Here is a 117912-nt window from a genome sequence, read left to right as displayed (position 1 = left end):
TCACTGAATTGAAGCAAAAATGTGGTAAAACTTGAATTATGTACATTCTATTTAATGTTACTTTTACTGTTTTTGTAAAGTACAATACTGTTGCCTGCTATTTTCTGAGGCGAGAAATATATTCCCCTGGTTCTGTGCTACGCTTATTTTTGCCAAATACATTTTACTATTAAAGACGGTCGTTTCATCAATTTACTAATTGCAATGTATTGTACTTTAGATCTTCTGATTCATTCCAAAGTTGGCATCCTAGATTCACTCACCTCTGGTAGACATCAGACATCACACACCAAAGTAGAAGCTTGTGCCTACAGGTCGTTTATCTGCCACCGTCCACAGACCTATGCGTAAAAAAAAATAATAATAATAATCTGATATAGGCATTAAATTGGAATCGGGCACTTGGACCTGCAAGTGTAAATTCAGGCTGTGTAACTGTTAAATCTCATTGTTCCAGTATTGTTTGCCTCTAAATGATGTGAACAGCCAATTGTTAACGTGAAACCACCGTTGCTTGTCCAAATTACAGTGAGCATAGATGTGTCAATCAATCGGTTCCTCTGCAATTACATCCAAACTCTCTAATTGATTTCTCAGGAAATATATCAAGAAAGGATGAAGCCTTCTATCATTTCAGCGCACCATTTTCCAACTGTACGCAGCGTTCTTCGACAAACCATAACAAAATGGCAAAACATCCAACTGACCAGCGCTGCTAACCGCACTTTGCATTATATATAATATGCTTAATTTGCCTTATTTGGACGCGATACACACACAAGTTTAACCAAACGGAATGACATGATTACAAGGCGAGTTTAACATGAATGAAGCGTTTTGGGTGGAGGCGAGTAGCTTTGGCGGGCCACGCAAACATCGTGACACACACAACGCTTTGGGCCCCACAAGGCCAGGCTGAAGTTTTCCTGAGGAAAATGTCATTTTTAGGCCGAGCGAGTTTGCGTGGAAAAAAATCTGAGAATGAATGGAGGCCTTAGACGGCCAGGCAGCACACCAAATGCATCTTACATGGTGAATCTGCAATGCGTGATGATCTGAACGGTGACATTGATTCCAATTGTGGCCGGCGCTCTCTCGTGAGCACCCCATGCTCCTTGGGATACCAATACGAGTTGTTCCTCCGCTAATCGCCTGTGACAGCTCAGTTAGGGACGCTCAGATGACCAGATATTTTACTCGGAAAAAAAGCAAAGGGCACGCTGTAACCCCTGTGGCTCTGTCACGTACAAGACAACTGGAAAAAATATTAATTTGTTCCTTTGATGAAAAAAAAAAAATCTGTGACAAATTATGTTGTGATGATGTTTTTTTTTTTTTAAATAAGATGTGATAAACTACACTATATTTACTTACTTATTTACTTTGGGATGAACTCTTCTATAACTTAAAGTGGAAGTCAACTTTAAACATTTCTTGACAATAATAAATTATATGTGACCTCACTGGTCTAAATATGACTTTCATGATCTTTTTCAGTTTAAGTGTTTCTCCGGTACCTTGTAGCATCCATGCGCGGCCATTTTGCTATTTGCGGCAGGGCTGGAAGAGCAGGAACTCACTAATCAAAATCCAGCTTTAGTAAACTAGTTGAAACGGAGTCAATAGCGCCTCTCGTGGTCGCATCCAAAACATGCGTTTATCTGGTTTAAAATGGCAGAATTCTTAAAGTGGAAGTCAACCCTAAACATTTCTTGACAATAATATGTTATATGTGACCTCGCTAGTTTAAACATGACATTCTAATTACTATTACATTTGTGGAATATGAGTTATGAAGCAAAATCCAGCCATTTTATCCATCTCAGGGGGCGGCCATTTTGCCACGTGCTGTCGACTGAAGATGACATCACAGTTGCTCAGGGCTCAGGTAACGACCAATCACAGCTCACCTAATTTCTTTTTTAAATTTCTTTTTTATTTTTTAATAATTTGACCGATTTGACATGTCATCATCATTGCTCTCTTAAAAAATATTATTTTATTTTTTTTGTACGTGGGTGAGAATGTGCATGTGCGTGTGTATGTGTGTGTGTGTGTGCATGTGTGCGTGCGTGTGAGCTCACCTATTTTCTTTTTTTAATTTATTTTTTATTTTTTAATAATTTGACCGATTTGACATGTCATCATCATTGCTCTCTTAAAAATTATTATTTTATTTTTTTTGTACGTGGGTGAGAATGTGCATGTGCGTGTGTATGTGTGTGTGTGTGTGCATGTGTGCGTGCGTGTGAGCTCACCTATTTTCTGAAGTGAGCTGTGATTGGTTGTCACCTGAGACCTGCGCAACTATGATGTCATCTTCACTTCACCTTTATCTCCAAACTTGTGTTTGCTAGGTGACCTAACAACAACTGACTTACCACATAAACCAGTGGTGTCCAAACTCGGTCCTCGGGGGCCGGTAGTCCCGCAGGTTTTGGATATTTCTCTCCTCCAACACAGCTGAAGCTCATCAGCAAGCTCTGCATAAGCATGATAACGACCTTGTTGATTGGAACAGGTGCGTTGGAGCAGGGAAACCTCAAAAACCTGCAGGACTACCGGCCCTCGAGGACCGAGTTTGGACACCACTGACATAAACAATTTCAATCTACACTTGTAGCCCTTACTATCGCTAAAAAAATAATTCTTGTTAACTGGAAAAATAACACACACACACGCACGTACACATTCTCACCCACATACAAAAAAAGTGTATATATATATATATATATATATATATATATATGTGTGTGTATATGTATATATATTTAAAAAAAGAGAGAGAATTTTTTATTTTTTTTTAAAAAAGGAGCGCAATGATGATGTCAAATCGAATGAACAATACTGAGCTCTAAAAAAAAAAAAAATGATGTCATCTTCAGTCAACAAGTGGCAAAATGGCCGCTCCCTGAGATGTATAAAAATGGCTGTATTTTGCTGCTTAACACATATTTCACTAACACAATATTAACCAGAATACCATATTTAGACCAATGGAGCTGCATAGAACATATTATTGTTGAAAAAAAAAAACTGTGGTTGACTTTCCCTTTAATGACATAACGGAGTTGCTTTTATTCACAAACTTGGTCAGTACAAATTGAACCTCCTATTTGTTCCAATTTTCAAACATTTCCCACAAATGCAAATCTGCCATGTTTTAAAGTAAGTAGCCGTCTTAATGGCTATATACTAGTAAAACATGAAATCAATAAAACATTGTAATGTTGAAAGTTTAAAACCTTCCTATTATGTTGTGGGTCAAAATGACCCATTTGGAAAATCTAGGGAGAATAAAAAAAGGTTCAACTTTATCCCAACACATATGGTGCGGTGATGGCTTTCTGATGTACAAATAGAGGATTTTAAATGAGCTCGCCGTTTTTCTGAGCCGTAATTGGTTGTTACCTGAGCCCTGAGCAACTGTGACGTCATTTGCAGTGGACAGCAAGTGGCAAAATGGCCGCCCCCCTGAGATCTAAAAATGAAATGAAAATGTAATATAAAGTTGTTTATTTGATCCTCCGTGAACTGAATTAATTTTTTTTTTCTTAAAAGGCCACAAAAAGCCTAATAAAAAGCGAAACAGCCAGGTGGAAAAAGCAGAGTTAATATTATGATGCCTGCTGAACTGACAATGAATTGTCTCTTTTTTTTTGTCATTTTGTATTTTCTAACTGATTGCATTGCTGAAACAATAATGATGGCGTCACACTTTTCGCACTACTTCTTTTATGTCTGAAGCAAATTGGTTTGAAGCATCTTCATTTTTCATTTTCATTTTTCAAGGTAACATAAAGACTTATACTGTATTGATAATTACATTAACACAAAATGCCCTTTTCTGTTTTTAATCCACTTAATCATTTTCTAGACGTGGAAATTCCACAATAGCTCCTGAAGCCCAAAGTAACAGATCAGCGCAAGGTTGCTATAAGTCAGCCTGCGAGTGCACAGCAAATAATCGACGACTTGTCCGTCACGCCTTCCGTCTTTGGTTATATTTTCTCGGACACAGTGGTTTCTAGCAAATCAAATTAGAGGCACAAAACGGTGCCAGGGAGGGCTCTTTTTCACTGGTCATTTTACTAATGCATGTTGTCATGTCATGTCAACAGTTTTGACAAATTGGCCTATGATAAAAAAAAATTAAAATACTGCGAAATCTCCCTTTAACATCATTTTATAACACTCTAGCTAAAATTGCTTGTATATTCAAAAACGAAACGTGAGCCCCACAAAGACAAAATAAAAGCCTCCTTTTTTTCATTTCAAACGGCAGCACTTCACCAACAAGCTACCGAATTACACTCACAGCTAAGTGTGCAGATCAGTGCATGTAAAGGAGTATGTAGCGATTATCAGAAGCGAACACTGCAGCTCTGCTTACCTTTTGACTATGACATCATTGCGCACATAAAATTGCTATTTCTTATCTAGCTGCCATTTTATTGGCAGATAGACTCAGTGTGAGGGATGTATTTTGTAAAATAGCCTAACACAATCTGGCAAAATTCAGAACGACACATTTTGGGGAATAGGCAGACAACAAAAGATTTACTTGGTTGTTTAATTTCACACTAACAACTATTTTATAAACAAAAGGGTCACAAAGGCTCAGAATATTTAATTCTTTTCAATATTCATTTAGTAATGCCATCATAAGACTAAGTGATGCAAACTGATTAAAATAGTTCCCACTGGTCTAGTGCCTAGCACAGCCGCTAGTGACATTAGTGGGGACCTGACAGGGTCCCTAACATTAAGTTCCCTTGGTAATCAGCTATTTATCAAAGCTTCATACTTGTCACCACACCAAGCAAACACATTTTCTAAAGCACCTTATCAAACAAAAACAGTGGGTATGATGCTTGCACTCTATAAATAACCAAAGAAGGGGTTCTCTCATTTGAGCCAAATCATCACTGAGTGTCATTGGATATTTTTATCAATTTGTGCCATTTGCTGAATTGATTACTTTGCCTAACAAGAATTGAGAATTGGTAAACCCACCCAGGAACACTGAACACTTTCATGGAGTAGATGCGAGTATACACGGATGTGCTTTTTCTTGATGCTTGTTTTGACTTGAGAGGAAAAAAAAATCACAAATTGTGAAAGTGTTTAAAAAATATATTTTTTATAAAAAACTAATACAAAACTTTTTTTTTGTTTAAATTAATATTCTGTATTATGAGCATTTGTGCGTCATTCTTCTATCCACCTCCAACTTAAAAAAAAACATTTTAGTTGTGTTGAAACAAATGTAAAGAATCTTTGAACCCAAGGATGGGGATTTTCGTCTGATTCTGAAAGTTCCAAATTCAGCTTTAAATGCATTAATAATGTAACATTTACATCAAATTGTACCCTTTGCCTAAAACTGTGACTGCTTTGGACCAATTGAAACCCATGAAAACGACATTTTCAATGAATTATTATTTCCTGGACTGTGCATTTTTTTCCTTTCTTTCTTTCTTTCTTTCTTTCTTTCTTTCTTTCTTTCTTTCTTTCTTTCTTTCTTGTAAAGCCCGACCAGATGCATGCTTCACCCAAGCACCAAGGTACTACAGATACATTTTAATAATAATAATAATAATAATAATAATAGGCCTAATTGGATTTTGAATAATGAATTTTACAACCTTTAAAATATTGATTGAAAATAATTTTGTATTGTACTGGTCATTTTTAGACTATGAAAAAAGTAACATTTTGTACTCTTGTTTTTTTTTTTTTAATTCCAACAAATAAAGTTGTCTGTTAAAATTATGTTGTATATAGACTAGAGCTGTCAAGTGATTTTTTTAAAATAAGATTTATCACATTTTATAATTTTGATTAATCACGATTAATCACTTAATTAAAAAGGCATTTTATCAACAAAAAAATTGCCCGCCAAATTTGAAGAGTACCTGTTATCTGTTAATTCCTTCGACATTTAATGTTATGAGGACGTCTTCAACATTTTTTGATCCACTGCACACTCTTATCTAAAAAAAAATTACACCAGTAGTTTGCCATGAACAAATATTCTGAATGTTATACACATTTATTAAATGCTTTATTTTAATGCATGGTAGTTTTATTGCTCAAACACAACCTGTGCTACCTTTATTTTAACCGTATACTAATAGATAGAATCTGCGGTTATAATTAATTGTGAGATTAATCTGCATTAATACATTATTAATGCCATAATTTGTTGGTGATTAATCAATGAGTTAATGCTTTAACTTTGACAGCACAAATATAGACATTTTGTTTTTAAAGTTGTTTTCCAAATTGCACATTGTGCAATCAAACTGGAATGTGACAGTTAAAAAAATATATATAAATTAATGGGTATTTTATACAAACATGCAGCAAAACAAGCAACAAGCAAAAGAGGCCACAGACAAGCTTGAAAGGTCGCAAAACGAAACACGGCCTTTGGATTACAATATTTATGGCCATACATATTTGTGTGATTAAATAGCATTTTTTTTGACTGGAACAACTTAAATGTATATAATTCCCCAGTCAACTTGGCAAGAAGAATGGCTCTTTTCAATCACAGGCGCTGGGTGACTCGACTTCTGTGAGCTCTTTGTGATGCCCTCTGCTTTTTTTTTTCTTTTTTTTTTAAAGTATCTGTGTCCAGCTCGAGTGTTTGATAGATGTTCTGCTCGCAGGGAGCACCTAATGGAAAGGCGGAATTTGGTCACAGGCGGGGGGCGGTCAAGTGATCTCCCTTCTCTGGAAGGATCTTTCGGGTGGTTTTGGTGAGACTAATTGTAATAGCATGCAAAATGGAAGGATTACTTTTATCTTCATTAACAAAGAGACTTCTTTTTCCCTCACGCTAAAATTTGTGTTCTCTTGCAGGGATTAAAGCAAAAATTTACTGTTTTCTTGGGAATGGACAAGCATGTGCTCTCACGCCTCAATAAAACCAAGATGGCGGGCCAAACACCAACTAGCTCATCTGACAATTGTGACACTTTAACCATTCATTTTTCTTTCATTGTAGATCAGGGACGGACCACTTAAATGATGGAGAGGGCCACATTGGAAGCCGCATAGGACCGCACACCTCTTCACCAGATGTATGAAAAAAATGCCATTTCTAATATGGACAAAATACGTACAAATACGTGCAAAACATGTGCTCCTAATATACTGTATTTCATTTATCCACTATTCAACATCAAAGGGTTTAAATAGAAAATAAACACTGGTAACCACACACTACGGCGCAATACTGCTGAACAGCAAACCAAAGTAAAGTGCTAGGCAAATTTTTTTACCCACAAAAATCAACTCACTCAAAATTGTAATATTATTGATGTTTATCCTACTTGTCATTCCAAATCTGCAAAAAAATAAATAAATAAAAATATCTTTTTTATACCCACAAAAATCCACTCACTCAAAACTTTATTATTATTGATGTTTATCCTACTCGTCATTCCAAATCTGCAAAAAAAAAATAATTATGCCTACTCGTGTTGTAGCACAACTAAGCCACGTCTGCCATCTCAAGGCTCGAAATAAGCTTTGCATCAGTTTGCGATGCAACATTTGTACTTATATTTAAACACATTGAATAGCAGAACTGAGAATCAACCGGCGAGACGTCCTAAAAAACTTCGCTGGGCAAGATTGCTCACGTCACCCACCACTGGTACTTGATGGGACTATTTACAATGCACCAGCTAGCTAGCAACAGTGTCGCTAAATCACAAATCTAGCAACTTTTTTTCTGGTGTTTCTTAGGGTATTTTTTTACTTACTTTTTGCCTCTCCCGCAACGTTATTCCTCTCTCCCACAGCGTCCATTACTATTACATGCAAATAGCGATTTTTGCAGATTAGCCAATGTTGTAGCAGCTTCTAGCAACTTTTAAGACAGCCAATAGCTATTTTCCTTACTGGCGAGTTAGCAACACTGGTTAGCAATGAGCTTCAGCTGGCTATTACTGCGGCTAAACCCATTGCGGAGTCACTCGGGAATTAGTAATCGTCGTCTTCACTTTCCTTTCTTTTCTTTGGTCCTTCCTCGGGTCTCCTGACGGCCTCACGACTCTGGCTGGAAGTGTTCGGTTTAGGTGAATGGTATGGGATTTTTTAATAGGTTTTAGGTGGACTAATGAATACACACTCACACGCACGCACGCACGCACATACACATACACATACACACCCACATACAAAAAAAAAAAAGAGAGCAATGATGATGATATGTCAAATCGGTAAAATTACCGAATGAACAATACTGAGCTCTCCAGAAAAAAAAAAAATAAAAAATATATATATATATATATATATATATATATATATATATATATATATATATATATATATAGTAATTATCGTCTTCGTAGTGGCAAAGTATGACAAGTATCTTCTGAAAAAAGTCATTCTAGTTATTACTAAGCTAACCTAGGAGTGACACATCGTGCGCGTTTAACCGGAGGGAATTATACTCTTCAGCCTTTCTGGTAAGGTCTATTAACCCTGGAGAACCCAAGAACCCTTTTCTTCTTTGGAAAATTATGAATTATGCATTAAATGACTGCTATAAATTCACTGAACACCAAAATATATGCTTTTTCAATTTTAACCCTTGTTTTTTGAACTAGCTCAGAGTTGCTAATTTATCAAAATATATATATAAAACATACTACTAGGCATTCTGCAACATGATATGAAATAGATTAACAAAAAAAACACGATTTTACCATCTGATGGTTTGCTGAGAAGATGGTTTTGTTTGGATTGATTTCCAGCTCAACAAAACAGCATGTTAAGCCAGCCATCTTGTCACCACCACTCTGGCTCATGTAAGTGCAATATTCATCCACTAGATGGCCCCATGCAGGGGTCAAAAGTGGCACTCTGGACTTTTGAAGTTAAATTTGTAAAAAAAAAAAAAAAAGGTCTTTGTTATTTGAGTGGCAGAATTTATAGGGGCCAAATTTGACCCCGTGGGTTCTCCAGGGTAAGGAAAGAAAGGTTTGATTCAGGAGGAGCAGTGTGGTTTTCGCCGTGGCCTTGAAATACTGGACCACGTTTGAAACACTTAACCTTGTTTTGAAACTCTTACACTTGTTAGAAACTGTAACCCCGGTTTGTCTGATTTGAAACCCTGACTCTGACCCTGAGTTGAATAACCTGTTTTCTATACATGGCGTCCCACTTGCGACTATAGGCCTATAATGTATTGTCAACTTTGGCATATATAGGTGGAATTGAAACTTACAGTAGCCGTATTATCAGTGAGAGGACCAAAGTCTGTCTGTGGTAGGTTACGACCTCCATCCCAGCGGCGTTCTGCTCAGACCTCTGCTAGCCAAGCAGTAACACTGCTAGCTTGTGTGAGAGGACAAGTGGATTTGGCATGCACATCAGAGCGTGATACCCAAACATTTTGGTCCTGTCACATGACACGCACACACACGCACATTCTTGGACGCGTAAAATGGATTGTTACACTAGCTGCTGTAATAAAATGTTGCCAGCAACCCCCAGTAAATCTCACGCACAGTATTTCCTTTACATTTGTAGTTTGACATGCAAATTGGAGAGTTGCAATAACATCGCGGCTTCCTTTTTCATTTTCATGGAAAGATCACAAACGTATATTTTTAATGGTTTATAACCCCCATGGTCAAATTAGCTGAAAGTATTTTAAAAAAAAACATGCTTTGAAAATGTTGTTAGCGATGTTCTACAGATTTATTATTTGCACTGTGATGACATCTAGGCAATGTTGACAGGGCAGGGTGGTTAATAGTTTTTAATTTGATTAATTTGAGTTTGTTGGTGATCCCTGTGACGTACATCGCTTGAGCTAACATCATGGCCGCCAAGAGAGTGGCGCTAGTATACAAAAGCAGAGTCATTGTTGCTAGCGTAGCGCAGGGTGACTAGATGCAAAGAAGGTTGGATAATGCACCCTAAAGGTGAAAAGTTGGACCAACACACTAACTTGGGTCAGTTTTTTTACCCAACTTGTTGATTTTATTTTTTGACACAGACGTTTTAAGAGTGTAATGAGTGCATTGATTGCTTAGCGCTGTTGAACTGTCAACCAAGATAGCATTTAGCATTATCCAGAGTAATAACACAACTGCTGGTCACCAGATTGACTAGCGATTACATTTGTTATAAATAGTTCCTGGTGAGAATTGATTGTATATTTGATTTTCAGCTAAGCCATGCATTTTGACGACTCATTTTATGATATTATAGAAGATGCTTTTATTTAATTTTTTCGCTCAATTTCTTTCACATTATAGCTTGAATGCTACGTTTTATAGCATGTGGTCACGAGCTGTTTGACATAGTTTCTAAAAGAGTCTACTTAGGACGCTTAAGGGACGCAGCGTCTCCTTCCTGGGCCCCACAACTGTAAACCACTCTTTTGATGCAGTTAGTCACACATTTTGCTGTGAAAGAGTAAAGTTGTTTACCAAGTCAAAAGGTTCTTTACAAAATATTTTTTTATTGGCGCTACCATGAGTCACATTTAGCTCTTACTCTTTTCATTAGGTTTAATAGAATGTGCAATTTGTAAAACTGTAAAACCAAACAATTTTGAAGTTCAAAAGTGGCAGTTTGTGTTAAGTGTGACTCTCAGGATATGGCGTATAATTAATTAGTCTACATGTTTTTATTCAGTTTGCAAATCTCTATTAACAGTCAAAGTGGAGGTTTTCATGTCTTTGTTTTTAAGAAATGTGTTAAAATGATACATCGTCTCGTTGATATGCTGTTAAACGTTTAACGTAGCCAACGTAGCTATCAACATCCTGTTTAGAAATGTTGAACGTCTCATTGTTATAACATTTCCATTGTCCTCATGAAAGTGACCATTCTCTGCATACCAATCAGTAGACTGAAGTGAGTCTAGAAATAAATGGAAATGAGTAATTATATTACGTGTTCCAGTATTTTGCAATGGCATTTTGCATTGTGTGCTAGCTTTACGCTAGCGGATTTTCAGAAGGTAGTTGGGGTTTTGGAGGTTGTTTTAAATACGCAACACTGTACTGTTTTGAAGTGGAAAACCAACTACCCCAAACGAATGGGGAGTAAAACCATAAAGGAATCCCTCTTCTCTCTATCATTGATGGCTAAAATTTGGCACATTTACAGTAAGTCATATTAGTTGGAAGCAATCAAAATAATTGGTTACTGAATAAGATTAAATCGGGACTTTTTTACCCGTAAAGGGATTTTCTATGGATATTAATACTACCCTTTAAACTGTTAGCATATATCAAAATTGAATTTACAATGTTATCATTTTTCTACTATACACTCACAGTTGGCCACTGAAAACAAAGACCTCGTCAACAGTAAGACCACATTTTAGGCAGTGGTGACACACGGTTCACATTTTCCATATACGCTGTTTATCTTATCATTACCACAACCAGTTATTTGTTTGTCCGGCTCCTTGGGTCCATTCGAGGACACAGCTGGAGCCGTCTTATCTTTGTGTCATTCTCGGCGGCTCACCACTTCAAATGTAAGCGAGGCGAATCATCAAAGACACAAGATCAGACTACGAATCAAACTCGACTCTCACGACTCTTCTTATATAAACACATTTTGAATAAATGCCTGTAAAAAACAACAACAGGTGAGCTTTGCTGCAGGGCGATAAGAATGTCAACACAGATAAACATGTTTGACAACATATTGTTTTTTTTTTTAAGGAATAAAAGGTTATTGTTGCTCTTTTGGAGCGATAGCAGCCCATCGTCATCAGTGCTTTGTCATGTGCCTCGTATTTTCCGCTTGTTAGCAGCTGGTTCCTTCCGGCTTCCACATGAGACAAACTCTTTTATTGGCAAACTCTGATTGGCTGCTCCGAGCGTCATTTTGTCGGAGCATCTTAAGTTCCAACTGCCTCCCAGTGCAGATCAGCCTTGATTTACCGCCGATGTCCTCCATCTCACGTCAAAGGGTGCCGCACATGGCCTGCTCGTGAGGACATGGACACGCGTAATGAACTGCGACAGGATGCCGTACATCACGGCACGGTCCACCTGCACCCCCATCCAGTCACCTGCACATACTGTATCGACATAAATACTGATTAGGTATTAGCACAATATACTATTAATTTAATTAAAGGGGAAGTCAACCCCCTAAATGTTTTTTTGACAATAATATGTTCTATGCAGCCCCACTGGTCTAAATATGGTATTCTGGTTAATGTTGTTTTATCCTTAAACCAGCTGTTTTTATCCATCTCAGGGGGCGGCCATTTTGCCACTTGCTGTCGACTGAAGATGACATCAGTGTTGCTCAGGTAACAACCAATCACAGCTCACCTGTTTTCTAAAGCTGAGCTGTGATTGGTTGTTACCTGAGCAACACTGATGTCATCTTCAGTCGACAGCAAGTGGCAAAATGGCCGCCCCCCTGAGATGGATAAAAATGGCTGGATTTTGCTTCATAACTCTTATTCCACAAATGTAATATTAATCAGAGTGTCATGTTTAAACTAGCGAGGTCGCATATATCATATTATTGTCAAGAAATGTTTAGGGTTGACTTCCACTTTAAGAATTCTGCCATTTTAAACCAGATAAATGCATGTTTTGGATGCAACCACGAGAGGCGCTATTGACTCAGTTTCAACTAGTTTACTAAAGCTGGATTTTGTATAGTGAGTTCCTGCTCTTCCAACCCTGCCGCAAATAGCAAAATGGCCGCGCATGGATGTTACAAGGTACCAGAGATACACTTAAACTGAAAACACACATTTAGCACTTACATAATTTTGAACCTATGTTGCATAAATGACTACATACATGAAATTATTCAACACTAACAAACTAAATGGAATGGTCGGCCATGCCTATTGTTTGCCAGACGGCGGCATTCTGTCAACGACAGGCGGCCATTTTGTTGATGTAAAGAAACTCTGACGGACAAAGCGTTGCCTGGTACACGTATTTTGTGGTGTTGTCACTGATATACAGTACCAGTGGTCCTCAACCATGTCTCCCACAGCCAACACAGGTGAAGATCATTATCAGCCTTCTCCAGAGATTGCTGATTAGCTGATGATATGAATCACCTGTGTTGGCTGTGGGAGGCATGGAAAACAGGCTGGATACCGGTCCCTGAGGACCAGGGTTGGGGACCTCTGCAGTAGACTAGCACATGCTAACTAATGTGCCGTTGTGGCGGCCATGTTGGCAGGAGCGACTGTCCCATCAAAAACAATACAATTAATTGTTCTCTCCCGGGCTATAGCTACTTCTGTGTTAATGATAGTTAACAGTGTATTCCGACAAATGTGCTTGACGTCAGTGTTGTAAAAACCGAACTCGTAAACCATGGTCTTGGCTATTGTTAAAAGTTGACATTAGAGCATATTTTTAGAGTTCTTGTGTTCGTCAATGGATTGTGCAGGTGGTGGCAATATGGTGGTTGGTCAGTATGGTGTGATTGAACCTTTCTTTGACCCCAACCGACCTCAAGCAGTACAGGCTAACGTGTTCCAAATGAGGAATGTCCGTGTCATCGCTTTCCTCATTAGGCCCCTCGTCACACCTGCGCGACTCCCATCTCGTCTCCTTCATTCAATTACAACTGAAAGTGACATTTCTCCTTCTCCCCCCGCCGTCGTTCTCCCCTCCCCTCCGCCGCGATAAAATATTTCCAACAAGGAAGTGATGGATAATTCCAAGCAGATGTGAAGATGTCTCAACAAGTTAACGAGGATGTAGCGGAAACTGTGGTTAAAAGCACAACGTGTGCATACACGTCTGGCCGTTGCAATCGCACGGTTGTTAGCGCTCTTGTTGGCGGAAAAGCACCAAAAACCGGCCTTATTTTGGTCGTAACTTCCGCTTTTAAGAACGCCAATTTACCACAGTTAGCACTCTTATTAGAGGAATGCTACAAGTTGATATTTTAAGCACATCTCTATCTCTTCTTGTCAATGTGGAGGACTAATTAGCGCTTTCCCTTGGAATTACCCCTTGAAGTTGACTATTGATTGAGAGAAAGTGGAAACTCACACTTCAAAGTTAATCCTGTAAAGTTGGTGCCGTTTTGAAATGCATTAAAACCAGCCAATCTCACAATCCTTCAATTCGTTTAAAGGGGAAGTCAAATCAAACAAGCAAACAAACAATTCCACTGAACAAGTGTGGCGTAAAAAAAGTCAGGAAATCATAAATCGGATTACAACAGCTATGCAAACAAATCTGTGTGTTAATCTCTTCAATTTTTCATATCTCATGAAGCAATGGTGTGTAAACATGTGGACCGCACTTAAGCACTGAACTTTTTTTTAATCATAATTAATCTGATTAGCTCAATAGTTAACTCACGATTAGTCACAAATTTAATATCTGTGCTAAATGTACAATAAAATATTTTTTCCAAGTTTTCATACTCTTGTTAAAATAAAAGTGGGAAAAATGTTAAACTAATATAAATATGGCTACATATTTTAGTCATTGATACAGTAATTTCATAATAATTCATAAAATTGAGTTAAAATTAAAAAGATGTCCTGTACTGTAAAAAATAAAATAAAAAGTATTATATTGATTTTTCTGCCACTAGATGGCATAATTGCATTTGTAAGACGTTGGTGACAGCTCAGTGCATTTTTCTTTTCATATTAAGAGCTATCTAATCTTTAACATGAAGTAACTTGTGAAAATCAGCACATTTTTAAAATTGTAAAATACAACTTAACCCATTCTCCACAAATATATCTGCATTACTATTAAATTATTACTGCTAAATTTTGATGTGGACTAACTGCTGTGTTGTGATTGGAATTCTCCGAGTACATGCTTTAATTAATTGCACGCATAATTTTTCGTGGCATTAAAGGAACTTTGAATTACCTCAAAATTAACACACTGATTTTGACACCCTTGAGATAAATAAAAATAAAATAAATAAATAAATTGCAGCCATTGCGATTTGATAGTTGCACTAAAATGTCGATTTGAATAAAATTAATTGTTGAGACCTTGGCTATTTTTATTTTTTTTTTTTCAAACTAATTGTGACATATTTATCTCCTTGCTGCTAAGTGGCTAAACAACATTAATATAAAATGTAGACCTCAAAGTGAGCCATGTTTATGTGAAGAGACTCACCTGTGAAGCACGCGCAGTAATCTTCCCCCTGCCGAGCGTCATGGTCAATACAACATCTATAGTTATTACATTTTCATATTAACTGCAGTCACCTTCTTTTTCCGTTTGTATAACAGTTAAGAAACTGAAACAATCTCTCTTCCCTTTTTATCTGCTCTCTAACGAGACAAAGCCAAGCAGCATCTCTTCATGGCGTGTCTTTCTTCTTCTTTGCTTTGTACTGAACAATATGAAGATAAAACATGACACCTACAAGCATAAAAAGAAACTTTGCTAATTTGCCGTGACGCAAAGGAGAAGACGGAAGTGTTTGAAGATGGAGATAAGATTTCAGAGTGTTTGTGTGCTCACATGAAGGAGGCAGATGAAAAAGAGGGAAGGGGGTGGGGGGCCCTCCTCAGTCGCCCACTAGTGGACGTAATTTCACTACAAGGAACTCCAAACCCCAGAAATGATTGAGGAGTTGATGAGCTTGAAAGAAACATTGCTAACAAACTGTGAAGTGTATAATTAGGGTGCTGCTAACCCCCCCCCCCCCCCCCTTCCAATCACAAAGCTGAATAGGCCTACAAGCACTCTTTTCTTCTTCTTTTTTTAAGTCATCATAATTATTTGAATGTGTTATTCCAGGAAATGTGAAGACAAACTGTCTAAATTTGTTGACTGTTTCAATTCAAGAGTTGGAACAAAAACACTCCTAATTTTGATTTTGGACACTTCATTATCAAGAATCAGTCCTTCGAGGTCCGAGAAAAAATATGACCAAACAAATGTTAATTGTTATATGTTGTTAACTTTTAAGGGTTTGTGTTTGAGGGCTTTTTCCTTTGAGGATTTTAGAATGGGATGGTGGATTAGATTAAATGCTCTTTTGGGCTGTTCTATGGCCCAAGTAAGTCTTTGTGTCCACTTTTTCCAACATGTTCTTAAGAAAATATTAAAGGCGATGGAAGATTTTTTTTTTCTGTAGGTGAAAATGCAAAGAATTTGTTACAGCTGGCATGGGTAGAAAAATAATGGCATTCGTGCGACATATTTGAAGATAATTGATAAAATGCTAAAAGCCTAACGACTATGTTCAACTAAATTCTGAAGATATATAGAGTTGAACTGTTTTCACCATTTCTTTGTTCCGGTTGTCGGGGGCGTGGCTAAAATGGTACCCAATGACATGCTTGTCAGGCATGAGTTGCCCCTCCCCCATTACGTAAGAATTTGAGCTGCTCCGTGCAGTTAGCTTGCAAGCTAGCTGGCGGTTAGCGCCACCTAAACTATATTGAAGCCACAAATCACATTTTCGAAAAACAGAATGTGCCAATCTTAAGCACAACCTTGTCAGAAAAATTATAGAGTATATTGAAATAATGGTGAGCCCATTTTACAATACACACAACGTTACACTGTATGAAATCTGACACTGTTTAGTTTGAGCGCAGATGTATTAATCGGTATAGGCGAATTGTACCTGAAGAGCATTTAATTGTTCTTTAGCCCACTGACAATTAGACCTAACAAATGATGGCAAAAAAAGTGTAATGACGACCCTGAAATGGAACTCATTATTTTTGTATACTTCTGTCCTCGCCTTACCTTTACGGAAACGCGTCATTTACGATCAATTTGTACATTTTAATACAAAGAACAGTAAGCTTTTCACTTATTTATTTATTTTCACTTACGTGATCTATACTTGCATTGTTGCACTTGCAACATGAATACTCAGCAGTATCTTAACAAAAATGTCTGTTTGAATAATATCTACCTGTTGATTCCTTGTAAAAGCAACATTAACGCGCCATGACAGCACTGTTGTATGCTTGTCACATGATTGATGCTTGGCTTAACCACCCCCCCCCCCCCTTCTGTCTTCGGGCAACAAAGTTTGGAGGGTCAGGACGGGGCTTCTCCGTCCTCCCCTCTCGCCTCACGCTGCATGCGCATATGTGAAATCGCCATTTCACCCCCAGCACACTCCCCTAATTGTCGCTGGCTAAAAATGTTTTGTGGAAATTTGCCCTCCACCAGGAGTGCCTGCAACGGCAATTGACACACACAACACGGTGTCTCGAAATTGTGGCGCACACACACACACAACAAAATTATATATGCATATATTCAACTATGAAGCAATTACTCTCCAGGGAAAAGTCAACCTGTTGTCTATTGCAGCTGACAAAATGTTGCAATTATCCATTTCCTTATTGAATCATAATTAGATTTGGAAATTGGACTCATAAGTTGACAGGTCAAAAAGAAGAATTTGCACAATTTTGACATTGCACTAAATTGCAGATTTAGTTTATTCTTTACACATTCACATTGTATACATTTATTGAATGGATAAATAATTTTAAATAATGTTTTAGTGTTTATTTTGGAAACTTATTTTCTTACCTTCATAAATGCATTGAGTTGTCAGACGTCATAAGAATGAACACTGATTAATACTCGATATTTAGCATTCAACATTTTATCAATGTCTTCCAAAAAAAAGTGATTTATTGACCACATCTTTTTTTTTTTTTTAAATATAAACATTTAATTGCCTTGTCAGCAGACATATTGTATAATAACATTTCCGTGGAACAGTTGCTTCATGTTGGCAGACTCTTGCGATGGAGGATGAGGAAGCTGCCGGGGATGATGATGATGATGATGATGAAGATGATGATGAGGGTGGCGGTGGCAGCGGTGCATTGAGAAGTCCGACTGAGGCCCTGTGATTGGTGGCCGCGCGTGCAGGCTGAAGAGGAGAAGGCCAGGCGAGCCTATGGGAGCTCGCGTCTGTCTCCTCCCACGACGTGTGCACCAAACTTGCCCACTTCAACTACTTCCACGCAGCCAGCAGACATTACACTCACGCCAAATGCACCAAGGGGACAAGAGTGCCAAACTCCCAATTGCCTTCATCACTCATTATTATTTTGTAAATATACCACCAGTGCTGATTTATTTTTATTTTGTGTGTGCATGTGTAGAGCATCACTTTTAATGACTTCACCCCGCCCTTCTCCTATGTGAACCTCGTCCAGTTTATCCACCTGGGATTGGAATTTCACTGCATATTTTTCATTTTGAGTGTTTTTTTTAACCCCCCCGCTAAGACATTCCGTGCGTTTTGGACTTTGTGAGAGCAGCTTCGAGATCCTTCTTGTTGTTTGTTTTGTGAGCTGGTGCTGCTGAGCAAGTAGCTGCAGGATGGCTACTTTACCCGGAACAGTGCCTCGGATGATGCGACCCACGCCGGGACAGAACTACCCAAGGACCGGCTTCCCCCTGGAAGGTGAGCGGAAGTGGAGACTTTTTTTTTTTTAATTGGTCGAAACATTTGCCTGAAGGTCACACGTTTGTAGCGTAAGATTAAAAAAAGCAAACAAATAATGTTTCTTTGTGTTTATTTTTTCCCCCACGTACGAAGGTCACGCCTTTTTTTTAATTTTTTATTTATAGCGGTGATATAAAAGGCAAACATTTATTGTTAAGCTTTTTTTTTCTTTTTTCAAAAATCTATTGTATTAATGCAATTTTTTTTTTCGCCTAACAATTCACTCTTAAAACTGCTGGATCCAAAATTGGAACGTCAATTTGACCCAACATTTGTTTTCTACCCCCCCCCCCCCCCAAAAAAAGAATCTGCATAATCGACCCAATTAGACTCAACTTTGGGCTGTTTTGTTTTTTTTTTTGCATAAAAATTCCCTTGTTTTGAGCATGAGCTTAAAGGTTTTTAAATATTAGTGATAAACAAATAGCATGTTTTGCCCAAAAAAGTGCATTTTGGTTGTTTGTCAATTTTAAAATTAATTTTAAAAGTGTAAAAAAAAAAGTGGGTCAATTATAATCGGTTTAAAGTATTAGCCCTACTTCCTGTAATGTTCACATACATTTTGTGTGAGGTTCACAATTTTTTTGTACACATCAAAGTCACGTATGACTTTGATCTTGTCTTTTTTTAAGAAAAAATAAATAAAACTCAAACAAATATATATTTCCCTTACTGCTTATTGATTTAGTCCAAAAACAAGCATTTTAACTAACCACCAATGGTAATTTATTTCCTGTCGTATACCATCAATACCACAAGTGTGTGTTTTAATAACATTAAAAGAGACACATTACTGCCGGGCGCCGCCGAAAGAGGCAATCTAATTGTTAATTTGGCGACAAGTCCCCACGCGCACTCGAGCCGTCTGCAGCGTGCGGCTGCGGCACGATGAGGAGGATAAATCTGAGGACCACTTTTTTTTTTTTTTTTTGTATTTGCATGCATTTATGGCAACCGTTTTCCCATTAGGGCCGCGTTCGTGCTCAAGTGGGGAATGAAAACACACACACACACACACACACAGGCGCGCGTCTGGCTTTGCGAGTTGTCCGTGGATTTTCTGGAGAGGGCCGCGCCAGCAAATGGCAAATAAGCCACGCGAGGAACGTTGGAGGATCACATCAATATTTGGACAGCATGACTAGGAATAATCAAGGTGGCAAAGTGGCAGCCTCTTCACCAGCTCTCCACTCGTGGAATTGGAGCGCGTGCGTGGAGTGGGCTCGGGTGCGTGCGTGTTGCGTGACACGCTCAATCTGGGCGTCAAATTAAAAAAAAAAGAGGAATTAAATACGTGCGGTGTTATTTTTTATTTATTTATTTTAAATGATGTTCGTGTGTCGCCCTCACAGTGTCCACCCCACTGGGCCAGGGCCGAGTAAACCAGCTGGGCGGCGTGTTCATCAACGGGAGGCCCCTCCCCAACCACATCCGCCACAAGATCGTGGAGATGGCCCACCACGGCATCCGGCCGTGCGTCATCTCGCGACAACTGCGCGTCTCGCACGGTTGCGTGTCCAAAATCCTCTGCCGCTACCAGGAGACCGGATCCATCCGCCCGGGGGCCATCGGAGGCAGCAAGCCCAGGGTGAGTGAGTGTGCCTTTGGGGGTGGGAGGGGATGGGGATGCGGACACAATATTAGGTACACCTGCGCGCTTCAATGCCATCCATTGCATTAACAACATCATTGGGAACAATAATGACCATATATTGTCTTATAAGTCTCTATTTGTTTTTTTAATGAGGCATAAAAAAAAACACTTGAACATCCACTAATCATTTAGCATTGGTTTCCACATATTTTTCTGTTCATTTGGTTTTGAAATTCATTTGTTGAGAACGGTCATAAAATTAGTTATAGCCTACATCAACACACGAAAACAAAATTTACAAGAATCTTTAGCAGCCTGTTTTTTTTATTTGACCTAAACATGCAGTTATATACATATATTTTATTATTTGAGTTTTTATTTTTATTATTATTTTTTTTTTTACAGTCGATTCAATAACATGATGACATTATTTCACTCTTTGTATACCAGGCTTGTTTTATTCACCTTAAATATACAATGATAGGCCTATATTTAATAATAATAATAATAATAATAATAATAATAATAATAACAATAATAATAATAACAAAAATAACAGCATTTATATGTATAGGCACAGGCCATAATAGGTGCATATGCATGCACACAGCTATATTATTAATTTTGTAACTTATTATGCATTTTTGTAGTCACATAATTAAATGAAATTTAACATTGACTGTATATATTGCACGTCCACAATCGAACACTGCATCATACTGAGACACTTAAAAAATGTGTTTAAAAAAAAATATATCTTGATTCAATAAGTAGGCCAAATATTATCGTATTTTATTGCATTAGCTGCTAATTTTAATTGATCTTTATTGGTTTGCATGGGGTCAACTAGTGCTGTCGTAAAAAAAAAAGTCATGATGATAATATTGTTATTGTAACATATGAAATGGTCATAACATTATACACCAGCACAATTTAATCATAATAGCCATATATAAACAATAAATATATTAGTAAATTATTAAATAATATATTATTTTATTGAAATGATAGATCTGAATAATTCTTCACTTGAATGATGAAAAGTGAGAGCGCATTACTTTATTTATACTTTCTAAAGTGTTTTTTTTTTTTTTTTGCCCTATGAATCGATTGAATATGCCCCACCATGAAATGCACCAATTAAAACGCCCCCCCCCTAACCCCCAACCCCACCCCCGCCCCGCCACCCCTCCTGTGCATGCAACTTGCAGCAGGTGGCCACTCCCGACGTGGAGAAGCGGATCGAGGAGTACAAACGCGAGAACCCGGGCATGTTCAGCTGGGAGATCCGGGATAAGCTGCTGAAGGACGGGGTGTGCGACAGAAGCACAGTTCCTTCAGGTGAGGCTTCATCTGGTAAGCCGCAATTCTTCCTTTTTAATAACCTTATCATAGGAAGGCTAGTGCAGCAATCGCTTGTCGTCATAACTGCTTGGAAAAATAAAGAAAAGAGGAGAGAGAAAAAAAAATCATGGCTGCAAAAATATGCTTGACTTTTGTGCAGTGTCCTTTAATGGTTGTGTTGTGGCTTCGAAGGGCTAATCACCCATTTACCTTCTTGTTGCCATTAGTGAGCTCCATCAGCCGCGTTTTGAGGGCCCGATTTGGCAAAAAAGATGACGAGGATGACTGTGATAAGAAGGATGAAGACGGAGAAAAGAAAACAAAGCATAGCATCGATGGCATCCTCGGTGATAAATGTAAGTTAGCAACCTTATGGGCCCTTAATGGCTTCTCTGCATATACCACTTGCATGTCTTGTCAGCCTCCTCCCGACTCGGATGGGAACATTTGCCCAAATATGTCCACATGCACTTCGCACTTCCTCCCGGGCGTCCTCGTGGGACTTGATTCATTCACTGCATTATTTATGAGAGCCTTGGCAGGAAGGTATTTAGCGGAGGGAAATTCATTTGGGGTTGGCCAATTGCGACTCATTTACTCACACGTTCAGCCATTCACAAGCGGCTTTGACAACCCCCGTCACCCCCCCCCCCACCCCTTTAACCCCATCCCAACCCTCCCTAAACGGCTGCTGACCCACGGTCACATTTTCACCACTTGTTACTTTCGCGTGAAATCAATGTATGGTTAGTTGCTCGTTAAATGCTTCCATTTCCAATTGATTTTTTCATATTTGCGGTACTTTGTATTTTGTAACTTCATCTTAAACCGTCATGGAAGATTTTGCAGGCGATCTGTGGGGGGAAAGTATTATATTGACAATCATTTGAGAATTTTATGTACTATAATTAAATATTGTGCGCATGTATTTTTGTATCCTATTTAAATTTTATATTTAATTATATTTTGTGACTTCAATTGGAATCGAATAGAGATGTGCAACAGCCAACCAGTGCAAAAAAATATTTATAATAATTTAGGGGAAAACGTTTTTTTTCATACACTCCAAAAAAAAAAAATCCTTTGGGTTTGAATATTTTCGAGCAACTGAGTAGAAAATGACGTTAGTGTACCACTTTTTAATCATGTGCAACTGAAAATACTTACACAAGTACTTCCTATTATTAGTGTGCGTGAACTCTCAGTATGCATATTAAAACGCACTGTTAAAAACAAAAACAAAAAACAAAACAGCAACTTTGTTTTGGTAACGTTATATTATTTTTATTTATTTAGAATTATTATTTTTTTTTAGTATTTCTATTTTCAATTATTTTCTTGCATGGTCACTCGATACATAAACAACACAAAATTTGCACCCGGAAGCGCATCTAATCATCATTTATTATTATTATTATTTTTTATTTTTTTATTTTTTATTTTTATTTAAATGGCCATCAGTAAGGAAAAATAGATAACTGAATGGGAAATTATAATGCATAATTAATTAGACCTGATTTCTTGGTCACTCGTGCGTAATTTTGACCTGAAACGTAAACGCATAGGGATTAAATTAAAATGTAGGCTGTGCAATATTTTGAAAAATAAGACAATCATAAATTAAAAGTTGGAAAAATGTTAATGAAAAGACAATATACATTACATTAAGTATTTATAAATGAGCTTGTATGCAATTAGAATGATAAATACAAAAATAAAAAAAGTTTACTATACAATTTTGAATTTGATAGGCTAATAAAATCCTTTAATGTGATGAATAATTTTATGGCGTCAAAGTCTTTTTCGTTTATTTTCAATTATTTCGGTTTGGCCACTCATGCGTAATTACGCAAACCAAAAAAACGTGCACCTGCACCCTTCGCGTTTAGGGACTGGATTTTAGTCGGTCACAAATAATAATAAATGCCATGCAGCTACATTCCCCTTTTCAACTTGAAGATGAACCTCAACAAGCCTCCTTTGCATTGTCTTTTTTTTCTTTCTTTCTTTTTTTTTTGCGGAGCCCAAAAGCAAAATGGTGGGCAAGCAGAACAGCGAGAAGCGCCGCGGCTGGCCCATTCTCCTTGCAACAAACGCCAGGAAACTTCGGACAAAAGGGCAAGGGGGACCTATAAAAAGCAGATGAATAATTCAGCACGCCCCGCTGCTAGATAGTTTTGTAATTTCATATAATGGAATCACTTGATAGCGTGAAAACGCTTCTCTCCATTTGTCTTTTTTCCCCCCTTACCCCCTTTACAAGAAAAAAAAAAAATCTGCCTCAAGTGTCCACATGCACGTGTATCCCCCCCCCCCCCCCAAAAAAAAAACCATCCCATAATTCCCTCGGCTGCTATTTGTCGCCGTTGTGTTTTTAAATCAAACGAGAATGAGGTGGCTATAAAAAGCAGGCAAGACGAGCGCCATCCATCCGGTTAGCTTTTAATAATAATCACCATCATAATAATGTTAATACTTATTAGCGGGGAGCAGCGCAGCCGGTTGCTCGTCTGAATAGGTGACGACGTGTTCACAGCGGCTGTAATAGCTCGCAGGCACGCTCGCGAGCCTATTTATCCCCAATCAGCCGCTCACTCTGGCGGCGCGCGGCGCGGCCCCCTTCTATGACTTCGAGAGCCTCTCAAGCAGATTAAACGCAGCCTTTTATTTCTTTTCACTTTCATCTCGCAGCACAGCTCGCATCGTGCGCGGCTCGCCCTGGGCGCAAACATTCAGGATTCGTATTTTTTTTTTATTTTAAACTCCTCGTTCTCGTTTTTTTTTTTTTTTTTTTGTTGTATCCAGTTTTTAAGTCCTTCTTATTTATTTATCGGGTTGTTTATTTCATTGTGCGTGTTTTGGGGGTTACATGACGGATTTATCCTAGCGCTAATCTAGAGTTCATTAAAAATGGCGGCTCAAACTGCTAACCATGTTGCAATCGTGTCTTTTTCCGTTAATGAGAAGGTGTGAAAAATGTGGTTTGGGGGCCAGTTGTATGCCCATTTTAAAATCATAATAATAACAATAATAATGTCAAACGTCAAATGTCATAAGAAAAACACATTTTAAGATGCAGAAAAAAAATGTAATGTCTAAGATATTCAATTTTACAACACAATCACAAATCACATGTGTAGGCCTTTTTAACTATATTTGAAAATAATGTATTGTCGTCCATTTTTTTAATGGTGAAAAAAATGTACCCAAATCTGTGTATAATGAATATATTTCATGGATCAGCAGTACAGTTTATTGACAACAAAAGATAAAAAGGTGAGATGTAAATTAAAAAAATATATATTTAACTTTGAAAATGATATAGGGGCCTACTGTTTATAATTGTTATTGTTAAATAATTTTATATATTGCCTTTATCATCGGAAAAATACCAATATTTGAAATATAATGAATATATTTGGTCTTATTTTTAGCACTGATATAGTAATTATGTAGGCTACATATCACAAATCTGGAATGATTTTAAAAATATGTGTTTTTTTATTTTTGTCATTTTTGTTAATGTTTTTTTTTAAATACATATATATTTATTGGTTAAAAGATTAGCTTTTCAATACATTGAAAAATACCCCCCAAAATACATGAAAATGAATAAATAAAATAAAATAAATATTATCATATTTTTCCTTCACAAATATATATTGGCTTGGTTCGAATGTATTTCATAATGCCAATTTTTCATCTAATTATATTGTTTAGCTCGTACATCATGGTAAAAAAAAAAATGCATGCATGGAACTAGTTTTATTTAACTGCAATTTTATATGTATTTGTTAAAAAAAAAGTTAACTTGTGAAAATAAGACTTTTTCCCTCATTTTTGCAGTTCTTTCTTTTTATTTTTATGTATTCATTTTTACGAAAATGTGCCCTCAATGTCTATAAAAATGCACATAAAAACAATATAAAATGCAATAAAAAATAAATACAATTTAACTACAAAATATAATTCCAATAAATATGAATATGTTAAATATATGACATGGTCGTGCACCATTCACATGCCCCCCCCCCATCCATCCTGATGCACATGTGTCACACACGCCAGTGAGGCAGGCGGCGACAGGCGATGGACACTTGAGCAAATCGCGGGATTAGCAGAGGTCCTCAGTCTAATTAAACACATGCCAGGTGGGATTATTTCCCAGTTTGAGGGAGGAGAAGTGACAGAGAGGTGCGAGAGGGCTGGGGTGGGGAGCACACGAGCATGATTGAAATTTAATTTGGGGCGGGAGGGGGGGGTCACAAACAAAGTATTATTTGATCGCAGGTCATCCTTTTACGCACACAAGCTTCCCCTAAATGTACACATTGGATACATTTCGGCTGTAAAGCTTCGTTGAATGAATGGAGAAGGGTGATGTGGTGGGGAGTGCGGAGTGGGGGGGCATGCAGGGGTTTTGGTGAGGGGGGGGGGCGACTGGAGCGCACTTCAAACAAATCCATCTGGAACAGTGTGTGAGAGAGATTCAGTGAAAGTATGGGCGAGTTATTTAGCTATTAATAACGTTTTCTTTCCTCGGGCGCGGAGGAAGGAGAAAGAGAAGAAGACAGAAAGAGAGAGAGAGAGAGAGAGAGAGAGAGAGAGCACAACTCCATCCGTGCGAGCTATTTGGCTTGGCTGGGAAGGGAGAGGGGAGAGCACCCAAATGGTGGGCAGAGATAACATACCCATCATAGCGAAGACCCCGCGTTGCGCTTCACTGCATTAAACTCGGATTAACCTCCCCTGGCCCCCCAGCCACTCAAGACACTTCTCACTGGAATTTACAGCGTACCATGCGGCTGCAACAACCACCTCGTCATCATCATCATCATCATCATCATCATCACCACAATAATAATAACAAAGATATTATTATTATTTTTTCTGGTCTGTCCAGTATTGAATGAAAAAAATTATAAAATTTATATTATAGTAATTTTCTTTTTATAATGTCTCATGAATGAAGATATTTCAATTCCAGAAGCAAAAAAAGTTTTCCCTCCACTTTCTGCTGTCTGGGTCAAGGCGGTAGTTTGGCCATATGTCTATCATTACAGCTAAAAAAAAAATTAAAAAAAGAGGAAGAAAAAAAAGGGCTTAATATAAATGTATACTAAACATCCAGCACGTCCTTCGTGCTCGTTAACTCTTTTTGCAGTTTCAATATGATTAAAGTGATAAAAGGTGCTATATATTTTTGTTTTGTTGTTGTTTCTAAAAGTGGCATCATGAATTGGAGTTCAACATAGGCTAAGTGGGCCAAAGAAGGGCCCATGAGTGCCTTTAATTCGGCACTAAAAAATGCTCATAAAGTATAATAATAATAATAATCAATATTTGATGAACGTTTGCATCACATTTTTGTCATAATATTGAAAATATCACCATGGGAGGATAGACTTTATTTTAGACAGATACCGATAAGATACTCAAATCTTCACCGATACCGATACCAAGTGCCGATACCATTAGTACTTATAATACATAACATTTCACCAAAAAGTGACAGATATCTTTTTTTTAACGACCTATACATACCAATTATAGCAAATTTCCTTAAAATTGCTTGAAATTAAGGGCAATTATATATTTTTTTATTTGCTCATAAAAGTCCTTTTGCATAGAGCACACAATAAAATGAATTTCAAAAAATAGATAAACAAATAATTCAGTGGCCAGGGGGAAAAAAGTCCCAGTAAAAATATGTAGTTGTACAACTTCTTTTTAAGGAATACAGTGAAATGCAAATAATTCAATTCAATACATTAGTGTTTTTAATTGAGTTAGTAATTTAGTAATATCGTCTATCTTAAGAATTCCTCGAGCTGTTTAGTGTGTGATGGGAATTATATCTTGTTTTGAAATCCATGCTTTTAATTTGGTAGCCCTGCCCTGTATTTCCGTTTCCTGTTTCACGTTCTCCGTTCATCATTCATCTCATATAAATGCAGTAGTCAATGACGATATAATATACAAATATCTGTCTGTCAAATATCTCCCTGTGGCGGTCAATAAATGCAAAATAACCATTTCAGCCTTTAGTTCCTGACCAAAAAAACGGCGACAAGAGCGGAGTCCGATACCAGCATCGATTTTCCGTGAAATGTGTCCTGGTAGTGGTACTCGCCCATCCCTAGTATTGACAGCTATTTGTAAAAACACTGTTTTTAAATACGTGTTAGCATATTGGGTCCAGTAAAGCATAAAAATGAAAGGCGCACTAGTAAGAGGAGGGGGTGGCTGTACGGGCCCACCGAACCCGGAGTGACATTTCAGTGTCAGCGGCTTAAGCGTCGCCAGAAATATATATCAGAAAAATAAATAAAAGGGGGGAGCAGGCTTAGATTCCTTCTGCGCTGCCATTTGACTTTGATCACATCACAAATATTCATGGGGGCACAAACACTCTGCCGCCATTATCCCGGCTGACAGTGATACCTCTCAAGGCTGTCTATTAATTAAAGTGGCGCGCTTACCATCATGTGGGACGACGACAAGAAGAAGAAGAAGAAGAAAAAAAAAAGGTCCCCCCCCCCCATCTCTTGTGGTTTCTCTTCTTGAAAAGGGCCAATCTTCCCTCCCTAGCTTCTTGTGGGAAATTTAAAAAGTGTACACAGAGGAAGACATGGGGATTTCTAGCTCATTTCTATAAAGAGCCTTTTATAATCCTTTCCTGCTTAATAACTTAAAGGGATTCAATTTCTCCCCTCGTGGACGGGGAGGGGAGGTGGCTTGTGATGATGGCGTATTGTCGGCAAGCACTTGAAGGTTAACACTTCCTGCTCCCAAAGAGCACGACAAGACGCGTTCTTGTGATGTCACCGGCCTGTGATGTTTAAGAGCGTCCTTTTATTTACCGACCACAATTCAATTGGCACACTGGATGTGGTAGCGCGCTTGGGGTCTTCACGCCACGTGAGACAAATTAAACAGGAAGTGACGCCCCCTGCAGGTATCCTGTCACAAAACAACGTAGGTCGTCTGTGTTTGATTTCCCTTCCAATTTTCACTAGATGCAAGATCAACTTCCCAACCTGCTTATTTTTTTTATTTTTTTTTGTATCGTGGTCCAGCTATCCATTTTCTATAGCATTGTCCTCATTAGGGTCTGACTTTACACCCTCGACTGGCCGTCAGCCAATCGCAGGTCGCATATAGACAAACAAACACTCACATTCACACCTGTGGACAATTTAGAGTTTTCATTGAACCCGATACGTAAGAGGAAGCTGGAGAAACGTGCAAACTCCACACAGGAAGGCCCGAGGCAAGATTCAAACCCAGAACCTCGGAACTGTGAGGGAAACAGGCTTACCACTCGGTCAGCATGCTGCCAACAGGTGGAGGAATTTAGTAACAAAAATACTGAAAGGATATTCAATTCATTACAATCATTGCCTCAGAGGTGATGTCATGATGTGACATTTTCAACGCTTTAGATTAGTCAATAATTTGTATAAAAAAAGAAAGAAAGAATAATTAAATTAAATAAATAACACACGTGTGGACTGAGCAGTATTATAGTTTTATCCCAAAAATTGTTAAATTGATCAAACTGTGACATAGGAGTTTTTTTTTTGTTTGTTTTTTAATGGTCAATAAGCTTAATGGTTCAGGGTGACCTCATGTGTGTTTAATACAGTTCTTCTCAATTAATTTCTGTTACGTTCCTCCAAGAAGAAGGAAATATTGTTGCACCCCCCCAACAACTGCTACAATGATAGTATTATTTGTCTATAACATTTTTATCAGTACACCTCTGCATGACATTTTATCATTGTAAACATTAAAGAAAAAAAATAGATCTGTTGAATAACTTTATTAACATTTTTAAAACACCCTGTGCCCAGTCTGACAGTGAGAGTGCCACTGCCACCTACTGTAGTGGATCTGCAATTACACTTTATTCTGGTTGGAGAATAAATAAATAAATAAATAAATAAATACATAAATAAATAAAGTTGTTCCCTTGGGTCAAATTGTTGAAGCCACAGGGCGGCCATCTTGCTCCTCCCATTTTGCGAGCATGAACTATACATATACGTACAGATTAGACATATACAGCTCGTCGGCTCTTAGTGTAGGGCCGGGGCCAGGGGTGGTGGGGTTTGTGGCGAGGTGGTCACTATTTTTTAACAAGTAAAAAATTTTTTTGCAAGTGGACAGTATGTGCTACTTTGAAGACCCCCTTTTTCTTTTATCGCTCAGTTCCTTAGGCCCCGATATTAGATTTGGCAGAGGCATCTTTTCTTGAATTACAGTTATAATTCTTTAATTAAAAAAATATACTAGTTTCCTGCTGTAAACATCATTAAGCACATAATTTATACGTGTATTTAAGGCAAGGTGTAAAATGTCTGAAGTCCTCTCAGCTATCCAGTAATAGATCAGTGCCATAAACATTAAATACTGTGTAGCAATTAGCCTAGTGGTGACAGGGTGCTCTTCTTCAGATCACATACTCAATAAAATAGAATCAACAGTGCCTCTGCTGGCCACAGAAGAGTAGTGCATGTCATTTTTATTAACTGTATTGCACTTCATTTAGCCACTGATGCAATAATACACACACACACTTGCAATATCTACTGAGATATAGAAAGCAAGACTTCTGTTTTGATTGACATTGTCATAAAGCTATTAATTTATCAACATGTGTGTTATTGTGGTCCTCGTTTGAGATCTGTTTCTAATATTTTGGGTGGCTTTTGGAGGCCCCATGAGAAGGGACACAATATTCGAAACAGCTCAGAGTATGATTCAGTCAGCTTCCCCGCCGCCAAGCCTTCCATCTCGCCTCCTCCGAGGCGTTTAATCGGCGACCGCTTTGTTAGCGTTGATGTTTAATTGGCTGTGAGAAGATGAATGAGGCTGACAGGAATCAGCTGTCCACACGATCCCTTGTGGCTCCGACTCGGAAATCATAACCTGAGCGGCTTTTCCTCCCGCGAAACCGGCTCGTTGAACTTGTCACATCTAATTAGGGTGTTGAAGCGCGCTGGGAGCATCGGTGGGAAACAGTAGGCGGCCTGGTCCGGGGGCAGCCAATAAGGCATTTTTGGGTCAGATGGTGGAGGGGGATGGAGGGAGGATGGGTGTGTGTGTGGGGAGGGGAGGGGGGGGTGTTGTTGAATTGGACCACAGTGGGCTTTTATTTCCAAGCTTTTCTCGCCCTCTTTACCGGCTATTACATCAATTACGGCTGTCCGGCCGCCAGCAGGCGAGCAGGGTAGCATGCATGCAGTGGAGGCTTGCTTTAATTGACTATGAAATTAATTAAAGCAGATGACTATTAAGGACTTTAAAAATTGGCCACATAGTTTAAAGGTGTAACGGAGGATTAATGGCTTACAGCCAAAATTACACTTTATTGCATGCTGTCATTGGAGCTGACAACAAGTGTCATTTTAGGTCACTTTTCACACTCATGATGCAAATTTGCTTTATTTTTTTGGTTGTAGTTATAATTCCATAGCTGAACAAAAGACGTTTTTGAGAATTTAGCCACAGAAGCCATTTTCATTTAGCAACATAAAATTTGATCGGCATGTCTATCATGTGTAGACCCACAAAAAAAAAGTCTCAGAAAGACAAAGACACAGGGAGTCAGCCATTTTCATTTGAAGCAGGCATTTTGTGCTTCACTTTGGCCATTTTTACAGGTCCTTCGAAAATGAATTTGTCCCAGAATTTGTCCATTTGCTACTAAATTTAAAACATGTATAAACTTATACAAAAATATAAAAGATTAAAAAACTGTTTTAAATAAAAGATGAAATATTAAAGGAAATGTTGAAAAAAAAAGAACCGTTATCTTTGAGTTTAACTAGTTAGTCAAAAATAATAATAATATGTATATAGCCTACTGTAATGTGCAAAGAAGCAAGCATTTGACTATTCAAGTATTGCTGGTTGCAGTTATTGCACAGTGTAAACGTTAAGAAGGATTAAAAAATAAAATAAAAAATATTGCAGTGTAAACATTCAAGTGAGCAGGATTGCTTGACCAATTATGATTTCCATTTGTTGGAGTGTGATTGTGTTTGATTTGTCTTAAAACTACAAATTCGAATAACAAGTCTCGTTTGGTGCATCTCTCAAATTCCACAACCCCCCCCCCCCCCTCCCAAAAAAAAAAATTCTATTTACTCTCTTGAGCAGTTTGTATGAAAAAAAAAAACACACAGCAGTATCATTGTCTTCCTGCTCCATTCCAAGAGGTTTCATTCTCCTTCCTTTTGTGGGTGAATACTTTTTTTTTTCTTGTATTGCGGCGTGGAAAGAGAGAGCGAAAAAAAAAAAAGGCTTGTGTGATGTCTGACAGCCTCCTCTCGCTATTGTTCCGCGGCGGGAGGAGAGAAAGAGGAGGGGAGGAGAGAAAAGGCCTTTCTGTTATTTTCTGTCTTGAAACTTGCTATTCAGGCGAGTTGATGAACTCCTCCGAAAAGTTTATTAAGGGGACCAAAACAATAGGAACCAAAGCCTTTGGCTGCCGGGGCAGACAGTTTATAAACTAGCGGCCATTGTGCCTCAAAGGCAGATGCATGAATACTTTTGAATGGGGGCCTTCAAACTGACACGATAAGGCTGGACAGCAGCACTTTTTTAAAAAAAGGACTCAGGCCGCTTCTGCTTTAGCTCAGAACACTCTCCCTCTCTTTCTTTTTTTTTTTTTTTTGCATTAATGTACATCTGCAAGGGAAGAGCAGGAGGGAAAAGGGTACTGTCTCTTAAGGCCACGCATTTTTTATTTTTTTGCATCATCTGCTTTAATATAAAAGCAATCAGTGCATTTTAAACTCACAATACATGTTTCGAAATTGCTGTAAAAAGTTATGATGTTAGACAACAACTGTAACTGGTAAAAAAAAAAACAATGACAAAAAAAACCTGACATTTTGAATGTTAAAAAAGTGAATCCTGGATTTTGTCTGCTTTACGTGACATCATTTTAAGCAAAAAATGATGCTGGTCTGCTTTACGCAACATCTTTCATGGAAAATGTATTTTGTCTGTTTTATGCATCACTGTTTTTACTGATAATGTTGTTTGTCTGCTTTGCATGAAAGTTTTTGAATGAAAATGTTGTGTCTGCTCTCCATATTTTTTTTTTTTACAAAAATATTGTCATCTTCACCCAGCAAGGTTTTTAACAACAAAAAAGCCTTTTGTTAGCTTTATGCTATACCATTTACTTTATTTCATTTTTTTTTTTGTCTATGTCAGTCCTACTCCCCCAAAAATATTTTTGGGTTAAAAAAAAAAATCCCCCAAATTCCACAAACTACAGTGGACAAATGGGGGGTGGGGGCGGGGCGGGGGGGTGATATATCGCAAAGACAAATAAATAAATAAATAAATATCATAAAATTGTGAATTGCGGGTGCCAAACTGCAAATATGCATCAACTGTAGTTTTTTGTTGTGATATTACCATTCACCACTAGATGGCAGACAGGGCTTTGTTGCGCTTACACCACCTAAAAAGTTTCTTTAGTGGTTTTGTACCGTTAATTATATGATATAGTATGCCATCCATCCATCCATTTTCTGAAGCACTCAATTATACAGTATTACAATTTTGAGTGAGTTTATGAAAAAAATGGACAAAATGAATTGGTTTTCTGTTTAGCCGTTTTGTGCCATCCTTGAATAGCGTAGTCATGTTTATGTAGGAGAGCCCTTTTGCACTAGGATAAACAAAACAAAACATTTTGTGGCTATTTTGCTGTTGGGTTAGTATAGTGGATCTTTTATACATGCATTGCGAAAAAATTATATTTTGCAAAATTTGCAGATTTGCTGTATTTTGTCCATTTCTTAAATAGCATTTTTATCATTCATCTATTTGGAAAATGTGTGGTCCTATGTGGCCCCCTTCTTTATAGTTTTGTGTAATTCTACTAAATAAACACAACAAACAACAACAATAAAAATTCAGAGTTCACAAAAAAATGTTTGTATTTCATTCCCTTGTAATGTATTTGGTCAAAACAAACACAGAAACGAAAAAGTAGGTCCTCACGAAGCATGCATTGTGCTCAAAGGGGCTCCTGTGTTGATATACTTTTGAAGGGGGCCAGCAGCCAAGAAGATACATTCTTCGCGTCCTTTTGAGTGGACAATGGACTGTCAGTCTTGATCCCTTTTCCCTCCTCCCGTCCCTCCCCTCTGCAGCGTTCCCTTTGAGTCCTCTCGCTCTCTGGCTCGGTGCCTCCCAACTTCAGAGGGAGTCCGCTGATTTGTGACCCCGGCAACCCTGCACTTAATCTGGCTAAAGAGGGCTGGCGGAGTGGTGTTGTTGGGGGGGGGCATCCCGTCGGAGGCTTTGGCGAATAGAGCGGGCCGGTTCTGGCAGGTGTCAACATTAGCAAACAAACGGCGGGCGCTTCCATTGCCGCGTAGCCCAGCGCCGCACTGGACCTCCACTCTGAAAAGAGCCACATAATGTGGGGGGGGGGGATTACACTCTCAGACAGCTATTAGCGGGGATGAGGCTTTTCTAAACAAACAAGAAGAAGAAGGTTATCAATACTGTGTTAGTTTACCAAGTGGAGTCATTACAGTGGCTTATTTTCTGGCCCATTGTCTTTTCTCTCCACTTTCACCCAACATCTGTGAGCCGTATTGGCAATCCAATTTGCAGCAAGGGAGCGGGCTATTTCTTCAGTCTTGTGTCACTTGCGGTGGGCATCACGCTCGCACGTTTGTCCTTGTAATGAATCTTGATTGGGGGAGTATTACCTCCACTGCCGTGGTCGGAGGCCCCGAGCTCCATTAGACTGGAGTGAGTGGAGGAAATGGCCCAGGAGGAATGAGTTGACAACGAGCGGCTCTCGAGTGGATATATGTCTTGACAAGAAGGCCGGCGCCTCCCCAAAGGCCATTTATTTTACCTCTCACGGCTGATTCACCAGGAGAGACATGTGAAGGGGAGATGGGCTTTTAGATGGGCTTTTAATGGGAGAAAACTGGAGAGGGAACACTCGGAGGGAATGTTTACACGGTACTGTTTTCAACTGGAAGTGTTGGCTTTACAAGCGCTTTTAACCAAAAACGGTCACTTGTCCGCTTTATGTGATACCATTTTTAACCGAAAATGTCATTTGTCTGCTGGTGGAAATAATCTATTTTATTGATGGGAGAATATACAGAATTGAAATTATAACTATTAGCATCATTACACATGTAAACACGTTATTCCGAATCTTTCAGAAAACAGAATTTTGCCCTTAACCCGAATATTGATGACATGTTAACGTAGTCACTGTTTCTAACAAAAAACAACAACAATGAGATTGGAGAAATCAGTCAGATCCGTGCCTCAAATCGGGACTGTGCCGGCCAAAACGTGACGTCTGGTAGGATCTAGCTAGCTAGCTAGTAAACATTACAGGTAGTTAGACAGTACTACTGTCCTTTTTTTATTTCAATTAAAGAAGCACACTTTTGACATGCTAACTGCTAATGTGTTCATATTAATATTTATACTGCCTAACTAACTGACTGGATGCCCGTTATCATTGAAAATCCTATTTTTGTATTTGTAGCCGACATAATGACTCCCTATGAAATGTGCTGTGAGCCTGTGGCGTCAAAACTGTTATTACCCCTAAACGTCTGATCCTAGAATCGCCCATGACAGTTAAGGCTAATGGTGATAACTAGCATTATGCTAACATCTCGTTTTATTGTAGTGTTATGTAGTGTAGCTAATGACAATTAGAGCAAAAATGACCCAGCTGATGTACGCATATCATTAGAGTGCATTAAAAAAGCGTAACTGACAGACCTCATGACCATTACAGACTATATTGTTTAAAAACATCAAACAATGTCCAATGTTATCTTGCGCTCCTGCTAGCAGGCACAAAGCGTTACATCTTTTGTCTGCTCTTCCATCGCAGCCAACCAAGCAATTTCCGTCATAAACATGATTTAATTCACCGTGTAATTCCGTAAATCACAGTCATCCCGACCAATGAGTTATTTATCAGACGTGCTCGGCGGCTGACAGTTGACGTCGAGCGACCACAAAAGCCTTTCTGCATTTTTTTTTTCTTCTTTGAGGTGCGGAGATGATCTTCCCTGCTGGGAAGATGACTGTAAACTTTTCGACTCCAAAAAATAGGAAGCAGGAAGGATCATGTTTGACTTTTAATGATGAGCGGCGCTTGACAGACACAGAGGTCTATTTAATTTGTACGACATTTGTTCTAGTGAAAACGGCTGTTTCAGTGTAACGCGTGGCACATCAAAAGACGCTGGCATTGGATTTCCCCGCCTGTCTAAGGGAATCTTCTGTAGTAGTAATAATAAAAAATAATAAGCAGGACCTCTGGCACAAATGCGTGTTTGTCGTGCTGATTAAGCTGTCGTTATTCCGGCAAAACGCTAGCTTTGGCGAAATTAGTCGACGCCACGCCGGCTTTTATGATGTCCATGTTAAATCAGATGAGCCGGTCAGGAGGCACGTAATTTATTGAAAAGACGGCACACTTTGCTAGCGATTCACCTCGCCGCCGTGGCTTGTCAAAGTCTTGACTGCTCACTGCCGAGCTGCATTGCAAACCAGACAAAAGGCGTTTTGGGGCTAATTTTATTACAATACGGGAAGAGGGACGCATAATATGCAACAATAATTAGGTTTAGCACACACCGACGCCACCATGCTCTGCTAGTCTTTAAAAATGTCTATTAGCCTATGCTACTTAGCGGCAGAACATTTCCCATTTTATGCTCCTGATGGGCCACCATATTCATTTGTTTTAATTGGCCGCACGCTACAAAAGACTGCAAACATGTTCAGCATCCCCGCGCTTACACCCCCCCCCCACCTCCCCAACCGTGAGTGTTGCCAATCACAAATGTGTGTGTTCAAATTGTCCAACAACTTTGCAATGTTTAGTCCCACTGATTTTCCCAAACTAATGGGCTTATTTCTGCATCGTCACTCATCGCCTCCCTGGGGAATACGCGGCGCTCGCTTATGTCTATTTGCAGCCGGCAAATAAGCTCTTTTGTTGGGAATACTGTATAGTCATACACTTTTCTTTATGTATCCGTCTTCAAGCCATTCATTTATCTTTATTCTTCCAGTTTTATGAGCATGCAATGCTGAGTTGAATTCCTCACAGTCAAACTTTTTTCCCCACTAAAATTCACTGTTCAGAAAATGACATTACCTTCTTCAGGCACATAAGCACACACACAAAAAAAAACGTCCAGTGTGCATTCCTCTATACTGTGCCGCCTTAATCTGTTTTTGGCACAGCCTTGAGACGGGACCGTTTGGTTTTTTGTTTTTTTTAAATGTAAGAAGAGCTTTTTGCCAGGAGACCACGACTCTGAGAGCCCCACAAGGCAGCCACTCTTTTTATTTTTTAATCTCTCCTCTGCTAATTTCACTATTTTCGCTCTGACCTCAATTAGCCAATACTTTGAGCCTGAGTGATGGCATTCTTTCAAACGGCAGGAAAAACAACAACACGTTCAATATTTTAGATAGATAGATAGATGGATAGATTAATTCAATAAAAAATATTTTTTAAAACATTTTTTTCCGAATGTGCATTATTTTTTTGCCTAGTATTAAAATGTAATGGATAAAGTATATATTTTGGTCCAAGCTTATCGCAATTAAAAATATTTTACTAAAAAAGCCAACATTCAAGAAATTTTGTATTATTTTTTAGCATTATTTTATAAAAAATATATATTATTTTAGCCCTTTAGGAAAACTTCATTATTTTCTGTATATATTAATATTATTATTTTTTTTAATTATTCAGACAATTTTTTTTGCTAATTTTAGGACCAAAAGATGAAAAATAAGACAAAATATGCTTTAAAAAAATTGATATTACAATTTTTGGAAACATTTTACAGCCCCTATGAAACAAATATCACGGTGTGCCATTTATGAGGTTACCTGGACTGGGAACCGTGCATTCAAGGTGCTCAGCTCCACCAGATCTTATTTTGTTTAATTAACCAAATAGCATTATTTTCTCCCTAAAAAAAAAAACAATTAGTCAATATTAAGAAAATACTACTGTATACTAAAATCACTTCAGGTATTGCCAGTCTATTTAAGGTAACATAATCGTAACTTAATGTGACGTGACCTGGCGCAATGTAACGTAACGAATAGCGTAACGTAACGTAACGTGGTGTAGCGTAACGTAATGTAGCATAATGTAATGTAAGCTAAATGATCTGCACTAACAAATTATTTCATGATCTTTTTTTAAAGTATTTTCATCACGTTTGAATGATGTGTTTAAATAAGCCTTGGAGCTTCAATTTTTGAAGGACTGTGGGAATGTTGAAGGGGGTGAGCAGCTTCAAGATGTGTAAACGCTTTTGTATTCTTTTTTATTTAGGCTGCATGTGATACCCTTTTGTAATCGAATGAATGCAAATAATATATTTTTTTAATTTACATTTAGATTTGAGTTTATGCACTTCTTATTTAGAATAGAATAGAATGCTTTCTTTAGGGAACAGAGTAGAAAAAGCATTTATCCGTCCCATAATGTGTGAGTGAATTCAGTTTGTTACAACAATGCGCATTTTTACAACATAACAAAATATGAGTCAAACATGAATAAATGCATGAGTGGAAGACAATGAGGAAAATGACTAAGAAGTCACAATGCAGTGTGAGTGGAGTGTTGATGTAACAATACCAAAGACTTAGTTGCTTACAATGGCCTCGCTGTGTACAAACAGCATTTCCCTCCTCAAATACTTGAAGTTGGGTCGTAAATGAAAGAAAGCGAGAATCCCACCACCCTTCCAGGCCGTCACGTTTTCACACTTGGGCAGCGCCCAGGCATGGGGAGTCAATATGTCAGCGTTTATGGATGCCCCGCGGCGCTGCACAGGCCTGTCAGGCACCTATTCATGCTCTAATGGCCCCCCGAGGAGCTTGTCTCTGCGGGCTGAAAAGGCAGGGAGGCCCCGCGGACGGGGGGGGGTGGGGGCGAGGGCCAACGGCTAGCGTGCGCTCTCACGGACGCGCCGCGCCTTCTACCCAATGACAAGAGCCATAAAAGAGCATCGCTGCGGCTGCTCGGTGCGCTCCGAATAAAACCACCTCCCCAGCCCAAACCCCAAAATAGGGGGGCTGGCTAATTGTTTGTTGTGAGAAGATTAGAGAGGCTCACATCGTTCTTCCTCCTCTTCTTTAAGACGAAAGAATGTTGCACAGAAGAAAAAGTTGAGAAAGTCAACATTTTTGTCTTTTTTTTTTTTTTTAAAATTGCTTGTGTAGTAATTTCGAACTTTCTTATGCTTTATTGTTATTGTCGTCCTGACGCTTGAATTTTTGGGGTGGCACATATCTACTCGTCTATCAAAGATACCTGTAATACCCTACAAGGTAATTGTAGTTACGAAAACGAACGAAATCGCGAAAACTAAAATAAAAAATAATTTGTTAACGAAATAAAATAATTTGTTAACGAAATAAAATAAAAACAAAAATGCTTTTTAATAAACGAAAACTAACTGAAACATTTTACGTACACACTAAAACTAACTATAGTTAGTAGGGGTGTGCCAAAAAATGTATTCTCATAAGAATCGCGATTCTCATTTAGTACGATTCAGAATTGATTTTAAATGTCCCAAAATAGATTTTATTTAAATTATTTTATACTGTCTTCCCTTTGTTTGTGTGTGCCTTTATTGGGAGCACTGTTCATGTTGTACCCGATTTGGCCACTTGGGGGCAGTGTGGTTCCAAGCGGTCTGATACACTGTTAAGTTGTAGCCACATTAGAGAGTAGAAGGAAAAAGTCACGATCAAGTTATTCTAATAAAAGTAGTTTTTTTTTGCAGCGTGGAGCCGTTCTTTTGAGTGATAAAAGTGCCGCGAGTAGCGCGCTAATTAGCATAAGCGAGTCAGACTGGAGTAGATCATTACGATTCCTTGAACATCTATAAATTGAAGCAAAAGTCATTGTCAATCAAATCATGTTGAATGAAAAATCGCTCTTAATCAAAAAATCGATTCTGAATCGAATCAAACCCCCCCTAAAAAAATCGAAATCGAATCGAACCGTGAGACATTCAAAGATTCCCACCCCTAATGATTAGAGCTAAAGGGTCCCTCGTTTTAGTTTTTGGTAATCAATGTAATACATGAGCATTTGGGGCTGATGTGATTTTAAGTATATTTATTTCGATATTAACCGGATTAAGAACGTTTGAAAATGTCATCTAGAAAAGCACATTCAATACAATTTTGCGTGTTTGACTTTTGGTTCCAATGGGTCGGCACTGTCGGCTCACCTGCTTTTTCATTTAACTCAGCCGAAATGCGACGCTAGGTAGGAAATGCGGTACTTTTTTGTAATACTTTTTTTTTTTTTTTTTTTACCACTCACATGTAAACTCCCCAACGTCTCACGGCAGCTCACCAGGCCCCGCCTCTTAAAGGCACATATCTACCACACAATATGTACAGTATTTTCTGTACAGTTGATGTGTAATTAAAGTTATTAAAAAAAAAAAAAAGTTTCTTTCTGCATGTGTGTTGACAAAGTTGCTTCAACTTAACTCCAACACTTTTAATACAATACAGTACCGAGAGTTTTGTTGCTGTTGTTTTTCCTCCCGGTGAAAGATAACCGCGGGAGGTTCTTCATGGCGAAAATTGTCTTTCAAAGTGTCGCGTTTATCGGCGATCTCCCGCAAAGTCGCTATCTGCGACTCATCGTGCCGTCCCCTTCACTCGGCGCCCCCTTTGGGATGGCGCGCCTTCGCCGGCGATGCCGCTCTCCCGAAAATGCAAATTGGGGAAGTTGTGAAGTTATTTGATGTTGCCGCCGCCATCCGCCGCCTCCCCGACTCCACGCCCCCGAAACATCCCACAGTGTTGTGCGCTTGAATCGCATGCAGTCCCGAGGACAGGCAGGCCTGTTTATATGCAGGCCTGGAGCAGCAGAGACAGCACAGAGACAGATGCATGTCACAGATAGCAGATCCCATCGCTTATCTGGGGCCTGTTTGCATAATTAGGCCTTTTGATATTCACCCCCCCATGACTGACAAAAAGTATAATTGCGGTATCAGGCACGACAAAAGGTAGGCACAAAAATAAACAAGTCAACATAAAAAGGGGGAGAAAAGACGGCGTGTTATTTTTGTCCTGTGGGATGCAAGGGGGGGAAGAAAACAACATTTTGAGCTAAATCTGCTGTCAGTCACAGTCAACTGGTGTGACTCGGAGCTCGCAGGCTGGTCCTGTGAATGCCTGCAACACACGCGCGCGCGCACACAAATGCACACGGAGAGCGCGAGGCCTCGTCGTAATTATGCTGGAACTAATATGCTTTTCAAAATGAGCCATTATGAGCTAATGCCGCGCTGCCAAAGCCCTGTCTGTTTTTGTCCCCGCATCTTGGATAGCGCGCTAAAGGTGCGGCTGATATAGCGAGGACGCGGCGGGGTTATTTGATTCACAGGTGCGTTAGATTTGAAGCACCTGGCAAGAAACTAGAAGGTATATTTGGTCTGCTCGGAGAATGTTATTGACTTTCGGTGTTGTTGTGAGCAAAATGTGTATTTTGAGCAAAAGTAGCTAGTACATTTTCACCTTGCTTGGCAACATTGAAGTCATCAAATAAGGTCATTGTAGAATTAGAAGTCAAATTTAAAAAGGTGGATTTGGTTCAAACTTATTGGAAGTTTTGCTCCATTTTAAGTCTAGTTCATTTTCCAAATGGTGAGCTTTTTGGGGGGTCTAATTAAGAAATTGAGGAGGTCAATAACCGATTTATGGAGCCGATATTCATTTTCTCTAAAAGGAAAAATATTTGTATACAAATTAAAAAAAAAAAGTCTACTCCTAACTTTGTTGCTTTTTTAAAGGGACTCATTGTGCCATTTTCAGCAATAAAAAGTTAGTATTTTGTCCAAAATGAATTTGATAACTTCATTATTTTTAATGTAGAATCAATACCTTTAAAAACAAATGTTTCCACTTGTTGTCAACTGTAGATGACATCACCTGTTTTGAGGAAGCAGGTAACGACCAATTGCTGAAAACAGGTGAGCCATGATTGATCGTTACCTACTTCCTCGGCACAGGTGGCGTCATCTTCAGTAAACAAGAAGTGGAAAATTTTGTTTTTAAAGGTATTAATTCTACATGAAAAATAATGAAGTTATCAAATTCATTCTGGACAAAATATTAACTTTTTTTTTACTGCTGAAAATGGAATTTATTATTATTATTATTATTTTTATCTTAGGCAACAGACATCTTTGTTTTAAAATTTTAAGAAAAGAGTTCAGGTGCCTCCCAGGGCCATTAGCATGTTTTAAAAAGGTAATGAAAATGTAAACAAGTAAATAACCCCCTATTGTTTTCTACAATCTACAACAAATAAAGTATTTGAAATGTTAAATTCATTCAGTTTTAAATTCATCTATTATTGGCTGTATGATTCATCAAAAAGTCTAATGTTGATAGTGGCCAAAATGCTGAATATCGGCGCCCATAATCGGCCCAGCCTTTCACTAGTCTAATTAAGCAACTCCTAAATTATTGTAAGTGGTCATTTTAGAATTACAAAACAACAAACGCAGATTTTTGATCATGATAGACGATTTTGTGAAATTTAGTTTCTGGGGAAAGTTCCTGCTCATGGTCTCTACAACGGCATAAGAAATGCAAGAAAAAAAAAAGTTTTATTTTTTATTTTTTTTTATTTTTTGCTTTTTGTTTTGGAAAAAAAAACAGTCGTTACAAAAATAATAATGTTCAGTTTTGATTGACACAGTTTGGGATGTGCGCTCCACCATACTGAAAGCTGTTTCTAATATTGTGGTGGAGGCGTTTGAGCAATTGTGGGTGATGAGGATCCCATCTGGAGGGTGAACACACTTTGGGGCTACTTTAAACCTCAAAGCTCACCTTCAAACTCTATGAACAAGCAAGGACAGTCTTTTAAAAAAAAGGCTCCAACTGTGCTTTAAAGCCACATTAGAAGTCAACATGGCAGACCACATGTCATATAACTGAGCTGATTTGCGTTCATTGTTTTGTCCGCGGGAATCCTAATTAAGCTCAGAAAAATGGGACTTCATTTTATTTTGCCTGAAGTTTTGGAAATGATCCTTTTAAACAGGCTTTGATGAACGGTTCTCGCTGGAACTGGGAAATGAGACACAAAAATTCGCAAGTAAACAATGTTTTCCCTTTGTTTTATGTAAAGGAAGAACAGACTTAATATACGTTTGTTTCAATTGGCGTACATTTTCATCAATTTCCTCAAAAAATCCACTTCCCCTATTCTGATATTCTTAACTCATTCACTGCCATTGACGTCTATAAACGTCAAAAATTCATTTGAACTATTTCCATTTAGTTTGAAAAAAAAAAAAATCCACTTTTGTTAACAAGAGTATGAAAACCTAGACATTTAAAAAAATATATCTTTAATAAAAAAAAATTGAAGAAAAAAAGATTATTAAAAATTAGGGGAGTCAGGCAATTCAATTTTTAAATTGTAATTGATCACATGACTTAACTCACGATTAATCACAAATTTTTAATCTGCTCTAAATGTACAATTTTTTCCCCCTAGGTTTTCATACTCTTGTTAACAAAAGTGGAAAAAAATGTTAAACGAATAGAAATAGTTCAAATGATTTTTTTTTACGTCTTTTGCTGTCAATGGCAGTGAATGAGTTGCTCAATGTAACTTCAACTCATTCTCCGTCTTAATCAAGCACTTAGCCAAACAAAGGCCTGACCAGGATTTAAAATCAATGTTTGGCAGAGGTTGGGTGAGTGTGTGTGTGTGTGTGTGTGTTGGGGGGGGGGTATAAAGCTTCAGGGCCCTCCCTCGGAGAAGAGCGCTGTGCAGTAATCGTGCCCACTGGATGGCGCATAATTAGATTCTAATTGGACTTTGTGTAAGTAACGACAGACGCGAGAGAGGTTTATCAATATCCCATGAACCCTTCGAGCGGTTGTATTATGCGAAGGTCTAATCAGTATGTACCTTTTTTGTTGCAGAGCGGACCATTAACGGATTGGTCTCGACACCCCTGTGGGAGTGTTGTTTGCTCGTTGTGATTATTGAGGGAGGGTACGGAACAGAAGAGAAGACATGATTTTTAAATGTTGTCATTAGCTGCTAAACGCGCTGAAAGGGATGCTTTGCTTTTTTGTAACAGCAGTTGTTACCTCCGCCAAGAAAATTATGTTGTTCATCTTTTTGCTGTGTGCTTGATTACATGCAAATGTATTTCTGTGACATTTTGAGACATGGGCCTCCCAATTGTTGTGCAATGAAAACTGAACATTTCATGAATGTATAAAAATAGAAAATAAAAACAGACGCACAGACAGGATGTTTAAAAGAGGACGTTTGGTCACCTTAGCTTTAGTTGTTTTTCAGATAAAACCCCACACTAGCAACATTTGGACATACTACAAACCTTTTACTAGGACTGGAGACTTATTGGCAGAGGAAGCAAATCCAGGTCCCGAAATGTAAAAACCTGCCACAGTTTGGCTTTATCCCCAAGTGCTAGCTAGCTAACTCCCTAGCTAGCTCCCCGGTTTACCTGCTAGGGAGCAAGCTAGCTAGCACGAGGGGCTAAAGCCAAACTGTGGCAGGGTTTCTACTTTCTGGACCTGGATTTGCCATTTCTGCTTACAGGACACAAAGAAAACTATTTTTTGTTGTCTTTCAGGGGGAAAAAAAATCTACATTTGGAGATACATGCTTTTCACTGGCATCCTGCTCAACAACAACAAACAAACAAAATCTCTCATGGAACGTATACTGTACTTTGGCTAATCTGCAGCGAAGATGTCAGTCAAGGCTCGACAGAGACAGCACAAAGAAAACACATTTTAGTTGTTTTTCAGACATAAAAAAGCGGAGATTTTCAATGGATGATGTCCTGAAAAACAAAAAACAAAAGCACTCCACCAATTCTCAACCAATATTGCATGTCTGGCACAGATTAACTCATTCACTGCCATTGACGGCTATAGACGTCAAAAATTCATTTGAACTATTTCTATTAGTTTAACATTTTTTTCCACTTTTGTTGGAAACCTAGAAAGAAAATGTATTGTACATTTAGAGCAGATAAAAATGTGTGATTAATCATGAGTTAACTAACCGCCAACGGACAGTTGTTCTACTCCAAGAATTTTTTTTGGTGGTGGGGGGGCATTTACAGACAAAAACGGCAAACTAGCAACATCATGCTTTTTAAAGGACCAAACTGCCCAAGTGATTCTCAAAAGAAGAACTTTGGGTCAACGGAATAGTTTTCACTTTATCGCCAAGGTCTTGGCCGGGCTTCCCGTTTCTTCCTTTCACATGCAGTCCCAGCTGGGCGCTTGCATGCGTGGTGTGTGCGTGGGCGCGTAGCATGTTCCCGTTCCCTCGTCCTCATTACAGACAGGCCTGTTGACCTTGTGCTTGTGCTTCATGTTTAAGAGCAGATGTGTTGGCTCTGAAGGGCTTAATGGAGAGCCGCGGTACATGCTATCAGCTGTCGCGGGTTATCAGTCATTAGCCCGGTGGCGGGCTGAATGTGACACCGGGGGCCGCGGCAGGTTCCCCGCAAAGTCTCGCAAAGGACAAAGGAAAAGACGTGCGTGTGAGGAGACTTTGGCCGTCTTTCTCGGAGTCCCCTCGAGTCCGCATCGACGGCGGGGGTGACTTTGGAAAGCCGTCCGGGCCCGGTCTCAAGTGCCGTCACGGCAACTTAGCCAGCCGACGGTTGTACGCATCCTCATGAAAACCAACAAAAGGATACGCGCTGTATGTACATATTCAACTTTTGTATGTTCAAGGGCGGCGCGCGTTCCAAGAATCAATCTTTATTAAAACGGATAAGACGGAAGAATTGATTTAATGAATGCGGCCTCATGTCCGGCGGCCACGTTGTAATCCGCGGAGAATCGTCGAGCGCGAGCTCAGGGGGGACAAAAAAAATGTTGGTGGAGTGGCCTGTGATGATAGTCTCCATATAATCCCCTAATTCCTTGTTTAATTAAACTCTGGAGCCGGCCTTGAGACTCTGCCAGCTCTGTTGCTCTTTTGTTCTCACAGTTGTTTTTCGTCGGAGCATTCTTTTGTCCACTTCTGCTGAGAGATGCCGCTGAAGAGCAACACAAGCGGAAACAATGAGTTTGTTCGAAGCCAGGTGACCATTTGCGGCTTTGATTTGAAATGAATGGTGTCACGGCGGGAATCTGGTGGCTCCTCTCGCTCATCTTCTTCTCTTTTCTTTTCCCTCTCCCACACTTTTCTGGACTGCGCGTGATGCAATCCAACAAGGCCTGCAGCAACACTGGCACGTCAGCGCCGCCTTGTCACTGTCTCAATGAGGAAATTATGAAAATAAGAATTTGGTGACATGAAATGAAAAGGGCCATGTAGTCTGAATAGACGTGCAGAGGAGGTGAAAATGATGCAATTTTCTAAATTCAGTTCTAATGGTAATGTGTGATGGTAATGCGCGTTTTGCTGTCAAAAAAACGTCCCTGTCGGGCCCGGATTGTGCCGCTTTGTGCCGTATCTCCGTTCCTCGAGCGAAAAAGTCGGCTTAGCTGAATGCCTGAAAAGTCGTGTAAAATGTGTTCTAATTCACTTAATGACAGCAGACGCAAACACAAGCGTCGGGGCTGAATGGCTTTGCCGCCATATTGTGCCGCGTGTTAACACAAACACTGCGGCTGTGTTTAAGCGGTGTGCCCTGGGCCAAGCAGAGGCGAGGAGCAGCAAGGTGGCCCGCGCAGATTAACCCGACTACCCAGCTACGCCCCCTCCAATGCTCCGGCACTCCGCCTAAACTTCCTCTGCACCTCCCCCCACCCTCCCTCTCTGAGGCAGGATTGTATATCAGAGCTTCTGCTATATCAAATAAATAGTCACAGATTAAGATAATACTCTCACAGCTGTATATAGTGAACCCCCGTTTATCATGGGGGTGAAAATCCCTGATATGGAAGGGGGGGGGGGGACTTTTACCTCTTATCCGCATACGGAACATTGACATTCTTCTTAATTTATGCTTTAACTCACTAAAATTGACGTATTTAACATTTATACTAGAGAATTTTAATTGATCACGATTAATCGCGATTAATCGCTTAATTAAAAAGGCTTTTTAATCAACATTTTTTGCCCGCCAAATTTATAGAGCACCTGTTATGGGTTAATTCTGTCAACATTTAATGTTATACGGACTTCTTCAACATTTTTTTTTGATCCACTCCACACGCTCATTCTCTTTTTCTAATCAGCTAATTTAATTTAAAATGGGGGGGGGGGGGGGGGTTACCCCAATAGTTTTACATGAACAAATATTCTGAATGTCATACACAAACATTTATTAAATGCTTTACTTTAATGTATGTAGTTATGTTTATTGCTCAAACACAACCTGTGCTACCTTTAACGTAACCATCCGCTGTCAGCTAAAGGATCATCAGACATGTTCAATGCGATAATTTTTTGTGATTAATTAGTTAGTTAACGCTTTAACTTTGACAGCACTAATTTAAACAGTATTTTTTTTTCAATATCAGAGTGTTCTCTTGAAGGCGAAAAAGCAAGTAGTTTAGGATTTTTCTGAATTTTGGGGTGGTCCGTGGCCCTCTTTCACACTAGCATAGATACACCCCTGCACACTTCCATTCATAACCAAAACAAGAACAAACTCTAGTAAGATGACTATTTTGAAAGCAGTTATTTTCAAATCATTCTTGTGATATGCTCACAAATCCGACCTTAGCACACAGTAGTAAGTGGAAGAAAGCGTTTTTGCTTTAGAAACTGAATTACCTTCCCTGTTATAAGGAGAAATTGTCTTACTACTTTTAAAAGTAAATAGTTTCCTTGCGTCTTTCTTTGTAGATTTGGAAAAGCTCAATGTCAATTTATTGTTAGTGGTGTTGGTTGCAGTAATTTTCAGAGGCGTCTGCCGCCATGATGGGCTGTGGCGAATATTTTTAGTATATGCAACAACGGTCCTGAGCTTGGATACTCCTGATATACAGTGAACATTTTATTTGATGATTTTATCCCTTCTGTTAGGGATTGGCGTGGTTGTGGACCCAAGTGCAGGGAAGCAGAGTGAGGAGGCAGAGTTGAGGTTCAAAAAAAGTTGTTTTCTTTAAAAAACAACAACAAAGCAAAACAAAACGAAAAAAACAGGTTTGGTTAATAGGAAACTTGAAGGTAAACAAGAAAACAACAAAGTCCATAATCAAAAACCGATGAGCTAAAAAAAAAAAAAAGGTTAGAAAATACAACAAACACTGATTGGCATAAATAGACACACCTGGGTAAGACACAAGCGGCTGAGGGCACTGATTGGTTGACACACAAGGAAGGGCAGGCAAACACAGGTGGACATGATAATGCTTGACGAGACAAGGGAGGCATACAAGGTCAAAGGGCAACATAACAAAACACAGAAAACAAAAAGCAAACTAAACCCAAACCATAACAGAAGCAAATAAAACGAACCAAAACATCAAATCACACATTTTAAACAGATAGACAGTATACTTATTTGTATGACGTGAACTCTGTAGTTTACTAAAAATGGCACTTAAATCCAAATATGGTGATTATAATATAGTGATTAATCACTGGATGATGGATGGATGGATTAATCACTAAAGGAATTTTAAAATAATGGATTATATAATTAAAGTTGTGGACCTTCCATAATGACTATTGATCAAATAAATTATAACAACATTTGCTTTTTTTAAGATGAGCGTCTCTTATAAAGTTGATTGATAGGGCACACAGCTACATAATGTAAGATAATGTGACTTTAAGAGGCGGGGCCTGTTGGAGTTGCATGTGACAGCAGCAAGTCTGCGTGTGAATCTCTGGGCGTGAGCTGTGGCTGACAGCAGCATTGTGTTCATCGTGTATGCTACTGTTCGCCCGTTGTTCCCAAAATGGCCACTGTGGCTCTCCTTTCCCACATGCGAGGCCATTATGGTAACTAGTATTCTATAGAAACCTTTGAAAAGTGATTGCTTGAAAACACTTTCACATTCTTGTGTTTTTCGCGCCAACTTGATCACACCAATGAACCTCCCACGTCCTTTTCTTCAGGTAGCCGCACAGACGACGGCTCCGACGTGGATTCCGAGCCCGACTTGCCGCTGAAGCGCAAGCAGAGGCGCAGTCGCACCACCTTCACTGCCGAGCAGCTGGAGGAGCTGGAGAAAGCCTTTGAGAGGACGCATTACCCGGACATTTACACCCGGGAGGAGCTGGCCCAGAGGACCAAACTGACAGAGGCCAGGGTGCAGGTAGAGGCCAATAATTACCAATAATATGCTTTGTTCTTTTGATGATGTTTCACAGTAAATAACAAGGCACACGCAATGTCGAAAATTCTTCATCCTCTGCGAGAAAGTACTACCTGTATCTGTTTTTAGTAGGGGTGTCAGGCAATTAAAATGTATAATCATAAAATAATGGCATGACTTTAATAGTTAACTCACGATTAATCACAAATTATAATCTGTTCTAAATGTACAATAAAAATATTGTTCCTAAATGTCATACTTTTGTTAACATAAAAGTGGAAAGAAATGTTAACTAATAGAAATATGGCTGCATCTTTTAGTCATTTCATAATAATTCATATAATCGAGTTAAAATTAAAACAATGTAGTCTACTGTAAAAAAACTAGTGTGATATTGAATTTGTCATTTTTCTGCCACTAGATGGCATAATTGCATTTGTAAGACGGTGACAGCTCGGTGCATTTGTCTTTTCATATTAAGAGCTATCTCATCTTTAACATGAAGTAATTTATGAAACTCTGCACATTTTTAAAATTGTGAAATACAACTTGACCCCAGTCTACACAAATATATGCATTATTATTAAATTTATTACTGCTTAATTTTGACGTCTACATGTCTTCTGCGTGACTTTTTAAGTACGGGGTGGGCATTAATCGCGCGTTAAAAAAATTTTGGGCCGTTAAGTAATTTTAAATTAACTCAAAATTAACGCAGTAATTTTGACACCCCTGGTTTTTAGTGCTACTTTCCTTATCACAAAATATTGTATACAAGTTCCTGCAACTGTAAAAAAAAAAAACTAATTCAGAGCGTCTATTGACAATAACATTGACTGATAAGCTGTGGTCGCCTTGGCAGCAATTTTACACACTATTGTACCGTTTGTAGTTTTAGGCAAAAAATGACTTACAAAATAAAATAGAGGCTAATGTCTGCTGTTCCACACTAAAATCATAATTCTCTCTTTATGGATATAGAAGTAGTTTGATGGCTTGTTAATCCCTACAAATGCATTGTTGTTGGGCTAGTATAGATTGCGTTGCACAGAAGTTCCCATGCTTATCAGCAGCCTCCAGTATTGTAGTGCAATCGTATCAAGGGCCTACGAGCTGCCCGCCTGCCTGCTTGGGTGCCACGCAGCTGTGTCTCAGCGAGGGAAAAATATTTACAGCAGAGTTATGGCGGCAGCTGTTCTCCCAAAGTTGGCGAGGTGAGAGGAGAGAAAGTCAACGCATTCCTGATGGATTTCTCATTCCGGCCCTTTGGCCAGGATCTCATCCCATCACTTTCAAGCTCGCCGCTGCTTGTAAAACCTTCCACATATCACACGGGGTTACTCATCCTCTCCAGGGACCCCTGTGCCCCGAGAACATTAATCAATCAGCCACCGGTTGGGCTGTTGGGGGCTTTCTGGGGCAGCACTCTCCTCTTACCGCAGTCGTTCACACTCTCTCTGAACCCCTTCAAGTGTGTTAGCGCATGCTAAGTGTTCATCCGCTGGAATAACTGCTTGCACACATGTCTTTGTCCATCTCGGTGTTTTGCATGAGATGACGTTAGTTGGTTTTCCTGTTTTAATCGTGAGACTGACATAATGTCCATGTGCGGGGCACAGCTGCTCCACTGGACATCACTCATTGGTTATATATTTAAAAAAAAAAGAAGAATACATTTAAGACACAATGCGAGCTTATCTGCATCTGTATGTCTTACATTTCATGATGTCTTGTGGGTGCGGACTTTTATCACACACACGAGGTTTGGTGTGGCCTCGTGGAGTTGACTTATTAGACTAAAGCGTTTTATGGAGAGTCATCAAACTCCGCTGCTATGCGGCGCCCGCGCGCTATAACAAAGACTCAAAAGTTTAGCCAAGCCCATCTGTTTAGTACACGCAATTCAAATTTGGTAACAATCAAATTTCAGGAGCCATGGCAATTTCACAAATTACCCTAAAATGGCAATTTGAAAACAAAATGGCAGACTTCCAGTATCTTTTTGGGCTTATTTACTCTATTTACTCTTATTTACGCTCATCATAAATATACCAATTTCCATGTTGCTATCTGATACTAGCTTTATGTCACAGTATGGGGCAGTGTCTTTCATAAAAGGTTTTGTTGTAAGTGATAATCTTGCTGTAATTTGCTTTTTTAAATGGAAAACTACTTCGCTGGTGACAGTTAGCTAACAAGGCTAATTTTAGCATAGCTTGCTATCTTACCAGCTGCTAGCTACACGATTGGTCAAATTTGCTGCTCATTTTTGACAACAAAGCTTTTCAATACATGATTCTTCTCATTGTACATACAGCAATTGACATCATCAGTATTTTAGTAAGTTTGAATTGAATTCCATTGACCGTGTGAAAATAACGAAAGAGGAAAATAATGGCTGGCCTGACACTGACTCATAGGCCTATCCCTCTCAAATTGAAAATGTGCAGGTGCAAAAGAGGAAATTATTTTTTAAATCTCTGCTTAATTAACACTATGTGAGCAATTCTGAAATAACTCCTAAACTGTCTGGATGCCATTTAAATCTGAAAATGTTCGAATGACACTTTGGGAGTTAACATCATCTCATCCCTGAAATTGTAATACTCCAATTTTTGCCATGTAATAAAAATATTTGCAATGGATTCAAGGCGTGTTCATGAAATTTACCTCATAATCTAATAGAAAAAATGTTTTTTTTTTCTTCAGATTCCTGTATTTTTTCAGTTTTGCCCTCTTACACTGACATTCCCATTGAGTGTGTGAATGATGACTACATCTTCAATTCAAAACTTAAATTCAACAGAATATTTTCATGTCTAAATGCCTCAGGGGAACTGAAGTCTCGGAGCCCTGGTTCGACTTTAGCCCGGTGCTACGCTCCTGGTTGTTTACATGTGAATTTTGATGGAAAGCACATGTGTGTTTCACATTGAAGCAAGGCACCAGCTGGGCCTCTGCAAAGGTACCCAAATGATGGGAGAAGACAGGAGACCCTTTGGCCTGAAAAGCCAGTCTTCTCCTGCACAGCTGCAATGACGCATCCTCCAGATGTCGTTGGCCGCCAAAGTCGTTCGGGTTTGGTTAAAACCAAAAACAATAAGCGTGTGAAGACATATTGGAACCCAGAATGTTGTTAAATTTGCTAGCAGTGGCTTGCGGTGCATTTCCTCAGTTAATCCAAGTTACAATTAATGAAGCCTTCAATACGGAATACAAAAATCCAACTGTGCTGCATACATTATAGGGAACGATTGAGAATGCTACCTGTATATAATGATGATCATGGAGGTCCTCCAGCACAGGAAGTAGGTGCGACTCGGGAGGCCTGAACTGTCAATATATTCTTAAGAGTCCGACGGTGGGCTTTGACTTGCAACACAAACTCACCACCTCATAAACGGGAGCACACTCCCTTGTGTCCACCCTAGCCTGCCATTTTAAGACCCCCCTGTCTCCTCTCCCATCCATCTTTATCATCCCCCGCTGTCGCTTTCAGCAGCAGCTACCAGCGCTCCTTCGCCAGCTGACAAATTGTGGGATATGATCCATGCGAGCTGTTGAAGGCCCGCCGCAGTGGGAGGGAATTCTTTCTCCTGCAGTATCTTCTCTTTCAGATATCAACTTCCATGACTTCCATGACTTTATGAAAATCTCAGATACTAAAACTATATTTTAGGTTGCTGAAAACGCACGGTGGCTGACTGGTTAGCACGTCCGCCTCCCAGTGCTGAGGACGTGAGATCGAGTCCAGGCTTCGGCCTTCCTGGGTGGAGTTTGCATGTTCTCCCCGTGCTTGCGTGGGTTTTCACCGGGTACTCCGGTTTCCTCCCACATTCCAAAGACATGCATGGCAGGTTAATCGAACACTCCAAATTGTCCATAGGTGTGATTGTGAGTATGGTTGTTTGTCTCTGTGTGCCCTGTGATTGGCTGGCAACCAGTTCAGGGTGTACCCTGCCTACTGCCCGAAGCCAGCTGGGATAGGCTCCAGCACCCCCGCGACCCTTGTGAGGAAAAGCGGTCAAGAAAATGGATGGATGGAGGTTGCTGAAAACGCATCGGAAAAGTCACACCTAATAATCTTCTCAAGCTTACTTTGTAGCAGTTTTATATAAATCTCAAGGCACAAAATAAGCGGTTTGGCAAAATGTCTATTTTGTGCGACCATCAAAACGCATTGAATAGCACAATTGAGAATCAACCACCAATAGAAATTAGACGAAGAACTAGAAAATTCCCGCAGAAATTTTGAATGGCCGTGCTGACCTGCAAAGTGGAAAGGTGGATGCCTACAGACGAGAATCTGGGTTGTACCTAATGTTTTGGCCAATATGGCCACCCCATTGGAGACGTCCACAAATCACAGATGAGAACCTGGGTTGTACCTAATGTTTTGGCCAACATGGCTGCTCCATCGGAGATGCCCACAGACGAGAATCTGGAGTGTACCTAATGATTTGGCCAACATGGCTACCCCATTGGAGTCATCCACACTCCACAGAACCAGTATTTAGGGTGTACCTAATCTTTTGGCTAATATGGCCGCCCCATTGTGGAACCTACAGACAATAATCTAATAATCTCATGCTAAATGCTAAAATAATTTAAGATGAACAACGCTGGCGTATTTAACACCGGAATTAAATGCTTCATTCATCATCATGCTACATTCATTTTTGAATTGCAAAATCGCAGGCAAATTAGCCCAGACTCTGGAGAGAAAATCTTACTCGTGAAACGGAATCGGAATCGGAAATGAATTGATTTCCGTTTTGGCATATATCAGCCAGGAGGAGTGGCCTATAAGTTTAAACGTATAATAATGTAGTATAAAATATTTATTGCATTTTTTTTCCACAATTGAGTCCTGAGTCTTGACTTTTAAGTTCTACACAATAAATGTTCTCAACATTCCATTTTAGCAGATTTGAGCTTTTTAAATAAAAGTCCATTTAAAATATACGCAATGTGAATTTAAGAACTTTTCTATTGAGACCGAGCCAGTTCAGACTCATGCGACTCTGGAAAACTCACACCCGCCGAGTGCGTCACATGAGATCCTCTTTCCTAACCAATAAACATTCTGCATGTCGCTATTATACTTAGTGGAATCTAATAAGTTATAAGCATCGGCTTTTACGAAGCATGAAAATCAATTTTTGAGGTGGGGGTTGGATTTTCTCACTTTATCTGCGGCTCGTGCTCACCACTTGGTCTGTGTGTCTAGGAGGGGTGGGCATGGTGGGGGTCATAGGACGACTGTCCTCACACATACACCATATTGACAAAAGTATTGGGACACTTGGGCATTCCACCCATAATGCATTTCAAGATATGTCAAATGGAAAAAAGTATTAGGACACAAGGTCACAAGGTCACGTTGAACTGGTGCCATATGGAAAAAGTATCGAGACTGCACCATTACACCTGTAGAATGCGAAAATGGTGGCAAGTGAGTTATTCCTCCCCTTTTTCATCAGCTTCCACTCTTCGGGGTATGCTTTGTAAAACGTCTAGTCCCAACACTTGATTGATTAATTTAATAAGTCCGTCTCTATCCTTTTTTGTTCCTAAAACGCAGCTTTGCAGCTCAGACTCATCCGTGAATTCACATGCAACATAAACCAAGTGGGATGTGTAACAAAGTCGCGATTGTTTCATTATCAATCGCCCACCAGCGGCAAAAGAGAGAAGATCACAATGGAGCCGAGTGGCGGCAGTCGAACCCAACAGGCAAACTGTATTCCCGCCAGTGTGGGGTTTATGTTTCATAAAGGCACAAATAGGATTTATGTAGATTGTGGTTGGGAGAAATTGTTGCCGTGCGTCAGAGTGAATGTTCTAACACTTTCTTATTATTAGAATTTAAATGACTTTGGTACAGTGCTTCTGTACTCCTGATACTTATCAAGTTAATCCCACTCTCCTCTCAAATTCATACTCCTAGCTACTTTAATTAGCATAGTGCCAGCAGTCTGGAAGGCAGCGAGAGAAGACGGGAGGGGGCGGGAGGGATGAGGAAAAGCGGGTGAGGAAGAGCGATATTGCGTGGTAGGAGACTGAAGGAGTGTTTGTGTGTTGAGGCTGCTTGCATCACCCTCCGTGCGTTAGGGCCGGATATTTTGTTTTGTCATTATCTCGCCTCTCGCTATTCATCTGGAGCAACATGTCGCAAATTGGCTCCTGAGAGGCGTCACACATCCGGCGTGTACTTGCCTTCTTTTGACAGCATCCTTCATGGAGGATCGGCTGAACGGGGGAATTTACAGGGGAGGACGCGTGATCCGTCTTTTGAAGTCGAACGGCTCGCTAGCGCGGCGAGAAGACGATCTGAGATCAGTGACGATATCAAAAGGAGACACGGAGGCAGCTTGCCATCAATCGATCCTTTTGGCGGAGGGTGAATGGACGATTGAAAGGCAAATGTTTTTATTTGAATTGGAGGCTAAGGCCTTGCCCACACGTGCACTGTTTCCGTCATAAAACCGTTAGTAACTGCATAGGAAATCTTTGGATAGTGTATTCAGAGATTAGATTCTAAATACATTATACGTGTTTGAAGATCATTTCTGAAAACATCTGCAAAGACTGAGAACGACCTACCGAATTGTGGTGATAGCATGATAGCAACAATTTTTTTGACTCAACTGGTAGACGTCCATCATGAGTCCCCAACTATATAAGAACTTCAGCTCCTTCGTTCACATCAGTGTTTACAAGGGGCAATTGCAAGTTATTACCATTATTATTACCTGTCAGCTCGCAAGCTAGCTGGTAGCTAGCACAACTCGACTCTGTGCCACCGGAGGCTTTAAACAGATATATTTTTGTGGCTCGGTCATGTCGGGATTAAGATGCCAGTTATAGTAGCATCCATTTTTGAGAGCTTTTTTTTTTCAATAAAGTTTTTTGTAATGATTAAAATATGGCAGCAATTGTGGTGATAGCATGATAGCACCAATTTTTTTTTTAACCGTTTCATTATTTATTTATTTTTTTACTAAACTGGTAGACGTCCACCATGAGTCCCCAACTATATAAGAACTTCAGCTCCTTCGTTCACATCAGGGGTTACAAAGGGCAATTGCAAGTTACCGGTACGCCGTTATTATTACCCGTTAGCTCGCAAGCTAGCTGGTAGCTAGCACAAGTTGACTCTGTGCCACCGGAGGCTTCAAACAGATATATTGTTGTTGGCTCAGTCATGTCGGGATTAAAATGCCAGTTATAATAGCCTCCTTTTTTTTTTTAAGCTTTTTTTTTTTTTTTTTTAAATAAAGTTGTTTTTCAATGATTATAATATGGCAGCATTTTTAACAACACTCTTCTCTGTGGTATGTCAAATTTACAAGAAATGTACTTACTTAGGCTACTTTATACAGGAACTTTAAGTAACATTTCAACATTATTATATACATTTCACACGTGTAAAATTTGTTGGTTTGGGCCATTTGGCAAAACCAGATTCTGTTCTCCTTGTAATACTACAACGAACCCCCATTTATTGTGGGCTGTATGTTCCATATCACCCACAATAGGTGAAAACAAGAGTGTATGCAGATCCACAGACAAAACCGCAACCAGTGTGTTCAATGATTCTTGCACTTTTGCACCGCATTCAAAAGTGAGGCATTTTTATCCAAAGCATGTGAGCAAGGTTTGCAAACAACAACCTTCACCTTTGGTCCTCCTCCATTTTTGCACTTCCTGCCGCAGAGCTAAGCTCGGAAGCCGTCTTGCGTCTTTGCCTTGTCCAGAGCGCAAAGACGCCAGGAACCCTCTTAGCGCTTTGAGAAGGAGGCCTGTCGTGCAGGTAGATGTGGCGAGTGGCGAGGGAGCTCTCCCTGTGCCGCTGAAAAGAATTAAACCGGATTGGGGAGAGCCGAGCAGAGGAATTGTGGTCCAAGGTGACTTTGTGATCAGGTTCCAGAGAGCAACCTCAAATCCGCGGCTTGGGGCTGCGTATGGATGTGTGGGTTTGTAGTGTCAAAGAGCCTCAATCTGTGACACATGCTCATCTTTTGGCCTCTTTTTTTTTTTTTTTTTGCATGTTTAACTTTTAGGTGCTGCAAAAGAACTGTATTTGTTCACTTCATTTTAATGGGAACTCATTAAATCTTCACATTAAAAAAGAGCTTACAAATGGGGAAACAAAGAATAATGTTATGTATGACTTGATAGAACTCCAATAATAATAATTTAAAAATATATTATGTTTAATTTTCTTTTTTTTTAGTATTAGTTCAACTTTTATTTTGCTGATTTTACTTTCTAATGGCTACATTTAAGTTTTTTTTTTTTACCTGCCATACACATGTAAGGCATTGCATAACAACACTAAATTCAAAAGTGCAATTTTGAATTTAATTCACATCATTTGTACATTTTTTTAATCAGCTTTATCCAATATTTTTTTTTCTGTTCCACTTGTTATACAAGTTAGCCGCTGTATAATATCATTGAATAAAATTAAAATAAATAAATACATGTTTGAGAAACAACAATATAAGTAGGCTATACAGTAGTAGCTGTTAAGCAAACAGTAGGAGGGGCGTAGCTCAGGTGGTAGTGTGGCACTCTTACAAGCTGAATGTCATGAGTTCGTTCCTCAACCCTTCAGTGACTTTTAATTATTATTTTTAAATTTTTATTTTACTCTCTTCCAAGTGTAAATATTAGCCTACTGTGGGGTCTATTTACCTCAAATAGAGTCAAATCTACAGAATTTACTGTGTAAACAATAGGGCCATCCAATATGTATGTAAGAAGAATCTGGGCCTCATCATCATCATCATCATGAGGCGTTCATGGGGTGAAAAAAACGAAAGTGAAACGTTAAAGTCTTTCTGTGGCTGAAATGATGAAACACCTCCTCACTCTTCTTGGATGACAAAAGGGGGGGAAGGAAGTTAAAGTGAACATAAAAGAGGGTTGGGGTGAGAGGATGAGGTCGGAGGTGAAGTGGCACTGCGGGATGAAGAAGGTGGGGTGTGTGTGTGTGTGGGGGGGGGTCATGTGTGTGGAAGTGAGGGGTGGGCGAGGCAGCTGTTTGTCTGGCCCAGTAGGAGTTTGGATAGTTCCGACCCGCGAGCACGCTTCACTTCATCCCAATAGGAGCCACTTGACTGCAGCCACACATCACATTTGTTTTGCAGCCGCTGATTGAGGCTACAGCAGATGAAGATTTCACTGAATTGCCTTCTTTCACCCCTCTCTAAAAGTCCCTTTTTTCACGCATTCAAATGTGGCTAAAATCCCTTGTAGGCCCTTTTTTTTACGAGTTTATGTGTATGTTTGTGTGTACAAAAAGAGCCCCCCCCCCTCCCCTTCTTAAAAAAAAAAAAGCTGCAAGTGTAAGTCCCCTTGAAAGTGTCCCTCTTGAAGGACTGTTTAAAAAGGGACGCCCCCCTCTTTGTGCCCACTGTTCTGGTTGGCGTATGGAGGGGCTTTTGTCCCCCTTCTTTCATGTGCGCTCACAATGGGCTGGGCCGTTTGAAACACAACAGTAGATGAACTGCGCTGACAGTGTATTAAACTCTGATGAATTGCCTGTGCGAGGCATAGATCAATGTCCTTCAACCCCCCGAGCACACAGCGAAGGCCGGGCCTTGTCTCGGCTAAATGGAACAGGTTGCTGGCTCCTTTCACAAGCCCTGATTATATTCATGTTTTGTTGAAGCAGAAGCCTTTTTAAAATGAGTAAATCTTTCTAAAGAACTCCTCCTTTTTTTTTTTTTTTTTTTTTTTGCCGTTTCATTCAGGGAGTTGATATTGTGTGCTGCTCATTTCAGGAGCACTGTCTGTCTAGACTAGAGTTGGAGATGTTTCTTTTTTGGCTTTCTAAATAGCAGACACATTTGAAACAGCGCAACTATTACTATGATTGATGCAAATTTTTTGCCATGTTTTCCCTCAACAACAGACTGCACTAGTTTACAACAAAAACTGCAGAAGTGATTTGATTAACAGAATATTTGTTGACAAGCCACTACTTTGAATAATATTTTGAATAAATCACAGAGCAACAACAACTTTGGAAAATTAAAAGGAGGTGGCGATTGTTTTACGGTACTTTGTTTGAATAACAAAAAATAACATTTCAACAAAATGACAAATGAAAAATACAGACAACTAAAAAATGACGAGAGGTTTTGAGATAGTATAGCCATTACTTTGTATTAATAACCTAAGTAATGGCGACATTGAAAAAGAATGTCAGATTTTGAGCTGATGAATCACAACAGATTTTTGTATTTTGTATTATTAATCCAGATGCCAGCTGTGTAGCCATTACTTTATATTATTGACCAAGAGATGAGAATTGACAATAGGTGCAACCATTACTTAAAAAATATATAATCCAGACAACTTTGTGAGCTAAATTGAAGGTTTGGAGATACTTTTTGACAGTGTAGCCCTTACTTTGTATTATTGACCAAAGTAATGACAGCTTTGAAAATGAATGTCGAGTTCTGAGCTGATGAATAACAATTGCTGTAGTTGTTTTGTATTATTAACCCAAACACCAAACGATGTAGATATTATTTTGTATTATAACCAAGAAATAAAAATTTACATTTGTTTCAATTAATAAAAATACAGACAACTTTGAAACTTTAATTAGAAGCTATGAGATACTGTTTGACAGACACTGTAGCCATTACTTTGGATTACTGACCAAAGTACAACTTTGAAAAAGAACGTCATATTTTGAACTGCTGGATTTCAATATGTGTGACAATTATTTTATATTACACACCCAAGCACCAACAACTTCGGATACGTAAAGTTTTGCACTCACTTTTTTTTATTAAGTCAAATTTGGGCAACTTTTGAAATTCATGAAAAGATTGAGCTGCATAATTTTGAGCTGAAGATTGACAGATATTGCAGCCATTAGTTTGTTTGATTCACCCAAGTATGGACAACGTTTGAATAGAACTAAAAGTTGTGAAATGCTTATTGACAAAAGGGACAGCCATCGTTTGTTTTATTGAAGTACGGGGAACTTTTTGAATGTTTGTCTTCCTCAGTGGTAACTTTGTCATTAACAATAGTTTGATTTAGATCAGCTTTCAATTTTTAACCGCATGCTAACAGTCTAATTAAATCTCATCGTTTTCAGGTGTGGTTCAGTAACAGACGGGCCAGATGGCGTAAACAAGCTGGGGCCAATCAGCTCGCTGCCTTCAACCACCTGCTTCCCGGTGGATTCCCGCCCACTGGCATGCCCACTTTACCCACGTACCAACTCCCAGAGTCGAGCTACCCCGGCGCCACACTATCGCAGGGTGAGTGCATTCTGCTGCTATAGTTGAACTTTTATCGACAATCGACAGTCAGTATAGATGTTATTTTGTTTTAATGAACCAAACATGGGCAACCTTGGAAAGAGAACTAATTGATATAGTCACTGCTTTTGTTTTATTAAACCAAGTACTGGTTTAGTTTAGCGCATAGATTTGACAATAGATGTAAACATTACTTTTTTCAATAAACAAAGTTACAACAACTTTCGAAACAGAACATAACTTCAAGTGCAGCAATTAGTTGGTATTATTGAACCAAGTACCAACAAATGAAGACAAAAAGTTTTAAATGATAACAGTTTAAACTATTACCTTGTTTTATCAAGTACTGACAACTTTTGAGCTAAAGATTCGTAATAGGTGTAACGATTACTTTGTTTTATTAAACCAACTACGGATTATTTCAGACAAGGACTTTAAAGTTTTTAGCTAATGAATGACTTAGTACCAATAAATGAATGTAAAGTTTCGTGCTGATGGTTGACAATAGGTGGAGCCGTTACTTTGTTTTATTCAAGTACTGACAACGTAGTAAATCAAGGTTACATTGTGGTCTGAGGTTGAGAATAGGTACAAACTAAATACCAACAAATAAACATACATTTTTGAGCTGATGATTGTCAAGGGTGTAACCAATATTGGACAACTTCATAACATAAAGTTTTGAGCTCATGGCTGACAGCAGATGTAGCTATTACTTTGTTTTATTTAACTCATTACGGACAACTCTGCAAATCCAACCTTATATTTTGATTGTTGTAATGTTACATTGCATGTGATTACTTAGTCCTTAACTTGAAATCTTGTTTATCCCCCCCCCCCCATCCCAGAGGGTAGTACCTTGCACAGACCTCAGCCCTTGCCCCCGTCCTCAATGCACCAGGGGGGCCTGAGCGACGGCAGCTCGGCGTACGGCCTGTCGTCCAACCGCCACAGCTTCTCCAGCTACTCCGACTCCTTCATGAGCCCTTCGGCGTCCGGCAACCACATGAACGCAGTCGGCAACGGGCTCTCCCCGCAGGTCAGTCCAACTCCATTGTCCCCCCCCGCTCTCCTCACTTGTAAGAATGATTATGTCATTGTATTTGAGTGCAATTAAAATGTTCGGCGGTATAACTATTAATGTGGGCTTTTATGCGCGCCTTCCAAAGCGCCTGGATTTATTTCAGCGACTCCAAATTGCTACATTGGTAAAACAATTGGATTAACATCAACAAATTAAAATTCATCTTGATAGTAGACGGCGAGTGCTCGAGCCGCTCCAAACAGCCACTTTCCTGGGACGTCTAAATCCTGCGCGTCGCAGCCAGAACACACGGAAGATGAAATAATTAGCTCAAGCTTAAAAATGTAGACCCATAATCTTCTTGGTGTAATTGTCTGCAAGCCGCAAGACTCCAATTTCTTTTTTTCCCAACCCCCTTATTTCTTTTCTGTTTTATTTTCAAGCACTTGGAGAGAAGTTGCTCACTATTTTTACTGTTTAAATCCATTCCGGGCCCTCTTATTTCCTGCATAAAAAAGAATCCCGGGCGCTAACCTCTTCGGGCTCCGCGGTTTAGGTTGGGGCTTTAATCGGCACGGAGTGGCAAAGAAATGATTTGTAAATGATGCAAATCGTGTGTACGGAGTGAATTATACACAATTACCCATCAAGACTGGCCAGCCTTGCCCACCCTCACCGACAAGATGCGGTTAACAAGCAGAAAATAAGATTGAAATGGTGCGTAAAGAGTTGAAAATGAATTTCAATGCCGCATTTGTCCACAATTACCCCCGTCGTTCACGTGTGTTTTATTTGAGTCCCCCCCGAACCCCCTTTTAAAATATTTCTCAAAGCAGATTCTTGGTATTACTGTTTTTTTTTTTTTTAAGAAGAAAGAATTAAGGATTTTGTGACAAAAAAGAGATTTTCTCTCCTGCTGGAGCGACGGAGGAGGATAACACGGCGGCTCACAGCGTGTTTGATTGTTAATCGTGGCGCAGGGGGCTTTAGCTGCTAATGCTCCCACTGCGAAACCTGCACACCGGCAACACCAAAGTTGCTTGAAAATAATATATATATATATATATATATATATATTCTGTTGGGATGGGTTAGGATATTAAACATGTCTGGTGTTTGTCAATTTTTTTCTTTTTTACTTTACTTAGCTAGTTAAAATAAATAAACAAAAATTCAGTACAATATAAAAAAAATATTCCTCTCCTACAGTCAAAACACCTTTTATTTTTTTGTCTTTCATACAAGCTGATTCATTCATTTGTTTTTAGAAGTCAGATACCGAGTTGGTTGGTTGGTTCGTTAGATAGCTAGCTTCTAGATAGCTAGCTGCTAGATAGCTTGCTGCTAGATAGCTAGCTGCTAGATAGCTTGCTGCTAGATAGCTAGCCAGCTGGATAGCTAGCTAGTCAGCTAGTCAGATAGATAGATAGATAGATAGATAGATAGATAGATAGATAGATAGATAGATAGATAGAAAGAAAGATAGAGTGGTGGCTTTGTTGCATGTCCTGACAACTTTGAAGATAAATGTGAAGTATCGCATTGATAATTGACAATAAGTGTAGTGTAGCCATTACTTTAATTTAATAACCCATGTTCCAACAACCTTTATAAAATGACTGTAAAGTTTTGCATTCATGTTTGACGATAGGTGTAGACATCACTATAAGTAATCACAACTTTTTGAAAATGAAAATAAAGTTTTTAGTTGATGACTGGCAATAGACATAGCGATTACTTTGTTTTAATAACCCAAGTACTGACAACTTTGGAAGTAAACAATGTTGATGTTTTTTTTTAGAGCTGATGATTGACAACAGATGTAGCTTTGTTTTAATAAACCAATTACCGCCTCATGCATTTGCAGGATGTGCGAGTAAACTGATCCAAATTAAGTTTGCTAGACCTTGGCATAACTCTGTGCTCTACCAAGCGTCATCCTCGTTTCGTTTCTGTGTTGAAATGTGGATTTTGGGGGATGTATTTTGTTGGATGTTTTGATGCGTCATGCCACGCTTGTGTGCAAGGCCGCGCGGCATTCCCATCAGTCTCTCAGCATGGGAACGAGACGTTCCCACTGGCAGCGGAATCAAAGTTCAGGCCGGTGGTTGCGGCGTCCTGCCGAGCGTGCACTACAAACACGCTAACACACCACCAGTTAGAGCAGCTGGCTTGCAATTAAACATATTCTCAAATTGAGTTAATTCGTCGTGATTTACAGCTCTTGATGGGGAAAACGCATGAAGAGCAATTCATTAGAATGAAAATGAGCTTTTAGCGTTGTTGCATCTGTTCGAAGGAGATACGCTTGTGTATTGCGAAGTACGAGCTATGTGGCCCTTCACTGCAAATAAAATAAAATAAAAAAAATCTCTGCTTCCTCGCAAATGGGCTGCGGTGGCGCACTGCCAAGTCTGTAATGGAATCCTGCAGCGTTAGCAAGGCCCGACAGGAGCCCCGCGTCTATCCCAATCCCGTAACCTATCCCGACAGCGCACTTTTTTTCTTCCTCATTATGGCCGACGGAAAAGCCATCCCAAAAAAAGTGGAAGTGCTGGACGTTTTTATCGTGGAGATGTGTTTGGCTGCTGGAGGGGAGGCACTGGGCTCACACACACACACACGCACACGCACACACACACACACACACACACACAAGTTTTCATTCTTGTCTTTCTAGATATTTCTCCAGTTATTGACAATGAGCATTGTTTCAAAAGAAGTTGTGTCGTTGGATTCATAGGCTGCTTTACATATTTTGTGAATTGGCCTTCCTGGAAGTCAAATTCCTATTTTTTGACTGGCAGGCACACCTGCTGGGAGATGGTAGCAAACAACTGATGCAATTCAGCAGAAAAAAAATTATAAGATTTTCACGTGTGTTAAAAAAAACACACACACACACACACATATACATTTGCCGTTGAGTCCACTAGCTTAATGCTAACACATAATGGGAAATGCCATAGACGACTACAACTACTACTGTTGAATACAAACAATTTGAAACTCAAAGGCAAATATTTGTTATCCTCTGCGAAATATTAGCGCAGTATACTACACTTAAAGTAGTTGTGAAACTTTTGTCAATTGTGTTTGTATGACTATTGTACTGCCACCCGGTGGCCAAGTCACACACACCTGGAAACGCAATTAATTAATTATGATGCACAATTATTTGTAATACTTTACCATGCGTTTAATTATTTATTACTATATGGTTTTATAAAGTACAGTGTGTTATTTTCCTAATTTCATTTTCTCTATATTTCCATTCATTTCAATGGATTAGATGATTTGAAATACATTTTTTGTGGTTTCATCAAAGGCACCCGTAACCACAATATGGCCTACGTCGATAAAACCTACCCTGCTATCCTTACTAGTTCAATAACCTCCACCGCCATTTGACCGTCATTTCATTGCAGTCTTGATGAAGGAAGTTGACAAAGTTTGACGACAAGGAACTTACCCCCCCCCCCCACCCCCTAGTTTTATAAAAGTGTTTTGGAATGACAGGGATGTATGTGTGTGTATGTAGAGGGCCTTTGGGCTGTGTGAGTGGGCAGGGTCTTCACACACACACACACACACACACGCGGGCGTGCGCACACATACACGGGATCAGAGGCAGTGTGCGGCTCTCACCCCTGCCTCCCTTTGATCCGTGTCCCGGGGCCTGCCCGCCTGCCCGCCTGCACCGCACCAACGCACGCTGACACCGTGCTCACCAGCGACTCCCCACAACTGTCTGAGCGAGATAAGCCAGGGGAGACTCCAAACTGAGCTGCTTCTCCTCCATTACCCTACGAAGACGCTTCTTAAAAAAAAAAAAAAAAAAAAGATGGGATGAATTATTTTTAAGAGCTCTTGTCGCTGCCAAAAAATGGAGAGAGGAACGAAGAAGAGGGGGTGAAGTATATGGAACAATCTGGCTTCATTCTGCCTGACTTCTAACAAGACACCCTGCACCTGAATACCAATGAGAGACAGGGTGGTGGTGGGGGATTGGTGTAGTCCCCCACACTATTAAAACTTGGGCATTAAGCCTCTCACCGGGCACTGTGTCAGCTGGCAGCCGCCGCTGACAACAAATCAAAGGGGATGAGCACATTGCCCGCCTGCATTCACTGCGCCACCGCTCGCTCAGCAAGAAGGGGGTGCGTGAACCGTGGGGAGGGGGCTACATAGTGGTTAATTAGAAGTCCCATTAAAACAAATGCCGTTTCAATTTGGCAACGATTAAAAAAAAAAAAAAAAAGAACACATAAGAGGCTTGCTGTTTAAAAAATAAAAAAATAAAAAAAGACACCCGCTGTTGGCAGCTGCCAAGAAAATCCTGCGACTGTAAATCATATCCAGTGGCGATACTGTTTGTGTACAGATTATTGCTGCTGCCTGTTGTGTTTGCAATACTTCTAAACTCTGAGGAAACCTGCGCCGACTGTGACATCACTAATGTGCACTACACAAGCAGTGTGTGTGCATTTGTAGATGTAACAGCATGTAGAGTACATCCGTATCAATCAATAGCGGCGCGTTTAACGAGAATGGTGCCAAGTAGAGTGTTAGACCTCCGCCAAGGCCTCAACATTGCTCATTTGGATCAACACCAAATGGTAGTAACAAAAAATGGGGGGAATAAATGAAATTGTAAGAAAAGTTGATTAAAACCTTTTTATTTGATTTACTTTCAAAATTGTATTTTGTGTGTGTAATTCTTTGTATGATCCACCCAAAAACAAACATACTGAATTTTTACCCCAAAAATGACAGAAGCTAAAATGCTTCCTAGCACATCTGAAAAATATTGCTAATTTGAAGCATAAACAAATGTACATATTGTTATGGGCAAGTTCTGATAGCAGGTATCTGTATCGGGCAATACTGGTCTTATTTCAAGGTGTCGTGTACTTGCAACGGTGGACGATACCAGTATTGGTTAAAAGAAGTATTATTATTAGGACTGTTTTTGGCCACTGGATTGTTTTATTTATTTGTTTATTTGTGTGTTCTCTACGAAATGTGTATTTTATGAAAAAAAATGGAAAGAAGCTTATAGAAAATTGCCATTGAGTTCAGGAAAATTTTAAGAAAAAATGCTATATTGGTCTCGGTAGATGGTATTGGTCTTGGTGACTACTCAAAAGTTGAGTATGCGTACTGGTAGCGGTCTGACAAGAAAGCAGTATGGAACATCCATACAAATTAATAACAAAAGTATGTTAAAAACACAGCATTTTTTACATTAATATTCATACATTATTCAATACTTCTATATCTTAAATATTAACATTTAACACTAAAAAGAAAATGATTACAAAGATAAATAAATAAATCTGCATCGTTGTCCAGATCCTCCCCAAACTGTAATCTAAATTTTTCTTGACCTTTTCGCCATCCTTACCCCCCCCAAAAAAAAAAATGGTGTGTTGTTCTGTGGTTGGTAGAGTATTATTGGATGCATTAATACTAATTTGATAATAAGAGATTTAGCTATCTGCATGTCTACAGGGCGACCGAGTGAAGCCGTTTCTGCCAAATATTTCGCTATTTGCGTGATGCATTCATGCTCTTATTTCTCACCTAGCAACTTTCCCTTCCTCTCCATTTGGCTGGATGTCATGCACGCTCAATACCCCCCCCCCCCACTCCACTGCTCATCCACCTCCACCTCCACCGCCACCGCCACCTTCCTCCCGAGCTCCAAAACGTCTCTCCCCTGGAGAGGCAGCGCCCAGATGAAAGGCTAAGGCGGACAATAAAAATGCTATTTAAATGCAAGGGTGTTTGTGTGCGAGTGCGAGATATTTGCCGCTGAAAGTGAGCTGCCGCATCCCGATAAATAATAAATATAAGGGGAATGTGATTTACATTTATCTCGCCGAGGCAGCCAATATGAATTTGGGTAAATCCTAGAAGATGGGGATTTAAGGAGCAAAATGACTGCGACTGATTCACATGCTGTGTGTCCCACGCATCCCCGATGCCGAGAAGGTGCACGGGCCAGCTACGGCTGCCTTTATTACGGTGCAGGAACAAACTTGGATGCTATCTTAAATAGACACCGCGATACTGCGCTCTTGCCTGGCTCATGCATATTCTTGAAGGTGACTTTTGCCAGCATTTTTTTTTACACGAACAAGACACTTATTACGTTTTTTTGTGGTGTTAGTTCAAATCTCATCCACCGAAGAACTTTTAAACCACCTTGGCGACTTCAAACCCAGAGAGAGGAGAGCCCCTCTCAGAGTCCCCAGACTCTTCTTCCTCAAAGGCACTACTTCCCCATCCAGAGACACCGGGTGGTGGATGGGAATTTCCCCAAAACCCTCTGGAAGTTGTTCTCCTTGGCCCTACCGAGTTTTTGCCACAGTGACCACTAATGTTGTAGTCCACTTGGCCTGCCGGTACCCATCAACTGCCTCCGGAATACCATGAACAAAAAAGGTCCGATAGAAATCCTTCTTCAGCTTGATGGCCTCCTTCTTTACCGGTGTACAACAACGATGGGACATAACATGGCCCCTTTGGACTCAATGTCCCCCATCTGCCAGGGATGTGGTCTAAGTTCTACCAGAGCTGGGAGTTGAATTTTCTTCTGATACGGTACTCCGCCAGACATTTCCAGCAAGCCCTCATAATATGTTTGCCAGATCGGACTAGCATCTTCCCCTATCATCGCAGCCATTGCACCAGGTGGTTATCGGATGACAGCTCCGCCCCTCTCTTTATCCGAGTGTCCTAGACAAGGAACCGCAAGTCCAATGACATTACCACAAAGTCGAGCATTGAACTGCGTCCTCAAACGCGTTCCAGTGTACAGTAACACCTGCTCTGCACCTCTCACTGGGGGAAACTCCAGAGTGGAAGAGAGTCCAAAACCTCTCAAAAGGACTGGTACCAGATTCTTGTCACAATCTCTTGACCTCACACTCCATCTGAAGCTCTTTCCCTTCCAGAGTTTTGACATTCCACGTCTCTAGAGCTAGCTTCCGTTGCCCGGAATTGTCCCGGTGCCCACACCTGCTCTGCACCTCTCACTGGGGCAACTTCAGAATGGAGGAGAGTCCAAAACCTCTCAGAAGGACTGGTACCAGATTCTTGTCACAATCTCTTGACCTCACACTCCATCTAAAGCTCGTTCCCCTCCAGAGTTTTGACATTCCACGTCTCTAGAGCTAGCTTCTGTTGCCGGGAATTTACCCGGTGCCCACACCTGCTCTGCACCTCTCACTGGGGCAACTTCAGAATGGAGGAGAGTCCAAAACCTCTCAGAAGGACTGGTACCAGATTCTTGTCACAATCTCTTGACCTCACACTCCATCTAAAGCTCGTTCCCTTCCAGAGTTTTGACATTCCACGTCTCTAGAGCTAGCTTCTGTTGCCGGGAATTTACCCGGTGCCCACACCTGCTCTGCATCTCCCATTGGGGGCAACTCCAGAGAGGAAGAGAGTCCAAAACCTCTCAAAAGGACTGGTACCAGAGTCTAGTTGGAATCTCTTGACCTCTCACTCCAGCTGAGGCTCTTTTCCTTCCAGAGATTTGGAATTCCACGTCTCTAGAGCTAGCTACTGTTGCCGGGAATTTACCCCGTGCCCACACCTGCTCTGCACCTCCCACTGGAGGCAACTCAAGAGAGGAAAAGAGTCCAAAGCCTCTCAAGAGGACTGGTACCAGATTCTTGTCGCAATCTCTTGACCGCAAACTCCATCTGAAGCTCTTTCCCTTCCAGAGATTTGGAATTCCACGTCTCTAGAGCTAGCTTCTGTTGCCAGGAATTGTCCCGGTGCCCACACCAGCTCTGCACCTCCGACTGGAGGCAACTCAAGAGAGGAAGAGAGTCCAAAACCTCTCAAGAGGACTGGTACCAGAGTCTAGTTGGAAGCTCTTGACCTCTCACTCCAGCTGAGGCTCTTTTCCTTCCAGAAATTTGGAATTCCATGTCTCTAGAGCTAGCTTCTGTTGACGGGAAATCGTCCTGGTGCCCACACCTGCTCTGCACCTCTCAATGGGGGCAACTCCAGAATGGAAGAGAGTCCAAAACCTCTCAAGATGACTGGTACTAGAGTCTCGTTAGAATCTCTTCACCACACATTCCAGCTCAGGCTCTTTTCCTTCCAGAGATTATAAATTCCACGTCTCCAAGGCTAGCTTCTGTTGCCGGGAATCGTCCCGGTGCCCACACCTGCTCTGCACCTCTCACTGGGGGCAACTCCAGAATGGAAGAGAGTCCAAAACCTTTCAAGAGGACTGGTACTAGAGTCTAGTTGGAATCTCTTGACCTGTTATTTACATACACACTGCACTCACTTAATGACTGTATGAAAGTGACTTAATGAAAGTCTTTTTGCGCTGAGAGCCAATAACTTCCACTTGTCTTCAGCTGGTTGGTGGGCAGGTGAAGCGCTGGCGGTGACCCCTTTCCCTTCCTCTGGGGGTTCAAAGGTGAGCAAGAGGATATTATGGGAGGTCCACAGGCTTGCTTTTGCCGCAAAGCTGCCATCCAGCTCGCGGATGTTGTGTTGAGTGTGCGTGCGCAGCATGTGCTTCCTGTTAGTTCCAGATGCCACTCTGACAGGTGCATTGATGTGATTGATACCCCACTTTGACTTTTTACCCCCACCTCTCTCACCTACACTTTCATGGCGGCGACCCCCCTTTGCGCCGAAGTTTATTCACAACGCTCGCGTGGGGCCCGGCCAATAAAAGGAGCCCACTGGGCCGGAGCTCAGCTGGGTTTTGTGGCTGCGCGCTCGCTCCCCACTCGGCCTCCAGCTGGGAGCTATTTCACTATTTATTTACATGTAATTATGGCTATGAGGTGCAGATATTAACACTGTCAAGAACAATTTGACCTGACATTTTTCACCAAGCCTGGCCCCTGCTGGTTTTAGCAAACAAACCATCCCCACCCCTCCTCTTCCTCCTTCTCCCCATCCTCCTCGTCTTCCTCCAACCTTTTCTCCATCCGCCTCACTTTCACACACACGCCAAAACCACTCTCCTGGAATCAGAAAATCTGCCGTTTAATTTGGAAGTCTGTGTGCATGTGTGTGTGCGTGTGTGTGTGTGTGTGTGTGCGCGCTTTTGAAAGGGGGCCTCTCTTGTTCCCAGTGGCTGAATCCATCCCATAGTTACTCAAGCATATCACTAGCAAAGAATAGACGACTGCTCCCCTCACATTCTCCAATTGCAGTCCAATAGACGTCGTATTAACCTCTGGTTAGTGCGGGGCGGAGATTTTATAGCTCGTACTGCGGGAGTGTTTAAGAGGTTAGCGGACAGCTGTGCTCGCTCGCGTGTTATGGCATTACTCGAACCGTTGATGAAAATGTGGGCATAAGGGGGACAGTTAGTTTTAATGTTCTGGGGTCAGAGAGATACGTGCATTAGTGTATAATAATATGTAGGGTACGATTTTTTTTATACATAATTTAAATATATACGCATAGAGGAATGTGAACAAAAGCAGCAAGAATAGTCAGCAGCATTGTACACGATTTGCCAAAGGCACACATACAGTGATCTACATAGTCAATAAGTCCGTATATAATCAGTTTAGATTAAATAAATAATAGCAAGAAAAAAGAAAAAAAGAAAAAAAGAAGAAAAAAATTAATAAATAAATAATAGCAGCTCTACACTGCGTGTAGAATTTAAATAGCGGCAAGAATAGTCTGCAGCGTTTATGTAACTAAAAACACACTAGCGTGAACATACATGAATAACAATAAGTTCAATACTGCATTAAAATATACTGTAGCATATTACGAGCAGTGTGGTGATAATACAGAAACAGAATATTATATTATGCTATGCACTCTATATAGAGACGTGAATGTGAACAGCAGCAAGAATAGTCAGCAGTATTGTATGTAGCTAAAATATTACCATGGGGTGAAAACTATACATAAATTATATATAGAATATTTATATATACTTGTATATATAGAAGTGAATATGACCAGTCAGCAGCGTTGCAGCTTAAAAAACAAAAAAAAAAATTACAGAATGAACAATACTGAGCTCTCTGGAAAATAAAAAAAATAAAAATAAAAATAATAATAATAAAAAACAACAACTTTATGGTATTGTAAACAATATATAGAGATGTGAATGTGAGCAGAAGCAAGAATAATCAGCAATGTATGTAAGAAAGGTAAACAGAATAAACCAATTGGACTCCAAGGTAGCTCAAGAAAATATGGAAGTAAAAAGACGATTATTAGTTTTACTATTTGCCAGTTTTTTGAGGTGTGGGGGGGGGGGGGGGCGAGTGGAAGGGCTGAAAGGCGTTGTGAAGAGTGACAGCTTGTTCCAGCGGCTGCTAATCATCCTCATCTGCGCCTCTGTGTCAATGCCCACTTTCTGTCAGTGCCAATCAGCCACTTAATTGAACACAATTAGCACCCCACCCCAACACCGCATTCTTCAAAGACCCCCTCCACCCCCCCACTTCATGCCACCACCTCTCATTCCTGGTGGAAGACACTTTTCACTTGTTATTAATGTGCCGCGGCCAATTTAGGCGGTGGCATGCGGGCCAAAGCCCATCATCTGCTGCCTGCCACCCTCGCGCCCCCCCCCGCGCACCGCGCCACCTCCACCGTGACCAAAACGCTTTAATTCAATTTATGCAATCGCTGTTATTTTTAAATAGTCATTTTGTCTGCTCAGATGAGGGGCCTGACTGCCCGCTGGGCTGGCCCCCTCATTTCATGTGAGGGAGGGGGGGGAGGGGGACGTTTGGGGGAGTTGACTCCTAGATAGTTGGAGTTATTAGATAAGGTCGATTGGGTATCGTATTTAAGGTAGTGAGTCTGACAACTTCGCACACCATGCCTTTACCTCATTGTCATCATTTAAGCATTAGTTTGTGACATTGTATAGATCACGGAAAGGAACCATGTATGATAACTTCAATGCAACTCAATGTGCTTCACATAAACAAAGAGCACGACAGCTAATGACATCCAAAGGCAAAGCAGAGAAAACAAAAGTATCTTAACAAAATTGCTAAAAGAGCATACATTGACATACATACATTTAAACCCGTAATAGCAAAATACTTTTAAAACACTTAAAAGTAAAGTCAAGAAATAAAAATAGGTTTTTAAAATTAGCACAATTAATTAAAAAGCATGGTGTGAAATTGATTTAAAACCGTTTGAAAGATCAAAGGTATGGATGGGGTTGGGGAAGAAAACTTTCTAACGTGGATTTAGAAGCATTTACAATCGGGGCTGATTTGCTTGCAGCACAACGGCTAATTGCCGCTTCACCATGTTTACGTTGAATTAGGAACAACAAGGAACCATGTGATTTAATAAACAGCTAAACAGTGAAGAAAGTCACAATAACACTGTGAAAATAGTTATGATTAAAAGAAAAAGACAAGTGTAGTTAAATTTAAAATGACAACAATTTAGCAAAATAAAAAAGAATGAAAATATGTAATATTTTAAGATTATTATTATTGTTATTATTATGTTTTTGATGTTAATAAATACGCCTATGACACAAATTTACATTCGTTATTGGGCTCTAGAAAGCTTTTTTTTTTTTTTTCCCACGTGCAAAAATGCTACATTGAAGCTTTCCCAACTAGAAAAATGGATAGAAAAGTCGGACATTTTGAGTGCGAAAGGTCAATGTATCCCGTGATGTCACTTTTCCTGATTGTTTGAATGCATTTAGGAACAGTTAGCCGCCCCTTGTCAAAGTCAGACACTTCCAGGATGAGCCACGGCCGTAATCGCGCCCCGAGGACGGACGGGCCCTTCCCAATATTGATCTGCAACTCGAGCGTCATCCGCGCCGATCTCCACTAATCGCTCTCGATCTGCTAAGATGCTACATTCTGCGGCGTTCAGATAACTCGCGCACGTTTTTTTTTGCCAGCGCTGATTTTATTCCCCCACCTCCCGTCTGGGCCCCTTTGACCTCTGCCTAACTTAAAGGTACGTCTCGGGGGCATTTCATTTGGGCAGAGCGCCGCAGCTATCGGTGACAGAGGAACTAATCCAGTCTTGCGCAGATTAAGAGTATTTGTGGAGCTGCGGCTGTGCTGGATGGAACAGAGGGGCGCTCGCTATCAGCTCTCCAGGCAGGCGAGCCCTCAGGCCAGCGCAGTCCTACAGGAGTCTTTGTACTCCACCCCCCTCCCCCCCCAAAAGCCTCCACTTCCCTCGCACTCAATATCGCTTTCTATTCGCGTCTCAAGCACCCCTGCCCTTCTTCAATAGGCTGTCACATTTCCACTTTTTTTTTTAACACAAATTGCTGCAGGTGCGCAAAAATGCTGCAGATTTGACTGCACAATTGTGTTTTGACAGTGTAAAAACACATTTTTCTTTTTTCAATGTCATTTTCTATTCGCATCTCGAGCACCCCTGCCACTTTCACATTTCTACTTTCAGTATTAATGCCCGTTTTTCTATTCAATATCATTTTCTATTCGTATCTCAAGCACCTCTGCCACCTTCGCATTTCTTTTTTTTTTCTTTTTTTTTCGGTATCATTTTCTATTCGTATCTCGAGCACCCCTGCCACTTTCGCATTTCTACTTTCAGTATTAATGCCCTTTTTTTCTTTCCGGTATCATTCTGTATTCGTATCTCGAGCACCCCTGCCACTTTCGCATTTCTAGTATTAATGCCCGTTTTTCTATTCAATATCATTTTCTATTCGCATCTCAAGCACCTGTGCCACCTTCGCATTTTTTTTTTTTCGGTATCATTTCCTATTCGTATCTCGAGCACCCCTGCCACTTTCGCATTTCTACTTTCAGTATTAATGCCCGTTTTTCTATTCAATATCATTTTCTATTCGTATCTCAAGCACCTCTGCCACCTTTGCATTTCTTTTTTTTTTTCTTTTTTTCGGTATCATTTTCTATTCGTATCTCGAGCACCCCTGCCACTTTCGCATTTCTACTTTCAGTATTAATGCCCTTTTTTTCTTTCCGGTATCATTTTCTATTCGTATCTCAAGCACCTCTGCCACCTTCGCATTTTTTTTTCTTTCCGGTATCATTTTCTATTCGTATCTCGAGCACCCCTGCCACTTTCGCATTTCTACTTTCAGTATTAATGCCCGTTTTTCTTTCCAGTATCATTTTCTAATCGCATCTCGAGCACCCCTGCTGCCTTCACATTTCTACTTTCAGTATTTATGCCCTTTTTTTCTTTCCGGTATCATTTTCTATTCGTATCTCGAGCACCCCTGCCACTTTTGCATTTCCACTTTCAGTATTAATGCCCGTTTTTCCTATTCAATATCATTTTCTATTCGTATATCAAGCACCTCTGCGACCTTCGCATTTTTTTTTTTTTCGGTATCATTTTCTATTCGTATCTCGAGCACTCCTGCCACCTTCACATTTCTCCCCTCCTATTTTCTACATAACACTGGGTTATCAAAAAATCTGCAGATTTCACTACAGAATTGTTTTTTTAACTGTAATAATGCATGTTTTAGCTTTCCAAATCAATTTCTGTTCACATCTCGAGCACCCTGCGCTTCTCTATGAGGCCTTCGCACTTCCACTCTCCCTTGTTTTTGCGTACACTGGCACAGGTGTTCAGCTCGGAGGATAAATTGCAGGTTTCCCTCCAGAATTCTCTTCTTAACAGTATTATTACAAGTTTTTTTCATTTAAATATCAGTTTCTCTTCACGTCTCGAGCACCTCTGCCCTCCCTCTATTGCCATTCTTTCACATTTTTTTTTTTTTTTACACACATCGCTGCAGGTGTTAAAACGGGAGGATAAGTCGCAGATTTCACCCCAGAATTTAATTTTAAACAGTATTATTGCAAGTCATTCATTTCAGTATCATTTTTCTATTCGCATCTCGAGCATCCCGGCCTTCACATTTTCACTTTCCTATTATTATTATTATTTTACGCACACTGGTGCAGGTGTTCGGCTGGGATGATAAGTTAAGGATTTTGCCCTGGAATTCTTTTCTTCATTAGGATTAATTGAAGATTTCAGTTCAACATCACTTTCTCTTCACGTCTCGAGTATCCATGCCCTCCTTCTTTCGGCCTTTGCATTTCCTCCCCCCCTCCCTTCTTTTACACTCTGATGTATGTGCTTAAAAAAAGGTAAAGATTTCTCTCCATAAATCTGTTTTGCATTACATGAATGCATGTCTTTCGCTTCACATTCTATTCGCATCTCGGGCACTGCTCCCTTCTACTATAGCCCTTCACTTCTCTGCTCTCTTTTTTATACACACACACACACACACACACACACACACACACACACACACACACACACACACACACACACACACACACACACACTGCTGCAGGTGTTTGATTGGAAGGAAAAAGCTGCAGATTTCACTCCAGAATTATATTTCCAATCGTGTTATTGCATGTCTTTCTTTTCAATATCACTTTCTATTCGCGTCTCTAGCACCCCATGCCCTCCTTCCACAGACCTTCACATATCCACTCTCCCCTTTTCACACTGCTGTAGGTGTTGGAATGGGCGGCTGGATACGCAGCAGATTTCACTCCAGAATTCTGAAGTTTTTCATTTCAATATCAATTTCTCTTCGCGTCTCGAGTACCCATTCCCTCTTTCTATTGACCTTTGCATTGCCAGTTTCCCGTCTTTTTAACACTCAATGTTGCAGATGTTCCAAGTGGAGAAAAGGCAGCCGATTCCACTCCAGAATTGTATTTTAAAAAGTATTAATGCATCTCTTTCTTTTGAAAACCTTTTTTCCATTCACATCTCAAGCACTCCTCTTATAAGCTTTCTCATTTCCACTTTCCTTTTTTTCTCTCTCACTCACACTGCTGCAGGTGTTGGAATATGAGAATGAAATACTGCAGATTTAACTTTAAATAGTATCATTGCATGTCTTTCATTTTGGTATTACGTTTTATTCGTGTCTCGAGCGGCCCTGTCCTCCTTCTACAGGCCCTCATATTTCCACTCTTGCATATATTTTTTTTTACACTCACTGCCGCAGGTGCTTGAAAAAAAAAAAAACGCCTGTAGATTTCACTCTAGAATAAATGTGCGCGTTTCTTTTCAATATCACGTTCTCTTCGCGTCTCGAGCGTCCTTACCCTCCTTCCACACACCTTCACGACAGCCGCTACTGCGGGCGTGACAAAAAAAACGACACATTTGACTGCAGAAAGGGTATTAATGCATGTCTTTATTTTTGCGTCAATTTCCACGCGACGCAACAACAATACACAAAGAGAAACTCGTCAAACATCCACACAGACATTAGAAAAAAAAAAATGATGTGACTGTTTCAGACATGAGAAGGCAGCTATGAAAGGCGCTCTTTATGTGCCTCAAGTACGCCATTTATTTATCTGAAAGGATGCACATTGTATCAATTTACAATTCTCCGCAGGCTGCGGGGCTCACAACTTGAGAGAATTAATTACTTTTTTTGTTATTATTTTTAAAGTAATCTATCTGTTGGGGGTGGGGGTGGGGGGGGGGGGGGGTTAGAGGGAACAGCCCGGAGCATTGTCCTTTAAACTAAAGTCCTGGCTCCCATTATCTCTCCAAGCAGCCCTCGCGCTCGCAACAACAACAAACGAGCGGCTGAGGAAGAGGACGGAGCTTGGCGGTGTGAAGAGTATGACAAAAAATAAAAATAATAATAATAAAAATAAAATGTGGCACATGAACAAACATATCAAGAAGTTTATTTTGTAAAGGTTGAAATATTTGACATAAATGTCTGCCCAAAAATATTTCCATGACGTGACACTATGCCTCAAACTTTCAATACTTGGTCACAATTTGCATTAAAAAAAAAAGAAGAAGTTACTTTTAGGTTATGTTTGCAAATTTGTCCTTTATTTTTTTTGTAGTCCAGAAAAATGTCCTAGCAGTCACTATTAGACCTCAATATTATTTTTGTACTAAAGTTAATAAAGTAAATATTTTGTCTAGAATTAATTTGATGACTTCATTATTTTTCATGTACAATTAATACCTTTGAAAAAAAAATTGTTGCCACTTGCTGTAAAACTGAAGATGACCTCACCTGTGCTGAGGAAGTCGGTAACGACCAATCATGGCTCACCTGTTTTCTGGGTTTGGTCAGTCAACTGAGCCATGATTAGTCGTTACCTACTTCCTCAGCACAGGTGAGATCATCTTCAGTCGACAGCAAGTGGAAAAGATACCAATTGTTAAAGATATCAAATTAATTATGGACAAAATATTAACTTTTTACTGCTCAAAATGGCTCAATGAGTCAAGTATCCCTTTAACTTACTTTAAAATCGACCAGCTTGGCTACTGCAAAACTAAACCATATAATGTAGGCTAGTGTGTAACCAGCTGCCACCCACCCCCGGGGTTCGAATCCACACCGTGAGCAATTCTTGTGTATAAGTGCAAAGCACTAACATTGAGCTAAAACTCTGGGCCATTGTTATAGCTCAGTACAGTATTTGAAGAACTATTTTCCTCAGCATGACCCGCCTTACTCTGCATCCGATTGGCTCGTCAGTCCTCATGCCTTAAAATAGCCAATCTAATCAGTGAAGTGATTTTTTTTTTTTAAGTGCTCTATAATTATTGTTGAGTTGAGCTGAGCTGATTTATCTTCCACTTTTAGTAGGATATTCGCTCCACAAATATTTTGCTCTGATAAAATGAGTATAAAAGATATAGTTCCGATTACTTTTTGGTGGAAATCCTACTAAATTCTTGTTAGAGCATACTAACATTTAACTGTAACCCTTCTTAGTATTTTTAACCAAAATTAGCATAGGGCGCTGTAAAAAAAAAAAAAAACTGCTTATCTTTGCTTCTTCAGCAAAAATATAACGATTAAAGGCAAAAAAAAAAAAAGGTCTTTTGGAGAAGTCCTGACAGCACTGTCTGACCCATCACGATTCACTAAAAAAAAAAAAAAAGTGCGACGGCGGCCATTTCTTGAGATAAGGCATCCATTTTCTTTTGAAGAACTTTTATGAGCGTGAATATTTAATTGCAGCGATCGTTGGCCATTGCGCTTCATCGGAGAGGCGATGCAATCGAGCTCCAATTAAAAGCTAAAGTGGACTCTCCCTGCAGGACACTTCGTCAAAGCGTCTCATGATGGACGCTTCCTCCTTGTCAAGCTCCCTTTTTACGCCCTCATACGACCAACACGTGGAAATGAACGCAGCAATTTGTGAGAGCGCTTCCGAGTTTGCAAAGGATGCGATGAATGTAGGAAGGTTGGATTCCTCCCGCGCTCGCTGGCTCGCTCGCACATGTCTGTGTGGCGACGGCCTCCGCCAGGGCCTAATTGGTTTAGCAGCCGAGGGGTCACAGGTCAGCGTAGCGTAGCCAAACTCAACATGAACCTGATGTTGAGAGGAAGGCCTGCTCGCTATAGGAGGGAAGCATGTGTGGGACAACAAGTCGGGGTTTTTTCCACCATCTTTTTTTTTCTTTTCTTTTAAACCATCTTTTTTCATTTTCTTATACAAACACTGTTACACATTGTTTTGAGGATTTTTCTTATATTTAATTTTTTTTGGGGGGGGGTGCATTATTAGTCCATTTTTTGTTATTTCTTTTTCAACTTTTTGCTACATTTATCATTTGTTTATGTGTATATAGGGTATGTGTATACATGTACCATTACAGTACTCAACTCTTGAGTAGTCACCAGTACTGATATCTATAATACCAATAGTACCACTAGTACTTTTGAAAAAGTTCCCCCCAAAAATAATGATAGATCATTTTAACAAAATTACCTATATATCTCAATATATCAATTTTACTTGAAATTGCAGGAAATTAATGGCCATTTTCTATACACCTAATTTATCATTTCTAGTGCCTGATCATAAATGGGCAGCCCGAGTACCGATACCTTAAAATAAGGCCGGGTATTGGCCCTATAATGACACCTGGTGTCGGTACTCGCCCATCCCTAATATATATACATACAAATATACACACAGTTTTATGTATACACAATTTTTTTTTGTATTTTTGTATTTAATATACTTTAAACCACTTTTTTTCTATTAAAATGGTTTTCAGTGTACATTTTTTACCTCATTTTATTGACTTATTTATTTATATAATTTTTTTTGTTTTAATATTTTGCTTAAATAAGTTTTGTAATTTTCCAAGCTTTCTCTCTATTTTTAGCACTTCAATTAATCTCACGAGAGGATAATATTGAGTATTTTTCTGCATTTTTGATTATCTAGCATTTTTTCATTGTATTAAATATTTTTTGTAGTTTTTTTTTTTATTTTTTACATTTTGTATATATTTTGAACATTATTTTTAACATTATTTCTACTACTACTGCTTTAGTGTTTACTGTAACGCCCGCTATTTTTTTCCTACTATAGTTTATCCAGTATATTTATTTAGTTTAAAAATAAAAAATAAAAAATTCTGCCTCGTTCCTTGTGCCTTCCTTAACAAGGTGCTTGAGTGAAGCACAACTGCCGGTAATCTCTTCCATTTGAACACATTCCGAGCACTTCCTCTGGCGTCACATGCTATTACAATAATCTAGAATATTGAATTGGAAGCTTTATGCAGTGGGAATAATGCACGCTCGATCATATTGCGGGGCCGAGCCCTAACCTGCAGTATCAGCGGGCCTCTCCGACTCCGCGCGGGGATCTGAGGGGATCATTTACCAGTTCCAAGTCCATTACTATTCATGAGACGGCGGGGCTTGGGGGCGAGGGATTAGGGACTCCCTCGGTGCTTGTTGTGCCGTCGGCTCCGGCTCTGGCCTCGGGACGGGGGCCGTCTGGCGGGTCTATTATCGCCCCGGGACCCCAATGTCCCTCATCGGAACACTCAGTGACAGTGCCAGCTAATGGAAACAGTCGCTCTTGTGCCATTCAACCCCCCCCCCCCCACCCCCCTTCTCATTCATCCCCGAAAAAGATGGGCTGCTTCAACGGCGTCTTTCTATTGCCCTGTGATTCGCTGGCGACCAGTCCAGGGCGTACCCTGCCTCTCGCCCAAAGTCAGCTGGGATAGGCTTCGTTTTACCCATGACCCAAAAGCCCTTTTCACACTGTACTTTTTCAGTGTGAAAGAGTCGAAATTACTAGCAATTATTAGAACGGAATCAATAATTTACTAGGTTACTAGGTTTATCGGTTCTTAAAAATATGGTTACATCAACTCATAGGGTTAGGGTTAGGGTTAGGGTTAGGGTTAGCTACTCCCAGCCATTTTCACTGAAGCAATCCCTTTCACTCACGGCTGTTTTAATGGATTTGGATTGATTTTGCAAGACCCACAGAATATTGTGTTGCTATGAAAACATGAAACCAAAAGAAAGATGAAAGTCTCTTCTTTCATCAGGAAAAAAAGTATATTTCTATCTGTTTCTGTTTTGCAGCAATTAGCATTAGAATATAGCCAAGTTTCATCATTATTCACAAATCCATTTAGAATTCTGAGTAATTGAGGTTTTTTTCAACATGCCCTGGTTCATTTCCTATGCTCTGCTGCCACCTGTTGGCCGACTACAATTTCTTCAACCGTTATTTGCAGTTGAGAGGCTGCATCAAAGCCTTCTGTATGCTCTAGCATTTAAAAAAAAACAACGTATAAATACGTCTTTGGGGCACTTAAAACATTTAAAATAGAACATATTTATACGTTTTTGGGAGCAAATGAGTTAAATTGCAGAAATGTACACAAATTCTTGCCAAGTGTTGTCTTTTGACGCAATGGTTGTTTCTGCCTCCCTCCAGGTGATGAGCATCTTGAGCAACGGGAGCGCGCAGCCGCAGCACGACTTTTCCATCTCGCCGCTGCACGGCAGCCTGGACGCCTCCAACACCATCTCGGCAAGCTGCAGCCAGCGTTCGGACTCCATCAAGGGCGTGGACAGCCTGGCCTCCTCGCAGTCATACTGCCCCCCCACCTACAGCGCCACCAGCTACAGCGTGGACCCCGTTGCCGCCGCCGCCGGCTACCAGTACAGCCAGTACGGCCAGAGTAAGCGACCTCGACCTATTCACGTTTGCTTCTGACATTCTGCCTTGCTGGCCCATGAAAAGATTACAAGTACAGTATCTTAAATGTGCAACAGGGACCTGAAATACTAAAAAGAAATGCTAAGTATGATGCTAAAATGACAAAGTTAAATACAAAAATTGCAACAACAAAAAAATGTAATACTAAAATAATAAAAAGACAGGCTAAATGTTGGCTTTTGTGTGCACAATTCAATAGCACCAACCTGGGGGAAGGAGCTGGATGAGGTGGTGACCAGGATATGGAGGGTCTGAGAGAATTGCGTCTGCCCTTGTCTTGGCTCTTGCAATTGGTACAATAAATAATACATACCATATTAAAATAACAACAAAAAACACTAACGAAAAAAAAAGATATATTAAACATAATTACATAATTACTACATTTAAAATAATTGCTAACTAAGACAATAATTTTACTGTTAGTAGGGTTGTGTATCTCTCCACAAAAGATAATTCGATACGGTTTTCGGTTTGATTTGAAAGAGGAACGATTCAATACATTCAACTCAGTGGGATTACGGTTCAATTTGCTATGGTACGAATCAGTTGGAGAGGATGTGGTGCAATGGCTTTTGTTGTCATTTTACGTACATTTGAATGAAGGTCTATCTTTCTGTCTTTGAGTGTTCAGAAAAGCGCTATATAAATCGGATCCATTATTACTATTATTATTATTATTATAAAATTTCGCAATATGGAAATTCACTATTTAAGTACACCCTACACCCACGTTTGATCGCATTTTCGACTCTTAATTTTTTTAAGGTCATCAAGCCTGGATATAGTGCCCTATTCTTGGAAAACGCCTTTCAGAAATTCCAAATAATAATAAAAGAAAAAAGAGCAGAGACCATGTTGACCTTTGCACCTTAGCCGGTTTGAGGCCGAGACACGTGCTCTTGATAAAGACCCCCCAACACCCCCCACATCATGCCTGAGTCACATCCCTCTCCACTTGGATGGGAAAGAGCAAGAGGGCCACTTCAAAGAGCGGCACGCCCTCGGGGGCCGCCATGTCCTCTTGCCCACCTCTTCCTCTCGCCTCCATCGCGCACACACATGAGTACGGCCCGGGGGCAGGAAAGAGTTAGCTTTATTAGATTAGCATAATTGACTGATGCTGTCGTGGCCATTCAGCAAGGTAAAAAGCCAGCACGCCCCCCGCGAGCGCCATTTGTTTGTACTTCCTCTCGGAGCCTCGCACATTGCGTCACGGACGCATCACGTGGCGTCAGGCGGATGCGAGATGATGGCGGCTTAATTAAGACGCTGATTGAGCGCAGTGCACGGCTAATGAATGGAAGGGGAGCCGCCGTCGGATGATGAAAATGATCGGCCGTGTGGAGTGTGGAGGGCATGAAATCGCAGATGCCAAGTGTAATGAAGACTGGCACACACACTCGCACACTCATGTGGGTGGGGGGTGGGGGGGGGGGGCCTTGCTGAGTGACAGCACGGCCAGGCGGCACGTGCTCTGTGCCAGCGGCGTGCCAACATTCATTTTTTTAATAGTATCTTTCACTCTGTCTTGTGACACTTTATTTCACATTAATCACCGAGAGTGAATAGGGCTTCACGTATGTCACATGACTCACATGGCTAGCGTACGTGTAGGAATATAGATAAAAAGTGCCGGAAAAAAAGTTGCAATATAACGACAATAAAGTTCTGCTATCAACATTTCCAAAATCAATATATATATATATATATATATATATATATATATATATATATATAATTTTTATTTATTTTTTAATTTATTTATTTTTCAACAGTAAAATAAAAAAAGTGGTTAAATTATGAGAAAACATTTGCAAGAAAGTCGTTACATATGTTTCAAATTTTGCCAAAATTTAGGTTGGGTTTGACAACATTTTGCGAAAACATTAATTTTGTCATAGTTTTATGAAAATAAAATCATAATATAGAAGAAAAAAGGTGTAATATTATTATAAAAGGCATGGACATTCACAAGAATTAAGTCATCGGGTTGCAAAACTGTAAAAAAAAAAAAAAATACAACAACAAAAAAATTTAAATAATAAAATAGACATTTTGCCAAATTTAGCATTTTACAAAATGTTGCAAAAACATTAATTTAGAGCAAATAAATTCAGAATTTACAACAAAAAAATTGCACATTTTGAGGGGGAAAGTTAAAACAACTTGTATTAGAATTAATTTACAACAATTAGTTTGAAATGTTAAAGTATTCATCAGTCAAAATATTGTGGAAATAAAATAGAAATTTACAAGAAAAAAGTTATAACATTTTAAGTAAAACTAAAAAAAAGATGTACATTTACGATATTTATTTAGGTTTATGGTTAGGCTTACTAGTAAAGGAAAAAATTAATAAAATAAAATTGGTACAATATCTTACAAAACTTTGCACACAATTTTTTTTTCATAATTTTACAAAATTAGTTCAAAATTTATAAGAAATAAGTTGTACTATTTTGAGAAAAAACTTACATTATGTACTTTGTGTATGTTGATGAGAAATATGTCATAATGTTACGAAGCAATAAAAAGTAGTACATTATTGTACAAAATTCTGCGAACATTTTTATATTGTAATTTTTTTTTTGGTGGGGGGGGTGATTGTAAAACACAAAGAAAAAAAGGTGTACTATTGGGCAAAACGGAAATTAAATCTCTCTACAAAATTGTAAAAAAAAAAAAAAAGTAACATTTTACAGAATCCAGATGAAATGTTATATCTTAAATTTTGCAACAATCTTCAAGCGGGCCTTAAAGCTAAGATTGATTCCTTGAGGACAGTTTATGGCCCACTGCGGTCCAGCGAGTGCATTCAAAGTTTGTTGTTGTTTTCGTGCATAGCCGCCGTGGACTACCTGGCGAAGAACGTGAGTTTGTCCACCCAGAGGAGGATGAAGCTGGGCGACCACTCGGCCGTGCTGGGACTGCTGCAGGTGGAGACGGGTCAGGCCTACTGAAGCCCCCCACCCTGCCCCCACCCATGAGGACGAACATGCCGCTGGGCTGACTGACTTTGATGTGGATAGTAGTTAACGATATCATTTCAACTACTTTCTCTGCTTTTTTTTCCATCTTGTTAATATGATTGTTGCTGTATGATTGTTGTTAAATATGTTGTTATTTGATTCCACCATGACGAGGAGGAGGATAGTCCCCCACAAAGCCCCCCACCCCCACCCCCACCCCCCAAGATGCTCTACTTCTCTCTGAGTTCCATTTTTTATTTTTATTTTTAGATGGGGGCAAATTGACCTTCCTGCCTTCATATCCATCTTGACATTCCAAAAGCACTTGGTTACTCTGTGGGAAGTCTGGCTGGAGGGAATCTGCAGGGAATTTTAAGCAGTGTTTCGGCGGCCAATAGCCCCCCCCCCCCCCCCATCCTTCTCAAACTCCCCCAACCTCCATTCCATCCTTAGCCGTGGTCCATAGGGAAGAGATGTCTTTGTTTGGGGAAAAAACGATTGGGGACATTAATGTATTTTGTTTGGAAATTTGGAAGCCTGACCACATTAGGCTTAATCCCGTCCGCCATCGTTCACAGCAGATTAAATCATGCAAATATAAATTTAGCCAGCTTCACTTGCCCCCCCCCCCCCCCCCCCCCCCCGCACACAACAAGCATTCCTTCCAAAACATTCCAACTAAAAAAAACATTCCGACACCTTTTACTGTGAACAAAGTATACAACATCATTTTATGATGATGACATCGACAATTACGAAACACTTGATTAGTGTCAAATTTGAAAAAAAAGACAAGACTTGAGTTGTAATTTTTACGTAAAAATACAACATGAAAAACAAATTTGCAAGAATTAAAAACGGGGGAGGGGAAAAAAAATCTTAATTTTATCGGAAAATCTTGCAAATACAGCACATTGCAATTTGATCCCTAAAAATTTTTTCTTGTAAAATTCATAGTTAGTTCTACATGAATTGGTCCATGATATATTTGTTTTGTGGAATATTAAGACCCATTTTATTTATAAATTTCAGTTCATGCAAGTAAAATTGTTGCCAGAAAAATTTACATAAATTGTTGAAATATATAGTTATAAAAAAAATAATAATAAATGACTAAAATTTTGGATCATTAATAACTTCATGAAAATAAATTTAACAAATTGTAACATGAGAAAAAAAAACATTGAAATTACAAAAAGAATTGTAATTTACGTAGACATTACGATTAAGTTTTAACTTTTTTGTCTATGAAATTTTGAATTTTATTGTTGTATGATTGTATTTTTTTCTTGTTACATTGCAACTTTATCCTCATTAAAAATGATTTTTTTACAAGAATAAAGTTGTCATGAGAAAGAAAATTAACCATACAAAAGTTTTTTAAAATTAAATTTAAAGAAAATAAGTTCTTGATTTGTGAGAGGTAGAATAAAGCTGTGATTAAAAAATAAAAAAAATCAATTAAGACAAAAACTGCAAGTATAATATGACGTGCTCTTAGCCGCTTTTATGAATGAATGTTCATACATCCTGATGTCCACATAATATGAAAGAAAAGCTTCTATCTTACACAATCCAGGACCACCGAATCCCCTCATGTGTTATTTTTATTTCCTTTTGTTTGGGGTCAAACTTTTCAAATGTGTACAGTCCTCTTTGTTTCGAAAGACTATGTTTTATACTAAAACAAAACTTGACCTTTCACCTTGACGTCGGTTGACTTTCTGTTGGTTTTGTTGGACTTTGTATCGAATTGCGTTTCAATCCCGTTTTGGGAAGGAGAATGTGTAAACACTTTGGAATGAATTCCCCCCTTTGAGATGCGGTCCAAACCAAAGGACCAAAAACTGCTCCGTTTGGACCCCCGACAAGAGCACTCGGCGGATCTTTTTACCTGCTGGCCAGACAGGACTGGACCATGTCCATGTTTACGCGCCCTCTGCTCGACAAAACAAAAAAAAACGAACTTGAGCGGCGTTGGATTCATACGCACTGACTCGCCTGCTTTTCCTGTGAACTTGTGAATATTTCAAAAGAAAAAAGAAAAAGACAAGAAAAAAAGAATTAGAGTCGTCTTTAGTGTATCAAACTCCTTTCTAACACTCAATAAACATTTGGATATTTAAAGCGTCTTATTCCTCCCCGATGAGCTTGAATTAACCAGTTTAGTTGCTTCTGAGTTCCTGCTCTTTCTGTTTGGCATGTGTGTGTGTGTGTGTGTGCGTGTGTGTATATTATCATGGTATAATTTATTCTGCTCTATGAATATTAGACTAGTGGGAAAACTTGTATTGGTATTTACTACCTTCAGCCTGTGGGTGTGCTTACTGTAACACTGGCGTAACTGTTATCAAATAAAGATTCCAATTCAAATGAAATGGCAAATTCTTGCAAAATGTTGTTTTCTTCTGTCTGTTTCAAAAGCATGAAATGTTTTTTTTTTTTTTTTTTTTTTTTTGGAGAGCTCAGTATTGTTCATTCGGTAATTTTACTGATCTGACATGTCATCATCATTGCTCTTTTTTTTTTTTTTTTTTTTTTGTATGTGGGTGAGTACGTGTATGTGCGTGCGTGCGAGTGTGTGTGTATTCATTAGTTCACCTAAAACCTATTAAAAAAATCCCATAACGTTCACCTAAACCGAATACGAGTCGTGAGGTCATCAGGAGACCCGAGGATGTTTTTGTTTTTTTAAATGCACTTAATCATGCATTTGATATTTCGCAACCGATCACCGATCAGAAAATGAAGCAATATTTTTAGCGTCATTTTCCGGACTACAGCTAAATGTAGCCAGAAAAACATATTAGCACGTATATTAGCCACAATGTATTATGTATCCGTTATGGGGAATAACAGATTGCGTGTGATTTCATGACTCATGGAAATGAATGATGACAAGGAATTAAAGCGCCCCGGCGCCGCACGCTGCGTTTTGGTGTGCGTTCAAGAACATCGTCGGCGGCGGCTTGCAGCTGTAGGAAGTCGGTCGGCGCGTAACCGCAAGAATGTTGTCTACAAATCTGTCTGCTATGCCGTCAATGCAACACATCTTATGTTGCATGTCCGACATCTGAGATCACTTAGTGTTTATTTCATCGCCGCCGCCGCTCGCCGCCCGCGTCGCATATCATCCTTTAAGAGCTCTTAGCTGTACGTTATCTAATTATCATGATTAGAATCGTGTGTTGATGTGTTGAAACGGCAAATCAGGTCGTGATTGCCGGGTGGGAGATGTTTACGTAGCGGGGAAAATAATTCAAAGAGTGTTACTGTTCATTTGCACTTTAATGGAAACGAGCAAACGCAATCATAAGAATGAACAACACTTTATGTGAGATGAGGAATCTAAATAAACCTCTGTTAATCATCAGCTGGAAAGAATATCGCTCTATTCCGTTACATTTCCATAGAGCAGGGGTTCGACAAGTGTTTTGAAAGTGAGAGCTGCTTCTTGCGAAGGGCTCCCAGTTTGACTCACGCTTTCAAAACAACACATTTGCTCTAAATACTATTCATGATGTTATTAGTAACAATTCATTTATATTGATATGTCTATGTGACAACGCTGATCATTTGACATGATCATTTCTCACAATAATTATTAACAATGATATAAAAAAGTGGCAAACTGATCAATATCAATTGCAACACATAATAAGACTAGTCAAAAAAAAAATCAATCAATGAATCTTTGCAAGTGTTCATATTTCGGTCACTTCCATAACATTCAATAAAACTCTTTAGGTCAACCGTCTGGGCCCTGCACACTTCCCATGTGGTCCTCTACATCTAAATCTAAATATGTAACAATAATGCCAGAATGAAAAATAAAATAATATTTTATTTAAAGCTCATTTGTACTTCTATACTTCTTTTGACGGGGTGGGGGTTATTCAGTTTTTGTTTCTCATGATATTATTTCTCTCTCTTATGGCGTCCAATATAATTACAAATTAGCCTGATTGCCAGTTGTTTAAATTCGGTGATGACAAAAGTTAGTTTCCTAATGTGTGATTGTCATATTTTACACTTGGCCACCAAATGTCGCTTTGGGAAGATGCTACAACGTTCCGAAAGATCGATTATTTTTGTGAATCAGTCGTTTCAAATGATTTGATCGTTTCAATGTTCTATTCCAGCCAAAGGTTCGGCGGTATGGCTGCATGGTTAAGAACCACTTATTTATTCTGGGGTTGGTGAAGGACTCTGGTTGGTGGCCTGGTGGGTGGTGTCTGGTCGGTGCTAGATTTCACTTTCCTTTCTTTTCTTTGGTCCTTCCTCGGGTCTCCTGACGACCTCACGACTCTGGCTGGAAGTGTTCGGTTTAGGTGAACGGTATGGGATTTTTTTAATAGGTTTTCGGTGAACTTTTTTTTTTTTTTTTTCCAGGAGAGCTCAGTATTGTTCATTCGATTTGACATCATCATTGCTCTCCTTTTTTTTAAAAAACAAATAAATTAAAAAAATTTAATAAATGTTTTTATTTTATTTTATTTATTTATTTATTTTTTTTTAATATATATACATATATATATACACATACACACACATATATATATATATATATATATATATATATATTTTTTTTTTTTGTATGTGGGTGATTATGTGTATGTGCGTGTGTGTGTGTGTGTGTGTGTGTGTGTGCGTGCGTACGTGCGAGCGTGTGTGTATTCATCAGTTCACCTAAAGCCCATTAAAAAAAATCCCATACTAATAATATAATATAATAATAAATTGCCAAATGCAGAAACATCAATGTAAGTTATCACGATGTAGTGGCTCTCGCTAACAGACAGAATTAAGTAACCAGAATTAGGTTAAAAAATTCTTTATACGTAGACCATGTTTCTATAAATTTTGATATTTGGTTTTTATTTGAGGCAGATATTTTTTCCATTAAAATGTGATTTATGAGGAGGTTAGACCATTGGTCGATATTAAGAGTTTGTTTATTTTTCCAGTTAACAAGAATTGTTTTTTTAGCGATAGTAAGGGCTACAAGTGTAGATTGAAATTGTTTATGTGGTAAGTCAGTTGTTGTTAGGTCACCTAGCAAACACAAGTTTGGGGAGGTTTTCGGTGACCTAAGGAATACACACACACTCGCACGCACGCACATACATATACTCACCCACATACAAAAAAAAAAAAAAAAAAAAAAGAGCAATGATGATGACATGTCAAATCGGTAAAATTACTGAATAAACAATATTAAGCTCTCCAGAAAAAAAATACAATTTAAAAATTAAAAAAAAGAACCACTTATTTAGACATTTCAGGTATGAACTTATGGCCACCCCTATGAGTCATGGTTTCACCCTGGCCACCCCAATAGAAAAATTCTGGCAACACCCCTACAGGGGGACTCTCGTCTAACAAAGAGGAAGGGATTTAGCATCTCATAAATCTCCTGTACTATTCAGACTTCCTTATACCGTACCGCAGTTCCTCTCTAGATACCCCGTCATCGGCTTTCTATAGATCGACTGTACTTTAAATTGTCCATAGGTGTGAACGTGAGCGTGAATTCCTGTTTGAGGCCTACAACTGACTGGCGACCAGTCCGGAGTGTAACTCACCCGCGACCCGAATGAGGACAAGCGTTACAGAAAGGAGCTGCTTGTGGGATGTCAGCCTTGAGTATGCGCCCGCGCATTGTTTGTCGCCCGCGTCAGCCTCATCTCTTCCCCTCAAAGTTAGCCTGAGCAGATTAGCCGTGGCGTCCCCGGGGTTTTGTCCACCCTCCGCCCCCCGCGCCTGTCACTCCAAGTGGACGAGGTGGCGGCTCAGGCATCACCGCGCTGGAGAGCTTTGGCCCGCCGCCCGCTTTGATCCAATAATTGATTGACTACAGGAGCCGAGGATCAACAAGAGCCCTTTTCCCCTCGCCTCTTTTCTGGGGAGGTTTTAGATAAAAAGTGCCCGGGCATCCTGACTCCTCCTCTACCGCCTTGACGCGGACATGCGGCCATTGAAGAAGGGAGGGGACGTGCCAGGGGGGGTTTAGTGCCACGGTAGCTTAGCTGCGGGCTGCGTCCTCAGGTCTGGGGGCCGTGCGAGCTGCCCCTGACGGTAATGGGTTTGTTTACATCACAGGGATGGAAATGGGGGGGGGAAAAAAAGTCCTGAGCCTCGGCTGAGAGGCCAGGAGGGCTCTATCGCTCGGAGACTCAGAGCGGTCATAGTCACTCTGAAATGATCCGTGCAGGGGGAGATGTGATTCTCATCTCGTTTGGGGCCCCTGAACCTGGCCCCGCTTGAAAAGTAACCTGCCCGCCTTCTTGACAGCCGTGCCGCGGAGGACACAAACCACCCGGGGAGGAAGTGCGAGAAATATGAAAATAAATAAATAAATAAAATAGCACTGTGGAAACGTATTAGCTCACCATTACTGGTGTAGTTTTGCCAGACTCGCTTCAACATAGTAAAATAAATCAAATACACTGGTACCTTGACACATGAGTTTAGTTTGTCCCGTGACCGCACTCACAACTGAGGGCATGATGCGGAAATGCCGTAATCTGTCCCAGATTAGGCACTGTTTAACATACAACAAAGACATCATTATGTATAGTTTTTTTGTTGTTGTTTTTTGCAGAATTTAGCCCGCTTTCTCGTTATTATGCTACGAATGGATGTATTCTTCTGGAGGCTTCCTTTCTTATTACAGCGGTAATATTAGTCATTCTGTGCTGAAGATAAAGAATATACTGTATATCTGTGTTTATTGTCAAATAATCAGTCTAAATTTGTTCTGAGATAGTCATTGCTTAAAGGGTAACAAAGCAGCTTAACTCTTTGACTGCCAAAAACGTTAAATAACGTTTAATAAAATCCTATGGAGGAGTGCCAAAGACGTTAAAATACGTTTTTTTCAAAACAGAGGTGGAACTAACCATTTTCTATTGTTGATTACTCAAAAACGGAATAAGGTAGAAACAAACTTTTTTTTCTGATGAAAGATGAGAGTCCAATCTTTCATTTGGTAGTATATGTGTTTCCATAGTCCAAACACATAATTTTCTGTGGACCTTGAAAGATCAGTCAAAAATGCTTTAATCGGCTGGCACCCACAGCATCCCTTTTCTGAAAACGTCTGGCAGTCAAAGTTAATAGATGCTAACAGTTAGCCGATGTACCTCACTGAAGTATCACAGGCATATATTCTTTATCTTTTGCTAAAAATGAATAATAATAATGCAGCGTACTGAGTGAGTTGTTAAACTCGTTGTTTTGTTTTTTCTGCTTCTGTACTATTACTCCTCCATGTGGCCAAGGTGCAACACCAAAAGGAGCAGCACAATGTCCATTAAATTGGAGCAAAAAATGTGACAAAAACGGTTTCATTCTTTAATGTTGTTATTACTGTATGGTTTTAAAAAAGTACACATTATAGATGTCAAACATGCAATAGTTCCATAGGTCAAAATTTGCTTAAGAATAAGGCTTTAATGGCACTCAATGGATTTGTGATGACATGAACCAGGAAGTAAACAAATGAAAACTTTGGCTCAGTGTCATATAAACTACATTTTTATTTCTAAGAAAAGTGTTTCTGTTTTGCCCCAGACGGACCTCTCGTAGTTGCTGATTCTATTCTCGTTTTCCCCGAATGTGAGAGTCTCCAGCCGTGTGCAGGTATGCTAAGAAATGATTAAGAGATGCTCCGGGGTCTTGGTTTTATTCTCCGAGATTACGTGTCGCGGGGAGCAAAAAAAAAAAAAGCTCCCAGCTGTCGCCATGAAAGCACTTACAGTATAATAATCCCCCACAAATCCTGTAATTATGCCAGCATATGCCATGTACCTGAGCCTCGGCTTTGTGCTCGTCACCTCCGAGGATCCGGCGCAGACGCGCATATATATATCTGCTTGCCGCTCCTTTGCATACGGCCAAGTAAATCTTATTTCGGGAAACATTCGGGCTGTTTTGAATTTCAAGGTTAACCCTCTCGAGTATTACACACAGATAATCTGTCATGTAAAAAGTAAAAAGTGGTGAGGAGGGGAAAAAAAAGCGGGAGCTTAGAGTGAAGCATTGTCGCAGATTAATGCCATTTCATTTTCGCACATAGGCTTTATTGTCGTTACGATGCTTTACTTGTATGGAATTTGGGACATTTTATAATGACAAAAACGCTCACAACAGACACTTTATTAGCTTGTAATATTACGATAATTTAAGAAACAGCTTTTTTTTTTATCATGCAAATTGGTAGTGGGCCAAAGTACTGATATTGCAATACAACAATATCATGACTGATAGTCGTCAGTTCAAGTTTATTTATATAGCCCTTAATCACAAAAGAGTCTCAAAGGGCTTCACACGCCCACAGTTGACAAATATCATCTTTTGGGGGTAAAATGGAGGAAAATATGAATTAAACATCAGCGCGCCGCCCCAAAAGAGGTTGGCCCAAAGGGCATCTGCCCTGTATAATCTGCCCTGGATGGCCAGTCCAGCCCTGCCCACCTCAGAAGAAACATGCGTGAGACTGTGCAGGTGTACCTAATTTTATGGCCTGCAGTTGTGTCACATATAAGCAAAAAAAAGAAAAAGTCAGAGTAAAAGTTGTAAATCTAGGAAATCAGCGTAAAGATAAAAATCTCTCTGTCAAGCCCGGGCCGGCTCCTTTTCCATTCAAAATGGCAGCTTTGCGTGCTCGCCAACTAATTAATATTAATAACCCGAAATGGAAATGAGCGCGCCAGTGAGTGAGTTGGGCGCATTCAGTCAGGAGATTCGCATGTATAAGCCCTTTCTGAGGAGAAGTGAGCTCCAAAGAGGCGTGACGGCGGGGCACAGAGCGCCATACACACAGACAATTTTTCTAGATAATAGCCTATCACGCAGGATACAATTTAAATTAAAAAATGCAATTTTCACCTTGAAATGAACAAATGATTACAATTTCTATACAAATTAAGGCATCCAGGCTGCGCCTCAGTGCTGTGCCAAGGCCATGAAACCTGACATAATTGCCATGAAATACATTTTCAAATATTTGTATTTTGTCCAGCGCGCTTTTTAAAAGGCGCCACTCTCTCGCCTTGTGTTGCCTTGTGATCTCACCTTCTTCTGGGGGGAAAATACATATGGAGAAAAAAAAAAAAGAGGCAGAGATGAAAAGCTCTTCAACAGGAGAGATAAAAATGTGAAGAAAAAAAAAAACAAGCTCCCCGTATACACAGTAAATCAGCGCCGGCCCCCGCGGCGCTCTCTAAAAGCCAAATTACTGCTTCTTATCTAAGGAATCGCATCTACTAGTTATCTGCTCCTGAGATAGGCTCCTTGTGCTCCTCGCCAGAAATGCTATTTATTTGTGATTACCCTTTGAGTCAAAGCGTGTGTGTGTGTGTGTGTGTGTGTGTGTGTGTAGGGGTGTGGGTGGGTGGGGGGCTGGTTGTAAAGTTTTGGCACATTCTGAACTCTTCAGAGACGAGAAGGCAGAACTGAAGGCACAAACACCTTATTTGGGCTTAGGGTGGTCCGCAGCAGAAAGAGGGATGAAAGTGTAGCCCATGGGAGAGATGAGACAAGAGTCCCGTCGTATCGCGCTTGCCTTTGCGCTTGAGCAGAGGTGTCGAATCGACTTTAAAAACGCAGAACCCGGCGTTGGAGACATAGGCGGGTGGAAGGCGGCCAAAAAGTTTGTCTTTTTTTTTTTTTTTTTTTACGCTAGCATGCAAATGTCCTGGCTGTGGGGAGAACATTTGCAAGACAGACGCAATATTTCTGCGGAGCAAACTTTGCATCCTGGTCGCCGCATTCCAAACAAGACGAGTGTGTCTGCGTGTTAAATGATATCAAACATATACTCTTATAGGGACCCGACACCGGGAAGTTTTTGTGTGTGACGTCAATGTTTAGCCGAATTAGCATTATATTAAATTGTTAAGCAATCAGCCAATAAAGCCCATCCAGGCAATGTATCAACAACTCACATGGGTTAGCTTAGCGCTAGCTAGCTTGTACGACAGATAAGGTACACCTGAATTTAAAATTTTACTAAAAGTAACAAAACAAACAGCCTAGATTGTGCCGTTGGTCAGCGGACGGCGAAGGATCCTGGAGGTAAAAGTAAGTTACTTTAAATTACTTTCTAAATAAGTTAAAATCACATTTTTTGTAGGTTGACGCGGCTGTGATAGCACGTCGGCCGCATATGTACACTTCAAAAGGGAATGTGAGGCTTGGTAAAGCACTTTGAAAAACATATCGTGTAGATAAAATGCTATAAGTGTACTTCATTTACCATTTTCATCAAATTGGATGAAAAAAATAATAATTTGGACTATAACATGTTTTTCGTCAAAAGCACAATTAGTAACCCGTTTGAATGGATTCGGAATTCAGTGCTTAAATGGTAAACAAATATGCAAACGCTTATTTGGTGTATGAGTCCAGGCTGTATGTTTATAGCGTTTATCCTTTTCAAGGTCAGGGGTGAGCTGGAATCTAAACCAGCTGACATTGGCAGGTTAAACACTTAAGCCCGTATCACACTGAGGGGCAAACGTTTGTAACGCTGGCGAATGCTGATCTTGCGTCGCAAAAACGTTTGCCAGACATTCGCCTCGAGTTGAAATGTTTTTTTCTTGTGTTACGAACATTTTGAACATGTTCAAAATTTCCTTGACAGGAAAAATCACTAAAGTTTAGTGAGCGTTTGTGAACCCTGACGTGAGCGTGGATTTGCTACACTCGCTAACATAATTTTCTTTCCTCCTATTCTGTTCTGGGTCAAGTTTGAGTATATAGAAGCCAACTTGAGCCAATAAGGGTCATTTTAATTCGAGTCGGTAACAATCTGGATTGGTTGGCAGTCATTCATTCTGTTTAAGGTTCACGGATGAGCTTTCTCCGCAGCCCATGCCTCACCTCTACAATCAAGCTAACAGCTAGCGCTGAAAACCTCCCTAGTGGAGGGAATAGTCAATTGCAGGTTTGAAGAAGTGACTGGAGATGAAATTTATTCTGTGCAACTTTGTTTCTTTTTCCCAAAAGTTGTCGGTAAAACATAATTTGTAACAAGTTGGGATGACTCTTTGTGCCCATCTCCCGCTCCCTCCCTTCCCTCTCTTTGCCCTCCGTGTGTCGAAGTCTCTCAGCCAGAGAGGCGCACATCAGATTTCAATAGTTGACCTCTTAATGCTCAGGTCAGCGCTGCACCGGCAGCGATTTCACACTCAAGATGAAAGGGAAATGAACACACTGTGGATGCTAGGGGGTGACACGGGGGCCCTGACCAGCCATTGCCACTCTAACCGCCTCGCTACACCGCGCGGGCTCAGATGAGTCTACGAAGAGGAGGAGGAGGTGGTGCTGAGACGGAGCTTTTGCCACCTGTGTGACAATGGCCAAAGTCAGTGAGCCAAGACAGATACGAGCACTGTGATTGGTTCAAGGAAAGGGCTGACTTGAACCAAGGACACAAGTGGAAACTCTCCTTAGTTTCAGTGATGTATGTTTGTACAAACGGTGAACCATCCCTCTGTGGCTAAAAATAACATCTCACAATATACATCAATAATCCTGCCCAAAGATGCACATTATTAACTCATTCAATGCCATTGACGGCAAAATCACTTTATTTCTATAAGTTTAACTTTTTTTTCCACTTTTGTTAACAAAAGTACGAAAACTTAGGAAAAAAATGTTTTATGTTACATTTAGAACATATATAAAGTTTGTGATTAATCGTGAGTTAACTAGAGAAGTCATCTGATTAATTATAATTACAATTTTTTTATCGCCGGACGCCCCTAATTTTTAATAATCTTTTTTTTTTTTAAGAAAAGATTATTAAAAAAATATATATGGAAAGATTAAAAATTAAAAGATTATTGAAAAGATTAAAAATTAAAAGATTAAAAATTAAAAGATTATTGAAAACTTAAAAAATAATTATTAAAATTATGTTTTAAAGACAAGATGATTAAAAATAAAAAAAATCATTAAAAAAATAATTAAAATAATTTTAAAAAGATTAAAAGTAAAATAACTTTTTTTTATTAAGAAAACATACACAAACAACATTTAAATATATTTTTTAAATTAAATAGAAAATATTTTTTTTAATTAGGGGCGTTAGACGATTAAAATTTGTAATCGTAATTGCATGATTTCACTAGTTAACTCACATTTAATCATAAATTTTATATCTGTTCTAAATGTACAGTAAAAAGTTTTCATACTTTTGTTAACAAAAGTGGAAAAAATGTTAAACTAATCAAAATTGTTAAAATGAATTTGGATGTCTATAACCGTCAATGGCAATGAATGAGTAAAATAAACCTGCAGTTGTCACTTTTTTTGTAGGCGTAAAAAGCAGGATTGAATGAGCATTGAAATTTAATAATCTTCATTTTTTTTTAAAAAGCGTGAGCTGAAATTCTGTACTTCCTGTTTTCAGTTTTCTTCTTTAGTCAAATTTACAGTTATAGTAATTAGTCTGCCACCATCTAGTGGTCGGAAGTAGAATTACACCCAAAATAAGTGGGTGGCAGAACAATATATATGAACTGTACAAAAAGAAATCCTTGAAATAACAGATTTAGCGGAAACAGATGATTCAAATGCACATCAAAAAATATTACCAGGTTTGTTTTTTCAAAGATCATGGGCCAATTCTATCCACTATTGACACAGAGATCATAGGTAATGCATTAGTTACATCCTGCCTCGACTATTCTAACGTGCTACTTTCTAGTCTTTCCATGTCTGGTATTGAAAGCTTGCAGCTAGCACAAAATACTACAGCAAAACGTTTTTCGAGGACAAAAAAAAGTTTGACCATATTACTTTTTTACTGGACAATTTACACTGACTCTCAGTGCACTTGAGATGCGATTGTAAGGTTGTGTTACAAAGTCCACCAGTTGAGGTGCATTCTATATTTGGAGTCAAATGCCCTGGAATGTCCGGAAATTAGAGTGGCTACCTCAATAGAAATGTTTAAACCCTGATACGTTTGCATTTGGTTAAATCACACATTGGCCTGTTTTACTGCCACTTCCCCTCTCTCGTCCCCCCTCCTCTCCTGCTTGGAGATGCGGCTATAGAAGAAGACAATGATCACATCTAACGTTGTTGCTGTCCTGATTCCGCACCAGTCGACCGAGCACAAGATTTGAGGATAGATAGACCACTTCCCCGGAAGCATTGGAGGATTCCGGGTGAGGTCTTGAGGAGGAACCACTTTCCTGAAGCGCTTTACCTCAGTAAATTGACTTTAATGCTGTTTTAATTCACAGCCAATCTTTGTCAACTGTGGACCTGTAAAGCTCTTGTGATTAACTCATTCACTGCCATTGACGGCTATAGACAACAAAAATTCATTTTAGCTATTTCTATTAGTTTAACATGTTTTTACTATTGAAGTCATGTGATTAATTCCAATTAAAAAAAAATATTGCCTGATGCGATTAAAAAAATAAAATTAAAGATTAAAAATTAGGGGCGTCGTGCGATTAATTTTTTTTAAATCGTAATTAATCACATGACTTCACTAGTTAACTCACGATTAATCACAAATTTTATATCTGTTCTAAATGTTCAATTGAAAAAAATTCTACGTTTTCATACTCTTGTTAACAAAAGTGGAAAAAATGTTAAACTGATAGAAATAGTTAAAATACATTTTTGACGTCTATAGACGTCAATGGCAGTGGATGAGTTAAGGTCCATGACTTCATATAATTACATTGTTGTTGTTTTTTAATGGACAAAGACAAACTCATATGTTTAGGCACCGCTATTTGAACTGAAACCTCTCGGCTCAAATGTTTTCTCGTTGATGTGCTTTTGTTGTTGTTTTAGTTGAAAAGTCTGTTGTCGTGCCATTAACAGCTGCTCCTTGTCGCTTCATCTCTGCCCCGTCGTTACCGAGGACAAGGCAGGCCGCCAATGGCCAGTAGCTGCCTGCGAGTAATGTAGCGCTTAAGTGGCTGTCAGCTTTATAAAGGGAGGGAGTCGACTGTGTAAATGTGTGTGTAAATAGAGTGTCAGATCAGGACCCCAGGGAGCGGAGGTGGGGAGTGTGTGCACGTGTGTGTGTGCGTGTGTGTGTGTGTGTCACAGTAATGGCGGTTTAACCCTCCCCTTGCGTTCCCCGGGGCTCCACGTCGCCTCTGCCCGCTCCTCCCGGCTGGGCACAGTCGGGGAGCAGCTCCTTATTCATTCATGAGAGGAGCGGCGGATAAATAAAAAGGTTCATTACGGCGCTAAAGTGTTACTAATGACATGTACCTGCCACTGAGCACCTCCGAAAATCTAATGTGACACACCGGAATGGAAAATCTATTCTGGCCCCGGCGAAAGGCCTCCAGTGGCGCCGGCGTATATAGATCTACTCTATGGAAATTTCTCTCCGCTTGCCCCCCAATTGTGTCTCTGCCTAAAAGCAATATTTACACTAGCACAGCCATTATGTCGTACTACGCCCTCTGCGCCTGCTGCTGCGACCTCCACATTAGCTGCAAATTGGACTTTACAAACTTGCCGGGGCAGGCACACTCTTGGACTGTGCAAGCGCCAAGTAAAATAGCACTGTGACATTAACGCTCAATTCCCACACTCCATCACATGCATGGTGGATCGTCCACCAATGCGCTAATAGTTATGACCAATATCTCAAATGGAGGCAGAAGTTTATCTGAGAAATTTTGATGCCACTGTCGAAAGCAATTAATTTGCTCTAAATATATAAAATTACTTTTTTTAAGGTAATATATATATATATATATTACAATTTATTATTTTTTATTTGTATTGCATCTTTGCTTGGATGTTTGTGGAAACACATACTGTATATGATCATAGTAATTAGATACCACTTTTTCTTCAGACCATATCTAGTACGAGAACTTGAGTAATCAACGATACTAATACCATGTCCAGATACCACTAGTACTTCTGATATACAAAATAAGGACACCAAGGCAAAAACTGGTAGCATGACGGGAGGGAAATGACAATGAACCGACACAGGCAGAGGGGAGACAGGAGACTAAATACACACACACACGCTAATGACACAACAAGACACACCTGGGGCAAGACACAAGTGGCTGAGGGCACTGATTGGTTGACACGAGGAAGGGCAGGATTACACTTAACAAGACCAAGGGAGACACTCAAGGAAAAACAGAACCCAAACATGACAATATCTAGTACAAGAACTTGAGTAATCAACGATACTAATACCATGTCCAGATACCACTAGTACTTTAGATATATAAAATAAGCAATGACAGATAATTTTAAAGAAAGACCCATGTATCCCATTCATTAAAATTGAAATGAATGCAATTTTCTATGATCCTTATTTTCCACATTTGTTTTAAAAATAGTTTTTTTTGTATAAAACACAAAAAAATTAAATTAATAATACTGCAATGGCCAGAAAAAGTCCCGATCAAAATATGTAGGCGTTCATCTAAATAGGCATCTGACAGAGACAGAATCGGCGCTGGCGGAAGAAGTCCAATATCGGCCTGATACAGATACATGTTATCGATACTCGCCCATCCCTAAGTTAATACAGACAATACAATGCTGAAATGTATTTTTTGCTATTATAGCAAAGGTTGATATGATTTAGGGTAAATGCTAGGAGATGTTTTACAGACAAGTAAATTTTAAAATTAATCCTAAATACATCACATTAATATGTTCTAATAATCTGGTTACACAGAAATTATTAAAAAAATAATACATAGAAATGTATACACAAATTATTGTTTAAAATTGATGAAGTAAAAAGAATACAAATACAATAAATGAAAATAAATGCATAAAATATTTCTACAGGTTAGACATACTGTATGTATATATATATATATATATAGTGCTATTGAAAATGTAGGGATGGACATGTGACTACAAAATAATTTATTTAATTTACTACAAAATAATTTATTTAATTTACTACAAAAAAAAATTTTTTATTGTTGACTGTATGGAAAATATCACAGGGTCCTTTGCACATACAGATTCAATTGTAAGAAGTACTTGTGTGTAGGCTCCACCTTCTCAAAAGCAGAAAGGCAAGATTTATAAAATATACTGCCCCGCCAATTGATTTCAATTTTAAAAGTCTGGAAAGTGAAATGAAAGTGAAAATGTGTACCGTTATGGTCTTTTTATTACTTTGGTCAGACGGGCACAATAACAAAAATATTGTTGAATGAGCACCTTGTGTGACGGCAGAATTTCTATCACGGTTCTCATTTTGCATGTCTATAGACGTGTACACGTTTGTACAAAATGGTGGTGTGGGTGCGCTTGGTTGGGCTGATTGACTTTCCCTCTTAAGACGCCGGCAGCACACGGGCTTAAAAGCGTTACTGTCAGCTTCTCACCTGCATCACCGGAGCCGCGGCCTCCCGCTCGGAGCATGCAAAACTAGATCCCTCTATTCATGACCGGGGCCGAGCCGGGATTCACAGCTGTGGCTCTTTGCACAAAAGCAGAGGGCTAGTGTTATCTTATTGAGTTACCTGTGGCTAAACCCTGAGCCGGCTCGCACAATGGCGGCCGCTTAATGACGGCGCGGGGGCCCTAACCCCTCGTCCCCGAGCCTCATTTCCGCGCGGCGGCTGCCATTTCACAGCTGTTAGCCACACACTCTCTTTGTCGTGATTAGGGACAAATTAATAGATGCCTCCTGGTAATCAGCTTTCATTAGGGCGCCTGTCAAAGCGTCGGGCGGCGTCCGAGGGGCGGCAGCGGGACCCCGGACACGCCGTCGCCGCTGCTCCGTGTGTGGCTAAAAGCGGCGCATTGACACTCGTCGTCGGCGCATTAAGATGGAGGTCATCGCGGGACTGACATAAAGAGTAGTCTTTCTGCTGGCTGTAATTGGCCCCAGCATGCTGAAAATGGACTGTAAAATGTAAAAAAAGGGGAGGGTGGGGGGGAGTCGGGGAGGAAAGCGGGCAAGTAATTGATTTTTTCCCGCATTCGGAATCCAGGCCAGGGCTGTTTAGTGAGTCATTTACAAGAGCCAGCGGACGGCATAGACACACTCATCTGCCGGGAGTTCCCAGGGGCGCGTCGGGGAGATAACACACCTGACACCTCGCAGCAGATGGACGGGAAGTCACCGAGGGGCACCGGGCCGGGGGTGCGCGTCAAACTTCCCCGGGAACGCCGTCTATTTCGCTTCCCCCGCTTCCACTCTGGGAATGGATGAAATAAACTCATCAGACTTCCAGCAAGTTTGGCATTGTGCTCCCAAGCCCAAGTCATTTCAGTATGTAGATTTGAGACTTAAGCCCATAACCGCGTTGCCTGGTGCATGACCACCCCCACCTGCTGGAGACGAAGCAAGGCCGGGGTGTGCATGATGGGATAGGGATATCTGGAAGACAGGATAGCGCACGGCCTCCCTGCGTGTTCCGCCATTGCGCTCCAACGAGGCCCCTTAAGGGAATTAAGACAATAGCCTCGTGTCGGATAGCATAATCTACTCAACAACAACAACAACAAACACTATCTTATTCACCATGAGCGATGTGTAAAAACGCGTTTGAAAACGATGAATGGCGACGGGGTGACGACGACGCACGCATGTCAAGATCTATGATCTTGTCGGCGGTGCGGGAAACGCCGCCGATTAGCCGCAGAGTCGTCGCTGTCAAAAATGGAGATGAGCCACCCAGAAGCGAGCGGCATTGTGCGTCATTTGTGTGTCACGCACAACGCGCGCCATTTTTCCTCAGCGCGGGGCTAAATTGCACCAAACAATGTTCGAGATCAATTCCTGCATCAAAAACAATGAGCGCAAATCCCATTTCTTCAGCCCATATTGTGCTGGGAGAGGGCCCCCGTGTTTGCATGAAGGTAATTACAGCGGGATTTGATGTTGTGGTGTGCCCAGAATTCTCCAGCTTTAGATCAGGCTCAGGGTGCGCCACCCCATTAAAACTCCATATGGGGAGCCCAGCTGTGATCAGAATTGCAAGAGCAGGAGGGGAAATCGATTTCATTTGCAGGATTATTGATGTAACCAAGATGCCGTTTGTATGAAACATAAAGTCTCATTTCAGAGGTCATGGATAGAACTGGAATGGAGGCTGTTTGTTATATTCATTGAAACATTACAGAGAAGAAAAAGTCAATATATACACTGATGTACATGGCCGCCACTGCATTGCACCACAGTAGCGCTTTGAATTTGATTACAATTCAGTCCGTCTCTCCTTCCACAAGTAACTTAGGAATGTGCTGACAGAATTAAAGGGCGAGAACCCAGACTTGGGTCAACTAGTGGAGCCCAGAGTTCGAAGTAAACGTGGTGAAGCAGCATTTAGCTGTTATGCTGCACACAAATGGAATAAGATGACAACAGAAGTAAAATCAGCCCAGAGTGTAAATGCTTTTAAATCCAGTTTAAAAGCTTTGCTTTTTTTCCACATACCTATGATTAAGGTTGTTTTTCTTTTAACTCAATTTCTCCCAGAAACGTATAAATATGTTATATTTTAAATATTACCATGGTCCCAAAAACGTATTTATACGTTTTTATGTGTTTTTTTTTTTAATGCTAGATCAGACAGAAGGATTTGTTGCAGCTGAAGAGAAATGTTAAAACAATGGTAGTTATTTCAAAAACGGCCACCAGGTGGCAGCAGAGTATAAGATATCAACCAGGGCCATGTTGCAATAAGCACCTTTTCACAGTGTTTTAAACAGGTTTGTAAATTAAAAAAAAATTCTGGAGAGCTCTCCAGAAAAAAAAGAAAAAAAAAGTTGGTAAATAATGATGAAACTTTAAAGTTTTTTAAAAGTTGGCTATCTAATGTTTTAACATTGTCAATGCACGTTTTTTTTGTTGTTGTAAATTTTTCTGAATTTTGTTAACTGCTGCAGAAAATTTCCATTAATTTCATGCAATTTTAAGAATGGTATATTTCGATAAAAAAAAATTTTTTTTGGGGGGGGGTATGTATCAAAAATCTTAGTCGCTTCGGTACTTAGTATCGGTATCGCTGACTTCTCACGAATTAAAACTCACATTGGTATCGATCTGGAAAAAGTGGTATGGATTATGGAACATCCGTAAAAAGATCCTCTTAAGTCAAATGTCATTGAGTCGTACGATTCAGAATTTTCAACAACACATTCGGTGGGAGTTGCAACAACAACATCAGCAAATTTTCACATTTGACTTTTTCTTTGCATTTGAATAGAAAGAGCAAAATCAACAAGGTGTTTCAACAGAGAAAAATACACAAAAATGTTTAGAATTTTTCAGAACAAGACATTTAGTATTTCAAAATCAGTGAGATTTTTAAGGAAGATTAAGTTGGCTGATTCATACTCAAAACTTTTCTGCTCCAACACTTTTGTCAATATGGTGTCCCAATACTTTTTTCCATATGTCATCCTGATACTTTTGCTCAGTAAGCTCTGCATGAGTTTGGTAACAATCCTGTTGATTGGAAACCTCCACAACCTGCAGGACGCCAGCCTTTGAGGTGCGAGTTTGCCCACCACTTTCTTAGGGTGTCTCAATACTTTTGTCCCAAATGGCGTCCCACTTATGTTCACTTTTGTTTTGCAAAATCACTTGCTGGAAAGTAAATGTAGAGGTTTTTTTTTTTTTAAATGTGTTTTCTGGTTTTGTTTTTTATTGCAAACTCTCTCTTTAAATTCTGCTATACTTAAAAAAAAACAACAGAAGTACATTTTATTAGCATGACAGTTCGGAATGCTAAAATGCTATTAAAAAATGTCTGTGAAGACAATAAATGTTTTACAATGCCGACATTTTACAGCTAAGCAAGCTAGCTTCTTTCACACTTGCATAAAAGTTCAGGGTGCTACTTAAAATATTCCCTGTACAGTTAGTAAAGTTTTATTATGGCAAAGTGTTTTGCGCCATTAGATGGGGCTCAAAAAGGGAGGAGGGGTTGGGGGTTCAAAGCGGACACATAATGTTGGCAGTAAGGAGTCCCCTGGCATTGAGACGTTTGCAGACTTTGCCAAGAAGACCCCCCTCATCCACCACTTCCCCCCCGCTTCCACCTGTTCCGACATGTTGAGGGGCTTTTATAAGTCGGCCTGACGTTTAACGCGAGGTGATCGGTTGTACATTTAAAGAAAGAAAAAAAGCAGTGTCAGAGTTTTCCCAGGGTTCGGATGGCCGAACAGCTGGATCTTTCAACTGAATCCATCCTTCCATCTCGGTGTTCCTGCTGCCAGATGATGCTCGCTCGTTCCCACACACGAGTGATGACCAGTCGGATGCAGTTTTTTTTTTTTTTTTTAGTCCACATTTTTCAGAGACAACAACAGATCTAAGACAAGTTTGTTTCCAATAAAAAAATCACTCTTGATGCTTTTCTTATGCATTCGGCTTGTTTTGGGCCTGCTGCGGTTCCACTTCAAAATATGCAGCGGGAAACTGTTAAATACGTGTGGCATTAAATGCATCATTTGTCAACAAGCAAATGAATAACAACAATGAATTAATTAGATTATTCTGTCTTTACAAAATTAATCTGAGAGGAGACTGTGGGCACACTGGAGCAAAGTCATATAACCTCAATTGTTATAATAATGATGTGCTTGCTAAAATGTCCTCTACAGGACTCAAACGGGAGTAAGAAAATGCGACGCTGCAGCAAAAATGGAGACTGCGGAGTACATAATATTGTGGATAAGCTAATGTTAGTTTGTGTGTTATTTGTGTCTTTTACAAAAACAATGATGATAAATCTGCTCGAACAACCAGCAGCGTTTTTGTCTGTTCTGTATTTACGTCTGGAAGGAAACGGATTTTATCTAAGAGGAGACTGAGGGCAGCAACAACAAAAAATGGAGACTGTGGAGTATATTGCTGGGGCAAAGCTTGTGTAGCATGTGTGTTTATATTTGTCATTTCTCACCATGTGGTCTCAAATCTTACACTGAAGACAATTCTGCTCAACTAACGAGTGATCAAAATAGCTTGGTATCCGCTTGGCATGCTTGGAACCCAGGTTGACAAGAAAGTCGAACCAAGTAGGTAAGCAGTGTCAGATTTTATCCAATGGGAAACTGAGGACAGCAAGAAAAGGGTCGCTGCAGCAAAGTGGAGACTGTGAAATGTAATACTGCAACTAATGTTAGCATTCATGTTGTTTTTTTTTCTCATTTTTAGACATGGCGCTGTCTCTGCTGAATTTACTTCTGGGCCTTGATCATGAAGCAGATGTTATCCAAGGGGACACTGAGGGCTGCTAGAAAACGGTCCACTACAGCAAAGACGAGACTGTGGAGTACAACAATGAACGAGTCGACGATGACAATTTCCAAGCGGTACCGCGTGGTGGAAACGGGGCAGGTGCCACCTCCGTCTCCTCCTTGAACCCTGAAGCTTCTTCCTGCGTTCTTGACAAACAGACCCCCCCCCCCCCACACACACACACACATCCCAGCTCATTTCCATGTGTATGCTATCGCTGGGCTGTCAGCGGCCGCATTGGCCTGTCGTTGGTGGGATGAAAGGCAGAGGGAGATCCTGTTGAGTGAATAATCTTGCGAGTTTACAGAAGGGAGAGGATGTCAACTTGACAGAGTGTGAGTCGCACAAAGATTGGGGGATTCACTACGGGCAATCCCATAGTCCCTTTAAGTCCAGACGTGTGAATGTGAAATCAATGGTACATCCGTACAACTGTTTGTTTGCCGGACCCTGGGACGCTTTGTGGTGTGTGGATTTTTTTTTCCTCGTGGATTGAGGACACAGAAGAAGGAGCGTTTAGGGGGCGGTGTGTGTGTGTGTGTGGGGGGGGGGGGGACGTAAACGCTAGAAAATCCAGATCTGGCTTCTTTCTTCTCCCAATAAAAGAGAAGCAAGTCAAATATATTCATTCATCAAAACGTGAAAAGTGGCAAACGACAGATGCCAAGTGCTGAATGGCTGCAATTAGCATATTCACCTGTGATGTTTCCAATCGCAAACGACTCTCATTTCTATTCTTCTCACTCTTTGAGGGCACCTTTCAGTGCACATATAGCTGTCCTGGTTGGCAGCGCCATCCAGCTTCGCCGTTTATTTGATATGCAAAGGAGCGCCGGCGTGGAGCAGCTCCACGCTCTCCGCTAAAGTACTTTACTCCTCACATAACCTAAAGTGGCAGCGGCGGAGGCATCAGGATGAGCTCCAAGAAGAAGAAGAAGAAGAAGAAGAAGCGAGGTGGCTCTCTCTCTCTCTCTCTCTCTCTCTCTCTCTCTCTCTCGCTCGCTCTCTGGCTGATTTATAATGCACTTAACTCCCCCCCATGCCTGATGATTGTCTGCATTACTGGGAATCAAACACGAGGCAAAACAAATAAAAATGCCACTTTATATTCCTGTGGAAAAAGCAAAAAGTCTTTCATTACATCCTCGCTCTGGCTTTGTGGAAGCAGAGATGAGGATTACACCGGCAAAAGGCTGCTCAAGAAGGCTGGCTGACAAAGAGAGCAACTAAATAAACAAAATGTGTTGCTTGAAGTTTGTGGGAATGCTTAAAAAAAAAAAAAAAAAAATAGAGAAACCTTCCCGGAATACTGCGCTGCGACGACTGCTGGCGGAGGATATCGTTGTTGCGATATTATTATTCTTATTAAATGTGCTGTGTGGAGGGCCTGCAGGTAGCTGGCGGGATCAGACGCAGGCAGAGGGGGGCTGTTTGGCTTAAGTGTTTTTTATTAGGAGAGATGGAGACTTAAGCTCCATAGCAGAGCCGCAGCCCTTTCTCCCAGACAGGGGCCCACTTTCCCTGTTCACTCCGCATAGGTCCATATCAAAACATGCCGCTCCAAATGGCATGCTCCCTTTTTTTTTTTTTACTCCCCCGCCCACCCCACCTTCACTTGGGCTCAGCTTTCTGCTCGTCAAAAAAGAAGGAAATGATGGGAATTCTAGCATGTCTTTTGACTACCGCCACATCATTATAGCCACGAGACTCAATAAGGATCATTGACAAGGAGCGAATGTATACAATACCGTAGATATGCGCTTTTTGCATGTAGAAGTTTATTATTGAACATTACTGACTGTAAGAAAAAAAAATGTTAGCCTTCTTGCTTCTTTTTAATTGCCTTTTCAAAACTTTTTAACAAAAAGACTGCCAGTAAAGGTGACATTTAATAATAATAATAATAATAATAATAATAATAATAATAATAATAATAATAATAATAATAATAATAATAATAATAATAATAATAATGCATTATATTTAGAGGCACTTTTCTTGGCACTCTTAGTGCTCTGTTCTCTCCTTTAAATACATATATATGCATATATTATTATTATTATTATTGTTATTATTATTATTATTATCATTGCTCAATTTAAATGTATTTTTTTTGGGTGGTTTATCTTCAATATTTATATTTCAACCTAGGAGAAAGAGGGCAGAAAGAAAACAAAGGCTTCTCAGTTTGTGTTTTTATATCATAGAAGACTGAGTCAGTAGATGAAATTAATTTAGCGTATAGGTTAAAATGAATACTTTTTAAGATGAAACATATTCATTTAGTCAATATATATTTTATATAAGATGAGACTGAGGGCAGCAAGAAAAAAACGGGCCACAACAGCTAAGTAGAGAATGTGGAGTGCAATAATGCAGCAACAAGTTAAGTTTAAATTAGCATGTTAGCATTATTTATATATTTTCTTTGTGTTGGCAAACGTGTCGGAGACTGTTAAAAAAATATTTTAGGTCTCTCTAGCGCCTCCCTGAGTTGGAGGAGGGAAAATAAGATGTTATAGGCCTACCTTGCAACAATCATAAAACAAATTGTTTGTTGTAGAAATGCTACATGTGATAAAAATACAAATAAAAACTTGGTAAAACACCTTGTTGCTCTTACCTAATGTAATTTTTTAACTCTAAAGTTCTGTTGTCAAAAATGATCTATTCTTATAGTATGACAGCAGCTAGCAGCTAGCCAGCTAGCTATCTAAGCTAGCTCCCTACACCCACCTAGCGAGCTAGCTAACTACCCACCGATGTATGATGTGTTGTTTGATTTTAATTCATATAAGCTATATGAGAGTGTGCTATAGCATTTTATAAACTAATTTTGCTTTTATTGGCAACAAATGTATTATATAAAAGGTTTTGCAAGCAAAGAAGGGGTGCGCCATCTCTACCGGGATGTTGGAATGGGCGCGGCTAGAGGCTACAGGCTTCCTTTTTAGGGAATCATGTCTCATTGGTTTAGGTGTACAACTCGGTGCTGATCCAAATTAGGCTCGTTTGGTTCCGATTTAGGGAAAGGCCTCGAGGGACGCGAGTGTGGAGCCTGTATGTGTGCTGTAGCATGATAACAATCATAAAACAACTCAAGTGGTCTCAAAGTCTGATAGGAGCAATATGTGCTGTGAAATCTATTTCCTCCTCCTCCTTCTGCTCCTCACATACACACACACACACTCGCAAACACACCGAAATGGTTCTTCCCAATGTGTCTCAGGCCTATGCTACAAAGAACGCATCCTTCTTTAATTGTGTGCTGGAATGATTTCAGTAAATATCGCCATGTTTGCGTGTCTTATCAACTCTAAAGGGTCAAATGAAAGGGTCCGTCTTTTTCTTGAGAATCAAGGCAGAGGAGACCGATTCATGTCGCACACACTAGCGGGGGGTGTTATGCATGGATAATTGATTGCGTGAGCAGCATGGCCACCGTTGGATCTTGATGGCGGCGGCCGGGAATGTCACCTCACTGATGTTACAGCCACGCTGATATTTAAAAAAAAAAAAAAGGTTTCTCTCAAAAAGGGCTGCACTGTGAGCAGATTGCACCCGCAACCCTTATCTGCACGGGACAGTGCTGCCACTTCTAGGAGCGTGTGAGCACTTTCAATCATAGGGACGCATCACGCTACCCTTTTTAAGTGGGAATCAAACGTGTGCCAATAGTTTGGAATAATAATAATAATGATGACAATAATAAGAAACAGACCCAATTCGGATTGCATAGGATTTTTTTTTTTTTAAAATTACACCTCCACTGGCAATGTACCCCATGACAACAATAAAGGAAAAACATCCGTTTTCATTCCAATATTTCAAGCAAAATTGTTTGAAAATATAGCATGTCTGTATATATACATGTTGGTGAAAAGGGACGGGATTAAGCGAATGCATCGCACTTAATTTGGGAGTTGAGCTATAGCAAAAGCAGAGCACAGGGGCTGCTAAACGCTACTAATCTATAAAGGCTTACTCAGGTAAATATAGACGACACCTGCATGCCTTTTACCTCCTCGGTGCTGCAGGGGGGGGGGGGGGGGGAGGGGAAAGCTTTGAGAATCTGTCTCCATAATTTGCCGCACTCTCAATGTTGCTGAGTTGCCAGAAAGTAAAAAATAAATAGGGATAAATGCACTTTACTGTAATATCTGAGTATTAAATAATACCCGAGTTAAGACGGTTGTTTCTTGTACCGTCACCAAGATGAGGGGGGAAAGTGACTCTAAAAATGCTAGCCAGAGGATTTTTTTTTTTTTTGAGTAACATGGCACTAGTAGATCCAGTTATTATTATTATTATTATTTATTTTATTTTTTTCTAGTAGATCCAGTTATAACACATCCATAAATTAACAAAATGTGCCATTCACAAATTTTCCAGAACAATACATTTGAACTTTTTTACTGTTTTGGTGCCATTGAATTATGACTTTTTGTATTCTTTTGAGCCCCAATACAGACTTGCAAATAGAAGAGTCCTGTAGGGCCAACAAAGCAGAAAAAAAGAATGCGAACAAACAAACAAAACAACAACAACAAAAAAGTTCTCCTTATCGGACTTATTTTCATGCCCATCGCTCGTCTAACTTTGCTTTCTTTTGGTATTTTCCTAGTCTAGTGCAGGTAGTAATGTTAATATGCACCATTGCGAGAGGGATCACAAGGCAGGAACCTCCAATCGCAAAATAAATATCAACTACCCCAAAAAAGAAATGGCATGATTCTGTAGGACAATTAACACCGCAACCTAACCAGGAAGTAGCCTGCTAACAAACAAAATGATGCTCCGCAAACTTTTTCACTTTTGTTAGTCAATGTTGAGGGTCTTATCTGCTTCCGGCTGTCGTCATGTGCATTGAACTCAGGGCTGTGGGGCTGTTTCCTGGAGGGTTTTTCAAGATAGTATAAGAATGCTGTGAGTCCGCTGTAACGACACACTTGCGAGAGGACTGCAGCCATTTGTCTGTAAACTTACTTGTGTCCAGAATATTCTGTAACATAAATCCTTCGAAGGACCTGTTCACCGATCTCCAGTCTGTATTCAGAAAATCAACATTCTCTCTACCCGAACAACAACGAATACGGGGAAGACAAAGATAGTCTTCTAACAACACGCACATTTATTTCTCCATTTTTATGTTCAAGAAAGACGGTACTGTCCAATCACCTTACATCATTGTTTATTTACTACAATTATTACTACAAAAATTAAAATCATTTGTTGTCGATCTAAACGTGGTTCATATGTTGCGGCAGGAATTCGCAGCCTATTTGCCTTACTCTTGTCAGAATAAAACAAAAAAACACAGTCACAACTCTCCACCATATTTTATGTTAACAGTTAAACCTCGGTGAAGGTTAAGTGCGCCACTGAGCGCCGTTCTACATCACAGCGGTGTCGCGTCGAAGGCCTCTTCCCATGGAGCACCACTTGACATACTGAAACAATTGAGTACGTCGGGACCTCCCTCCGTAATCAAGTGTAAATGAACATGTAAACTTAGCCAAGTATTAGCGGAGCGAGGCCTTTCTTCTCTGAACCAACACTTACGCCGCCGCCGCCGCGTGCAACTCGAGGAGTGAAGACGACCCACAACAGACGAGTCGAGCATTATGTGCGTATATGCTGTGTAAATGTCATTACCTACTGTATAAAACGGAGTATTTAAGCGGCGGTTAGCGAGCTACTCGCGGGACTTTTATCACTCAAAAGAACGGCTCCACGCTGCAAAAAAACTACTTTTATTGAAATAACTTGGTTGTGACTTTTTCCTTTTACTGTCTAATGTGGCCACAACTTAACAGCGTGGAACCACACTGCCCCTAAGTGGCCAAATCGAGTACAACATGATACAACAGCGCTCCCAATAAAGGCACACACAAACAAAGGCAAGACAGTATTAAATTATTTAAATAAAGTCGATTTTGGGACATTTAAAATCGATTCTGAATCGTACTAAATGAGAATCGCGATTCTTATGAGACAAACACAATATTAACCAGAATACCATATTTAGACTAGTATGGCTGCATAGAACAGATGATTCAAATAATTCAAATTTGAAATTTGGCTATTTTCACACATTGCATATTTGCTCCCCTGGACTATTAAGTATGTATGGGACATACATCGGAGGCAAAATCACATGATATTTGCGGATGTTATTTTTCCTCCTCCTCGTCAAGAGTGTGAGCTTCGTTTGCCGGCTTGCGGGAAAGTGTTTGGCAGCAGATATGCGCCGAGCGGTTCTGTGATTGAATTAAGTTTGAACTGTTTTAACACATGTTCCCTTGTTTTAAGGGGGAAAGTTGCTGCAGAGCTGCCTGCTTAAGCCGTGGATTATCTGTCTGCGTCCTCGCTGCCTCTTTTAGCGGCGACACCAGTTCACCCACTCGAGAGTCTATCGCACATCCACAGAGCACCCCGAGAGAGAGCGGACCTCGGGGAAACCCAAGTAGCGCCGTTTGGGGAGGGGGGGGTGTCAAAGAGTGCGGGGGCAGCCCATGGGCATGGCCCTCTCGCTCTCTGGCATCCACTTTGTTAGGAACGCAACACTAATCCTCCTTGTGTCTTTATTGCCCTCTATGCATCAGAGTGGGCCGGGCCCGGGCCCGATCGCACCGCTCGAGGGCCATACCATCAGCGTTCCTGTTTGAAGATAGGCCACATCACCAAGCATTAAGGCTCCTAATAGAGACAAGCACTCATTGGAGTAAAATAGTACAGCGGGGGCAGATTATTGCATCAAGAAATGACTGTGAGGCAATTGGGCTTCGTGTTGCTACACGTATATGCACTAATTTATACAACACATTCATGTGCTGCCTTCGTTTGCGGTACACCCGCTGCAGCTGACAGTCATTTGTCATGCGGCGGAATGGAATGAAGATCATGAATGTTAATGTGTCTTTTGTTAGCTTAGCTTATGTACGACCGATCAAATGTAAACTTATTGGGCATTTGCATTACAGTGGCGGCGCAACAAAAGTTCTCATTGAGATCCGATGCCTTTGGAATTATTTCTCATCCTCTTTTTTTTAAGTATCCATCCATTTTTGTATGGCAAGTCATAACTGCGTATTGTATTTCAGTGAAAAACACAAAAGAGATTTGACTCCAAAAAATTAAACAAAAAACTATTTTCAATTTTTAAAAATGGAATTTGAAATTACAAATTATTTTTATTTTTTTTTATTTCAAATACCTTACTTGTTTCATTAAAAAATAAAGACGCAAATTTATCTCCATACAAAACGGATAAATGGTGGCGCCTACAGCAGGGGATTGTGACAAAGTACCTCTTTTGTTTCACGCAATATCCCATGTGCTTTGTTTACATATATCTTATATTTGTATAAATAAATGATACTTCTTTGTGTTCAAAACATATTGTCATCAACCCATTAGGCTCGTTATCACAACATACACAGGAAGTCCGCTTCCCTGTTTTTCTGCATTTTGGTCACGTGATGTTCCACATTTAGCGGAGATGCCTTATTTGATTTAATATTTACCTCAGAGTACGATATCAAAGCACCTTATTATTTTTAATTCATTAAAAAAAATTCAAACCCATCTTCCAACATTACCCTGAAAAGTACATGATTTACAGATTATTTGATTTAGGAAAAAATGCAAATGCATTTGTGGTAAATAATCTCAGTACTTAATAAACTAAGCTCTCTTCCACATTCAAAGATGTTAATCTTGCAGTCAAATTGTATCACTACAACATGCATCTTATTAGCGAGGGCTTTGCCACCATCTTGTGCCATCTCGGGGGGGGGGGGGGTGCAAATGGCGACTAGCGAACCACGAAAAGGCGGTGGTTCACAGTCATTTTAATACAACAAAACATTCAATAAACACTTAAATTCCAATTTCTGATCATAAGTGACAATTATATAGAAGTTAGCCAGTTGCTAGCTAGCTGGAAAAGCTTAGCTAAAGGCTGCTATTGTCCAACGCTATCCAACTCACAAACACCTGGTCAACGTCAGCTATGGCTAAAAGTCTTATCTGAAGATGAAAAATGGGAAGTAGAAGCCTACCAAAGCAAAAATAAAACAACGCCGAATACGACCTAACACAAAAAGTACAAAAGTTGTGATGATAATAGTTACAACTTTTGGCAAAGATTTTTTCGGACTGTATCCAAACGCACTCAACTGGTGCCGTGGTGTGTGTGGCCAGCCGCGATGAACCCAGGTGCAACCGGTGTCAATGTCACCTTTTCACGACCACCGCCACCACCATTTTGCCTCGGCCCCTCCCTTCAGGCAGTCAACCCAGCTGTCACCTGGGCACTTGGCAACAGAAGGTATTAGCGTCAAGATGTAGCCTTGATGACATGCTTGTCACTCATCGTGTGATTTCCTCTGTAGGAAACGGACAAGATGATGAAGCCTGTGCACAGATAAGGAGTCAAAATTAGTAGGAAATGGTACGAAAGAAGGTAACTGCGCTGAAAATGTTCAGCGATTGCCATAATAAATCTAGAATTTGAGAGTTTATACGAATGTTTACAAGAACAGCATATTTTGGCCATTCATTTTCTTTTTTTCTTTTTTTTTAATTTTTTTTTTCTCTGGAGAGCTCAGTATTGTTCATTCGGTAATTTTACCGATTTGACATGTCATCGTCATTGTGCTCTCTTTTTTATTTTATTTTATTTTTTTATTATTTTGTACGTGGGTATGTGTATGTGCGTGTGTGCGTGCGTGTGAGTGTTTATTATTTAGTTCACCTAAAACCTATTAAAAAATCCCATACTGTTCACCTAAACCGAACACTTCCAGCCAGAGTCGTGAGGCCGTCAGGAGACCCGAGGAAGGACCAAAGAAAAGAAAGGAAAGTGAAATCCAGCACCGACCAGACACCACCCACCGGGCCACCAACCAGAGTTCTTCACCAACCCCAGAAACATCTAAATTCCAACAAATCAGGGAGACCTGAAGAGACCAAAGGAGAGACTGAGGAAAGGAAGGAAGGACAGACGAAGCCATCCATTTTCTATCGTGTTTCCTCACATGTGAGTGAGCTGGAGCCTATCGTAGCCGGCTATAGAATGGTCGCCAACCAATCGCAGAGCTTTTATACACATTCACACCTATACAAGATGTCGTCTTCATTTAACCAAAAAAATGTATGTTTTTGGAATATGGGAAGAAAACGTGTAAACCAGGAAATGAAAGGGCAGAAATTTGAACGTAAAACCTCAGCACTGTGAGGCAGTCGTGCTGACCACTAGTGCTCTGTGCTGCTGGCAAGGCATAATAATAGCAGCATATGAACTCATTTACTGCCATTGACGGCGATAGACGTCAAAAATTCATTTGAACTATTTCTATTAGTTAAACTTTTTTTTCCCCCACTTTTGTTAACAAGAGTAGGAAAACTTAGAAGAAAATGATTGTACATTTAGAACAGATATAAAATTTGTGATTAATCATGAGTTAACTATTGAAGTCATGCGATTAATTACAATTAGAAATTTTAAGACGCTCCTAATTTTTAATACTCTTTTCTTAAAAAATAAAATAAAAAATAAAATAAAAAAGATTATTTAAAAAAAAAAAAAATTAATTAAAAAATTCTAGGTTTTCATACTCTTGTTAACAAAAGTGGGGGGGGGGGGGAAGTTAAACTAATAGAAATAGTGAATGAGTTAATTCAAGAACAGCTGAAATTATTTGGGATTAATCAGAGGCACTTTAAATGGTGCTGAATTCTATTTAGCACAAATTCAAATGTGATTGTATTTTTCTTTTTTGTAGTTTTAGTTTGTTTTCATGGACTATAATAACCCTGGCGAACATTTGTACAGCCATACTATCGCAGTTGTTTATGTTAATTTCCCTCTAAAGATATCTTTCTATCAATTGAAGTGCACATTAATAGTGGAATTGGTGTGTAATCACAAAAACCTGACATTTGAGCAGGGGTGTGTATATTTGTATTATTTGCTCTGTGTTGCCTGTTTTGAGACATTTTAATATAACAAAAAGTGTTTACAGCATTCTCATATTTTAACATAATCCAAAATTATAGTAATTTTCTTTTAATTTCTGTATCAAATTCTTGGAGAACAGGCACGTTGAAAAAACAAAAATCAAGTTCAAAAATCAAATCTTCAAGTTGTAATCTCTTCCTGTATTGCAGCAGTCTGTTATGTATCTGCGGGTGAGCAGAGTGTGTGCTTGTAAGCTACAGCTGCATGAGCAGTTTATTTCCATGTTTACACCATCTCAAATTCTTCGCAATAGTAACAGGATTACTTTGCGACAAAATGGCAATTTGTGGAATTCCCTCATTTTGGCGGGAGGATTTTCTTCCTTCCTCTGTCCCTGTCTTGCTCAAAAGTGTTTGTTTTTTTTTTGCATTCTGGGACCCTCCGAACGAGGTTTGAATCCGGAAAGCCTTCAGGATTTTCGCAGCAGAACCAAATAAAGCAAGAGTGGAATGAAGGAGGACTAACAACATACATAGCAATGAATCCATTGATGAGAATCCAAGAATAAACACATACATCTAAAAAAAAAAATTAATTGCCCTATTTTTTGGGTGAGATAGTGAGATAGAAGCAATAACAGGATAATCAGCTATGTTATTGACAGACTATTTATATTGTGTGAGCCACCTCTCTTCCAGTGTCAGCTGGGTTAGCTTCCACGACCCTACACAGAATAGGCTGTCATTTTTGCTAAGACTTCACATTCTTTTACTGTTACTAAAGCAACGTGCACATATAATTTGAGCATTTTTCTCCTCTTATGGTCAAAATCCAGTGAGATGTGTTTAGTCAAGAGCATTTTTTCTTCTTCTCCAATCTGCAAAAAATAAATAAATACATTAGCTTAACTGACTAAATTTGGGTTGGCAGCTAAGCTTCACATTTAGCAGCATTTTGGTTAATAACAGAATAAACACAGTACTAATAAATAAATAAATAAATAAAAACAATTTAAAAAAACATGCATCAGTGCTCAACTCGAAACAGACTTTTTTTTTTTCATTTATACCAGATTTTGGTTAATAAAAGAATAAACACAGTACTAATAAATAAATAAATAAAAACAATTAAAAAAACATGCATCAGTGCTCAACTCGAAACAGACAAAAACAATTTATTTATTTATTTTTTAAATTCATTTACACTAGATTTTGGTTAATAACAGAATAAACACAGTACTAATAAATAAATAGATAAATAAAAACAATTTAAAAAACATGCATCAGTGCTCAACTCGAAACAGACACTTTATTTTTTTATTTATACCAGATTTTGGTTAATAACAGTATAAACACAGTACTAATAAATAAATAAATAAATAAAAACAATTAAAAAACATGCATCAGTGCTCAACTCGAAACAGACAAATGTATTTATTTATTTATTCATTTATACCAGATTTAAATTACTGACTGCAGACACCCACATAGCTCTGCACTTGTACTCAAAGGTGTGTGGCCGTGCAGGACCTCTGTACTGTTATTTACTGTGATTGGCGAGTCTGTGTTTTTTTGGGGTATGCCATAGCATTGCAGCGTGCCTGAAATGAGAGGTCCAAACTGGGAGTTAAAATAGTGAGAACCCGAGATCGTAACGATCGTGTTTACTTCAGTGTCACAGGTCATTCTGAAACATTTCCTCGGCGTGATCCAGCACTTTATCGCTACATGCTGGACGGAATTAGCAAATGTACAAGAGCGAATTAATGTATGGAAATGAGCTGGAGCGGTGCGGTTGGTTACTGTGTTGCGTTGATCCCCAGATGCATATGTTGCTAATCACCGCTGCTTCTTGGATTCACTCCCAGGCACGCAATAAATAACCCGCTGCCAACACCCTGCCTTTTGTCTAATTAGCTCTTTCACTGGGCTCTCGTTTTTGTGGCACAGATATAAAGCAAGGTCTCAGCTAGTGCAGGATGCTCACAAGCACATTAAGTCGGACGGGAGTCCAAGATTTACGCTTTAATGTATCAAGTGACTTTCTTAAGTTTGTGGTGCAGAAGTTTCTGGCCTCCTGTAGACACAGACATCCATTTTCTATCAAGCTTGTCTTCATTTGAGTCATGGCCTGTGGGGGAGCTGGAGCCTCTCTGACTTTGGGTGAGAGAAGCCGGATACACCCTGGACTGGTCACCACCAGTCAATCGCAGGGCACATTGTGAATTCCCCATTCATTGTCAGTCTTCATGAACCAACCCATCATGCATAGTTTTGGAATGCGGGAGGTGCCAGAATTTATTTTTTTATTTCATTACAAAAAACAAAACAAAAAAATAAACAAACAAACAGCATGTGTACTTCAAAATAAAACCGAAAGGAAAAGGAACAGAGAGAAGGCTCATTCTTATTTTTCTTCTCCTTTTTACAGGAAAATATTTACACTTCACATTAAAATTTCCCCGGACCCCTTTATTTAAATAAATCCCCAGTCTTCTAAGCTTTAGAATAGACGCGCGAGCCACTAGTACACCCTGCTGCCTAAAAACATACATAGTCCTACAGACTACAGTGCAAAATTGATTAGAATTCCGACTGAGGACCCACTGTATTATAACGATTTTTTTTCTTTTTAATGTATATGTACTAAATATATTATAT

At 39.8% G+C, this 117912-nt stretch overlaps 1 protein-coding gene across 4 annotated transcripts; it reads left to right on the top strand.

The window, feature by feature from the left end:
• The first annotated feature begins 17998 nt into the window (after nucleotides 1-17998).
• On the top strand, nucleotides 17999-84669 carry pax7a (paired box 7a). 4 transcript variants are annotated; one of them, XM_077573870.1, is made up of 9 exons: nucleotides 17999-18417; nucleotides 19812-20047; nucleotides 21265-21394; nucleotides 21625-21753; nucleotides 48531-48730; nucleotides 59859-60024; nucleotides 60873-61063; nucleotides 80791-81037; nucleotides 83923-84669. In XM_077573870.1, the coding sequence occupies exons 1-9, from the start codon at nucleotides 18333-18335 to the stop codon at nucleotides 84036-84038; spliced, it is 1500 nt and encodes a 499-aa protein (XP_077429996.1). In that variant the 5' UTR covers nucleotides 17999-18332; the 3' UTR covers nucleotides 84039-84669. The 4 variants fall into 4 exon arrangements, with proteins under 4 accessions (XP_077429996.1, XP_077429995.1, XP_077429998.1 ...); XM_077573869.1 differs by having other exon boundaries at nucleotides 21265-21409; XM_077573872.1 differs by lacking the exon at nucleotides 21625-21753.
• Nucleotides 84670-117912: the final 33243 nt, after the last annotated feature.

Source organism: Vanacampus margaritifer, chromosome 8, assembly GCF_051991255.1.
Source record: "Vanacampus margaritifer isolate UIUO_Vmar chromosome 8, RoL_Vmar_1.0, whole genome shotgun sequence".
Classification (NCBI taxonomy): domain Eukaryota; kingdom Metazoa; phylum Chordata; class Actinopteri; order Syngnathiformes; family Syngnathidae; genus Vanacampus; species Vanacampus margaritifer.
The sequence above is the reverse complement of the archived record's forward strand: the minus strand, read 5'-3'. Positions and strand labels throughout refer to the sequence as shown.

Bases quoted from the DNA above. Each gene is read 5' to 3' on its own strand.
- pax7a (XM_077573869.1), top strand. From the start codon at position 18,333: ATGGCTACTTTACCCGGAACAGTGCCTCGGATGATGCGACCCACGCCG. The intron at 48,731-59,858 runs GTAGAGGCCAAT...CATCGTTTTCAG, and splicing joins TGACAGAGGCCAGGGTGCAG to GTGTGGTTCAGTAACAGACG. The intron at 81,038-83,922 runs GTAAGCGACCTC...TTTCGTGCATAG, and splicing joins GTACAGCCAGTACGGCCAGA to CCGCCGTGGACTACCTGGCG.